Here is a 143555-nt window from a genome sequence, read left to right as displayed (position 1 = left end):
TCGGGGGTCCTGGTTCCACTCATCAGTGTCCTGCTCAAGCCTTCGTGTGTTCAACCTACCCTCAGGAAGCCTTAAGTCAAGGGTCCAGAGGGTATTATAAGGCCAGACCATGGTGGGCGGGGCAGGGGCTGGGGGTTGGGATGGTAGGTAACAGGGATGGGAGGCCAAGAAAGTGAAGAGAAACAGATCCAGGGTGAGAGGTGAATTGCAAGGCGTCCTGGAGACAGAGGGTCAGGAGAGAGGATTGGGAGAGGTGGGTGTCCAAGCTGGTAGAGCCACTGTCCCCCAGGATCAGAGGATAGGGAGTGCTGAAAGATGGAAAAAAAGAAGACCCTGTGCCCATGTTCAGACGCCTGTGGGGAAGTCAGCTGGAACATGCGGAGGGGTGTGAAGGTAGAGGACCAGGGTCTCCCAGAGCCAAGGCCAGGGCACAGATAGAAGCCATCCAAAGACACCCACCACCAGACATACAAGGAGAAGGCCAGTCCCGCCCACCGGAAGCAACCCACACGGAAGGGCATTTCTGAACCACATGCACAGAGGGCACAGCTGCTCAGGGTGAGTAGACTAGGAACTCCCACAGCCTCTTTGGTGTCCTTCCAGCTGACCTGCCTGCGGAGTCCAGGGTCGTGCCTCTGCAGCCTGAGCCTCTACCCCTGGGAGCAAGAGACCCCAGGATCACACCTTCCTCCCAGCAGTAGGAACACACAATGGTTTGCATACTTATTGGGGGGGGCTGCTCCCACAGGGGGAGGCAGGAGAGAGCAGCCCCTCCTTTTCAGCCCTGGCCACCTGTACAGGGGCCCTGGCAGCTAGGGGATGGGATGGGGGTAGGGGGGTGGGGGACCTTCCTCCCCCCATTCCCCACGCGGAAAGAAACTGCAGGAGGGTGGCGGGGAGAAAAGGGGCAACACTGCGAAGGTACGGAGCACTTGTTCCGTGCCAAGTTAGTACCCTGCAGTTGGTGTGCATGATCTCATTCAGTCTTCACACCACCCTGTGAATAGACACTACTGATTATGCTCGTTTCCCAGTAGAGAAAATGGAAATGCAGAGAAGCCAAGCAACATGCCTAAGGTCACAGAGGTGGGAAGAGGTGCGTTTCTACCCTAGTCTGTCTGGCTCCAGACATGGTGAGGAACGAAAGAGGAAGCAGAAGGAATGTCCTCCACACCCAAGCAGCTCCTACAGCAACATGTGCTTTGCACACGCACCCACAGCCGGAGCCCTACTCTGCACACGAATGGGGGAGCCGCCTTACGTTCGTGAGCAAAAACTGAAACGTAGTTAAGCTTCATTTTGTGTCTCCAGGCTCTCTATGCAAATAGTTTTATATTTAATCTTGTGGCTATAGTGGCACCCGAAAGACCATCCAAAGCAAATGAGGATAAATTGCTCAAGTCAGGGTCCCTTACTAGCAACGCCGGGTGTAGAACTCACGTCTCCAGACTCTCTCTCCAGTTGCCTCTGATGGAGAGAACTTGCCATGAACTACAGTGTAATGTTTTCCCTTTCCCCTTGGGTCCTTCCCCAGGGATGTGCTGGTGAAAGTTTAGTAAACAGCTCTTCAGGAACCAACCTACAAACCAACAGAAAACCTAACCCAATAGCATTTGCCATTTTCCATAGTGTAAACACTCCTACCCTGGTCAGTTCCAAGCTCCCAACGTGAGGTCGCTGAATGGAGTTGAGGAGGACCCTGGCACACTACTGCCAGCCCCCCCGACAAGGGGAGAGCATAAATTAAGGAAAATACAGTGTTGTGGTTTAGAGAATGACCTTCGGAGCCACATGGTGTTGGGTCCAACCCTCACTAGCCACATGACCTTGGCCATGTAACTTAACCTACCTGTAAAGTGGGGATGGCACCAGCGCTGTGGGAGTTGTGGGGGTTATGAGGACTCAGAGGAGAAACATGACCTCAAAGCTCTCAGCGCTATGCCTGGCACTCAATGGACACTCAGTAAGGATTTGTTGTTGAGTATGTTGAGTGTGGCATCTGACAGGCCGTGTTATATTTCTTCAGCTCTTGCTTCAATTGCATCCTCTGTTTAAAAATCAGTAATCCTGGCTAATATTGATGCTTAGTTTTTCTAAAAAGCCATTATACTGGGGCACCTAGGTGGCTCAGTGGGTTAAGGCCTCTGCCTTTGGCTCAGGTCATGGTCTCAGGGTCCTGGGATCGAGGCCCACATTGGGCTCTCTGCTCAGCAGGGAGACTGCTTCCCCCTCTCTCTCTGCCTGCCTCTCTGCCTGCTTGTGATCTCTGTCCGTCAAATAAATAAATAAATAAAATATATACTTTTTAAAAAGCCATTATATATTTTTAAGTCTATTGATGTGGAAATAATAGCCTACCTTCCCCTTAGTTAGCCACACCCACGGGAATCTGCTGGTAAATTATAATTCAGAGAGGACAACTGCTTGGTGGCAGGATGACCAAGTGAAGTCAAAGGGCTCAGAGGAAAACCTTTCCCGCATTAGCCTCACACACTCCATGCCTTGACGCGACAGAGTTCATCCTAGCCCCGGGTCCTGACTCAGGACCATCTCTATCCACCCAGCAGGCCCAAGAAGGACAGGGGAATGCTCTGAACCTGAGGTTGGTGGGGGGTGCTGGGGGGCTTCCGTCTTCTGTTTCTACCCTGCTCTTCCTGTGCTTTCTTCCCCTCTGCCCCTCAGCCGCCTTCCCCACCCCCCAGAGCAGACCCCAGCCCATGCCTCCACCGGCCTCTCTTCACCACTCTGCTCTCCCAGACTGGTTTGTTAGGGCATGAGAAATGGCTCCGTGGAATAAAGACGTTTCCCCTGTGATGAGCACATTTGCAGAAGGTATGTCAGAGATCCTGAGGCTGGGCTTGGGCGGTGTCTCAAGAAAGTTGTCCGCCCCCCCCCACGCACCCTGTCTAACCCCCACCCCACCCCTCTTCTTTCCCCTCTCCCTCCAGTGCCCCCGCCCCACTTTGCTTACTTATTGGAAGAGTAATAAATATCGGGCCGACAGGCCCTTCTCACAGTTACAAAGCCTACCTGTAAGCGAGCTCAATAATTAGCAGGCTTGAAGATGATCTATGACTTTCATTACCCTTTGGGACTGGAGACTAAATGAGGACAGAGCTAATTGCCGTGCAAAGCAGTTTGGCATGAATGAGAAAAATGCAGGCCCTGTCTCCTGCCAAAAAAAGGGCCCTATTGCCGCTCTGATCTCAAGGCTGGTTTCTGCCGCAGGAGTTCACTCGGTGTCCATAAATCATGGGCTGCTTACAGCTGGGGCTGCCCTGAGTCGTCAGCAGGCCGTGCGCTGAGTGACAGATCCCAGCCGGCCGCATTAGGGCTTCAGCTCGCTCCTTTCTTCTCCTCCTCCTCGTCCTCTTCCTCCTCCTTTTGGCACTGACCAGAAAATTAAACCCAGACTCCTCAGAGCGGGGAGGCCGGGTGGGGGGTGGCAGCTGTTGACGTGGGTTGGGTCCGGGATGCCCGGTGCCCGGCTGCTCACACCCTGCACCCAGCCTCCCCCTCCTCCAAACAGGGCCCGGCCTGAGGCCACGGGAGGAGGGCAGGCCCCTCCTGGAATGCTCCAGACTGAGCTTTTGTCCTTGGATTGTCATCGAGACAAATGTGGCCTCTCTTCTGGCCACATGGCTCCCTCTTCCCCCGCCACCCTCTCAGGAAATGGTTCCCTTCCCTTAAAGGGGAAGGACTGACACCAGCCACATGTGTGTCTGCAGCTGACAGATGTGCGCAAGCCACGGAGGGCGGGGCTGACTGTGACAGACGGGCTGTGATGCGGGGGGGAGCGGGGCACCTCCTAGAAACTGTTTTCATCTCTGCCCCAAAGCCCTACCCCTTGGCCACACTCCTCAAGGAGCCCCGTTTCCCAGGGTCCACGGTGGGAAACGTCCTGACCATGCCAAGCACCATCGCTGTCCAGCCTCCATTCACTCTTTGGGGTTGGGAGGGGGGCTTCCCTCCCTTGTGGGCAGACACCAATTTCACACTCAGAGCTGAGCTTCCTGGCTTTTCTAAGGGCAGTCATATAATTAATTCTTAGTGTGGCCAAATTATATTTGACACTTAATTTAAAACTCAAGGTTCCATAATGCAAAATCCTCTCCTGGTAATAAGGGTGACGCGTACAATGAGCCCGTGTGTGACTTGACAGCCAGGATTGGAGGGGTGGTTCTGGAACTCCCAAAGAGGGGAGGGAGCTGACTTTTATTGAACAGCTACTGTACAACCAGGCATTTCCCGGAGGTCCTGCTTTCCTTCTCATTATCCCATTTATTTTCTCCCTTCTTTTCCAATAACCCTGTGAGGCAAAGTGCTAGTCATCGCCTCCCCTGCCCAGATGAGACCAAGACCCAGTGAGGTTAATTCACCCAAGGCCATCCTGTTAGGGCAGAAGCCAAGCTGGTGTTCATGATCTCAGGAGTCTCCTACTTCTTTGTGTCATTCAATTCCTCCTCTAGGGATGGGGCAGGGGTTCCCCAAACTGGAGGCCCCAGCCACTTTACAAGCATGACAGTGAGGGCTACACTTGGGCTGTGGAGAGCAGGATGCCTGGCTGCGGCAGCGTAAACAAGGAGAGGTTATTGTCTCACATAAGAGGTAGGTCACCCAGGACAGGTGCCACCAACAAGGACTTCAAGAACCCAACCTCTTACCTTTCCATACCACCATTCCCGCATGCTAGCTTCTTGCATTCTGGTGACCAAGTGGCTGGTGCACTCCCAAGTATCATGTCTCAGTCCAGGGATGGAAAAGGAGTGAAAAGGCATTCTCCAGCCAAGGCTTTGTCCTTCTTTTTGGAAAGAAGAGCCTTCCCCAGCAGACTTGCATCTCATGTACCAGAACTGGATCCCATATCTCCCACCTTTCCAACCCCCGCACCCTGCCCCATCTAGACCAATCATAAGCCAGGGGAATGAGTTTCCACAGTTCATTGATTGAATCGCCAGTCATGATTCATCTCCTGGGGCTGGGAGAGGCCCCAGGGTCCCAGCTTCCCAAAGATCAAGGCATTCCAGTCACTAGCAGCAAAAATCACACTGTTAACAGGGAAGGAGTGAGGATGGCTGTTGGGTATGCAATGGACAGTGTCTGCCACACCTTGTCCTTACCCTTGGCCTTCTCTTGTTCTCAAGGAAGAGACCCAGGTTCCAGCTGGAGAAAGACTGATTTGCTGGATATGTGCATAGACAGCTTTGGGGGAAGTTTTGGAAATTTGGTTCCCTCCAAAGCTACAATATTTCCTGGATTTTGTCTACCCCGAGCTCTGTGGTGGTAGGAGTTTGTGTTCTGTCCTTTGGACCTGGGTCTGTGGATCAATATGTGTGCATGGGGAGGGATGACACCATGACTACTCTCCTGCATGGGAGCCCCAGAGCCAGCTGTGGGCCGACAATGTCATGAGTGAGTGGAGTGAGGGGTAACTCCCCCAGGAAGATAAAGATCAGCCTGCTAGAGACCTTGTCATCTTACTGAGAAATTTCACACTCTGGTTTTGTAAACTCATTGGCAGTCAAGTTGATGCAGGCTGTTCTTAAGAGGGTTTTTCTCTTCCCACCTCCACCTGCAGTTGGGGTAGGACTGAGCATTCCCTCCCCACTGAGTCTACAGCACCCATGGGAAAGCTCTCATCACTGTCCCCAACTGGGGGCAGATTCACCTGCTGGGAGAGGCATCTGTCCCAGAGCAGGGTGGAGACAGGTGGCACACTCCGCCAGGGCCACAGGTTGGGGGCTTAGGGGTGCTACACAGCAATGGTCACCAGCTCACCGCCCAACCTGCAGGACTCCACAGGCCTTTTCTGGGCTCCTGCCTCCTCTCTCACTCCCAGATTTTGGATATGGCCCACAACTTTCCCCAGAGGCTTCTCCATGCAGACAGGAAGGATGACAGGAGGTTTCTGAGTGCTATGGCCCCATTTCAGGCTCTAGATGCAAACCAGGTCATAGCTCTCTTTCCTCAGGATCTCAATGGCTTCTCATATCCTTGAGAATGAAACTCAGACTCTTTACCTTGACCTACAGGTAGGGTGACCTGTTATCCAGACATTATTATTAGTAGCACCCCTTCAGTCTCAAATGTGTACTAGTCTGGATGATAAATTATGTGGCCACCTTATCAAGCAGTAGACTCTACATGTTCCCAGCCCTGCCTCTGCCCCCAGGCTCCTCCTCGCTGCTCTCTCCAGCTTACACACCTCACCCTAGCCAGGGAGAGCCATTCCTTTTTTTTTTTTTTTTTTTTTTTTTTAAGTAGGCTCCACACCTATCAAGGAGCCGAGCATGGAGCCCGACTTGGGGTTTGAACTCATACCCCTGAGATCTGAGCTGAGATCCCAAGTTGGACACCTAACCAACTGAGCAACCAGGTACCCCAAGCAGAGTCATTCTTTGAAGGGACCCAGCTCTTGCCTGCCTCAGGACCCTCATGCCCGCATTACCCTTCCTGGAACACACCTCGTTCCACTCAGCTCTCAGGTCTCATTTCCAATGTTCCTTTTCCAGAGCGGTCTTCCCTTAGGCCCCTATGAACTGTAATTCTATCATACCAATGACGGTATTTTCCTTTATTGCCAGAATCATCAATTGATGACATATTTTTCGTTTAATACCTATCTCCCCCACTGGATTGTAAGCAGTCACTTCTGTAACTCCAAAACCTAGTAGAGGCTTTTGCCCCATAACTGATTTATGAATGAATGAATGAGTACATGATATTTCTCCCAAAGGCATATGCCCACTCCCAAGATAATGAAGTCACTATAGTCATCTGCAAGGAGATGTGCATGGCTGACATGTCTGAAGCCCAGTGTGAACTTCCCAACAACATAGCACATCACTCCGAGCAGCCCGTCACAGTAAGACATCAAACCAGAGCTGTTACGGAATAAGAGACACTGCACCGTAAGGCCTTCCCTGCACCTGGTTCTCATCTTACTCCAGGAGGGACATCAGCCAATCTGCCTCCGAGTCCACATCCCCATATACAATGTCAGAGTGAACGTATGCACGTCCCCTTATGGACTTGTGAGAACATTCTCCTTGGAATCTAGATTTCCCAGGTAGCTGAATCAGTAGATTATCAGAGATATACTCACTTAATATACTTAATTGGATTTAAGCCTCCCTCCTGCTTTTTTTTTCTTTTTTTCTTTTTTTTTTTTTTTTGGTCTGCATAAGTTCTAGAATTCTTGGGCCAATTATCCATCTTGACAAGTGGGGCCTTGAACCAAATTTAATTTGGTTAAAAAAAATACACAATTCTTCTATTCCAAGTATCATGGGAAATTTGCTACCTGTTTTTGATACAACTTTATGTGCTATTGTCCACCTTTGGACTAAAGGCATCAGAATGAGCTGGATGCTACGGAGGTGACCTGGGTAACATGAACCCTTGTCCAGCCCCTGGCATAGGTGGGGAGCAAGAGAAGAAAAAGACAAAGTTCTGCTAAAGGCATGCTCTCCTGGAAGTATGATGGCATTCGTTCTCCTAGAAACTCATGGAAAAATCCATCATACAGAACACTAGGTATGTTGCTCTGAGACTTGAACTGGGCTGATAGCAGCAACCAGAGCCCTTCTATGCCTGGAGAAACCAGCATGCAAGCTAGGAACCATAAAAGAGTTAGCCTGTGGGCCTTTGGGAAGGGAAAGGAGCAGGAGAACCCTCAGATCAGCCCCAGTGACTCAAAACAGAAAAGCCATTCTGCTCCCACCCTGCCTTCCTAATCAGAACTACATAAGGCAAATGCCTGCTGGGCTCATCTGCAGCCTGCCCCCCCCCACAAGCCTCAGTCTGATGAACTCTGGCATGGGACATCCAGAAATTTGGCAGGATGACCATATGAGCAGCCTGGAATTTCACCTGAACAGACAGAAGGAAGAACCCTGTCCCAGGGAGACAGCCACAGACAGCTTCCCAAACTCTGGTAGAATGCATTCAGGCTTGCAGACAGACATACAGATAGATGTGCAATCAGGGATGACAGATTTACAGCTGTGGGTGCAGAGATGCACATCCTGTCATATAAACTCACTCTCCTTCCAGCCAATCCCATAACACACCTCAGTGTCCTCCAGAACTGCAAGCTTCCCAGTTTCAAGACACTATTCTGAAAGCAAAAGAGCACTGAGCACTTTGCACATCCAGCCAAGATGGAGTAACAGAGACTGGATTTATTCTCCCACCTGAAACGATTAAAACATAGGACAAAATATATGAGACAATTTTTGAGACACTGAAAATGAAGCAACAAAGATGGGAGATCAACAAGGTGAGCCATACACTCTTCCCAACTTACTGCTTTGAGAGTTTCCAGGATGCAGCAAAGGGAGGAAGAATTCCAGACAGAGCTTAGTTAAGGAGATGAATTAAGGAGATGGAGCTAAGATGACCTCTGAGGAAACCAAGGTATCTGGCATTAGCAGGACAGATTCTTGGAGAGAAGAGAGCTGCACAGACGGACAACCTCAGAGAGGTACAGTTCTCCCTTAAAACTCAGCAAGGTGGGGTGCCTGGGTGGCTCAGGGGGTCAAAGCCTCTGCCTTTGTCTCAGGTCATGATCCCAGGGTCCTGGGATCGAGCCCCACATCGGGCTCTCTGCTCAGCAGGGAGCCTGCTTCCTCCTCTCTCTCCACCTGCTTCTCTGCCTACTTGTGATCTCCATTTGTCAAATAAATAAATAAAATCTTAAAAAAAAAAACTCAGCAAGGACTGGCCAGTACATGGTATGTGAGGATGCTCCCTCTGAACTATCAGAGAAAATTAGAGGGCCAAGAATATTTCCTGTTTCCATCAGCCAAACTGGAAACCCTCATTTTTCATCGGGCAATGAGTAAAGTACTTAGAAGGGCCTTACAAAATTAGCCCTAGACAAACACTACTCTGGTTCCACTAACAAAAGCAGACCCAAAAGGATCAAACTGTTTCAAGTAACTTAATGGCATCCAGAACAAAGCTCAGAAAGATTTAAACAAATACAAAGTACTCAACAAAGTAAAATTCAATATATCTGGCATTCATCAAAAATTCATCAAAAACTAGGTAAAGAAGTAAGAAAATGTAACTCATAAAGAGGAGAAAAATCTATCAACAAAAATCCAGAATTGACACAGACATTAGAATTGGGGAACAAGAACATTAAAACAGTTGTTGTAACTGTATCTGTATTTCCAATAGCTGGAGGAGAGAACAAACATGTTAAGTAGAGAAATGGAAGACACAAATAAGACCCATATCCACTTCTAGAGAAATAAAATTGGCCACATCATCAGCAAACTGTAGAACAACTCAAGCAGTCTTATATATAAGTATACAATTTTACAATATTATGTAATATATATTAGATAAAATACAAACACACGTAACAACATGAATTGCCAAAGGAAAAGAGAGAGAAGAAATAGTAGCCACATTTTTAAAAAGATTTTTACTTATTTATTTGACAGAGATCACAAGTAGGCAGAGAGGCAGGCAGAGAGAGAGAGAGAGGGAAGCAGGCTCCCTGCTGAGCAGAGAGCCCGATGTGGGGCTCGATTCCAGGACCCTGAGATCATGACCTAAGCTGAAGGCAGAGGCTTAACCCACTGAGGTACCTAGGCACCCCAGTGGCCATAATTTTTCAGCAAGCTACTACGAAAGCTGATACAAGGAGAAATAGATATCCTGAACATTCTTGTATCTCTTACAGAAATCAAATTTATAGTCATAAACCTTCCCCGTCTCAGATGACTTTACTGGTAAATTCTATCAAACATTTAAGTTAGAGATAACATCGATTCTACATATTCTTCCAGAAAGTTGAAGAGGACAGAATACTCCTGACTCTCTTCTTTGAGACTTACATTACTTTACCAAACTAGACGAAGACACTACTGAAAAAGAAAACTGTTGACAATATCCCTTGACATCAAAATTCTTAAAAACTTTTAGCAAATTGAATCCATCGATATATAAAAAGAGTAATACATTATGACCAGGTAGGGTTTATCCCAGGGATGCAAGACTGATTTAACATACAAAAATCAATTCATATGATACACCATATTAATAGAATAAAGGTGATAAAAACCAGTTGATTATATCAATTGATACAGAAAAACAACTTGACAAAACCCAGCACCCATCCATGAGGAAAATTCTCAGAAACTAGAAAAAGAAGGAACATCCTGGACATAATAAAGGGCACTACAGAGAGTTCACAGCTAAATCACATGTAATGATGAGAGACCTAATGCTTTTCCCTTAAGGTCGGGAACAAGATAGTGATAGCACTCTTGTCACTCCTGGTCAACATTGTACTAGAGAATCTAGACAATCCAATAAGGCAAGAAAATATTTTTTATTTAAGAGAGAGAGAGTATATTTGTGTGGGGGGGCATGCCGTAGGGGTGGAGGAGGAAAGAGAATCTTAAGCAGGTTCCAAGCCAAGCATGGAGCCTGACAAGGGGGCTCCATCTCAAGACCCTGATTGAGATCATGACTTGAACTGAAATCAAGAGTTGGATGCTTTAACCTACTGAGCTGCCCAGGTGTCCCAAGGCAAGAAAAAATTTTTAAGAAGGCATCCAGATTGGAAAAGAAGGAACAAATTGTCTTTTTGCATATGAAATGACCATCTATGTAGAAAATCCATTGGTATCTACAAAAACCTACTAAAACTGAGTTTAAAGATTGCAGGATACAAGATCAATGTCCAAAAATCAATTAAAGTTCCATATCTAGCAATTAACAGCTGGAAACTTAATCAGAAATTCAAACTCCATTGTAGAAGAAATTAGAATGATTATCATCAATTAAAAAGGTAAGCGATAACAAGTATTGGCAAAAATGTATAGAAAAGGGAACCCTTTTGCACTGTTGGTAGGAATCTAATTTAGTGCAGCCACTACAGAAAACAGAATGGAAGATCCTCAAAACACTACAAAGTAGAACTACCATATATGATCCACATTCAGTACCTACTTACTTTTGGGTATATAACCAAAGGAAATGAAAACAGGAGAATGAAGAGATATTTGTACTCCCATGTTCACTGTAGCATTATTCCAAATAGCAAAGATACAGAAACAACCTAAGTGTCCACCAACGGATGAATGGATAAAGAAGATGTGGGATATATTTTTAAATGGAATATTACTCAGCCAAGAGAAAGGAGACCGTGCCATTTGCAACAACACAGACTGAATTTCAAGGGATTATGCTAAGTGAAATAAACCAGGCAGAAAAAAAAATAATGCATGGTATCACTTACCTACGGAATCTACAAAAAGGTCAAACTCATTGAAACTGTAGAAAAGTAGCTGTCAGAGATGGGGGTTGGGAATATAAGCAGAGGTCGGTAAAAGGGTACACAGTTTCAGCTATAAGATGAATGAGATGTGAGGATCTAATATAAAACATGGTGACTATGGTTGGTAACACTGTATTGCATAATTGGAATTTGCTAAGAGCATAGAGATTAAATATTCTCACCCCCCCTAAAAAGATAAATGCATGAAGTGATGTTTGTTAATTAACTAGATGGTGGGGGGAAGGGGCTCTTTTCACAGGGTATATGTGCATCAACATGCTGTAACGTCCATTTTATTTTTTTTAAGATTTTAATTATTTATTTGACAGAGAGAGATCACAAGTAGGCAGGCAAGCAGGGCGTGGGGTGGGGGAACAGGCTCCCTGCTGAGCAGAGAGCCCGATGCAGGGCTCGATCCCAGGGCCCTGAGATCATGACCCGAGCTGAAGGCAGAGACTTAACCCACTGGGCCACCCAGGCGCCCCTGTAATGTCCACTTTAAATACCTTAAAAAATGACTGCCTGGGTGGTGCAGTCGGTTAAAGCTTTCAACTCTTGGTTTCAGCTCAGGTTATGATCTCAGGGTTGTGGGTTTGAGCCCAGCATTGGATCCACACTCAGCATGGAGTCTGCTTGTCCCTCTCCCTCTGTTCCTCCCCCCCAATCACTCTCTCTCTCTCTCTCTCTCACATACACACACTCTCCCTCTCCCAAATAAATAAATAACATCTTTGGGCGCCTGGGTGGCTCAGTGGTTTAAAGCCTCTACCTTCAGCTCAGGTCATGATCTCAGGGTCCTGGAATTGAGTCCCGCATCGGGCTCTCTGCTCAGTAGGGAGCCTGCTTCCCTCCCTCTCTCTCTATCTGCCTCTCTGTCTACTTGTGATTTCTGTCTGTCAAATAAATAAATAAAATCTTTAAAATAAATAAATAAATAACATCTTTAAAAAAATATCTTACAACTTTGTCGATTATACCTCAATAAAGTTTCAAATGTTTTAAAAAATCAAATAATGCCATCAAAAATACAAACTATTTAGAGAGAAATCTGATAAAAGATGTGTAAGACTTACATAGAGAAAACTACCAACCATTACTGAGAGAACACAAAGAAGACCTAAATAAATGGAGAGATACACCAGGTTCATAGGTCAGGAGACAATTAGAAGGTCACTTCTCCCCCAGATTCATGGACAGCATCAAATCAATCCTAATCAAAATCCTAGTAGGCTTTTGGCAGATACCGAAAAATTCTAAACTGATTCTAAAATTCATATGGAAATACAAAAATACAAAAAAACTTACAATAGCCAAAACAACTTTGAAAAGCAACAAAGGTGGGGGTCAGCACTACTGGATCTCAGGAAAGCTGCAGTTAGCAAGATAGGACGGAACTGGCATCAAGAGAGACAAACAGATCAATGGAGCAGAAAGAGACCCACACATATGTGGACAATAAATTTTCAACAAAGATGCAAAGTCAATTCAGTGAAGAAAGGCTAGCCTTTTTAACAAATGGTGCTGAAATAACTGGACATGTATGTGTTTAAGAAAATGCAGTCAGCCTCTACCTTATGCCATATGCAAAGCATTAGATCAAAATGGATCTTAGACTTACCATGTAAAACCTAAAACTGGAAATTTCTAGAAATCTTTGTATCTTGAGTTAAGCAAATATTTCTTAGATATGACATCAAAAGCAGGACACATAAAGGGAAAAAAATGATGAATGGGACTTGATCAAAATTAAAAAGTTTTCTACTCTTCAAAAAAGCACTGTTCAGAGAGTGAAAAGACAAGTCATACATTTGGAGGAATACAGGCAAATCACACATCTGAGAGTTGACTTGCAGCTCAAAAACAGGAAGGACTTTCAAAATTCAAAAATAAGAAAACAAACGACTCCATATAAAAATAAGCAGCCCAATATTTGAATAGGCACTTTCCCAAGGAAGATATACATACGGCAAACAAGAGTCAGTAGGGAAACGCAAATGAAAGCCACACAAGGATGCCACAGCACACCTATTAGAATACAGAGCTAAAACCTAAAAGCCCGACCGTACCAAGCGTAAGTAAAAATGTGGAAGAACAGGAACATTCATACGCTGTGGCTAGGAATGTAACATGGTTCCATGGCTTTGGAAAACAGTTCTGACGGTCTCTCCAGGAAGTTAAATATAGACGTAGCGGACGATCCAGCTTGTTCCCAGATACGTGCCCAGAGGAAATGAAAGCACAGACCCACATGAAGACCTACAGACAAATGTTTCAGCAGCTTTATTTGTAATCGCCCCAAACTGGAATCAACCCAGACATCCATCCACCGATGAATGGACAAACAAGCGCTAGCTGGAAAGAACAACGTGCTAAGGAGCTACTTGTACACCCGTATCCACCGCGGCATCATTCACAACAGCCAAAAGATGGACGCGATCCAAGTGTCCGCAGACGGATGGATGGATAAACAAAATGGGGTCTCTACATGCAATGGAATTGTATTCAGCCTTTAAAACAAAGGAAATTCTGCCCTTCGCTACAACAGGGGTGAACCCTGAGGACATTATGCTCAGTGACATAAGCCAGACATAAAAAGACAAATACTGTACAATTCCTCTTACTATGACATATCTAAATTTATCAAATCCGTAGAGACAGATAGTAAAAGGGTGGCTGTGGGGAGGATGAGTGAAGGGGGAATAAGGAGTTATCAGTTAATGGGTACAAAATTTCAGTTTTGCAAGATGACAAGAGTGTATGGTTGGATGGTGGTCACAGCTGTGTAAACTTACAGATGGTTAAGAGGGGCGCCTGGGTGGCTCAGTCAGTTAGGCGTCTGCCTTCGGCTCAGGTCATGATCCCTGGGTCCTGGAATCCAGCCCCAAGTTGGGCTCTCTGCTCAGCAGGGAGTCTGCCTCTCCCCCGATCATGCCCTCTCCTTCTCTCCCTCTGTCTCAAATAAATGAATAAAATATATTTTTTTTAAAGTCGTTAAGATGGTCGATTTTATGTGTATTTTATCACAAGTTCAAAAATTTGCCTTTTTTTTAATGCCAGGGAAAGAGATTCCTTGAAAGTCTCCTAGACAACTTCCTGGAGGAGGTGTCATTTAAGTGAGGTTCAAGGAGAGTAGGATTTAGCTGGAGAACAGGATTTGGCCATCCCAGGCAGGGGACAGCTTGAGCAAAGGCAGGGAGGCTGGGACGAGCGGCAGGACATGGGGTCGGAGAGCTGGCAGGCAGCGGGACACTTGGGGCTGGTGGGGGGTGGTACAAGGCTGAAAAGTAGACTGGACACAGGCCACGAGGGCCTCTCAGCCTCCGTTAAAGAAGAGACATTTGTAAACACCAGCTTGGAGGGAGCCAGACCCACAGCGCCGTTGCTCCATCCAGACAGCCATTCGGGAAGGGAAAGACTTGGGATCAGCTCTGGACGGTCGTGGAAAAATAAACATGCCCCTGGACATTCAGGAAACGCTCAGCAAGGCTGTGTCCAGGCGGGGCTGTTTGCTTATTTGTGACTTTCCTGCTTTCCATCACCCTGTCAGCAGCCACCCTGCCCCTATCCTGACCCTGACACCTGGCGCTGCCTGGCCTCAGTCATTGGCTCCGGAAGATAACGGGTCCCTGGGAGGGGAAGGCAGGCAGGAGGGGCAGCACACATAGCGTCGGCACGTGAGTGTGTGTGTCAGAGTGTGTTTGCACACAAGCAGGTCTGGCAGCATCGTGACTGGCAAAAGATGCGTGTGTGGGTGTGTTTGTACACATGTGCCCGAGTGGGTCTGTGTGTACCAGGGAAGGCTGATGCATGTTAGTGTGTGTACAAGTGCACGTGCACACGCACACGCACACACACACATGCACACATGTCTCACCAGACAAGGTAAGTGGGAACCTGGATGGACTCTAGCATGGACTCTAGCCCCAGATGGACTGGGTTCGGATCCAAACTCAGGCAGTTTACTTAGCCCCTCCATGTCTCAGTTTTCATATCTGTTAAATGGGGAAAATAAGATTACCTGTCTCAGCGGGTTGTGGAAAGGACTGACATGAATTCATGAATAAAAAGCACTAGATGATATGGTGCTGGTGGTACACAGTAAGTGCCTAATAAGCACTAGCAGTTATTCCTAAGTGTACCCATGTGCCTGTGTGTGCACACCAGTGCGTGTCTGCGTGGGTTCTGAGTGTGGAGATGTGAGCAGCTTTGTAGTGAATGAGCACGAATGTTCTCGAGGGCTCCTGTGCCGGGATTCTGGAAAGAGCAGCCATGCCCAGCCTAGCGCCAGCCCCTGGGGTGCCTTCCCAGCCTGGCACCCAGCCCTTAGGAGCCTGGGTCCAGCCTCCCCGTGGAGGCCAGCAAGTCCTTTGCACAGCTGTCTTCTCCGTAGCCCCGGGCCCTGGGGAGCAGGCCCTGCACAAGGCTGGCTCCTTCCTATCTTGGGCTATTGAAGCCTCCTGTTGTCTTTCCATTTCCTCAGGCTGAAGGATCACGGGTACTTTCTTCTATCAAAGGTCACTGACCCCAAAAAGAAATCAAGCAAGAGTCACATACAAAAATCAACTTAATCTGGGAACTGTTTTTCCTTGAAAAATACCAAAGGAACTCAACTCCTCTGCTTTTTAAATCAAGAACAGTAAGTGGCGCCAAGTCTAAAAAAAAGTCTTCGATTTCATATTATGTGAAATTGCTTTAAAAAGGATAAAGCACTTTACAGATGTGAGGAAGTCTTCTCTTTGAGAGGCACAGCACACCCCACTAGGGCTGGGGAGGACCGGGAAAGGGGGAAAAGAAAGACCAAAAAGAAACCTGTGGTTTGGAGCGGAACCGTTCGTGCAGGATGTGAACCTCAGGTCCAGCCTTCTGCGCTCATACAGGCCAACTCCGCCCTCTGGTCTCGCACTGCCCTGACTCTCAAACCTTCACGGGTTAAATTCCCGCTGGAAATAGTGGGCTTTGGAATCAGCCTGGCCTGGATTCAAGTTCCAGCTCTGCCCTCACCAGCAGGGCCACTGTGTTCAACACCGCGTCCCTGGAACTGAGTCCCCTCAGTTGTGTCCCAGAGCACTCACTGCTGGGGACACATGGTGAGTAAGTCACGAGATCAGCATCGCAGGGAGGATTTTCAGTTTTACGTCTACTTCGGAGGCCTCAAAGCCTGATTCTCTGCCTTGGTCACCTCCTGACTCCCAGCAACAGTCTAGAGCTGCCCTTGTCTCTAATGGTCTCCCAATATCTACTCTCCCCCTTCTTCCTTTTAGTAGCAGCGACTGCTGAGTAGCCTCTGAACACCTGGCTCTCCAACCAGAGACCGTTTCCCAGCCTCTCTTGCAGCTAGGCATGGCCCTCTAAGTTCCCACCAATGGCACGTGAGAGGAAGTGACATGTGTCTTGAGAAGGAAGCAGCTTGCCTTCCCATTTCTCCTCCCCTTCCTGAAATCTACCAGGAGGCCTGGCGGCGTTCCTTTCAGCCAGGCAGGTAAGGACAACAGTCTAGATAGGGTGTTCAACACAGACGTCATTAGCCACATTTGTCTATTTAAATTAATTGAAATTAAATAAAATTTAAACCCAGTCCCTCAGTTGCTCTTTCACGTGCTCAACAGACAGATATGGCCAGTGGCTACTGTGCTTGGACACACAGAGAAGACTGTCATCATCACCAAAATTTTACTGGACAGCACTGTCCTGGAGGATGTGGAGCAACAAGACAGAAGGAACCTGGGTCCTTGGACAAGTCTGAGGAGCAGAGTCACCCTACAGCCTCCCCTTCCCCAAGTGCCCATCACCTTACATTTTTACAAGAGAGAAACAAACCCATCTTTATATGCTTGTCAATGCAGCCAAACCAATATCCTAATAAACACTTAAAAAAAAATCATTTAGGAGCACCTGGGTGGCTCAGTCAGTGAAGCATCCAACTTTTGATCTCAGCTCAAGTCATGATCTCAGGGTCATGGGATTGAGGCCTGAGCTGGGCTCCACACTCAGCAGGAGACTCCTTGAGATTCTGTCTGTCCCCTCCCCCTCTTCCTTCTGCTTGTGCACACACACTCTCTCTCTCTCTCTCTCAAATAAATAAATCTTAAAAAAAAATCATTTAGGTTACTTGAGACAGTTTCTATTGCTTGCAACGAATAATGTTGACTGTTAGAAAAACAAGTAAAACAAGAAAGGAGAAAGAAAGCCTGCTGATGTGTGGTCTGAGGGAGCAGGGAGGGTTTTCTTAGGGAAATGCTGTTTATGCCAAGACCATTGCCACCTGTTCTGTCCAAGAAATGAACCTGGGTGTAGCTCTTTGGGTCATACAGTGCCCAGCCCAAAGTGGGGCCCACAGCGTGAGAGAGGATGACCCTCCTCCCAGATGGGCCTAGACGTATTCACCCACAGAAAATGGTAGATCCCAGTTCTGAGGCAGAAAATGTGTAAGATGAGCCATGTTATACCAGTTAGCAAGGACTCTCCAAAGACCCCGAGGTTGCTGTCAAAAGGACTCAGAAGAAAAGAAAAAAAAAAAAAAAAAAGGACTCAGGAGCCTACTAAAGTGCTCCCATTGGACAAAGATGGGACAAGCTGGGCAATAATAATAAAACTAACTGTAACGGGTTTGAAATGTGTCAATCTGTTTAAATCTACACATGCATAATGACACTAAAAGCAAACAAACTCAGGAAGATGATAGGAAACTAACTTGTTCTTTTGAAGACTAATAAAGAAAAGGACAAATCAGCCTTAGTCTCCCTTTCCTGTATCAACTGTACTCAGTAACCAAATGATAGACAAAGAGAAGTTCCTCTGTGCTAGCAAATGAAGAAGGAACGATAGTTTTTGCAGCCCCTTTTGAATTTCTAGATCTAGGTATTGAATATCAGTGGTCCCTGATATCACAAAAAAAAAAAAAAAAAAAAGACAACCAGACATGATGTGTCTCCCAAAGGAAGAATATACTGCCACAGAGTAGTCTTGCCAAAACCATAAATAAATAAATAAATAATTTTTTAGAGACCCTAAATCTTACCAAACTTCTAGATCCAACTTCCAATTTACAAAAAGTTCAGAGTCCAGTGGAGGTTTCCTAAACATACAATTAGAAAATTCAGGCTACGAGAAACTCTTCTGAATAACATTCTAGTTTCTTCGACAAATCAACTTCAGGAAAAAAAAGAACAGAGGAGGCACTTACGGATTGAAAAAGACTTAGTGATACATCGTCAATTAATCACAATGTGCCGACCTTGTTTAGATCCTGACTCTGACAAACAATTTTTTAAAAAGTATGACATTAATGAAACATTTGGAAATTCAGATAATGACAGATATTTGATTATCTTAAGGAATTACTATTCTAGGTATGATAATGGTATTATCAGATAAAATGATGTGATGTGTGTGGGATTCCCTTCAATACAATCTAGAAAGGACAGAAGTATACCGGGATGTGGATGAAATTAAACAGCCACGTGTTGAGAATTGTTGAAGTTGGGTGACGGGTACACAGGAGTTCATTCTACTCTTCTCTTTCTGCTTGGATATGAAATTTTCTGTTTGACATCTTCTTAAAAACCCCTTTGGTACCTTTATCTGTTTGAATTTTTCTAAAAATGTATATATTCTTCAATAATCCACTACACACAAAATCCGAAGGTGCAAACTCAGATGACTGGACCAAGACAGAATTTGGTTTCTGCTGTCTGTCCCACCCAGAGCCTCCTCCCTCTCTGCCAGCCAGTCCACTGGTGCCAAGCCTGTCCCTTGGTGATGTTATCTCAGGGACCTCAATAACCTTCCCTGCCACTGGGTTTCTTTGTTGTTGTTTTAGTAACCGCCTTACTGAAATAGAGTTCACACGTCATACAATTCACCCATTTAAAATGTACAGTTCGGTGGTGTTTGGTCTAGTCACAGAAACGTGCAACTATCACCACAGTTCAATTTCTGAACATTGCCACCCGGTCTTTACCATAAACACATTCCAAAAGTTCTTCATACCTTCAAGTCTTACACAGAAAGAATTGGAGTCTTCGTCTCTTCCAGGACGCTTCTGCATTCATGCCATTTTCCTGCAATGATACAAGTCCCATGCGTCCTTTATGTTACACACACACACACACACACACACACACACACAGTGCCGTCTCACTGGCCACCCCATTACAAAATGATGGTCTTCCAAGTCCAGTCTCGGGAGGAGCAGAGGCCAGGAGGCATGAAGCCGTTAGCACAAGGGATCCACAGGAATGATTAGGTCATTCAGAGGCAAAAGAAGCAAAAGATGGAGAAATGCTGGCTGGGCAGAGGAGACTAGAGTGGGCCATTAGCCAATGGGGGCCACAGGGGCCCCTGCCCACAGAAGTGGGGGCTGCCCCCTCGGCCTTCCTCCCAGGCAGGAAAGTCCTGTGCCCTCACTACCCCTTTCCCATCCTCCCACCCCACTCCTGAGGCCAGCAAAGCACGCACGCTTCTAACCCGGGCAGTCACACCTTTCAAAGCAGTAGTTCCGGGCGCCTGGGTGGCTCAGTGGGTTGAGCCGCTGCCTTCGGCTCGGGTCATGATCTCAGGTCCTGGGATCGAGTCCCACATCCGGCTCTCTGCTCAGCAGGGAGCCTGCTTCCTCCTCTCTCTCTCTGCCTGCCTCTCTGCCTACTTGTAATCTCTCTCTGTCAAATAAATAAATAAAATCTTTAAAAAAAAAAAAAAAAGCAGTAGTTCCCCTTATTGGAGGACAAGAGACATTTCCACCATGGGCAGGCCGGCCAGGAGCCCCTTCTCCTTCCCATCCTTCCTTCCCAAGGAATCAATCTTCTTAAACTTTATCCTCCCAGAGACCATCTGGATGAAAACCATTCAGGAAACTCGGCTGGGTACTAAGCCTGGAGCTCTCATCCATCTTGCCCTGTCAGAGCCCAGCATTCTGGCCTTAAAGAATCCTCATAGCTGAGGCCACCATCGGCCTCCCGCACTCCAGCAGCCTCACCTTCCAGACCACTCAGGACTGCAAAATGCCTTGCGGTCTTCTCCAGCCCTTGCTCTACTGCTATATAATATACATTTTTATTATTTATTATACATTATTATACAGTTATAATATTCAGACAAGTAGTGTGGTAGAGTGGGAAGAATTCATATACACCCAGGGCTGGAACATTTCTGTGCTGTGTGACCTTGGCCAAGTGACCTGACCTCTCTGAGCCTCAGTGTCCTCACCTGTAATGGTAAGGTAAAAGCAGATAACATACTTTAAAATTATTCTCCTCATTTATTCTGCTCAAGCCTGCTTGGTATTCCTTGAATTTGCCAACCATCCCCCTACCTCAGGGCCTTTGCGCTTGCTGCTCCCTATACTTGACAGCTCTTTCTCTGGATAGCCATATGCATAGCCCACTGACTAAAGGTCTCGGCTCAAAGCTCTTGCCAGAGAGGCCTTCCTTGACCAGACTATCTAAAACAGACACTACTCCCAGTCTACCACCTCTATCCCTCTCAATTCTTTACCCTGTTTTAATTTTCTTCAAAGCCCTTACTACTACCTAAGGCATTAGAGAGTAAAATGTTTACTGACTGCCTATCCTCCTCACTAGAATGTAAGTTCAGTGAAGACAAAGACCATGTATGTTTTGTTCCCTGCTGTATCCCCAGTGCTGGGACAGTGCCAGGCACACAGAAATACTAAACCACTAGAAGCATGAATGATGGATTGCATGAACACATTGTACAGTAGTGGGACCATCACAGGTACTCAGTTAATAGGAGTTATCATTGTTACTCATTTGGAGCACTGAGAGTGGCCCAACAGGGACTGGATCTTTCAGAATGGGTAGGGCTAAAGAGAGGAACTCAGAAAACTCCCCAGCCAGAGGCAGACCTCGAGCTCTACCCACAGCTTTCCCCAGTGTCCTCTTGGATAGGTAGGGGGTTGGAATGTCTTGAGGCTGGACACCTCCCACCCGCATCTGGTGGGTGCCCAGCTAGCCCCAGCAATGGGGCTAATATGAGGCTTGTCCCCATAGGCAGCCCAAGCATCAGAAGGGATTGGTCACCGGGATGACTTTGTGACTGACCCCCCACCGCCCCGCCCCAGGCCAGGTCCAGTCAGAGGAACCAGAAAACCAAGCCATGAATCTATCACCTCACCATGTACCTCCAGGAATCTGGGGTTTCCCACTTCAGAAGAGGCTGAGCCCCAGCATTAGAAAGGAAAGAGCAAATCTGTGCAGAAAGTCCAGCTCCAGCACTTTAACTGTGTGACCGCGGGCAAATCACTTAAACCCTCTGAGCCTCAGCTTCCCCATCTGTCAGGTAGAAATAATAATATCCATCTCAAGATGCTGACCAGATGATCATTAAGAATACTATTAGCTAACATTTGCTGTGCTATGTGTCAGTGGCATGACATGATCTCCTTTGATTCTTTTTTTTTTTTTTTGATTCTTTTTTTTTAAGATTTTATTTATTTATTTGACAGACAGAGATCACAAGCAGGCAGAGAGGCAGGCAGAGAGAGAGGAAGGGAAGCAGGTTCCCTGCTGAGCAGAGAGCCCGATGTGGGGCTTGATCCCAGGACCCTGGGATCATGACCTGAGCCGAAGGCAGAGGCTTTAACCCACTGAGCCACCCAGGTGCCCCGATCTCCTTTGATTCTTAAAACATCCTTAATGTTAGACATTGCTACTCCTACTTTACAGAGGAAGAAACTGAGGTTCAGAGAGGGTAGTGACCAGCCTAAAACCACACAGCCAGAAAGAATCAGGGCAAAACTGGACCCAAGTCCACTGGTTGTAAAGCCCTGTGTTAACCACCACCCACAGAATGCCCTGAGGCACCTGGCCAGGCACAAAGTCCCAGTCAAGGTGAATTTTCTTCTGCCCTGAGCTTCAGGTCTGGGGGCGGATGAGCTCCGCTACCGGGGCTGAAGGGACAGACAGCCAGATGGCCCTCATGTGCCAGTATGAGGCTGCAGCACCTACCACCCACCCCCCCACACACACCCCAACCAAGCACTAGAAGGCTGGGCTGGATTCACACTTCCAGCCCTTGCAACAGGCTCCTTCCCCAACACCTCCTCCCTCCCTGCAGGGATCAGGCTGGGCTCACCCTCACAGAGGAAGTTCAGCTAGGTCAGGCCTGCCCCTTTCCCACAGCCCCCGAGTGACCCTCCACAGCTTTTCCACTCACCTCTGGGCCGAGACTCTCCCAAGGTCCCCCTCCCCCAGGGCCTGCGGGGTTATGCTGCCATTGGTCTTGTGCCTTCTATAGGGGACAGCCTAATTCATGCATGACCCACACCAATAAATCAGGGAGGGGTGGGGGGGTGGGGACATTCATAAATCCATATCAAACAGTCCCCAAATTATGACAGATGACACGGCAGTCATAAAATTGCACAAGCAAAACTCACCAAGTCATTAATTTCATGGCCGTAGAAAATAAACAGACACATTTTTTCGCGGCCCTAATAAATTTTTAAAAACTCAAAGAATGGTCCATCTGCTTCGAATAATTTTTAATTTCCTATTCTGTCTCATTCCCATTAGCTATTCCACTGAGATATTTGCTAAATTCTTTCATTTACCTCCTCCCATCTGTATTCAATTACCTTATTCCCAAATAGAGTGAGTTTTTGTTTCTCCTAAGCACGGGACAAAATACCCCCGCCTGTACCTTAAAGCAAATGTTATGTGTGTTTTATTATCTGTTAGACCGTATGAGTCATTCTAACTCGATTGCCTGTGTGGAAAGGTTTGGAGAGCAATCTGATTTTGATGTTTTTTGGCTTGGGTGGAAAACACCTGCCCGATTCTCAAAGCTAATCTATTAACGTGGTAAATGCTGTAGCAGATGTTCCTGAGTGAGCGAGGGGCCGCGCTGGGCTGTGACCAGGCCCAGAGTGTCGGGCACACAGTGGAAATGCTCGGAGAACGGAGGCCAGAAACATCACTGGGGGCCTGAGCTCTTGCAAAGTCACATTTTCTGGCTGCCCCCAGGCTCCGGTGACTCCTCACTGCCTCCCCGGGCTCTCAGCAGCCACTCCAGATAGAAGGACATTTCAAGGTCACCTGGTCCACTCCACTGGCCCTCATGTTTTTTACATAAGAGACACCGAGGCCCAGAGAGGTGTGCCTTGCTCAAAACCACACAGCATCCTGAAAAAGAACATCCTTTGGGCTAACTCTAATGTTCAGGAGACCCTGTAAGTGAGCTGAGATTCATTTTGTGGAGCTGGGATATGGACCATTGGAGGGGCGGTAGTTGTGAGCACACCTTTCCCCCAAGTGCCTTCTACCTGGGAAAACAAGGTCACTGAAGGCCTTTTCAGTCTAAAACTTTTCTATTCCAGTGCTTGGGTGGCTCAGTCAGTTGAGCATCTGCTTTCGATTCAGGTCATGATCTCAGGGTCCTGGGATCCAGCCCCACATCGGGTCCACCCTCTCCCTCTGCCTGTCATTCCCCCTGCTTCTGCTCTCTTCTTTCTCTCTCAAATAAATGGATAAAATCTTAAAAAACAAAAATAAAAACATGAAACTTTTCTATTCCATCTTTCCTCATCCTGCGAGAGTTGGGCTAGACCCACAGGAAGCGGGGTGAGGGGCCAAAGCCTTGCTCCAGGATGTGTTCGTTTCAGCACTAAGTATACACTGGGAACTGCAGAGCCCAAAAACATGGACTTCCAGGCCAGGCTACAGATCTGGGAGGGATTCAGGGTCCCCAAAGACACACATTGTAGGATCTATGCAGCCGCACAGTGGGTGCCCACGTCCTCTCAGCTCTCATTAAATCCATGCATGCTAGTGACTTACTGTGGGCACCTGCAACACTGCCTGAGAGTTTTCTCTGGCCTGGGATCTGCTCAGTAGACCTTAAGGACAGGCCAGACATGCCAGGGACTTGATGTCCCCACGGGCAATCCTAAAACAATGATAAATGGGAGTTGGTGTGCAAATATCCCAGCTCCCTCCCCTCTTGAATGGGGCAATTCTGAGACATGTTCTGTACCCATGGTTCTCAACCAGGTATGATCCTGCCCCCAGGGGACACTGGCAATATCTAGAGGAGATATCTTGGTGGAATGCATCTAGTTGGTAGAGGCCAAGCCACTAAACATCCTACAGTGCACAGATCAGCACCCCCAACAAATAATTATCCAGCCCAAAATAACAGCAGTATGGACGCTGAAAAACCCTAATCTATATCCTCTCTAGAGGTTCCCAATGGGACTGAGCCTCAGATACCCACATCAGTAACCTGCTCACTTAGGCACACTCTCCCAACTTCTTTCCCTTCCCTGCACCCACTTCCCCACTCACCTTTCAGCACTTCCCAGGACCACCTCTCATGTAACTACTTTTACTCAAATCCTCATCTCAAGGTGACCTTCTTGGGGACCCAAACTAATATCATCCATTACTACAACAAACCTGGAAGGTTCTCAAAGACTTAGGTTCCTGTTTCAGTCATCTACACTACTACCATATACATTCAGTTCCAGTGACACCCACACTGATGTGGCCACTTAAGGACACACATATGGGGGCACACCCGACCAGCCTGCCCATGAGGCCCTTTCATCCTATTCTGGTAGACCATCTAATTGGAGCTATGTTTACCCTGAAAAGTGACATAAGACTTGAGTACCAATTCAATATAACCCCTAAAAGAACCTCAGCTGACTTCTTTATAGAAACGGATGAGGGATGCCTGGGTGGCCCAGTCATCAGTCTAAACAGTCTAAACATCAGTCTAAACATCAGACTTTTCATTTCAGCTCAGATCATGATCTTAGGGTCAGAGATTGAGCCCTCCATCAGACTCTACACTCAGCAGGGAGTCTGCTTGGGATTCTCTTTCTCCCTCACCCTCTGCATCCCCTCTCTAAAATAAATAAATAAATCTTTTTTTTTTTTTAATGGATGAACTGATTCTAAAATTCTTATGGAATTCCAACTGACCAGGAATAACCAAAACAATATTGAAAGAGAACAGACTAGGAAGACTCATGCCTCCCATTTCAAAATTTGCCACAAAGCAGCAGTAATCAAGATAGTATGGTACTGACACAAAGATATATAGGTCAATAAACCAGCATTGAGTGTACATAAATACTCATATATCTGTGGTCAGCTGACATTTTTTTTTCCTTTTTTTTTAAATGTAGGCTCAACGCCCAGCATGGAGACCAATGCAGGAGTTGAACTCCAACCCTGAGCTCAAGACCTGAGCTGAGATCAAGAATTGGATGCTTAGGGGCGCCTGGGTGGCTCAGTGAGTTAAAGCCTCTACTCAGGTCATGATCTCAGGGTCCTGGGATGGAGCCCTGCATTGGGCTCTCTGCTCAGAGGGGAGCCTGCTTCCCCCTCTCTCTTTGCTTGCCTCTTGGCCTATTGGTGATTTCTGTCTGTCAAATAAATAAATAAAATCTTTAAAAAAAAAAAAAAAGAATTGGATGCTTAACTGACTAAGTCACCCAGGTGCCCTTTAACTTTCAGTAAGAGTGTCAAGACCATTCAATAGTCTTTTCAATAAATGATACCAAGATAATTGGATACCCACACGCCAAAGAGAAAAATGTTGAATCCTTACCTCACACCATATAAAAAATTAACTCAAGATAGATCAAAGACTTAAATGTAAGAGATTAAATTATAAAACTCTTAGAAGAAAACATAGGAGTGAATTTTCATGACCTAGCATTTGGGAAATCATTTTCAGATATGACCCCCAAAGTATGAATAATAAAAGAAAAAAAAACCAGTTAAACTGGACTTCATCAAAATTGAAATATCTGTGCTTCTAAGAACACCATCAAAAAAAGACAACCCAGGGCATAGGAGAAAATATTTGCAAACCATGTATCTGACAAGGGACTTACATTATCAGATATCTATGAATTTAGAATTACTATTTTCTCCTGGTGAACCTAAATCTTACATATTGATCTCTTTTCTTTTTTTTTTGAAACATTTTATTTAGAGAGAGAGTGCAGGGGGAAGGCGCAGGAGAGCAAAAGAGAAAAATAAGCAGACTCTAGACTGAGCCCCGAGCCTGACACAGGGATCAAAGTCATGACCTGAGATCACAACCAGAGCTGACCCCTAACTGACGGCACCACACAGGAACCCCATATTGACCTTTTGTATCACTATACTTTCTATAGCCTTTTTGCCTTCAATGTATTCTGTCTGATAGTAATATAACTATGCCAATTTTCTTTTGTTTACCTATTTTTCTGATGTTCTTTCACTGTTTTACCTAATTTTTTTTTTTTAATCTGTCCTCATGTTCTAGATGTATCTCATCCAAGCAGCATTTGGCTATTCTTTTGAAAATCCAATCCGATAGTCTATGCATATTAACCAAAAAGTTCAGTCTATTTAAATCTATAAAGATTACAAATATATTTTGCTTTATTCCTATGATCTTGTTTTGTGTGTATGACTGTGTTGTTGTTCTGTCCTGCTTCCTAAGGATTTTTTTCATCTTCTTTGTTGGTTTGGAATTGAGGTTTTTGACCCACTCCATTTTCTCCCCATCTGCTAGTGTGGAAGATAGGCATTCTACTTCTTTCTTTTTTTTTTTTTTTAAAAGATTTTATTTATTTATTTGACAGAGAGAGATTACAAGTAGGCAGAGAGGCAGGCAGAGAGAGAAGGAGGAGGAAGCAGGCTCCCTGCTGAGCAGAGAGCCCGATGCGGGACTCGATCCCAGGACCCTGAGATCATGACCTGAGCCGAAGGCAGCGGCTTAACCCACTGAGCCACCCAGGCGCCCACTTCTTTCTTTTCTTTTCTTTTCTTTTTCTTTAAAGATTTAATTTTTAAGCAACCTGTTCAGTGTGGGATTTGAACTTACAACCCTAAGATAAAGAGTCACATTCTCCACTGACTGAGCCAGCCAACTACCCTACTCCTTCTTTTTTTTTTTTAAGATTTTTAATTTATTTATTTGACATACAAAGACAGAACAAGCAGGGAGAGTGACAAGCAGAAGGAGAGGGAGAAGCAGTCTCTTGCTGAACAAGGAGCCCGAAGTAGGGTTCCATCCCAGGACCCTGAGATCATGACCTGAGCTGAAGGCAGCTGAAGGCTGACTAAGTCAGCCTCTTAACCAACTGAGCCACCCAGTCGCCCTCATTTAAGAAAATATTTCAGGGGCTGCATGGGTGGCTTAGTGGGTTAAGCCTCTGCCTTCAGCTCAGGTCAAGCTCTCAGGGTCCTGGGATCAAGCCCCGGATCAGGCTTTTTGCTCAGCAGGGAGCCTGCTTCCTCCTCTCTGCCTACTTGTGATCTCTCTCTCTGTCAAATAAATAAAATATTTTAAAAGAGAGAGAGAGAAGAAAATATTTCGGGGGCACCTGGATGGCTCAGTCAGTTAAGCATCTGCCTGTGGGTCATTTCATGACCTCAGGGTCTTGGGATTGAACACTACATCCAGCTCCTTGCTCAGCAGAGAGCCTGCTTCTCCCTCTCCCTCTGCCTGCTCATCCTCTCCCTCTCCCTCTCCCTCTCTCTCTCTAATGCTCTCTCTCAAATACATAAGTAAAATCTTTAAAACAAAAAAAGAAGAAGAAGGAGAAGAAGAAGAAGAAACTATTTCAGTCTTATTGGGAATTGAGGCACACAGTTTTTGGTTGGTATGACTTTTTCAAAGTCCTTTAAATCTACTCCTCTTCTTTCATTGCTACAACATTTATGAACAACAAAAACTTTTTCTTGCTGTCTTTTTTTTTTTTAAAGATTTTATTTATTTATTTGACAGAGAGAGATCACAAGTAGGCAGAGAGAGAAAGGAGGAAGCAGGCTCCCTGCTGAGCAGAGAGCCTGATGCAGGACTTGATCCCAGGACCCTGAGATCATGACCTGAGCCGGAGGCAGTGGCTTAACCCACTGAGCCAACCAGGCGCCCTTTCTTGCTGTCTTTTAAAGATCTTCTCCTTATCCTCGTCTTTCTTCAATTTGACTATGATGTATCTATGTATGGACTTATTTTTATGTATCCTGTTTGGGATTCACTGGAATTCTTGAATTTGAGGATTCACAGAGGGTTTTTTTTTTTTTTTACAAATATTTTTGCTTGTTTTAATGAAGGTGGTACAGACAATATCCATTTAAGACATATCCCAGGCCAAAAAGTACAAATAAAATTTAAAAAAGAGCAAGGTTCTGCTGAATATACCTCTGCATGAATAACTTTATTAACTGCTAATGAAAATTAGAACTTTTCTAGATCTTCTGACAAGACTTTTCTTTGATCTTAAAAATGCTTTCTCTTCAGTGAAGCCATCTTTGGAACCAGTCATTACTTTTACCATCTCTGTCATCTCGACTCCAGGCTGGTATTTCTCATCTTTTAGTCTAGACCCTTAAATTTTAAAAGTAGCTTCAAGTTAAGGAGAGGTCATTTTCCCACAGTTCAGTTCCCTGAAAAACTTCCATCTCCCTCTGGAAGTCATACTCCCAGAGGGAAGCAAACATGCACAAGAACTTCAGGGTCAATGGAAAAGTCATTGTGGACACTTGTGTTGGTCAGTCTTATTAGAAACTTGAAAATGCAATCCTGGAAAAGGTGGCCTCTCTGTGCACACATGTAATTTTTTAAAAAGGAGAGGGTGATATGAAGGGAGCTGAGGTTTGACCATCAAAAATCAGCACAATGAAAACAAGGGATAATGAACAATGGGCACAAAAATTCAAATTACTAGATGTTTTGGGACGCCTGTGTGGCTCAGTTGGTTAAGCAGCTGCCTTCGGCTCGGGTCATGATCCCGGGGTCCTGGGATCGAGTCCCACATCGGGCTCCTTGCTCGGCAGGGCGCCTGCTTCTCCCTCTGCCTCTGCCTGCCTCTTTGTCTGCCTGTGCTCGCTTGCTCTCTCTCCCTCTGTCTCTGGCAAATAAATAAATAAAATCTTTAAAAAAAAAAAATTTAGACAAATTACTAGATGTTTTAAGGAGACGGGGGGGCCAGTTTTCAATTCCATATTGAACACCACATTACAGAATAACTATTTTTAAAAATAAAAAAGGATTGAGGGTGAAGAAAAAGATAAAAAAAATATAAATCATTTATGAGCCCCCTTTCTATTCCTGATAAACTTCAATCACATCTTTTTCCTCCATTCCCAGTCCTTTGTGTGATTATCAGCAATTCTCTGACCTTCAAAGAGAAACCTGAGTAAATTCATTGAAACTCCCTGTCTTCGGTGGTACAATTCTTTTTTTTTTTTTCTTTAAGATTTTATTTATTTCTTTGTCAGAGAGAGAGAAAGCACAAGCAGGGGGAGCAGCAGGCAGAGGGAGAAGCAGGCTCCCTGCTGAGCAAGGAGCCTGACGAGGGACTCGATCCCAGGACTCTGGGATCATGACCTGAGCCAAAAGCAGATGCTTAACCAACTGAGTCATCCAGGCATCCTGACATTTCAATCCTTTGAGTTTCTTGAGATGTGTTATCATTTTCACTTGGAAGTGAATATCACTGCTATCCTGCCCAATGACTTTGAGTTTAATGTATTCTCCTTCCTTCTTATCCCCGAAGTCCTAAGTGGAAGGTTTTGCCTACTGGTGACGGTGGCTTCACCCAGAGTCTCCACATGGCAGCAGGCTTGGATAGACAGAACCTCGCTCCCGGGTTGACAAACCCACCTGCCTTGTATAACACCGTGGCCACAGGGATTTCTGGGCTGCCTCACTTCCCGAGGATTCATTTTTTTAATAATCATGACAAATTCTCAGCTACTATCTCTTTAAGCATCTCTCTCCCATTATCCTTGCTTTCCAAAAGCTGACTAGACAGATCTTCGAGGTTTGCATTGCATCTTCCATGTCTCTTCACCTCTCTTCCATTTTTCGTTCTGTGCTGAATGATGTGTAGGATTTTCAGATTTGTCTTCCAGTATGCTAATTCCCTCTCCAGCTGTGTATAGTATGTGCCGGGCAGGAGTGCCCACTTGCTGAGCATCTGCTACGTCAGTACTGCACCCTCTGTCCTTGCCAGCCTCCGTACAAGGGAGATGTTCCCGTCTATTCAGTCACAGGATGAAGAAGCTGAAGTTGGAGGAGGAGGGAACATTCTAGTCTGTGCCCGAGCTGAAGTTCATCATCACGTTTGTCTGAACATTTATCTCTGAAACCTACATCCTTCTCTTCTCCCTTCCTCCTATCCTGCTCTTACCCTCCTTCCACCTCTCTCACCCTCTTCTTCCCCACCTCTATTTTTTGTGTCTCTAGGCTCCTCCCTCTCTTTCGCTGTAACACTCCCACAAGGGTCTAGGACTGTTTAAAAGTTAGAATTATCGGGGCGCCTGGGTGGCTCAGTGGGTTAAGGCCTCTACCTTCGGCTCAGGTCATGATCCCGGAGTCCTGGGATCGAGCCCCACATCGGGCTCTCTGCTCGGCAGGGAGCCTGCTTCCTCCTCTCTCTCTGCCTGCCTCTCTGCCTACTTGTGATCTCTGTCTGTCAAATAAATAAATAAATAAAATCTTTAAGAAAAAAAAAAGTTAGAATTATCTCCAAAATGGGTTTGACCTTCTCTCCAGTCTTTGGCCCCCAAATTTGGCCACACTCGTTAGGGAAACTCCAGGAAGGAAGGAATGGTGGCTACCCACCATCTCCTTCTCCCCATCCTACTTTTCCCAGGTCTCTAAGCTAATACCCAGGGTGGGATGGATGGAGGAGGGAATGACTAAAAACCAGAATGGTTGGGATGCCTGGGTGGCTCAGTTGGTTAAGCAGCTGCCTTCGGCTCAGGTCATGATCCCAGCATCCTGGGATCGAGTCCCACATCGGGCTCCTTGCTCAGCAGGAGCCTGCTTCTCCCTCTGCCTCTGCCTGCCATTCTGTCTGCCTGTGCTCGCTCTCTCTCTGATAAATAAAATCTTTAAAAAAAAATTTAAAAAAATAAAAAATAAAAAATAAAAATAAAAACCAGAATGGCAAGGAAGGGGGCTTATTCCCTGGGGTCAGACTACAATCAGACACACAGGGCAGAGAACACAGGAATTAAAACTCTTATTAATAATTGAAGTTCCTCCAAACTTGAAAGGTCCAGGTCAAAAGAAAGCTGCCATTTGCCAGCTATGTGACCGTCATTATGTCACTTAACCTCTCTGAACTAATAGTAATTCCTAATTTACAGGATTGTTATTATAATGTAGTGTTTTGATTTGTTTGGAATGCTTTGGGCAGCAAATAACAGAAAAGTCAACCAAGACTTCCTTGAGCAATCAAGATAATTCTTCTACACACTGAGATTTTAGAGGTAGATATTTTCAGGTTTTATGCAATAATTGAGGACATCATTGAAAAACAGTTTCTATATTTCTGTTCACCATCCTTATTACCTTGCTGTTTATATTTCATGCTGTTTCTTCATGGTTCAAAGATAGCTGCTGCAGCTCCAGACATCACATACCACATTTAAAAAGCAGGGTGGGGCCATCCAAATGGCCAACAGACACATGAAAAAGTGCTCCACATCACTCAGTATCAGGGAAATATAACTCAAAACCACAGTGAGATACCACCTTACACCAGTCAGAATGGCTAAAATTAACAAGTCAGAAAATGACAGATGTTGGTGAGGATGAGGAGAAAGGGGAACCCTCCTACACTGTTGGTGGGAATGCAAGCTGGTGCAGCCACTCTGGAAAACAGTATGGAGGTTCCTCAAAAAGTTAAAAATAGGGCTACCCTACCACCCAGCAATTGCACTACTGGTATTTACCCTAAAGACACAAATGTAGTGATCCAAAGGGGCACGTGCACCCCAAGTTTATAGCAGCAATGTCCACAATAGCCAAACTATGGAAAGAGCCCAGATGTCCATCAACAGATGAATGGATAAAGGGGTGTGTGTGTGTGTGTGTGTGTATAATGGAATACTATGCAGCCATTAAAAACCCCGAAATCTTGCCATTTGCAATGACATGGGTGGAACTAGAGGGTATTATGCTGAGCGAATTAAGTCAATCAGAGAAAGACAATTATCATATGATCTCAATGATATGAGGAATATGAGAAACAAGACAGAGGATCACAGGGAAAGAGAGCAAAAAATGAAAACAAGATGAAACCAGAGAAGGAGACAAACCATAAGTGACTCTTAATCTCAGGAAACGAGCTGAGGGCTGCTGGAGGGGAGGGGGTGGGAGGGATAGGGTGGCTGGGGGATGGACACTGGGGAGGGCATGTGCTACGGTGAGTGCTGTGAATTGTGTAAGACTGATGAATCACAGACCTGTACCCCTGAAATAAATACATTGTATGGTAATAATAATAATTTTTTTAAAAAGGATGGGGGAGGGGATATTACTACTAATAAACACCCTTTCAGGCCCTGGATTCCATTGCAGATGATCTAAGGATCCCACCTTGAGAGATTCTGACCTGCAGCCTGACCTCCTAATGTGAAACTCATCCTCGTCTCAAGATGCTTTTGCATCTTAAAAGTTCCGAGAAAAGGCGATGCCCCAGTAGTAGGGCTCCATGCACGTGTGGGGACAGGTATGGGCAGGAGAGGGCTTCTTGGCATCTCAGATTAGATCACAGACCTTCAGAGCTGGGAGGGACCAGAGGGAGCTTCCCCTGACCCCAAACATGTAAATGAATGAACCGAGGCCAGGGGCACAGAAGTGATTTCTTCATCGTCACACAGCAGAGCCTAGCTTAGGGCCAAACATTCCTGGCTCTGAACCCCTCTTAGCATTCTGGGAGAAGCCTTCAGAAGGGAGGGTTTGGACCAGGAAATGCAGGGTGTCTTACATGGGTTCCCCAGAAGCACAGCCTGAATCCAGGATCCCTATTCAGAGGGTTTACTGGGAGAGGCTCTGAGGAAAGGAGGGGAAGCACCCTAGGGCAAGGGGAAAAGCTAACGATGAATGTGGTCTCAGCTGGGGTGTAGCCGCAGTCTGGTCCCACTGAGGATTCTGGAGCATGGACGACATCACAGAGCTAGTCCTACCTTGAGGCGTGGGGTGGCCTGCTGTACCGCATCAGCCCGCCGTGGGCCACAGTCCACCCAGCTTGTGTGAGCCGGTGTGCGGCCTTCTGGGTGTTGCTGCCCTCGACTGCCCTGGAATCGCCTCCCGGGAAGGGGCAGCTGTGAGCCATTAGCAGCAACGCTCCAGCAGCTGGGGGAAGCGCCCACCAGCGGTCTAGAAGGAAAACAAGCAGGTCTGGTCCCCAGAGCCCTAAGTCATCCCCGCATTCCCAGCCACAGGGCTCAGGGTGGAGAGAACGGGCTCACCCCTCCACCGCCTCAGTTTCCCTGGTCATAAAACGGGCGTGCAAGACCGAGGGCTACTGATCTCCTGGCCAGCTCTTCCTTCCCAGCTTCTTCGATTCCACTTCCGCCCCACCGCGAAGTTCCAGCCGGGCAGCCTTGGCCCCCAGACTGGCCCCCGGCAGTGGAAGCCAGCGAGACCCAAGCAGGGTCTCCACTGAATCGGGCTTGAACCCCACGAGGCGGGCAGAGGCAACCGTTTCTTGGCATCTGTACGTCTCCCGCCTGCTGAGCCGGACTGGGGAGTCAGTATTTCTTGAAATGTAAGTACCGAGACCACACTGGGTTGTCAGTAAATTCATTATCCCATTACGCAGGCCTGAATTATTCAGCGCTCTTGAGGCCGCCTCAGGAACGTGCCCGAGCACAGTCGATGCCGGCATTAGTGGGATGGATGGAGTCAGGCCCGGGGCATGGTTGGTGCCAGGAAGACGGATCTGGGCCCAGAGCGGCTGCCAGTGCTTGAAGGCACAAGGGAGTGTCTGGAGAGCAGGACATGGGCCCTGGGTATTTCTGGGGCCTAGGAAGGGGAGAATGCACATATCCACAGTCTTCCTTACCATCACCCACCCCAGGAAATTGGCAGTATGGGTCTTTGGAGCCCCATTGGTTCCACGGGGGCCAGAGACAGAAGGTCCAGGCTTCACCTTTTCCTGGCTGTGTGACCTGGTTGTTCGCCTCTCTGAGCCTCAGTTTCTTTATCTGTAAAATGCAGCTCAGTGTCCCCAGTACCCATTCTCCCTTTCAAGTTTAATAATAGAACTGATTTTTCTCTGAGAATATAATGCTCTAGAATAAAGACAATTTCTAAACTGAAGTGTGGCCATATGACTAAGTGCTGACCAAATAATACAAGGAGTATCCTGTGAAACCTTCAGGAAGTATCATTAAAGGAAAGCCATGAGTCCTATTTTGTCCCTTCTTTCTTCTGAAAATTAAGGTGAAGATGTGATGGCTGGAGCTCAAGCAGCCATTTTGTTCAATGAGGTGAAGCCACATGATGAGGATGGCAGCACAACGGAGTAGAAGCCTGTGTCCCTGTTGGTCCTGGAGCCTCCTTACTACCTCCAAGTTGCAACTCTATAAAATAGAAATCAAATTCTCTCTTGGTTAAGTTGCTATTCTTTTGCATTTTTCTGTCACTCACACCCAAACCCAACCCTATCTTTTTGCACAAGTCTCAGGGTGAAATAAGACATTACAGGAAAAGCAGCCACCTCAGTAGGAATTTCCTCTAGGACACCTCAGTGATTAAGAACTGTAAGCCCAGAAACCTTAGGATCAAAGATGAAATCCCATCCCCTCTACCACTTGTATGTTGTGCAACTTTGGGCAGGTTGCTTAACCTCTCTGTGCTTCAGCTTTCTCATCTGCAGATGGAGATAAAAAATTACACGTTGTCCCTCAGAGGATTAGTGTGGACTAAGTGAGTTAATATGAAGTTACAAGAAGTAGCTGGAGCACCGTATGCATTATGTAAGTATTAGTCAGTATCCCATTTTACACATTACAGGGATTCCCTGTGTAGCTCAGGGACCTGGGTCCCCATAGCATCTGCCAAAGCATCATCTCAGCTTGGCTTTTTGCCTCAAGGTGACTGTTCTAAGGGCAGTGAGGCTAGTGGTGTTCTGAGCTTCAGCATGATGTGAACAGCTTTGCCCCAAGGGAGAGGACCCCAAACTGAGGCCATAGCACCGAGCAGCACTAGACTGCTGGCCCCTAGAAGGAGGACTGCTCTCCAGGATGCAGATGAAGTTCTTACTCAGGAAAAGAGAGAAAAAGGCTCCCTTCCTGGCTACATACCGTGCACAGACACCCCTCCTCTCTGGGCCTCCAGAGAACCATTAAATCAGAGGTCACACAGCTCAGGAGCTAGCAGGACAGAGAGCAGTAAGAGATACAGGTGAAATGTGCTGGGTTTGAGGCAACAGGGAGTGGTGTAGACCAGGGCCAGGGCCCCAAACGACTGGGGACCAGCATGGCCCAGCGCCAGCTAACCTGTCCATATGGGCTACCGTTGTCAGGCCTTCCGCCTTTTCAAAAGAAATGGAAATCAAGAGTCATTTATGGTTTGTCTTGAACTCCTTGTGACAATTTCTGATTGTTTAGTGTTGGCTCCATTCCAACAAACAAAACACCGATAAAGGTAGTGTCCCTGGACCAGCTTCCGGCCGCCAAAACAGTGTCCTGTGCAACGAGTCTGAATCCTCAGGTCCCAGGCTGCCCCTCCTAGAGCCCTGGAGGAGGACGCGCTGCCACTGAGCACTGGGCTGCTGGGCGGGGAGACAGCTGCAGGACACTGTCCTTCCCAGGGAGGCAGGTGCTGGGCGGGCTGTCCAGGTCAGAGGGGCAGGGATGGTGGGCAGAGGTGGAGGGTCGCCTGCTGCCTCAAGAAACACTCTGACCCCCAGAGCTTCATGTGTTTCCTCTAAGAAGCAGACTGGGGAACCCAGCTCCAGCAGGAGGCAACACACAGCCCACCTGCCCACTGAGGCCCTACCTGAGGCAGAGCCCCTGCGCCTACATCTTTGGGAACACCCCAAGAGTCGTCCCCATGGGGGGGGTACCCACAGGGGGTCCCACAGGGCCCCTTGGGACTTGTGTGTAGATGGGACTGCTGATCCTGACTCTTCCTTCTGCCACCGTAACAGGATCGCACCCCACACCCTTTGCCACGTGACCCCACAGAGCCACTCCCCAGAGGGGGCAGATTGCACGCCCTCGCCCCAGACTCAGGCCTGGCCAAGTGGCTTGCTGTGGACCCTGGAACATCCACAAACCCGACCAAGGCAGAGGCTTGAAAACCACTGTGTGGTTGGTATCTTGCCCCTGTGCCCTCCACTGGGCACGATCCTCCCTAGGCAGCCACTGGCCTCCAAAAGCTCTGAACCCACAACCCGAAGCAGATGCCTTGCAGCTAAGCTGCTGACCCAGGAGAGGGAAGCACATGGTTATTCTGGAAGCCACAGACACTTGGGACTGCTACACGCACTTCGGCAGCAGAAACCTATTACACCAGGAAGACGTGGGCTTCCCCAACCCTATCCCCGGCTCACTGCACAAAATCTCCCACCTGGTCTGGCCATCATCCATTGTCACAGAAGCCTCTGTGCCCCTGCCCCTGAGGCAAATATAGAGACTCCCCGTGGAGAGGGGAGGTTCCCCAGGTTGTGCACCAGAAGACCTTGGAAGAGTCATTTCCCCTAAGAGTCACCTATAAGGCATGGGTAAGCACACCTACCTTACCAGGGATTGGGAGGTTTCAGTGGGATACCACAGGTCTGTGAGGGGACGGGGAGTAGGGGATGGCCAGTGCTGGTATTTGCACTCATCAGGAGGGGGGTGGGGCTGGGCCTGGACATGGGAGATGGGGCAGCTCCTCTGAGGAAGCTCACCCCTGTGGAAAGTGAGGCCTCACTTTTGGAGAGCATAATTTTGAAGCAAGTGGGGAATCTGGCACTCTAGACTGAAGAAAAAGCAAGCAAACAGGGTTATCTGAGTACCAACTCTACACCACTCCTGTGGATACAGGCCACAATGTTTGGAGGCCTGTATCCAGAATGCTTTTGAACTTTAAGTGAAAAAACATAAGCTAATCATGGCTTAAATACAAAGGGTTCCTTTTTCTCTTCTAACAAGGAATCTGGAGGGAAATGGTGGGTGGTGTTGGTTCAGTGGCTAAACAACGCCTTCAAGGACCAACATCTCATCTTTTCCTCTTGCCATCTTTACTGTTTGGGTTTTTTAATCCTGAACATTATTACCTCACAGTCGCAAGAGGGCTGCTACGGTTCCAAGCATTTCATCCTTACCTTTCAAGGTAAGAAGCAGCTAAACAAGAAAAAGGAGAAAAAAGTCCTAAGTAGCACCCCTTTTATCCCAGACCAGAAATTCGCTGAGGGTGAGAAAGCAAGTTATCTTCAAAAAAGGACTATGTTGGTCAAGACCATCTGAGCTGGCTACATTGCCCAAACAACAACAGGTTCCTGTTAGCAAGGCAGAAAGAAGCAGAACAGCTCCGAGGTCGATCAGATAGCCTGTTAGCAGGGCCCGCTGGAGGTGGGAGAGGCAGTCCTGTAGAAGAATGGGTACCAGGCCAGACTCTTAACTGCAAACCTTCTAAGCTGCTCTGTGACAAACAGCAGATTTCACTTTGTTGCAAACAACAGAATCCACTCTGTTGCAAACAGTGAATTCCACTCTGAGGCATCGCCCACCTTAGCTCTGCAGCATCTCAGCACATGGAGACCGGAGCAGGCCGTGGCTCTCCGTCCTCCCAGCTTGCCTGAGGAGCCCCAGAAGCCCCTAACTCATGGTCTATCTGCATCACCCGCTCAGCCTGAAGCACCCCCCCCACAGCCCCCAGAACCCTTGGAGTCAGGGCACTCCCCCGCCTCCACCTGGAATGCCTAGGTTAACAGGTACCATCCTCTCTGGGGAGCTTGGCAAACCTCCCCCACATGTGGTTAGACTTCAGGCTGCAAGTTTCTGTGTGGAGAGGACTACAGAAGGCAAGACCTGGAGAGAGGGTCAAAGGTGCCTCCGGAGAGCCCACTGAGGGTGGGAAAGGGATGGAGGGCCCAGAGGTAGGAAGAGGATTCCTGAGGTGGGAGCAGGGCGGAAGCGTCAGGCAGCCCCAATGGATTCCACTTCTATGTCTTCTCTGATCCATGCTCCCAGTCAGAGGAAATAGTGGTCCCTTGGGCCAGATCAGACACAGAGATCAAAGAGCTATTCAGTTTGGCTGATGAAGTGCTAAAAAAAAAAAAGTCTATTCCAAATGCTTAAAATTATAAGGTTTCACATTACCGGCCAAATTTCAACCTTTCTTGAAAAATCAGCAGCTCTGGCCATACTGCACCCATCGTCCCATACGGTGGCTTACGCTACAGCCTAGTGGCAGTCATGTCTTCAGATGGGGCTGGAGCGCTACAATCCTCACTGCCCCCTACTGCCTCCCCTCACCTACCCTTGCAGCCTGGGAACACTTCCCCATTCCAATCCTTTGACTTGAATCTATATCCCTACTCTTCTGCCCCTGCCCTGCGCAGTCCTGGGGACCTCTGGGGGAGAAGACCCAGCCTGTGTGATCTTAGCAGGGAGGAGAAGTAGAAGTTGGGGGGGAGGTCCCATGATAGAAACTCAGGGGCCTCTTCTAGACCCATTTCTGTGACCAGTTGCTTCCAGTGGCCTAGTATGGCTAAGAATTTGTCAGGGGTGGGGCGCCTGGGTGGCTCAGTGGGTTAAAGCCTCTGCCTTCAGCTCAGGTCATGATCCCAGGGTCCTGGGATCTAGCCCCGCATCGGGCTCTCTGCTCAGCAGGGAGCCTGCTGTCTCCTCTCTCTCTCTCTGCCTGCTTCTCTGCCTACTTGTAATCTCTGTCTGTCAAATAAATAAATAAATCTTTAAAAAAAAAAAAAAAAAAAAAAAAAAAAAAAGAATTTGTCAGGGGTCACAGCCCTCCCTTCCTGACATGGATGGAAAGGCATGACCGGACTCCCACTGTCTCCGCTCTCCTGAGCCTGAGGGTTCTTTCCTTGATGCCTAGTGGGGCATTTGACCTACATTTGACCAAAAAGACAACTGAGAGGGGTAGAAATGGTCTCCCCCTCCCCAGCCCCTCCTGCGGCAGCTGCCCACATCCACACGCTCTGTGGGGAGGCTGACCCCACCACCACCACCACAACCACCACAGGGGCACCTCTGGGAAAAAGAAGCAGAACAGACTGTTTTCAGCTGCCTGGAAAAGGCACTGTAGGATCCTGGGGCGACACTTTGCTCCCTCCATTGTGAGCTGAGACACAGCCACTACAGTACAAGAGACAAGAAATGAGTAGCAAACGGGGGAGGGAGGTGGAAAAATTAAATTTTGCGTGATCAGCAAGGTTTCAAACAATCGCTCGCCAACTGAAGTGGGTGCCACGTCTATAAGTCATTCTGTTTTATAGACCATTAGGATCTCCAGAGAGAACCTGCATGGAGACCACTGCTTTTTGTTGAAATTAAAATGTCAGAGAAAAAGAAATAGAACAAAACAGGGAATCTGCAATTAATTACCAGGCCATAAAAATTCAATAATCAGGAGGCAGAGCGGCCGCGGGCCCAGAGGTATCAGAGCCAGCGTAACAAGAATGGAATACATTAATCTTTTCAAATTAGTTTTTTAATCTGACGGGGATATATGGTGACATGCCTCCCCTCCCTGCCCGCTCCGCCCCCAACCCCCTCTCCGGAGCTCTCCAAGCGGGGCTCTCGGAGAGGGAGGTTCCGGTATGAGCTGGGGGCCTGCCCAAATCCGGACCCCCAGACAGGGGACAAAGTGCTGGTCTGCGGCCCAGGCTGAGCCCAGGGCCCCAGCCCGGTGGCGGGTGGTGGAAGCCCCGCGGAACTGCCAGGAAAGCGCTTCTTGGGAGTCTGGCTCCCGCGGGGGCCCAGTGCACCCAGTCAGCGCAGACAGGGCGCCTCTCTGAGCTTCGGTTTCCTTCTCTGCAAAATGGGAATCCTAACCCCGCCTCACAGGCAGGCTGGAGGCAGAATGCCGGGCGCTCTGCAGAAGGCCCCTCCGGTTACTGTGTTGACTGGACTGGCAGCTCAGGCAGCAAGGAGCCCGACGACGCAGCTCCACCACACTATCAGAGAGCAATTATTTAGCATTTGCTGTGTGCTCAGCGCTGGGAGAGACCCGCAGCCTCAGCTGTTACTCCGGGGAATGAGACCCCAAGTCAGAGAAGCATGCACTGGGCCGCCCGGTAAGGGGGAAGGCGCTTCCTCTCCCGGCAGGGCGCCAGCGGGGGCCACTGGGAGCTGGGCGGGCGGCCACACGGCAGCACCCCAGCCCAACCCTGCCCCTGCGTCTGCATCGTCTCCCGGACACTTGACCGGACCTGGGCACCCTCCTGAGCGGCCTTCCAGCGGGGGTGGGCGCCGTGCTTGCAGTTTCTGCCCAGATCTCTGCGAGCCTCCGCCCCCCGCCGCCGCCGCGCCCGCACCGACCCCCCCACCAAAACCTCACAAACCCGCCTCCAGATATCAGAGTCTGGGGGCCTCGCGCCTGCTGAGCCTCCCCTGGGCAGCCCCGGGTGGAGCTGTGGTCTGGACACTAAATGGGCTGGGGGAGCAGCCACGGGGTGGAGGGGATGACCTTGAGCAGCAGGTCATCGGTTGACCTGTCCTTTGCACTTTGTAAATGTAACCGGTAGAGCCCGCTCGGGCCAGCCCTGTGTAAGTCCTTCACCGGGATTTTCTCATTTCCTCCCCTGTGAGGGGATGAGGGGGACTATGAATAACCCCATTTTGCAGAAGAGGAAATTGTGAAAGTGGAGTTGCCCCCCATTTGTGTGTGTGCTCTGCTCCCCGAATGCAGCTTCCCTAAGAATACGGCCCGCGCGGCTTCTGTCCCCTTCCCCACGCCGGTCACAGTGAGCGCTCCACCTGTGCTCGCCGGATAGGGTCCCTGCGAGCCGACCTCACCTGCCATCACTTTCCTCCCCAGAGGTCTCCACTCCAACAGCGGCCATTTCTTGAGCACCTACTGTGTGCCAGCTCGTGGGATCTGGTGCCATTTGCATAAGACTGCGGTTCCTGTTACACACAAAGGAAACAGGCTGAGAATGATGGCCCCCATGATGGTCCACGTCTGTCTGGCGCTCAAGGGGAGGATTCTAAGAACCCTGCCTCAGAGCCCCATCAACGAGACCTGTCTCAGGACTCGCAAGCCCCACCTCTGGGTTTGTCCCCAAACCAGGTCCTTCACTCCTTCAACCGGATACCCTTAGTCCCCTGCCCCCAGAATCCTCCGCTAATTCTCTCACTCCCTCTCAAGCTCCTGTCATTTCTAGCACCTCGTACTCTGTTACACCCAGGGCCCACCCACCCACATAGGCCCCAGGGTCCCAGCAGAAACAGCAGCGAAAAGCAGCAGCCTACCCAGGAGGGCCATCCCATTCTTCCTCCCTGACCCAGGATGGTAGACCTGAGGGGCGGGCAGGGAAAACTCAGACGCCACACGCAGGGTTTGCGCCCTTCTTCGGGCGCAGTTCCCAGTGCAGCCACCAGATGGCACCCGGCTCGCTCCAGCGGGGCTTGCAGTAACGCTGTGCGGTCGCCAGATGGCGGTCGAGACCGCAGCTCCGCGGGCAGTGCCGGAACAGGGCGGAGACTGGAGGGCAGGCGGGTCTCAGTGCGGGCCCAGGAGCCCCAGACAAGTGACCCCGTACTTCGCTACCTCCTGGCTGCATCATGATCCATCCCGCACCCCGGCTCTCGGTGCCCGCCGCGCTGGCCCTGGCCTCCGCCGCACTGGGCGCCGCTTTCGCCACTGGCCTTTTCCTGGGTGAGTAGGGCGCGGCCTGCGGTACCCCCAGCAGAGCCCCCGCAGGCGGGGCAGGTGCGGGAGCCGAGCCCGTGACTCCGCGAGGCGGGTTGCGGGTGAAGCTCCGCCCTAGCGCCCCGGAGTCCCAGGCCCTGACCGGGACCCCTCCGCGGCAGGAAGACGGTGCCATCCCTGGCGATCCCGGCGAGAGAAGCGCCTGCTGCCCCCTGAAGACGACCCCCTGTGGCAGTATCTACTGAGCCGCTCCATGCGGGAGCACCCGGCGCTGCGGAGCCTGCGGCTGGTCAGCAGGGCCAAGGGCGGAAACAGGCGCCCACCTCAGACCAGCGGGTCCCACGTGCTTGTGTGACCTTGGGCTGGGCCATGGCGCTCTCAGGGCTTCCGGGACTCCTTGGGCTGGGCGCGGTGGGCGTTTTCTGAGAGCGGGTCCCCACCACCACCACGCCCACGGCCGCGCACCTGGAGGGGTTTGTGGGCCGGGGGAGGCGCTGGGTGACTGGCAGTGCTGGCGCGACCCTTTTCCCTCCCACCACCGCGACACAGCTGACCCTGGAGCAGCCGCAGGGAGATTCGATGATGACCTGTGAGCAGGCCCAGCTTCTGGCCAACCTGGCGCGACTCATCAAGGCCAAGAAGGCACTGGACCTGGGTAGGGCTCACGGCCGGAATCCGTAGGGGCTTAAGTCACGGGGATGTCCCCCAACTCTGGCCCGAGTCCATATCTCTTGCCCCCCAGGTACTTTCACAGGCTACTCAGCCCTAGCATTGGCCTTAGCGCTGCCCCCGGCCGGACGCGTGGTCACCTGTGAGGTAAATCCGGGGCCCCCGGAGTTGGGGCGGCCCCTATGGAGGCAGGTGAGTGTCCCACACATTTGAGTCCCTTGGAGCCTGGCCACTCCCAGCTCCAGGATAAAAGACTTGCTGGCGCTGACCTCACTCCTTTCGCAGGCTGAGGAGGAGCACAAGATCGACCTTCGGTTGAAGCCTGCCCTGGAGACACTGGGTGAGCAAACGGGAGTGGAAAGGGCCTTGGCACCATTTTCCAAGTGGGGCCACTGGGCATGCACTAGTGACCAGGTCCACAGGGGGGGCCTTGAGGCAGTGACAGCCCCCCTGCCTGACTGCCATGTGGCCACATGCTGGGTGGCAGAGTGCTCCTCCAGGCGAAAGTCCCTTGAATGGTCACAGCATCTAGTGAGGCTTGGGCAGGGGCTTCTGAGCACTGGGGCTGTGGACTCAGCCACATCTGCACCTCACCCCCCTGCAAGATGAGCTTCTGGCCTCAGGGGAGGCCGGCACCTTCGACATGGCGGTGGTGGATGCGGACAAGGAGAACTGCACTGCCTACTATGAGCGATGCCTACAGCTGCTGCGCCCCGGAGGCATCCTTGCCATCCTCAGTGTAAGGGATAGGCTCAGGGGAGGAGAAAAACCCCACACTGGGTCTCCGTCTTTTCACTTGGCTACTCCCTGTGCCTCGCCCCAAGCCACAAAGCCCCACCCAGTGCACGCTTGTAGGCTGACCCCTCCGGTCTCCTAGGCTTTCCCCACCTGTGGTCTGCAGTTGCCACCTCTTGCCCTGCTCGCTTAGGCACCTTCCCTCTCCCCTCTGCTGCTACCCCCTCGCCCCCATGTCCCGCCCCTCCGCAGGTCCTGTGGCGCGGAGAGGTGTTACAGCCTCAACCACGGGACAACGAGGCCCAGTGTGTGCGAAACCTGAATGAGCGCATCTTGCGGGACGCCAGGGTCCACATCAGCCTCCTGCCTCTGGGCGACGGCCTCACCTTAGCCTTCAAGATCTAGGGATGGCCCCCAGCGCGTGGTCTCAAGGGAAGGGATGTGGGAACCCCAGACATCAACCCTGACTTTTAAATTCGACAATAAAGTGGGGTCTGGGACACGATCTTCTGAGCCTCCATATTTGGCGCTAAAGTGGGTAGGAGGAGGCCCAGCACTGGCAGGTTCTAAACCAAAAGGGGGCCCTGAGGGCACAGACGTCATCCCTTCCTTGGCACAGTCCTGAGAGCCACCTGGCACCAGGTCTATTGCCAGCTAACTGGAGGCAGGATATGAAGTTCTGACTGACCTGGCCACATACACACAGGACCCCAGCTCCTCAGGTCTGCCTCCACGCCACAGGATCTGAGGGCTAGCTGCAGGGTACAGCCCCCACCCCTTGGTCTCCCTCCTACTTCACTTCCTAGGAGGGGCAAGTGAATGAAGATCTTGTTTGGTGCAGCTGGGACTGGCTAGGAAACCCTATCTGGAGTTTAACAGGGAACAGGCCTTGCAGCCAACCAGGTTTGCCACTGGGCGCTTTCATAGGTTATGCCAGTTCTATTTGCCCATGTCTTCACAGAACTCAGCTCGACCTCACCTCTGCAGTGGAGGCTCTGCTCAGTGGACATCACCTCAGAACCAGGCCACTTGACCTAAACCTGAGGACCTCAAGGTTGGAGTATATATCCTGTCCTCCCCCTGAAGTCCTTGAGGAAGGTGAGGGACTGGGTGGGATCACTGGCCAGAAAGGAGTGAAACAGACAGGCCTATAGGTAGGAGACTATCAAGTATGGCAGTTTTTAAAAGTTCCCCACAGGAAGATGAATATAAAGTTAGGCTTTCCCACACCAACATCTATGAGAGGAGGTGGACAGGGAGCCAGGCCCTTCACTCCTCTCATTTGGACTTCCCTAATCCCAGTCCCACAGAAGTCCTACAGGAAGATCTTAACTCCACGTCACAGGTGAAGGTCAAGGCAGATATTAAGTATTCTTCCACTAACTGCCTCAGCCTAGAATACAGTTAGGTTTTGCAACCAGGGTTAGGCCTGGGTCCTCTAAGGCTGGAGACTGTTAGAAACAAGGCCACAGGAGCGCCTGGGTGGCTCGGTGGGTTAAAGCCTCTGCCTTCGGCTCAGGTCATGATCTCAGAGTCCTGGGATAGAGCCCTGTGTCAGGCTCTCTGCTCATCGGGGAGCCTGAAGTTTCCTCCTCTTTCTCTGCCTGCCTCTCTGTCTACTTGTGATCTCTGTCAAATAAACAAAATCTTAAAAAAAAGAGAGAGAGAGAAAGAAAGAAAAAAGAAACAAGGCCACAGGGGCCACAAGGGCCCACAGCTGTCAACTTCCGTCATCCTCCATCTCCTTGGACGTACCTAGAATTTTATGCAACCCTCAGAGCCCTGGGTGTGATCCAGCCTTCACTCTCCCGCATGTTAAAATGCAGTTAGGATGCACCTGGGTAAATATGTTCAAATTACTCTTCAATGTATCTTTGACCAAATGGTAATTCACTTATGCCACACCCCAGTCCTGAGTCCGGGACCAGGTAATGTCCAGCCATAGCTGAGGGAAGGCCACCTGTTAGCTCTGAGGCAGTAGGCAACCAGGGGCCACAGCAGCTACCAGCCTATGACCTCCCCACAAAGCGGAGTTGCAGAAATGTCTGCTGCTCTACTTCACACCTCTCTTGAGTATCCCCAAAGCAGATGTGCTTTCACACCCAACTTGCAGACATCTTTTCCTGTTTGTTTGACCTAGCAAAAGATCGTGACTCCAGCAGGGATGCCTGGGTGGCTCAGTTGGTTAAGCAGCTGCCTTCGGCTCAGGTCATGATCCCAGGGTCCTGGGATCGAGTCCTACATCGGGCTCCTTGCTCGGCAGGAAGCCTGCTTCTCCCTCTGCCTCTGCCTGCCTCTTTGTCTGCCTGTGTTCGCTCGCTCTCTCTCCCTCTCTCTCTGGCAAATAAATAAATAAAATCTTTAAAAAAATAAAATTAAATTAAAAAAAATAAAAATTAAAAAAAAAAAAAAAAGATCGTGACTCCAGCAAATTGGCTCAAATTCCAGCTGTCTGCCATTAAATCATGTGTCTTATTCAACACAGGCCATTCCTGCCAGTCTCATAGCACTGTACACACTGGTGAGTGTGTACAGCCTTTCTTTGCCTGGGGTCAACAACAATCCAATGGATCTCTGGACAGACTTACAAACTGAAGATATAAAGGCATATATCCTCTCTTTTTATTGTAGTCCAAAAAGGTCATGGAGTTACTTTAGGGACACAGAGGACTTTGACACAGATTTAGGTAAAAAGCAAAACACTCCCCAGAAAAATAATGTGCTAGCTAGATACAAGGGAGATCTGACCCTGACAAGTGTTTAAACTCTGCAAATACTTGGAGTCATTAATTACGTATACTTCTTTTTATTCATAATCTGTAATGTTTGGGGATACCAAAAGTAATTCTAAGGATGGCTGAATTTAACAAAAAATCTTTAACCTCATCTTAAAACTTCCACTGATCCATCTCGTTCAATGGCAATTTTCAGTAATAGGAACATAAAAACAAACATGCACACAATTGCACAGTTTTCATAAAGGTCTATTTCATTATTGGTGGGTAGCGCATTTAACAGTTAAATACATTTAAATAATGTATAGGTGACTGCACCACTGCAGCATTGGTAACTAGATAACCAATTCAACTAGGAACCAGCTAACAAGTGACTGTCTAAATATTTAAAATACAGCTCTTGTTTAGATCATCCTTTGTTTTGATCACCTTCTTGGGGGGAGGGAAAGCCTGCTGGTCACACTGGAAATATATTAAGGCCAAATCTTCTGATATCCATTCCCAGAGGTTTCTTTCAATTGGATTAAGCCTCCAACTCCAGGGCAAGCCCAAGTTTGTGGCCTCCAGCATTAATGCTCTTCCCATCTACCAGAGCAGACAGTGTAAGCTTGACACCTGTAAACAGAAGCAGGCAACCATGATTTGCCTGAAACCCCTCAAGAGTCTGCAGTCTTTAATAATCAGCCCAGAGCCTGCCTGTCCCTCCCTCAGCCTATGAGATGACCAACTAGTGCCAGCCACCAGAGGGCACTTGGGAGTCCCAGAGATACTGGAGAGAATTCAGGTGGCCCCATCCTAGGTTAAGGATCAAACAGAGCACTAAAAATGTTAATTAAGTTCAAAGTGCTCTAGAAAATACAGTAACATTCAAAACACTATTCAGACTATAAGACATTAAAAGACAATTGTATTTGCACCAGGACAACTATAATAAAGAGATAAGTGGGGAAAATTGAATGTAGACTATGTATTATGTATTGTTCAACAACAGTAATTTCCTTAGCTGCGACAGTGGTATTGTAGTTATGAAGAAAAATGTCTTACTCTGGGAGATGCGTGTTAGGGAGATGTGTCTGCATGTCCGCAAAACATACATTTAAATAACTGAAAAGGGGATGTGGAAAAAAGGAAGTATGTATGCAGATATGCAAGAGAGAACAGATGTAGGAGATGTTAATTAGTGAATATGGGAAAGGGTATACAGGTTTTCTTCATAAAGAAGGCTTTTCACAAAGAACCTAAATTCTTTAGGTTTCAAAAAGGCCAAATATGGAAAGTTGGGGGGAATATCCCTATTTGAAGGGAGAAAAAGTTCCAAGTGCTTTAGAACTTGCTATTCAAGTGGTGGCAAGAACCAGTGATGCTGGGGCGCCTGGGTGGCTCAGTTGTTAAGCAGCTGCCTTCAGCTCAGATCATAATCCCAGGGTCCTGGGATCAAGACCCACATCAGGCTTCCCTGCTCAGTGAGAAGCCTGCTTCTCCCTCTCCTACTCCCCCATTTGTATTCCCTCTTTTGCTGTGTCTCTGTCAAATAAATAAAATCTTTAAAAAAAAAAAAAATACAAAAAAACTAGTGATGCTGGCATCACCTAAGAGCTTGTTAGAAAGACAAACCATTCACCCCAGATGTACTGGATCGGAATGTACATTTTATAGCAAGAGTCCCCAGGTGACTCAGGCACATTTAAGTCTGGTAAGTACTGTTCTAGAAAACACAGCAAGCCTCCAAACACCACATAAAAGAGACTACAGAGACCAAGCAATGCGTGAACCCTGATTAGAGAAATAAACATCACTAGAAGGCATTTCAGGTACAAGTGAGGAAAGTGACTACAGAATGGACAGTAAACAATAATATGGACTATTAACTTTCTTAGGTGTGATAATGGTATTATGGTTATGCAGGAGACCAGACCTTCTTATTTCGAAGTAGACACATGCTGAAGCATTTAGGGAGGTGTCAGGATAGCCACGACTTCCCAAGAGCCCAGCAAAGGAAAGGGAAAAAAAGGAGTAACAAAAAACTGTGGCAAAAGGTAAATGTGTTCACTGTATTTTGAAAGGTTTACGAAGTAAGAAGCTGAGAAATGAAAAATAATTTTTAAAACACCAATCCTACTTATCAGGAATACTTACCAGGCCTCAGAGTCTGAGTGTAGCCCACTCCAATTAAACTAGAGTTGTTGACTTTTGCCTAAAATAAAACACAAAAACAGCTGTAAAAAAATTTCTGAATGGAGAGAGACAGCCCCTGCAGGTTTCCCTATTATGCAAATTATGAAGTATTCCGCTTTTTTTATTCACATGTGAGATAATAAAATTTACACAAACCAAGAGAAACTCTGGACTCTGGAAACAAACAGGGTTACAGAACGGGAGGTGGCTGGGAGATGGGGGAACTCGGTGACAGCATTGAGGAGGACACACGATGTGATGGGCACTGGGTACTATACGCAACTAATGAATGAATGAACATTACATCAAAAACTAATGATGTACTGTTACACTAGCTAACTGAATTAATTTTTTTTAAAGACTCGTATAAAATAAAGATCTCATAACATTTGGGAAAAAGTAAGTACAATTTAATACTATTAAAATTTAACACTATTACTAAGCCCAACAAAACCCAGGTGCCACTTAATTCTTATCCATTAAACTCCAAGTCAAACTGTCAGTACGACACAATATTCTTGGTAGTAAAAAGGTTGACAACTTCTGACATCAGAACAGATTTGGAAATTATTTGATGTCTTCACTCTTTTATAATGTGTAACATCGAAATAGTCCAGAGAGAGAAATCATATAACAAACAGACAGAAATCACAGGAATGGCACTTGGGTTCACACGGCAGTAGAGCCAAGTCTTCTGAAGCTACCAAGGACCAAGTAAGCTGTAAATCTAAGGAAGAAATGACCCCCCAGTGACCACTCTGTGCCCAACAAATTAAGAGCCTCAGACTATTGGACACAAGTTTCTCCTATTTTAGAACAGAAGTAAACGATGAAACTGTGATAGGACATTAAGCAATACTTCAGGGTGATGCTTAATTGGGGGCACAAAGCACTACTTAGGTGGGAAATGCTGGGTACATCTCCAAACAAATCCCCAGAAGTCACTCAATGGCACACGGACCCAAAGCTGCCTTCCCATTTTAGACTACGAGACCACTACACTGGCTGGCACGAAAGCCATGCTGCTGCTGTAGACGAACACTTGAAAAGAACAGCAATGCAGCTACCAGGGAGTAGTAGCATGCTGTGTGAATCCGAAGGTTTTCAGTGCCACAGTGCAATCAGAAACAGAGAAGGGAAAAATAATAAATGAATCACTGCTTTACCAACCAATGGGAAAGCATTCCAGATGCTTCTTACACTCTCTGATTACAGCTGCTAACATAAGAATGGGGCTAAAGCTAAACTGCCCAAATTATCAAAAACATGTTCCCACTTTATGTAACAGAAATAACTCCTGTGGGAAGTTTAACTTTCTTTAATTCCCAGTACGTACAGTACAGGCCGTGCCTGACACGCAGGAACAGCTGCTAACCTGCCTGAAATCAGAGCCGGCATCTCTACACTGTCAGACACTGCACTCCCTTCCTGCCCCAAAACTCACTAGGGCTGAAAGAGGAAGTAGCAAAAAAGCCCAAGGACATGAGCAGGGGGGCCATCCACCCCCTACAAACCCATGATAGGCGGGAGGGAGTCCTTAGGGTGCAAGACTTTTAATGTTAAGGCCAGAACAGTCCCAGGCAAAGCAGGATGAGCTAGCTGGTCACCCTAGACAGGAGGGAAATCAAGACACGCAAGCCCAATCCTGGCTCTACCCCCTTTCTTCTCACTCTTCTTCCCTGGCAGTGATCTAAGTCCTTTCTCTTCCAAGCTTTATCTCCACCTGCAAAATGGCATTTGTACCACTGACCCCTAAGATCAAATCTAAAAGAGATCTTGTAAACCCTAATGACAAAGTAACAAAGTATTATTATTCCACAAAGAAAGACAAAGTAACAATTAAAACACTATTACTCCTGGCCTGGGGCCCGAAACACTGGCTTCCCTGGGCTTAGACAGGCTTGGAGCTCAGGGTTGTTATCTACACTAACTGAGCAGCTTTTGAGGTTAAACAAACTCCTGTGACCTGGATATCAAAGTTCTAACACTGCCTCCACAGAAAATGCATGCAGCATTACAAATTCTAATCCCAATCTGTGAGTAAACTAGGGATTGTGGGAACCACAGCTCAAATTTTCAGCACAATTCAAAATACCCAAAGATGAATTCCCACAACCAAAGACCCCATTCTAAGCCCACAGTAATAGCCAGTACTTACAGAAATGGAAGCAGTGGGATCCAACTGATATTTGGCTGCAATGCCAAAGCGAGTGCTGTTGGTACCTGATGTCCAAGCAAGGTTTACTGAAGTGTCAAGATCTTCACATACTTTTTGATAAATTGATCCTCCAAATTCTGTCCCATCATTGCTGTAAAATATTTTAAATTTGTAAATCTAGAACAGACAATGTAATGACGGCGGCACTAGGTCGATACTGCAGCAGTATAGTTAAATAAAAAGCACTGCTCACATGGAAGTGTAGTATTCCACTGAAAACATGAAGTTTTAAAAGGGTCTTTCTCCCAACCTATGCCCCCAAATAAAGGGTCATATAAATCATGATACATCCATCCAGTAGAATTCCCAAACAGCCACTAATAATCATGTTGCAGAATACATAGCTATAGTAAGATAATTAAAAATGTACTAAGGAAGGAAGGAAAGAATTATAAACCAGCCTTTCTGATATGTATTTTATACACATACACATATATAAAAAAGATGAAACTCCCAAACATGAACTAACAAAGATTAATTATCTAGGTGGTAGGATCGTAAGAAATTTTGGTTTTCTTCTTTGTCCTTCTGTTATTTACCAATGCTTTATTTTATGGGAAAAAAATTCTTAAGTACTTTTCACATGTAAAAACACCAGACATTTTAGGCAATCCCACCAACTCAGTACCTCACATTATCAAAATTAAGAATGATAATCTTTTTGTGTTAAGAGAAATTGACTGTACTTAGATTAGTAAGAGATGACAGGGGACATCAATATCATTCCCAAGTCCTACATCACAATAATCCCAAAAAAGAAATACTCACACATTAGTGTGTAGTTGAAAGTCCCCAGTCCTGTAGCCCACTGCAAAGTTATTTCTTGTCAGCTTCGATTTGGCACTGTCAAAAGTCATCTGGTACCCAGCAAGCCAGCCTTCGTAACCAAAGACAGCTGAACCATGGATTGCAGGTCCAGCGAAATCAAAGTCAACATCACAACCAAGGTTTATACATTCCCTCTTGTAAGAAGACTTGATTTTACCACTTTTCTTTCTGGAAAAAGAACAAACTGACTTAAAAGTAATGCCAGTGAGAAAGACTTACATACATAACTTCTGGACGAAGGACACAAAACAGATTTATGAACTGCAGTAAAACAGGAGTAAAAGCAGTAGCAGGATAATCCTAAGAGGTAAAGAAAATATAGCTCAATGAGCTAAAAAACAAGGGTACTTGGGGTTAATGGACTTCCACCACCATGAGAAGACTGCTTTTGCAGGACTGACCATCAGTCACAAAAGCCCATTAGAAATATGTTAATTACCCAAGTTAGTCCCACAATGAAAAGAGGCAAATATTTGAAGGGAAGCCAACAAGAGCAACCATAGTACTCCTCTCCAAGGCAGAAATAGAAATTCACTGCAAGGTAGTTAGGTAAGCTATCAAACAGTAAATGTGCATCTTTCCTGAAGAAACAGAGAGAAAGGCTTTTAAATTTAAAGATAAAGGGGCCCCTGGCAGGCTCAAGTTTGTACAGCATGCAACTCTTGATCATGAGTTGATCTTGGTCATGGGTTCGAACCCCATACTGGGTGCAGAGATTACTTAAAGATAAAAATGAAATTTAAAGCAAACAAAAAAGTCCACGCTTACCCCGTGTTTGGTGAAAAGGTGGTATCAAATGTCAGTTTCAAACCTTGACAAATCTATTTTGAAAGAAAAAGAATTTTTCAGCTGTATTCCCTTTTTAAAATACAAAAATAAACTAATACTAAAACGCATGTTCAAAATGTTACCTGGTCTTCAATTGCGATTTCTGTTCCCAGAGTGTTATCAGTGTTCCATTTTTCTGTGAAAGTCAGACCATACTCACACCATTTATATTTGGTCTCCAAGGTTCCAGTAACTTTACCAGTGTCTGTATTAGATGAACCAGACGTTGAGAATTCCTAAGACAATAAATGACTTCATGAGCTTTCTTGTAAGCCTAGAAGAATCACTGCCTAACTTACCCACCGAAACACAGTAATTTCACTAACCCTTTTTATCCCATTTCCCCAATACTTCTACACTCTGCTACTGAATATACAAACAACGAACTGCCTGTCAGTTACTAACTGCCACCTTACTTACACTTACATTTTCAACCAAACAATGACAAGTTAACTTGTATGTAATTCTCAACGACAAATTGTACACCTCTTAAGGAAACTTCCGCTAAGGTGATTTTTTTTTTTTGGAATTCAAGAATCAGGGGAATAGGAAGGAATGAAAGGCGAGGAATGAATGTTTTAGCACTGTATCCAATCTGCCTAATATTAAATAAAACACTATAAAGGTCAGTATGGTTAATCACAGAGCCCCATTATTAAAATGGGCATTCAACAGAAACTGAAACACTATTCGGAAATGTTCCCTGAAAATTCCTTTTTTTTTTTTTTTAAAGATTTTATTCATTTATTTGAGAGTAACAGAGACAGACAGCAAGAGAACACAAGTGAGGGGCAAGGAGAGGGAAAAACAGGCTCCATTCTAGGGCCCAAGGATCATGACCTGAGCCAAAGGCAGATGCTCAATGGACTAAGCCACCCAGGTACCCCTGCTTCCTGAAAATTCTTAAAAGGGAAAGCACCCCACTGTAGGAATTCATGCCATGAGAAAAGATTTAAAAATCTTTGGTAACCCCAATACTGTTTTTCTGAGATAAAGACTCTTCACCAGATTTCATACCTTCCCAACCATCTTTCACATTCTCGTTTAAAAAGAAAAGAAGTAGGGAAAAGGAATTATAGGAGATTTACTCTACAGCTGGTTTATATAGTGCATAATGTAAACTATATTAAGTACAACAGATAATATCAGTAGAAAAAACAATCTAATACAAGTATCAACTTGAAGTGCATTATATAATCTTATGTTTATACCAAATACAAGTAATTTGCCAATCCCTAATTGCATACCAAGTGAAAAGGCGTAAAATGAAGGCCTTATTGAAATTTAAAATCTGCTACAAAACAGCTAAAACTCTACTAACCTTTCAAAGCTTGGCAGATAGCCAAACGACCAAGACAAAAGAGTTTAAATACCCTCTGAGCATTCTGATTCACAATTTTGTCTGCTAATGATGGTTACATACTTTGGCCACTGAAAGCCAAATCTAAAGATAGCTGATCTGAACTAATAAAGAGAACTTGACCTGAAATTGTGATGCCTACAAGAGTGAGAAAGTATCAAAAACTGTAACAACAGGAGAAAAAGCCCATCATCCTTCACTTAGAAAATAGAACATTTCTACAACTATTGCTCTACAATGAGACAGACTCAGTATCTTGAAATAAGACACTATAACAGGAATTTCAGGTCAAAGCCTGGCATTCAATGACAATATTAAAAAGCACAGAATTATGTCAGGAAAAAAACACCGGATATAAAATTAAGAGTCCTGGCATCCAGTCCTGGCTATCATTTGCTAAATGAGTAACACTGAGAAAGACGTTGGAAATCTCCTGGGTCTCAGTTCCCTCAAGTGTAATTAAAAAAATCTACCTCTGGAGGATTAAGTTGGACAGCCATGAAAGCTTTGCACATTCTCCAACGCTTTATACAAAAGAAAAGCATTATTAAACCAATATATACGGAGCATATTCTTCTAGCAGGTACCTGGAATGGGGAATGTGTAGAAGTAGGTATTTTTTAATCCTGAGTGACAATGATTAATGACTCCGGAGGCCCCACCCCCTGCCACCCAACAGCCTATAAATAATGAGCTAGCCTATATACATCTAAGACACTAAATCAAGACACAAGAACCCTCAAGACACAAAATCAAGATCACACAGTGGAACCAGAACTGGACCAGATGACAAGACTGGCCAAGCTTACACCCTTCACTCCATCACCAACTACTCTGTCTTCTACATTGTGGAATGAACTGGACACCTCTGCAGTTTAGATGAGAAAACGGAACTGGCTGTTAACAGGACTTATTTGGGGCCAGGTACATATAAGATCAGTACCACGTTGAGATATACATTAAATGGAAACCAAAAAAACTATATGGAATCCAGATCATATACTTCCTTCATAATCTCAAACCTAATTCCATAAAACCTTAACACTGTCCACAGAAAGCCTTTCCTCTTCAACAAAGATTTTGATTAAACAATCTAGTACTAGATATACTTCTCTAAGTGTTCTCCAGTTTAAAATTTATTTTTTATCTCCAACCAGCAGGTAATAAGCTTTTTAAACACAAGGGCTGAGTCTTCCCTTTTTTAGGGAAGGCCTTTTGTGTCTCAACTGGTGCACAGCAAGAGGTTAAGAGTGGGAACACAAAAAAACACACACAAATCACTGCTCTGTACCTGGAGCAAGTAAGTTGCTCAACCACAGTGAATATACTCAGGCTTTCTTCCAGACCAAAGAAGCCAAATGGCAGATACAACTAATATAAAACCCCAGAAATCCCAGCCAGGGCATTTTAAAATTAAAATACCAGTTATATGCACTTAGGGAGTTAACAATTACAGCAAGAATTTATCAAAACAAACAAACAAACCAAAAAAAACAGCAAAATTCAATATTCACACACTATACCCATACTCAAAACAGTCTCAAAAGAAAAAATTTTTGAAGAAAAAAAAAAAATCCCACGAAATTAAGTTTTATTCTACTTTGAGTGAGTTAGGCAGAATCAAGGCATCCAAATACCAACTTCTTTAAAAATACTCAAATCAGGACTCTATAAATTCACAAAATTAACATGAAACTCTTTCAGAGCAGGCTGCTAGAATACGCCCTTTATATAAATGGTTAGTACACTCAAATTAAGAGTTACTGAGTATCGGGGCGCCTGTGTGGCTCAGTGGGTTAAAGCCTCTGCCTTCGGCTCAGGTTATGATCCCAGGGTCCTGGGATCGAGCCCCACACTGGGCTCTCTGCTCAGCAGGGAGCCTGCTTCCCCCACTCTCTCCTGCTTGCCTCTGCCTGCCTGTGATCTGTCAAGTAAATAAATAAAATCTTAAAAAAAAAAAAAAGTTACTGAGTATTTTTATGCTCAGCACTCACAGTGCTTTTAAATAGGCATAATAGGCATAAGAAGGATCATAAAAATGTTTAACAGGTTCCCTGATTTCAAGCTTGTAATCTTACTGAGTAAACAGTCCCCAATAACCAGTCTTTTCGGAGTTTCTTGTGCATACACAGTAATTTGGCAAAAGACCACCTGAAAATCAGAAATCATATCCAAAGCCCAAGCAAATCAAGTTTCATGCAAATTCCTTAAGACAAAATTAACTTTGCCTCTTCTTCAAGATAAAATGGGTAGACATTTTTCAGTGGAGACTATTTCATGGACTGAAAAGTTATATCAAGGCTCATCAGAATTCAGTAGATATCTAACACTCACCACACCACTGCATGACTTTGTTTTCACATCCAGTTTCACCAAACCAAAACCTTCAAGTAGAGAGCAAAAGATAACAAAATGAATTTCTTGTATAAGAAGAAGCATACCAATAGCTGACAACACATAAAAAAACCTGAAGGGCTTCATATGTTCAGAGGGGCATAAAAATGTGGCTTGATACACCATATTTAAATGAAAAAATTTTAATTATTTTATAGGAACTAATATACACAGGCACAGAACATCTCTATGCAGCTTTGCCTAGTGTTCAGGTGTATATGTGGCACAAAAAAGTTTGCTTTCAAACCATTTTAAAACCTAAAATCAGATCAGAAAATCAACTCAAATCTCAGAATAGCCAACAGTTTATTATAATAGTCATTTAAAACAATTATCCCAAAAAGGTATCTTCCTTTGGGATTAATAATCTGAGTAACTAGGAAAATAATCTAAAGTAGAGGGAGTCTATGTGGAATAAAACCCGCAAGAAAACGCAAATTCATTTTAAAAAACTCATTAACCCACTAGGAGTCACCACAAAAGCAAAAGAATAATACATCAGAATTCTAGTCAACCAATGCATAAGCTATGTATGAAAGAAATGAACACAGTTGTTTTTTTCTTACAGGTAAATCGTTGAAGTAGTTCGGAAAAAACTGGAAAAAGCTGGGCCAGAGGGAGATGTGGATTATTACAGTAATATTTTAACAGAAGTTTTATCTAAAATCTATCTAATAAATTACAGAGCAAGGTATTTGCAATTTGAAAAAGTTGTTAACCTCCCCCAAGCAATCCAAACACATTTTCACTTCTGATCTGAAAGGGAAAAAAAAAATTCTTACCAAATCCTTTGTTGAAAATATCTCTGGCAGCTTTGCCAAGGTCAGCATATGATGGAGGAATACACACTGCTGGTGGGAAGAAACATTCCAGTGTTAACCTTCCAGTTCTCCCACTTTCGTCTGTCGAGGAACTAGAATATGATCCACTACTACCTTTAAATTCAAGAGCTCCAACTTGTTGAAGAGGTTTCTGATACTAGGAGGAGCTACAGTAAAGCCAGACTTTAATGATCCCTATAATATCACCAATAAGGATGTATTTCTAAAATGGATAAGCACCATAGGTGACTACACAAACTTGGGAGAGTGTTTCCAAAACACAAAAACACACTTTCTATTCCTAAATTTACACAGTACTACAGCCTTTCACCTCTTAGGACCCAACCAGTACAAAGAATCAAACACATACACGTAAATATATCTATACTGTGCACCCAGAGAGATCACAGATATATCCAAAATTCACTGGAATGGGCTGATTTAACCAAATGACATAAAACCAAAACCCAAGACAAGGTCCTCTTCCCTAACAGATCTCTTCGTATCCTCAATGAGTTCTTAAACCAACATTCTGGAGTGGGAAGAGAAAGATAGTGAACACTTGGGTCATTTAAATGTTGGAACTTAGAAAAAACCACGATCATCTAGGTTTCACTAGTGTCTACATCATCTAAATATCAAAGAGCACTTTAAGTCTGTTAATACGACATTCAAGTCCTCGGCCAATGCTCTGCGGCATAAGGGCAAACAATCTGGGTGGTTACACCAGCTCATTCATTCTACAGAACACGTCCACGCCCTTACGAGCACATGTAATGACCTTGCGCTCTCACAAGGGGAGTTACTACTTCCTCTAAAAAAGTGATCCAATCCTCCAAAGGCCGAATCCAAAAGTTACAAACTTTTGGCTTCTGAGTTCGTCAAAGGCACGTCCGAGAATTAAAGGCGAATGCGGCCAAAGACCAACTCCCCTAGCCTAGACCCTCCATCCGAAATTCCGCGGCCCAGGCCCTCCTCCGCAGAGCGAGAGGGAGGGTGGGCAGACGGTAGAGTGCCTACCTAAAGGGGAGAACTTCCAAGTCTTTGGAGAGATCAGGGAAAAGAAGTTGCGGTTTTCTGGTCGACAGGCTTCGACTGTCCAGCCAACCCCGCCCCATCCCGCAGAGATCGCGGGTCTACTTACGCCGCGCGCAGCTCTGTCCGTAGGTCGCCATGGCGAGGCCACAGGAAGAGGTGATCTGCGGAGTGACAAGAAGTGCGGTCAGCGGGGGTCAGAGGCAGGTCAAAGGGCCAGAAAGGGGGTCTCAAACACACATAGGCGAGGAGCCGCGGGGCAGCGCGGCCATCTTAGGGAGCCAGGGCCGACCCCGAGTCTGGTTCAGGCGTCCTGCTTGGCCGCCGGGGCCTAGACAGCCAAGTGACGCGCCGCAGCGTACCTGGTGGTCTCCTGAGAGGGGCCGCTACCGCCGCTCCGCTCGCAGCTGAGGCCGCTAGGCTCGCTCAGGGCCAGGGTGCAACTACCCCAGCTGGAGGGCGAAGTGAAGGAGACACCGTTCCGCCCGCCGCAACCCTGTCCTCCCCCCGCCAGGACCCCGCCGATGCCCCCGCGGCTGTCCGCCGCGCCGGCCCCCGCAACGCCGCCTGCTTCCCACCCCAGCCTGCTCCAGAACGGCCACGAGGACAGAAGGCACCCTCTCCCCCGAGGTGGGCTGCGTCTCTCCGTCGGCGGGGGTCAGGAAGATAGAAGCTGCTGGACCTCGGGTCAGGCAGCGACGAGGGCAGCCCCAGAGGCGAGGGGGGCGGGGAACGGCGGAGCAGCGCGGTAGGGACTGCGCGTGCGGGGGGATGGGACGGAGGCCCCGCGCGCGCTCCTCAGGGGCGGGGTGGGGCGTCAGGCGCGTGCCCGCGCGGAGCCGGGAGCCTCTAGGCGCGGCTGCGCACTAGGGGGGTCACGTACTACTCTCCATTGGTGGCTCCCGTACTCTGCTTAACTAGTCTCGGTACGGTGTGTATGGAAGGAGTCAGCTGAGCGTTACCCGGTCTACCCTGAGCAAGTGCAACGTGCACTTCTGAAAGACTCTCTCGCCAGGCCCAGGGAGAGCGAATGCGGCCATGGGGCGCCGCCTCCAGCCCCACGTGCACTGGTTTCCTTCGTCCACCTCCCATCGTAATGGCAATGCTGGGCCGGGCTCGGCGGGAGAGGCTCTCCCGTAGAGGCTGCCCCTCCCTGAACAAACCTGAGCCTGCCTCAGGGTACCCCGCCCCTTCCCACTTCATGCCTTAGGGTTCCTCTTCGGCCGCTTTCTCCGGGTTTAGGGGATTGGACTGCTTTGCACACGCACCCAGCCCGAGCTGTCTTGATAAATCAAGCCTGCTAGAAAATTTAGGAATCTTGCTGACCAGGCATTAGAATGTTGCACTCGAGTTCCCCGAGTGTGCACCAAGAGTGAGGAAGCTAAGGGAAAAAAATGAGCCGTCCTAATGAGAAATAGGATCAGTTGAAGCTCTGGAATCAATCGCCAATCTCGGCATTTTATCCTTACTGTAATCGTAGTTTCCTCATCAATAAAATGACATATTTAAATGAGACGCGTGGTCTTTAATAGCCACTCAGCCACACACAAAGAGCAAAACTTCCCCCAACCCCCACCTCTTCCAGCTCTGAAAGCCTTCTCTGCTCAAACGCTGCTGAAGTTCCACCTTCCTCCTAAACCTGACGAAAACTAGATAAGATTTCCACAAGGCAAACCCAGATGAGAGGTGCATCGTGGTGGACTCCCTCCCCTGTGCAAACCCAGCCGGCAACCTTGTCTGGTCATGGTTGGAATTACCCCTCTAACAGATTAGCAAAGGAAGGGTCTTTGCTCAGGCACCAGAAACACTGATTAATTCTTCCTTCAAGCTCAGACAGGTCCAGCTGAAATCAGCCTGGCTACGCTGGAACTTTTTTCTCTGGCCTTTTGTGAAGCTAATGGCAGAGACTGATGTCTCATCTCAGATGCAGTATAACACAACCACCTTCCTGGAAAAACCTAGACTATGCTCAGTTACCTCCATTACCTGCAGTAGGGCTTATCCACTCTGAGAACTACCTGTAGCATTTTTAACCCCCAGAGAATTTCACTTTGCCACAAAACACAGACCTAAGGCTTTAGCCTCTGGGAACACAAGGAATGTACACAATACCCAAAAACCAGGAGAAGAATGATGGTGATTTATTTAAAAGTTGGATTCAGGGGGCGCCTGGGTGGCTCAGTGGGTTATAGCCTCTCCCTTTGGCTCAGGTCATGATCTCAGGGTCCTGGGATAGAGCCCCCCACCCCCGCATCGAGCCCCGCATCGGGCTCTCTGCTTGGCAGGGAGCCTGCTTCCCCCCCCTCTCTCTGCCTGCCTCTCTGCCTACTTGTGATCTCTTTCTGTCAAATAAATAAATAAAATCTTAAAAAAAAAAAAAAAGTTGGATTCAGTAAATATATTCTAGTGCTTTCATTCAAAGCCCTTTTGGGGTGCCTAGGTGGCTCAGTCAGTGAAGCAGCCTTTTGGGGGCACCTGGGTGGCTCACTCAGTTAAGCGTCAGACTCTTGATTTTGGCACAGGTCATGATCTCAGCGTGGTGAGATCAATCCCCACTTTGGACTCTGGACTCTTGAGTTGGGCAAGCAGCCTGCTTAGGATTCTCTCTCTCTCCCTCTGCCCCTGCCCTGCTCCTGTGTGTGCTTTCGCTCTCTCTCAAAAACAAAAACAACAAAACCCCCAAAACATCAAAGTCTTTTAGACCAAAGCAGCATTAGTAGCAGCCCCCACTTACAGAGCAACTACTTGTGTCACCCACAGGGGAAGCAGAATCCACTCAGCTGTACTTCCTGCTCTTAAGGCACTTCCGGTCCAGTGTGTGTGGAGGTGTCAAGAACTATGAAGGGTCCAAGATTTTGCCATTCTTGCAAGTTAATTTAACAAGTCTGCCTTAGTTTCACAAGTTCATAAATGTTGGCAGAAGATTCGAGACTGGAAGGCCAGAGACAAAGGACTTTATTATTTGTAGCACGGCAAGTAATATATGATTCACGGTTGACTTAGTACCCCTTGCCCTTCTCTGTCCCCAGGAGTGATTCAGAACACCCTACATATAAGCTGTGCACACTGTGTGTATGTGTATGAGACATACTTCTCAGGAAATAAAATCTGCCCTCTGCCTCAGAGAGACACACTACCTCTACCTTCCAAGTCTCTTTGCTATGCAGACATCTTGAAAAGATAGTTTGGCATAAAAGCAGTCGCAAGACATGTCGAAACTCCATGGAAAACTGTCCCATGGCAAAGGATGAGGAATTCAGGAATTGCAAATACAGGGCTAAATGCAGGCACAGAGATTTGTGGGCATTGTCAGACTGAGAAGACACTTGCCCTAAAGTCTGAAAGGAGAGGTTATAAATATTAAAAAGCTTATTTAATATTTAATATAAATTTAATTTAATATAAATTAATATTTAATATAAATATTAAACAGGTCAAGGAATGGAAAAGCAAAATTCTAGAAAGAGGCATGTGCAAACCCATACATGCTTCAAGTGGCAAGAATCCTTTGGAAACTACAAGTAATTAAGTAAAGATGGAAAAGCCTGCAGGAAAGGTTGAGAGATTAGTCTAAAGATGTTGGGTGGAGTCAGATTCTGAAGGTCCTAAAAGCAGCAAGTGAAGAGGAATCTAGGATGCCTGGGAGCAACATTTCTGACCTGAGCAACTGGAAGGACAAAGATTCCACTCAGTGTTGTAAGGGCTACAGGAAGAGGGACAGATGTGAGGATGGAAGATGAGGGAGTCAGAGGAAAGAGGTTGATTCCATTTCAGATAAGGATGAGGAGCCAGGGGCCACATCAACATGGAGTTGTCCGGTGGACAATTATGAAGCCTAGGAGAAAGGATAGGAGACACTGCCATGAAAATTTTAGTTTTAATTATGACTATCCATGGGTGTGATTAAAGTCAATAAGAGACTGGATAGCAATGAAGATAGCAGAAGCTTTTAGGAGTATTGCTATTCCAAGTGCACAGTGAATGGCCAGGAGACTAAAAGAAAATTCAGGAGGGAGTAATTTCCTGGAAGCCAAAGGTGAGTGGAAGCCAAAGAGCAGTGAGTGGAATGTTGTAATATCTTAAAACAACAAAACATTTTATGATCTGAAAGTTTCTGTGGGTTAAAAATTGGCCTCGCTGGATGGCTCTAGCTCAGGGTCTCCCATCGAAGTTGCAATCAAGATATTAGCTGGGGCTCCAGTCATCTGGAAGCGATCTGCTTCCAAGCGGCTCCCTCATGTGCCTCTGCCAAGAGGCCTCAGTTCTTCACCATGTGCATTTCTCCCTAGGGCTGCTTGAGTGTCCTCATGAGATGGCAGGGGACTTCTCCCAGAGCAGGTGATCCAATAGAGAAGATCAAAGCCTCAGTTTCTTCCTTTTTTTTTCTTTTAAAGATTTTATTTATTTATTTATTTGACAGACAGAGATCACAAGTAGGAAGAGAGGCAGGCAGGGGGGGGCAGCAGGCTCCCCACCAAGCAGAGAGCCCAATGCGGGGCTCCATCCCAGGACCCTGGGATCATGACATGAGCAGAAGGCAGAGGCTTAACCCACTGAGCCACCCAGGCACCCCAAAGCCTCAATTTCTCATGTGATCCATTGTCAGAAATCACACTGTCATTTCTGCCTTATTCTGTTTGTTAGGAGTTATTCAGACCCGTCCATGCTCAAGAGGAAAGAAATTAGGCTCCATGTTTTGAAAGGAGTGTCAAAGAATCTGTGGATATATTTTAAATAAATAAATATACACACACATATATGTATATATACATATACACACATACACATGTGCATATATGTATACATATACACACATATGTGTGTGTGTACATATATACATAAGTATGTGTGTATGTGTGCATGTATATGTGTGCATGTATATACATGTATATACAAACATATATACACATATGTGTATGTATATACATATATACATGTATATGTGTGTATATGTATATACACATATGTGTATATATATGTATACGTGTGTGTGTGTGTGTATATATATATGGATATATATCCACAGTCTGGTCACATTATTTACATTTCTCCTATATGGAAAATATATTAACTCCCTCCCAAGACCTCCCCCAAAACTTTACAGCACCGGCAAGAGGCTTCTCAGGTATATTTCCTTAAGTACAGCAACTTCAGCACACTTCCTCTTGACTTGAAGACCTATGAACTAAAGAGACAAGCTGTCTGCCCCCCATCACATACATACATCTAACACACATGGGGTAGGATAGGCACAGGATAACTGCTAAAGATACCCCTGGTCAAAAAGGGGGAAATCGGGCATACACAGGATTCCATAGCAGTTCTGAAATCCAGCCAGGCAAATTTCAAAGGTTTCCTTATTAGGAGTCGGTCCTGTTGCTGCCTGTACCAGATGAGGTCACATAGGGAGAGACAGCCTGAGATTCACAGTCTTTCTTTTCCTGCCCCAGCACACAATGTGAGGGGTACACCCCAACCCACACATCCATCCCCCCTCACATACACACAATCCTTGACCACTTTGTGGACTTACGGGTGTGTCACTGGCAGTTCAGTTCATGCTCAAGAAAAAGGACTCTGGGAAAGAAATCCATGCAGGCCCAGAGCAAGCTCAGGACTGCTCCAGTGGGGAAGACAGAGCTTCTGTATCCAGAGTCTGGTCCAGCTACGGAGAGGGTGATCATGTGGGCATGTTTCTTTGGCCCTGCAGACTCCTCACCCCATAAGAATAGGCAGAGTCTGAGAAGGTTTTGAGTGGCGCCCTCTAAAGTAGGAGGCCCATGGGGCGCCTGGGTGGCTCAGTGGGTTAAGCCTCTGCCTTCAGCTCAGGTCATGGTCTCAGGGTCCTAGGATTGAGCCCCTCATAGGGCTTTCTGCTCAGCAGGGAGCCTGATTCCCCCCCTTCTCTCTCTGCCTGCCTCTCTGCCTACTTGTGACTTCTTTCTCTGTCAAATAAACAAATAAAATCTTAAAAAATAAATAAAGTAGGAAGCCCAGGGTGGGAGGGCCCTCTTGCCCAGGTCTAAGGACAGTGTTGGGGCTAAGAACTGGGAATCTTCATGTGATTGAAACAAACACATACTGAGATGAGAGAGAGTGGGGGAGGATTGTAAGCTGTGGTTATGGTTAGAATGTGGGACATTGTGATGGAAGGTTTAGCAGTTGAGCATTTGGGGTGGTGAGTAGCCATGGAAGAGTGGAGTGCAAGGGAGATTCACTGGAGTTGAAGAGGTCAAAGATGACAGGTGAGTCTAGGTTGTTGGAGCTAACTGCCCCACACACAGTCAATACACAATGGTGGGATAGGCACAAGTTACCGGCAGGGATACAGAAGTCACCGGGATGTTGCTACGATAAGAGGTAGAGAGGAAAACTGGGAGTCAGGTGCTAAAGTCCTCAGGGAACACAGGGGAGTAACCAGGAAGCTGGTCATAAAGGATAACGAGTAGAGGATGGTAGAACTGATGATGGAAGTAATTTCATAGGAGGGTGATTTTATAGGAGGGCGGAGGAGTAAAACAAAGTGGCCACCCTGGGGCGCCTGGGTGGCTCAGTGGGTTAAGCCTCTGCCTTCAGCTCAGGTCATGATCTCAGGGTCCTGGTATGGAGCCCTGCATCACTGGGCTCTCTGCTCAGTGGGGAACCTGCTTCCTCCCCCAACCTGCCCATTTGTGATCTCTGTCTGTTTAAAAAAAAAAGTGGCCACCCCTCCCAACCCTACGTCCAGCCCTTGAGTGCAAGAGGGCATGGGAGAATGAGCAGGCTTCCCTGTGGGAAGATGGAACATCTGTGGGTAAATGTCCTTTTTTGCTAAGGTGAGAAGAGTGAAAGCATTCAGCAGTGAAGCTAAAGACTTAGGGTAGTTTATTTACATTAGAACAAGGTTCTAGAGGGCATCAGGAGAGAGGGTAGCAGGGAGGCCAGCCGTGAGAGGACAAAACAGAAAGAAGGAAGCACAGCTAGTACCAGGGTGAAAACTAAGGAGGGTGCAAGTGAATAGAGGAACTTAAAATATTTGGAGGAATTAGGACCCATGGCTGGAGGTGAGGGGCATGCTGGGAGTAACTGGGCTCAGGAAAGTCAAGCCAATACCTGTGAAAAATCCCTGAAATTGTGCATAAAGGACAGTGTGTCTGGTTTTGTGCACACAACTTTGGGCTATCATTCTCAGGTATATCAAAGCATGAAAATCACTGATCTAGACTGCCTGTTAAAGCCTAGCAGTGACTAGGGGAAGGAGAAGCATTCTACAGCTCTCCAGATCACATGCATATACTCTTAATCACCATTCCCATCGCCTCCCCATGGTCAAAGCCTTACCCATTGAGGAAGATTAATCATTTTTGCAGAAAATTCAAAGACTCCACTGCTTTGGACCATCCTTGTCATAGTGCATTAACAGAGATAGTTGGCTTCAAAAATTTCCCAGGTAAATTTATAGGAGGGGTATGAACTTCCACAGTGAAGGGAGAGGAGACCTGGCTTCTCCACAGACTTGTCACTGGGTCACTGCTGAGAAGGTCGCATGACTCAGATCTCACGGTTGCCTGCATCCACTGTGTGTTTGCCCTGTATCTCTTGGACTGGTGTGGGAGGCAGTGGAAGGAGGGTGAAGAGTTGTGAAGCCTGGGAAAGTCACAAGGACAGCTTGGCTGGCAGCCACCTGGACACTCAGTACAGAGGGAAGCTGATGAGGAAGCCAGAGGCACAATAGGCCATTATTTCTGGCCGTAGGAGGTTAGTCAGTTTGCTACTGGGTGACCCACCATTCCTCCCACCAGTTGAGTTCTCCTAGACTCTTGGTTGGAAATAAAGCAATCATATTTCGAGAAATTTACAGGGGACATCCTGAGGCTCATTATGGCTGTGAGTACTCAGGGATTAACTTTGAGGACCACCCTCTTGCTCCAATCATCACTACACACCACCACCAGATACCACAACTGAATGCATGACTCCCCTCTTCAGAACCCCTCCATAAAGCCACCAATGCACCGGGTTAAACAGGCTACAGCCCTCCCAAGTATGGCCTAACCTAACTTTCTAAACAAGCACAGAGTTTTCAGGGTTTTTTTTGGCCACTATTTATCCAGCGCAGTAACAGAATTACATACATAGAAAGAACTATAGAATTTACATATACGGGAAGAACTCTGTGATCAAACAGATTTGGGAGCTGTTGGATTAATGAACCCATTCTTCAGGTGGAACTTCTCAGAGCTTCAAATTAATGTGCATGATAAGAAAGGAGAATGTAATATGTTCCCAGTCTAGTTTTCTCAAAAAGTATCTTAAGAGACTAGTGGTTCTATAGAAAGCGTTCTGTCTCAACTGTCATTCTCAGCCTAGCTATTCCCAAAATTTAACCAATTCTTCTAAGCCTCTCATGACAGCCACGAAAACGCCCTATTCAGATCTGCTGTGCGCAGAGCACAGCAGACTCGCCCTTCTGGATCCAGTAAGGTCACACAGGTTCTGCCCAGCTGGTGAAGCAGGGATCCTCATACAGATCCATCCCTGTACAACGTGGGACTCCTGGCTTCAGGATGTCCCTTTGGCCTGGCTGAAACTTTCTGGGAACAGTGTTGTCATCTGTGATGCTTCCTACCCAATCTTCTTTCCTGTGTTGAAATCCAAAGCTTCTGTTTTTTCTCCTTTGTCTGTCAACAGGCATATCCCTCAATGGATCTCTTGCACATTTAATTCTACCCCAGAAGCTGCTGTTCAGGAGATGTAAACAAGACCACCTACCTCAAATGTGTTTCCAGAGCCTTCCCAGGTTCAGCTCCTCCTTGGAAGCTCACATCACTGTTACGGCATCTGCCTTTGTGATCTGCAGAAAGAGGTCTCCTGACACAGTAGTGTAGCTCACAGAAGACACTCTTGGAGATGGTGACCCAGATCTGAATCCCAGCTCTGTACTTACTAGCAGTATAACCTTAAGGAAATTCCTTGACAGGCTATAAATGGGGGGATGATACCACTATTTTACAAGGTTTGCAAGGATCAAATAGAACATTATATTTAAAGCACCAACATATAACAGGTGCTCAAAAATGGAATAATGATCATTTACAGTCATTTTGTGTTTTTTTTCTACTTTCCCCTATCAAATTATAAGGACTTGAGGGTCCTTATAATTACTTGCAGTGTGATTTGCATCTCTAACTCCCCCAAAGGACCTCAGATATAGGTGTTGTTCATAGTGGATCACCAAACAGCTGTTAAACGAAGTGGGAAGAAATGCAGAAGGAGAGGGGCATCTCAGAGAAGAGGGGCAGAAGAGCCAGTTGGGAGAGTCAGCCAATGATACAGGAAAGCAAATATTCAAAATATATAATACATGCAAAAGCAGACATGTTTTTATATGTGCTTATATACACATATATGGTGTTATATATGTTTTAATATATATTTATATTTAAATATATAGAAGAACCATGATTTCAGAATTCACTGCTTAGAAAAGGGCTAGGAAGACTAAAGTTATGCTCCCAGACCCGTTTGCAGAGGGTTGCACTCTAAGCCCTGTAAACGTAACCTGGAAGGGCAGGTTAGCCCTGAAATCTTCATACCTAAACTCAGTGCAATTCGGAAAAAATGGCAGGAATGCAAAGGAAGGACATTGCAAAGATGGATGAAAAACAGTGTGTCAATGAAGAGACACAATTAGAATATACAGAACCAGGGGTTTCCATCCAAGTTCAGAATACTGCCTTCTTGTTCAGTTCAGGGTATCAAGCCACCTTGATTTTAGCTTGGCTTGGAGGGGGAAACCACAGCCGTGGTGGCCCCCAGAATAATCTGCTAGGCTACTGGAGAAAGGAGAAAGGAGGAAGCTACTGGAATTCCTAGATCTTATGTCACTATACCCAGCTATGGCTCCACCTCTGAAGCTCAGGAAAGGACTAATCTATCTCAGGAGCCCAACATTGCTTTCTGATGGGAGAGGAGGGCTTCATACTCACCTCAGCTTTCCCCAAAGCCTCATTGATTCCTTAAAACCCCAGCTCCAGGACATTTTTAGTAAAGTACAAAAATCATAGCTGGAAGAAATGTCTAAGGCCCTGTTTCTGGAGCGCCACCCAGCATTAATCGCCTCTTTGCTTTCCCAAAAGACATGTGTTCATGTGTAGCAAGATTCTCTCCCCAGGTAACAACCTTCTATTCTAACAGGATGACCTTCCATGACTGGCCTTTTATTTTCTTCATTTAAAGCCCTTATGCCACAGGAAAGGTCTATGGGTATATGTGTATACAAGTTGGCTTTCTATTACCTTTTTCTTTCCTTCCTTCTTTCCTTTCTTTCTTTTTAGGACAAGGAGGAGGGGCAAGTGTCTGTTAAATGTCAGGGCTGTTGCTACAGCTCCCCTACAACTAGTACGTCACCAAACTCATTAAGCCTCAAATCTAGAGGCCAAAGTATATCAGGGACATCTCCTTTATCTCGTTCAAAACAGCATTAGGTTTCTCTGTGTTTCCAGTAATTTTATGAGACAAGCTACAAAGACACACCATTTGAATGAATCACTCTGCTCTCGATCTGTAATGCTAAGACTTCAAATATAGTTAATTCAAATTAACTAGGTCCCACTGACAAGAGTTGGCTTGACTGAATCATAAAGCATATTAAAAGAAATTCAGGCACCTGGATGGCTCAGTGGGTTAAGCATCTGCCTTCGGCTCAGGTCACGATCTGAGGGTCCCGGGATTGAACCCCGAGACAGGCTACCTGCTCAGCGGGGAGCTTCTCCCACTCCCTCAGCCCCTCCCACTGCTTGTGCTGTCACTCTTCCTCACTCTCTCTTAAATAAACAAAACCTTTGGGGTGCCTGGGTGGCTCAGTGGGTTAAAGCCTCTGCCTTCGGCTCAGGTCATGATCTCAGGGTCCTGGGATCGAGTCCCGCATCGGGCTCTCTGCTCGGCAGGGAGCCTGCTTCCCTTCCTCTCTCTCTGCCTGCCTCTCTGCCTACTTGTGATCTCGCTCTGTCAAATAAATAAATAAAATCTTTAAAAAAAAAAAAGAAATTCAGTTTTATTGCCTTCAGGAAATCTAGTGGAACTATGCTAATAAATTGCTCCTCAGTACAGATCTTCAGGGAAATCTGTTTTAATGAACAGATGAGAGTATTTTCTAATTTAGTCCATCAATCGTTTATATGGAAAGGGTTACTTGTCAAGTGTATAATGGTTACCTGAAATGCTTGGTCTTCTTTGTATCACAGTATTTAAGCTGAACAAACTCTGTTGATCAATGCTATAAAATAGAAGATCCAATTTATTATTCCTTCAAAATTAGCAAAGTCCCAGTTAATGCCGCCATGGCTCTGTTAGCCATGATATCAAGCTAGTCTTTTCATCACTCAGAAGGAACACTCAGCTTTTGCATGAGCTCATCCTCTAGCCCTGTGGACATCCCTATCCTTTCAGATTCTGTGATACACGTTCCTTCCTCCCATACTTCCTTCTGTGTTTATTAAGCAACTAGTGTGTGTCAGACACTGCAGTGGAGACTAATCTCAGTCTAGAAAGGGAGACAAACATGAACGAGTATTGTGAAGCGCTGTAGGCACAAGGACTGCTGTATCAACAAAGGACCATGGATTATGGAGTCAACTCACTCTGAGAGCATCAAGAAAGTTTCAGATTTAAACAGAGTCTTTAAAATGGAGGCCGTGTTTACGTTGGCTAGCTAGGAGGGAAAGGGCAGCACATAAGGAAAGATGCCGAGGCATGATAGATCATGGAATGTTCAACAAACTGCAAATAATATGGCAAGAAAGGTGCAACAGATGGATGTCAGAGGAGGAAATAGTAGGAAGAAGGGTTACTTAACGAGGGAAGGCTAGAGAGGTCAGCGGAGGCCAGATCAAGGGGAGTATGGGCTGGCTGTCCTCAGTACATCACTTCTGCAGTATCACATCTGGAGTATATTTAGCATGATGGTGGCAAACTAGGGGGCAATGATGAAGTGAGAGGGTAAATCTGGTCCCTATACTCTACCTTGGCCGCAGGCAAAAGTCTAAATTTGTGATTTCTTAATAAAAAAATATTCTGAAAGCCTATGTGTTGATCCATTTAATTCCAGGCAAAGCCAAGTAAGAATGCATCAGTGACTCACCAATGAGATTGCATTTAAGATATACAGCCTCAGAGCCAACATGAGCCCTGTGAAAATAGACTTCAGGACAATATGGAACTGAATATTGGCCGAGGCGGCTGGAAAAACACATTCTGACCTCATAAAAAAGGCAGGCCTTTCGAAATATAGAAGACCAGTGGGAAGGAGGATTAGAAAAAAAAAAAAAGTTAGGTATATGAGTTATTTATTGCAATCTAACAAATACATTAAAACTTCGTGGTTTAAAATGGTTTATGTCTATGATTCTGCACGACTGGACAGTTCTCCTGATCTCTGTTGGGCTTACTCAATGCAGCTGTCTCAGCTGATGGGTCAGCTAGAGGCTGGGCTCAGCTGGGTAGTTGGATCTGCTGGGCCTCTCTCTCCTTACAAGATATTTCATGCCAAGTTCCTTTATGGCACAGCCTTTCGGGCCAGCATCCCAAGAGGGTGAAAACGGTATCCTCATATCAGCACTTCCTCCGCATTTTATTAGTCACAAAGACAGCTCCTATAAAAGGGGTGGGGAAATAGACTTTGCCTCTTGGTGGAAGGAGCGGTAAAGTCATATTACAAAAGAGTAGGAGTCTACCCCAGAGGACTTGAGCCCTACTGCTAAAACATCTGTATGATGCCGGTGAGTGCTGAAGGGCTGAAAAGCAGAGAGCGCCTTCCCCCATTCCCTGACCATGCAGAGACAGAACGCTGGAAAAGCTGAGTGGCCATGCCCAAACTTCAACCAAAGCCTTCAGTGAGTACAGCTTAGAGGGCCATCTAGCAGAAAAAGCTAATCAAAGGAAACATAAAGGCTATCAAGAGAACCCTGTGTCAAAAGAGGGCATACTGTTTACCCTCACACCCTGACTCTCCCACAGAACTCAACTTTTAGGGAGGTTTGGTTCAGGTATGGTAATTCACCTAGTATGACCTTATACTCCAATAATACCTTTTCTCTTTCATATCTGGGCCTATTACCTCACTGTCTTCTTTCAAGGACCTTGTGAAGTCAGAACAGAACTCCTCTTCTTCTTTTAGAGATAAGGAAACTAGGACCTGGAGGGACTATCCTCCAGTCCTCCAGAAGGTTGGCACAAGAGTCGGGCTTCTCATGATTCCCTCTCAGTTCTCTATCCTATGCCAGGGCATGTCCTTGTCCCTGATGCCTATTGAGGTCTCTCTCCCCAAAACCCCTCCCCCTCTATAATGAGGACCTCAGTCCTTCATGCCAGTTTGTGGACAGAGCAGTCACCCAGACAAGGGCAGCTACAACTCAGATACCTGACCCACACAGGAACTCCTGGCTCAGAGTGGCAGGACTGTGCTAAAGGCTAGATTCTTTCCACTCCTGGCTACAGCCTAATCTCCCCACTGTAGGAAGGCAGGATTCTACTCTCTAGCTCTGGCCAATGAAAACTATTTCAAGGCTAGTTCTCTCACATCTTAGGGCCAACACACTTCTCATTATTTCAGATGTCTTTCCCCTAAGCATCCTCAGTGGTCACCTAGAACTCAGAATACTGTCAATTGCTTTGTGACTTGGTGTGTTAACTGCTCTTGAATATCATGACAGAATGGGGGTAGTAGATCTAGTTCTGGCTACCAGAGAAACAAGAATTCAAGTTTGAATGGAGGAAGGATAAAATGGTCACTACTCATGGATGGATGAGATTGTCTATGACTATGTGCAAAATCCTAAGAAATCTACAAAAGAACCTCTAGAACTAATACAGTACATGAGTTTGTCAGGGTCACAGGATAAAACGTCAACAGCCAAAAGTCAATTGATTTCTGTACAGTTGTAATGTACAACTGGAAACCAAAATTAAAAGATGGAATGAGAGAACAAAAAAAGCTAATTGTGACGCTTATGGTAACTATTTTGTATAGAGCTTCAGTGGACAGGCTAAGAGGAAGGAGGAAGGAACTAATGCAGGAACACTTGCATTCTCACTCCACCCCATTCTGAAATGCCCTTAGGAGAGGGCACCTCAGATTGCTGAAAGGCTCTTCAGGGGATTCCTATCACCTCCAGAAAGAAAAACTGACTCGGAACATCAGCATCTAAAATCTTCTGCATCTAACCCGAGAACCTGTTAGAAACAGAGGAAGGGGGGAAGGGAAAGCCCGGTGATTCCGATGCACACACTATGTTCAAAACAGCAACTTCCATACTTCATTCCGTGCCTGAGACCTAAGGCATCCAGGCTGTTGAGGTTTATAGCACCCTCTGCTGGTGCCCATTTGCAAAGGCCAACCTCTGAACCAAAAATAAGGCTCTCATAACTAATTTGCCAAACTGAATTTTTTATTCAAGTGAAGAGATGTTAAGAAAAATCCTGTTTCCTATTACATCCGCTGATGCCTCATTCTACCATAGGATTTCTGAGATTATGGTGCATTCTCCTTTGGTTCTTCTGTGGCTTTCATTTCCTTGTGCATCCTTCCTTCTTCCAGACTTCTAATAAAGGACCCAGAAGAGTTTGATGAAATTTTCAGAGACAACCGTCTCCAAGGCCAGGCCAGTCACCCACGTAGGTCTTCTCTGCCTTAGACTAAGGGCAGTGTCACTCTGGCTAAAATGGAGATGTCACTCTCATACACACAAACCCCAAATCTCTCAATGGCTTCCTATGACTTGAGGCAAAATCAATCTTCACCAGGACCTTTGAGGCTTGCATGCTTAGAGCCCCGGCTACTTCTAAGTTCACTTCCAATCATTCTTCCCCTTGCTCACTCTTTTTTTTTTTAAGATTTTATTTATTTATTTGACAGACAGAGGTCACAAGTAGACAGAGAGGCAGGCAGAGAGAGAGGGGGAAGCAGGCTCCCCACTGAACAGAGAGCCCGATGCGGGGCTCGATCCCAGAACCCCGGGATCATGACCTGAGCCGAAGGCAGAGGTTTAACCCACTGAGCCACCCAGGCGCCCCCCACCCCCACCACCTTGCTCACTCTTAAGCTAAACTGGCCTCTTAATTGTTTGGAGAACATGCCAAGCCTATTATAGAGGTCAGTGAGTGCACTTACTTTTCCCTCAACCCCTAGATATCCACATGGTTCCTTCCCCATTCAGGCCTCGACTCTAATGTCTGAGTAGAAGGCCTTAAAAGCGCTGTCAGATAGCAAGTGCTCCCTATCACTCTCTATCCTTTTATCTGTTTCCGTGTGTGTGTGTGTGTGTGTGTGTGAGAGAGAGAGAGAGAGAGAGAGAGAGTGAGTGTGTGTTGTATTTGTGTATCCACTTTTGGCTACCAAGAACCAATTCCCACCAAGCAAAGATCATGGGGTAGGAAGGGGCACACATTAGTCACAGTTTTTTTTTGTTTTTTTAAATTTACATAAGAGAGACAAAACACTATTGAAAAGAATAGGAAAATTCAGTAAGAGGGTGTCAGGAGCAGCTTGCACAGGATTTGGGCTTGAGTTAGGAGTTGCTGCAGAGGGTTCCAGGGAACAAGGAGGTGAGATGCTATTCTGGATTGAGTGTTTTTAGAAAACGGACAATTCATTATTTTAGTTACTCATATTAAAAGGGAGATGGGGTATCTGGTTATTTTTTGTGTTGAGTATGTCAACCCAGGTCTGTTTATGAGTGAAGATGGTCCATCACAATCGTGCAGAGCCCTCACCTGATGTGATATTCTATAACAGTGTCTATGTTCAGTAATGGAACACCACTGCCAGTTACTAGTTGACACCTGTCAGGAATGATTTTCTTTTTCATATAGTACTGTCTAGAAAGTAAGGTTCCTGAAGGCAAGGACTTTGTTTCATTTACCACTGAAGCACCAATGCTTAAATAGTGCCTGGTGGGGCACCTGGGTGGCTCAGTGGTTTAAGCCTCTGCCTTCGGGTCAGGTCATGATCTCAGGTTCCTGGGATCAAGCCTGAATCGGACTCTCTGCTCAGCAGGGAGCCTGCTTACCCCCCTCTCTCTGCCTGCCTCTCTGCCTACTTGTGATCTCTGTCTGATAAATAAATTTAAAAAGATAGTGCCTGCCATATGATAGGTGCTCAATAAATGCTTGATAAATATTCTTTCAAAATATCTTCCATGCTTCAGGTCCTACATATCTAAAATGGAGCCCTGTATCTGGGACAGGGTAAATTCAGATCCTTGGAATGTCTCATAGGCCATGGCAGAGCAAATTGTAGCTGCTGGTGGGCAGGCAGGTATTAACATCCACCCTTTACAAAACTTGAAATGGAAAGCAACTGAGTCCTCCAGACTCTCCCTTAGACTGAACAGGACTTAGCTTCCTTTGGGTGCTTGGGAAGACAATTATCCACATCCTCACCCCCGCCCCTGACTCAGCAGTGGCAGGAGATGGTAAAGACAACACTATAAATAAGTGGGAGAGACCCTTCTCAATCTGTTAAATCATCTTTCTTTTTTTTTTTTAAAAAAAGATTTTATTTATTTATTTGACAGATAGAGATCACAAGTAGGCAGAGAGGCAAGCAGAGAGAGAGGAGGAAGCAGGCTCCCCACTGAACAGAGAGCCCGATGCGGCGTTCGATCCCAGGACCCCAGGATCATGACCCGAGCCGAAGGCAGAGGCCTTAACTCACTGAGCCACCCAGGCGCCCCTAAATCATCTTTCTTTTCCCATTCAATATTTTATAATCATATGGGCTTTTAACAAAATATATGACACAGTCTGCAATGCTGTTAGTCCTCCAGAAAGATGTGGATCCCAGTAAAGCTGTCACGTTCCCTTACTATATTACTATTTAAAAATACTTCTGCAGCTTACTTATGTAGAAAGGGCATTAAGATACTTTTAAACCTATCAGACTGGCAAACAAGATAAAGTTCAGTAATACATTATTTTGGCAATGGTGTGGATTTACTGTCAAACGAATACACTGCTAGTGGAAGAATAAATTGGTACAACTTCTATTAGGGTCAATCTGGTAATATCTAACAAAATTCAAAATGTACAAATGCTGGGACCCAACAACTTCACTTTTAGCAATTTATTCCACAGATGAACTTGTACACATGCAAAGCAGTATTTATTACAGCACTGTTTGAACAGTAAGCAATCTGAAAGTCCATCTTTCAGGGAATGAGTAATAAATTATGAATGACATCTATGCAAGGGAATATCATGTTGTCATTAACAAGAATGAAGCAAATTGCATTCTTTATGTACTTATATGGAAAAAATATATCAGGTGGGAAAGAGAAAAGGGGGAGCTGGCCTGGCATATACAGTTAGGACTACTGTTTTCTTGTTGAACATAAAGATATTCATAGAACACCAACATATGGGGGCGCCTGGGTGTCTCAGTGGGTTGGGCCTCTGCCTTCGGCTTGGGTCATGATCCCAGGGTCCTAGGATCGAGCCCCACATCAGGCTCTCTGCTGGGCGGGGAGCCTGCTTCCTCCTCTCTGTCTGCCTGCCTCTCTGCCTACTTGTGATCTCTGTCTGTCAAATAAATAAAAATAAAATCTGGGGTTCCTGGGTGGCTCAGTGGGTTAAACCTCTGCCTTCAGCTCAGGTCATGATCTCAGGTCCTGAATCGGGCTCTCTGCTCAGCAGGGAGCCTGCTTCCCCTCTCTCTCTGCCTGCCTCTCTGCCTACTGTGATCTCTGTCTGTCAAATAAGTAAATAAAATCTTTAAATCTAAAGATTTAAAATTTAGATTTAAATCTAAATCTAAATCTTTAAAATCTAAAAACAAAAAAAATCTTAAAAAAAAAAGAACACCAACATATGACAAGGAGACCTGTGACCATGATAGACCAAGATAAAAACAAGGCTATCAATAATCATGTCTGAACACAGATTAAAAACATGAACATTACTAAACCACAAAACCCACTAAGCGTCCTTCTATCCCAAGTGATTTGTTTCTTTACTAATTATAACATTAAGCCTCGATCTATTCCTTCTGTCTTAACATTTATTAAGGCACCCAATTATAAAATTGGTCCAGCATCCTGAAAATATCCAATCCAGAGCAAATCCCCACTTCCTTAAAACTTTCCTCCCAACCACCTAATCCAAACGCAATCCTGTAAGACCTTTCCCAACACCCTCCAGCTGAGATGCTCTGTAATTTACCATGGTGTGCATTTTCCCTCACTGCAATGAACAATAAATCTAACTTATTTAACTAACGTGTGTTCTTGGAGAGGAAGGCATTGGTACATGTTAAGTGAAATAAATAAGGTGCAAAACCATATCTATATCTGCTACAATTTGTTTAAATAATATAAACATAAATAGAAAAAATATGTATTTTTTTGAATATGCATGGAATGCCTCTGGGAAAACATACTATTTAAAAATGATAGTCACTTGGAAAAAGAACTAAAGACTGGGCACAGGAGTGGGAAGAAAAGTTTTCAGTTTATATAGTTTGCTACCATGTTCATTAATTACTCACAATTAATAACTTTTTATTTATTTATTTATTTTTAAATTAATAACTTTTTAAAAAAGATACTAAGAATCATGGGTAGCTGGGTGGCTCAGATGGTTTCCACCATGTTGGAGTCCCTCAAATCACATCACCTACTACTGCCAACTGCTCTCCAGCTAGGCCTCCAAAACAGTCTTTGAGGAAAAACAGGATCAAATTTCAGATACACTGACAACTTATTAAAGGCTGATTAGTCTGTATTGAAAAACCATTAGGGGGCATCTGGGTGGCTCACTTGGTTGGGCATCTGCCTTTGGCTCAGGTCATGATCCTGGGGTCCTGGGATCGAGCCCCACATTAGGGTCCCTGCTTGGCAAGGAACCTGCTTCTCCCTCTCCCTCTGCCTGCTACTCCCTGAGCTTGTACACTCTCTCTCTCAAATAAATACATAAAATCTTAAAACAAAGAAAAGAAAAAGATAAACCATTACGTACATGTGTTTTCTTTAGAGTGAGATCCAAGACCCTTAAGGCTGGAATATGAATGGTTCATGGTGGTTTCATACTTGTAGCTCTCCTAGGGGGCCCTTTAAGCTGAGAACATACAGCATTTAAATATCCATGGAGGCCTTACAGCTATCAAGTGGTCTTCTTCCAAGTTACTGCTGATGGTGGGAACTGAGCTCCTCTGAGGCATTCTCTTGCCCCAGCACTCTTCTCAAGTCTCTGCCAGAGCTGTTCCCACTCCACATTATGCCTGGCAGCCCAGCACTTGGACAGGTAAGTGAGCTGTTTGACCATAAGACAGACAATTTTGGATAAAGGGTATATTATATTCTACAGTCACATTACATAATCCAATAGCACTTGACAGGTCATTTTGGGAGGTCTTGATCTTCCTCGGTTAGGTGTAGAGGCTTCCTACAAGCTGTGCCCAGGCGTGGGTTCCATGACCTACTAACTTGGCCTGTAGCCTTTCCTTCATCTCCCATTTGATCTTTTGTGTACTTTCCATCATCCTACCTCTCTCTTTTTGACTTATACTTGTGCCCTTTACTAACTCCTGTTTTATAAAACTACTTATACGTGTCCCAACAATTTAGACCCTGGCAACAGGTATTCCAATGGTTGTATTAAAAACATATACCCTGTCAGAGGTGCCTGGGTGGCTCAGTGGGTTAAAGCCTCTGCCTTCGCCTTGGGTCATGATCCCAGGGTCTTGGGATTGAGCCCCGCATCAGGTTCTCTGCTCAGTGGGGAGCCTGCTTCTTCCTCTCTCTCTGCCTGCCTCTCTGCTTACTTGTGATCTCTGTCTTTCAAATAAATAAATAAAATCTTAAAAACAACAACAACAACAAAGACATATACCCTGTGAGCATGCCTGGGTGGCCCAGTCAGCTAAGAATCTGAGTCTTGATTTCGGCTGAGGTCATGATCTCAGGGTTGTGAGATCAAGCACCCTGTTGGACTCCTCGCTCAGCAGGAGTCTGCTTAAGTCTCTTTCCTTCTGCTCTTGCCCCAACTCCTACTCTCCCCCACTCTCTCAAACAAATCTTAAAAAACAAACAAACAAAAAAACCCACATACCCTGACATCAGTTCTCTAACACATACACAAATCCAATTTTTTACATTAGTCTTCTAAAGCTTTCATCATGTTCTTATGAATTTTTTTCTTCAGGGAATGCTCAGTTCAAGTTTTACATGCTTAGTAAATTCTGCATGGACCCTCAGTCCCCACTGAGCCTTTCCTCTCCCAAGCTACCATTAAATGAAGACAGTAAAATTTCTATTGACTCATTTATTTCCAAACATTTCCTTCTCCTATCCTCAACTCTTTTTTCAAAGGGAAAGCCTACAAGGAAAATCAAATATGTAAAACAGTAACTTTGTATGAAAATGGTACAAATTCCCCCATTTCCCTTTCCCCATCCCTGAAGATATTCAACCAGGCAGTTTTTTAAAAACTGTGGGTTGATTCCCCTAATGAATGTTTCATGTCAACTTCCCTGCTAGATTATTAATTTCCTGGGGGCATCGGCCATTTTATTGACCTAAATTCAACTAGTATTTCAGCATTATGTACCAGCTACTAAGACAGCAAGGGTAGAGTACTTTCGTATCTGTCCTTTAATACAGGAGAAAGGCATTTTTTTGCACCCCTTTTTAAACATAAAGTTAGGTGGAACTGGAAGAAAAGACCTAATTTAATCAGTGGCAGAGATGCAACACCCAGGCCTTCAGAGTCTAAACCCAGTGCATTCTCTATTCCACCACGTAGCCTCTAGGTCCGTTCTAGACTATTCTTTCCCAGAGTTCCCGAGACAGAGACTAGCTGGGGCCACCAACAGATTAGGAGTGGTCATGAAAGTTAAGTTCAGTCACGGATTAAATTCATATGGTCCTATCACAATGCTTAGTGTTTCAATTACTCCATGGTTTTGGGCTACTGTGCTACCCACTAACAGCTGTTTTCCCTTCTTTCCCTGTTCATCATTTTTTCCAGAGCTGACCTGCCAGGATTATGGCATCTTCCCATATAATCCACAATTAAATAAAAACCAACCAACCAACCAAAAACTTTAATGTGTTTTTTGCATCTTTTCTCTCCCTTTCATCTTAATCCACAATTATTCTAATACCCCAGGAAGACTACTTTTCTTTCCTAGTTTACACAAAAGAAAGGAGAAAGGGCAAATGGCTTATCTAAGAGACAACTAAGCATTAGAAAGAGCCAGGAACTAGATACTATATTAAAATTTAAAGTTGCTGGGCCCAATCATTTACAAAAATAAAAATTTACTGTAAAAAAAAATAGACAAGCTGCATTAGTAATGCAAAGACATTCAAATAAGAGACTGCAATTCAACTTTCAAATGTTTTATTTTTAGTGTTTTTAAACATTTTAATACAACAAAGATATAAAATAATATATTAGTTAAATCTGGATTTAATTTAGAATCAAGATATTTACTTATATACAACACTGTGCTTCAAGGTATGGCTACCACAGGAACATTCACATCTTCAAGTAATACTAGTTTCTCTGTGGACAGAGTTACATTTAGGTAGAGTTCTTAAAACAAAACATGCCCACTTTAGTACAAGCTAATTTTGCTTCCCCCACTAAGTACCAGTTTCCACTTCCTTTGTTCCATATCAGAAATGCTTCAATTGTCCTAATAATCCATAGATTCTCTGAATAAAAAATTATTAAAATTAAGCATTTTTAAGATGACATTAATAACATGGCCTGGCTACCATTCAGACAACTCAGTAGTTCATATTGAAAGAGACCTGAAATAATAATGAGATTATCATAGTATTCCCTCTCCCTTCCTATCAGACACAAATCTTCCTTATGCTTAAATATGGAATACACTGAATAAAAAGTCTATTGGCTAATTTAGAGTAGAACATATTCTAAAACCAACCTTACTGGTCGCTGAATTATGGTTTACAGATTTCATAGATACTTTTATTGAACTTGATGTAAAGTAATAGGTCACATTTTAGTTACTTGAAATTGGTGGCATTCACTGGGTGTGAGCAGTAGGTGAGAGGGAGACCAAAACCTACTTTCATAGTAATTTCAGTCATTCAGAGCCACTCAAACACAAAGAAGGAAAAACCCTCAACTTCTTTCCTTTCTCACTGGTCACCTGAAGCAGCCTGACTTTTGACTTACTAACAAGTCTCTACAGAGGTGTAGGGGTAATTCAGGTTGCACTTTTTACAAATGCAAACCATCTTAACTGCCAAGTGAAGATGGCATTGAGATTGACATGCTTTGTTGGCTTTGAAACTATCTAAAAGAAACCAATACTGTTTAAGAAAACTATTGGACTACTCTAAAAGAGAACTTTCTTGTCACAAATGCCTGAATACCTTAAAGAACTGACACATGACTATTACTGCTAGTTACTCTTAGTAAGGGATAACTTAAGTCTACAAAAAGACTATCAAAGAATTAAGTTTATTAGATCACAGAGTTTAAAACAAGAATATGGTTAACATTCTCAAGCATTTTGGACCAAGAATGTTTAAAAAATGTTTACTATAAAACTCATGATGAAATTTACCTTTTGCAGAATACACTCCAAGCAAGTTAGTGTTATGAATATGACTTTGAATATATAAGTAACACTTTCCAAACAGATGTCTCTAAAACAGACTGTTTCATATGAACTATAAAAGGGTTTGGCTTCTCTGTTCTCTGTTTGTAAATTATAAGATTTTTGGAATTCTGAGTAACAATACTTCAGCAAGTACAGGGCAAGAAAGAACACCACTTGTGGTGTCAGAGTTATAAAACCAGCAGGTCTTCACTCAATGGATTCTTTCTTGTGAACGGCCCACATTTCTTTGGCTGACTGGTTCTAAGGCTATTCTCATTGCTTTCTGATTAAAAAAAAAAAAAAGCCAATAACAACTAAAAAACAGACCCAACATGTGGAAGTTGTATTTTTACTCTAGCAATTCTGGCCACTGAGAACGATGGAGAGGATAGCCATTTGAAAATTCTGCAGCATAGCCAAAAAGTTTCTCCCAAATTATTCAGTGATAATAGCTTACTTGCCATCTTCAAAACCTCCTTACTCCCTATGAACTTCAATACCCTTCAGTAACAATGCCCTGCACAGACATTTAAAAAAAAAAAAAAGAAAAGAAAAGAAAGGAAAGAAAAAGAAAAAGAAAAAAACAAAAAAAAGGCTACACTGCCACCAGAATTATAGAGAAAGGCATCATCAAGGACTTTCAATGTAACTTCCAGTTTGTATCCCCAAACCAAAAACCTTCTTGGTTCCTTCTATACTAAGGTCTCAGTACTTAAGAATATAAGCCTCTCCTAAGTCTTCAACTGTAGAAAGGATAAAAAAATACGTATGTAGCTTCTCCACCTAGGCCCATTCACCCCCAAAATGTGAATACAAATACCACTCTTCCAATGGTTTACATTTTAACAAGAAAAAAAAAAAAGACAAAATCTGGAAATTTCTGGACAAAACAACAACAAAAAAAAACAACTAAAATACAGGTTTCATATTAAAAAAAGAAATGGAAAAGAATTTTGTATCAATACTTTCCAAGAGACTTGGAGATGATGAATTTATGTAAACACTGCCTTGTATTAGTTATAACAATAAATTATAAATCTAGCTTACCTTTTCCTCAAATCAGATATGATAAATGCGAGGCTGAAAACTTATTTTACAATCCTCATTGCAGTCTGCTGTTAGGCACTCTCGATGTCAACAGCTCTGCAAAGTTACTTGCAATTTTTTTCTATTTTGTTCTAGAATAGAATCCATATGAAGGAAAGAAGACTGATGTTAGGAAGTTTACCATTAAGTAGCTATCTAACATTCCTGACTTAATGTTGCCACAGATTTTTTTCAAACATTTTTCCAAAAGCCAACACTCGATCCTCCCTAGCTAAATATGGTCTTGCTCTGTCACTTGTAAAGAATGGCAGTTACACGGCTTTGACCTCAAGGGTCAAAGTACATTAAGTAGTATAGGAAACATCCCTCACCCTTCATGATCAGTTTCCTTAGATGAAATCTTGACATTTTTTGTCCCAGGCATGTATTAGAATCAATAATTTAAGATATTATAAGATTCTGAAGCATGAGATTTACAAGCATAATAAAACTTGAATTGCCTTGTGCCATTTCTCAGGTGAGAAAAAAATAATATTCAGAGTAGACTCAAATTGAGGTCATTCAGCACTGGCTGGAATTTGTTTGCATAATATTCTTCTCCTGCCCAATCCATTCAGGCTCCTCTGTAGCTTATACAGGGGTGGGAATATGACTTAAAGTGCAAAAATAAAATATTTCACCCACATTAGGAGTGGGTCTCTGCTAAGTGGCCTAATTTTAGACCTCAATATGCCAGCACTTTTTCTAACTCCTTGCTTTAAAATGGAATGTAAAAACCATGCAATTAATATTCCAAGTAACTAAGCTCAATCAGTTGGGGCTCAAAAGCCAATTCCATAACCTTTCTACTGTCATAACTATTAACCAGAATCATTAAAAGTAAAGTGACAAATGTTACCACAAAGGTCAAGTTACTTAAGGTACTAAACTTCTAGTGTTGTAAACGGCAACTAACTCTATCACTTCCTGACTGCCAAATTAAGACTAAGTAGAAAGAATGTATGTACACAACTGTATTTAAAAAAGAAAAACAACAAAACCTTTTTTCCACATCCGAATATATCTGAGACTGTTTACTTTTGATGGCCAAGAATGACAAATTTCAAAAACCAAAAAGTTGTATTATGCCTGCAACCGTTATAAATTTCTTTTCAAAAACAGAAAAAATATTCTTTGCATGCATACCTCCCTACTTATAGACATAAGAACTTTATCTAACATTTGGTAACACACTCCACTATTTAGCTCATTAAGTAACATAATTTAAAGGCATAAAATTGGGCTGTCATATGTCTAAATAACAACTGTAGCACAAAGTTGTTCCAGGTACCTATCTCACTAAAATTAAGCCAATTTTATTTTTATGGATGCAGCCATTTTTCCCTCATAAACACTTAATGACAGTCATACTGAACCCTCAGAACAAAAGAGGAACTGCATCTTTTGTTGCATCTTTGGTGAAAAATGCCAATACTGTATTTGTACTTTTGTCACCTCATGTATGGCCCCTTCCATTCTCGTCTTGTTTCAGGCATCCTGGTAATGTTCAGTATACTTTTCTTAAAGATGGTTCAGAGACAGAAATTATTTGTTAGTGACACAGATCACTTTCTAGAGTTGCATTTTTTAAAAAGACAGAGATTAGTTCAAAGAACAAGTATTGCTCATTTGGTAGGGGTTTTTCCTTTGAAGATAATAAGGACCTAAAAAAAATTATTTCTTGACTAGAGTCCTAATGAAGTTAGAAAATTAAAAAAAAAAAAAAACACATTCAATCACCAAATTACTTAAATTCAATAAGCAAGTTCTCAACAGGTGAGGGTAACAGCCTGACTTCAATCACAACATTAAGTCTGCCGAAAGAGAAGGGTCAGAAACATCTACTTAAGCTTCCTACTCACACGGATATGTAAGGACTCTTCATTGCTCTTTCTGGATTTCTACAATCATAGCCTTGCTCAGAACATGGAACTTCACTTTGTCAACATATAAGCCAAAATGCAAGGCATCCGGGAACAGCTTAGGGGGAGAAAGCAAACATTATTCACTTTCAACAACTACTGCATATTTAACCATGAACCCATTACAAGGATAGACTTTAGCCAATCAATCTTTTCATTATTGCTGGTTTTGAAAATGGCCAACAATATTCATTAGGTACTGTACCATTCACATTGCATTCAAAAAAAGAAAACATGGGAAACCAAATTCTCGCTCTCCTACTCTGCTGATATGCTCTGGTATTGGCTAGAGTATGGTAGTACAAAAAGAGTCTTGTCGTGATATAAAAGGCAATAAACACATCAATGGAATAATGTTCATGAGCAGCCAAAATGAAGAAGATTCCAAAGAGGTTGAGAACCCAGGATAAAGTATGTAAGAAATTCCAGCTTCTTGGTGTATCTGGGAAAAGGACAGAAAGATCATTTTAAAACCACATTCTTTCCAATGCTTCTAAGTCACATGTTTCTTAAGTCAGTCTGCTACTTTCATTCTTCATAGAACTTGACACCCTTCCCTCAGCCTACCCTGTAGCCAGTCATCTAATACATGGAAGCACTAAAGAGATACTTACATTCAGTGACAAAGAAATTCAGCATAGTTAGGACGACTGTGTGGCCACTGAACATGTAATCTCCACAAGTGTGAACACCAGTTAGGGTCATACCAAAGCCACTCCAAATGGCAAAGGCCCGGTGTAGTTTCTCCCATACACTGCCATATATCTATAAAGAAAGCTACAAATTAGTGCTTCTAATGCCTAGAGAGGTAGGGGCTTCCAAACATCCCTCACATTGAAATTCAAATGCCGAATGACTTAGAAACAAGATTCGAACAAATGCAACCAGACTCCCAGTCTAATTAATTCATTCTAGACATCAAGAAAGTGTGGTCAGAAATATTCTGGTAATTACATGAAATCTATGTAAATTAAAATTTCTCTAAGAGTTCCTTTACAATGAAAAGGTCACTATTAGGGGCGCCTGGGTGGCTCAGTGGGTTAAAGCCTCTGCCTTCGGCTCAGGTCATGATCTCAGGGTCTTGAGATCGAGCCCCACATTGGGCTCTCTGCTCAGCAGGGAGCCTGCTTCCTCCTCTCTCTCTCTCTCTCTCGCTCTGCCTGCCTCTCTGCCTACTTGTGATATCTCTGTCTGTCAAATAAATAAATAAAATCTTTAAAAAAAAAAAAAAAAAAAAGAAAAGGTCACTATTACACAAAATATGTTCAAGTTTTTCATCCAATAATGCAATAGTATTTGCTGGTTGTTCTTGCCAGTAAGAAAGAGGCTATGACAGCATCTATTCTTCCCTTCTTCACTGGTAACAGAACGTCTACTTTATTTGACACAGCGATGAACTCAACCAAAACACTGCATTTCCTAGCCTCCCTTGCAGGTGTGGTTTTGTGACTAAGTTCTATAAAATAAGATGTAAATGAAAGTGTAAAAGAGTTGTGGGAAGGCTATTTATAAAGGAAAAAGACAACAACTAGGAGGAAGTCTTTTTCACCTTTCCTTCTTTGAGCCTACAACCCAGACATGATAGCTGAAGCTCTAGCAGCCATCTTGGACTACTAAGTGGCCTTGAGGATGCAAGCCAAGTGTGAGGACAGGAAAGTACAAAGAAGAATCATGGGTTTTTGAGAACTCCATACAGAAGTTTTAGGATAGGAGAGGATAAAGACAGAAGAATCGTGGGGTTTTTTTTTTTTTTTTAAAGATTTTATTCATTTATTTGACAGACAGAGATCACAAGTAGGCAGAGAGGCTGGCAGAGAGAGAGGAGGAAGCAGGCTCCCGGCTGAGCAGAGAGCCCGATGCGGGGCTCGAACCCAGGACCCTGGGATCATGACCTGAGCCGAAGGCAGAGGCTTTAACCCACTGAGCCACCCAGGTGCCCCAGAATCGTGGGTTTTTAATAAGTCCATATGGATACACATGACCTAATTTCAGATTTCTCTTATGAGGTAGAATAAACCACTATTTATTAAACTATGCCATCCTGAATTTCCTATTAACAGCCAAACCCAATGCCAACTCCCATATATAAGCTTAAAAAAGCCGTCCATTTGGAGGAAGAGTTTGAGTAATGGTCCTTCTTTCAAAAAAAAAAAAAAAAAAAAAGCAAGCATTTAACACATAGTAACAGTACAAAGAATTCCTAAAATTTTACATGCTTTTACTATGTGAAAGACATGCTGCTAAGTGCTTTATGTATTACTGTATTTAATTTCCACAACAATCCTATGAAGTGATTCAATTATGCAGCTGAGGAAATTGGTTTAGAGAGGTCATACAGCTGGTAAGTAACATAACCAAGATGTGAATCCAGGAAGTCCAATTCCAAGTCCTATGTCTTAGAGGGCCTCTCTACTTCCTGGGGGTGCTACCCAATTCATGAATCGTTCAATAAAGTCAATTAGAGCTTTAAAGAAAATAACCTTACAAAACAAAACAAACAACCAAACAAAAAAACAAAGGCCTATGTTTTATTTAATTAATTATTTTTTAAGATTTTATTTATTTATTTGACAGACACAGATCACAAGCAGGCAGAGAGAGAAAGGAGGAAGCAGGCTCCCTGCTGAGCAGAGAGCCTGGTGTGGGGCTCGATCCCAGGACCCAGGACCCAGGACCTGGGATCATGACCCGAGCCAAAGGTAGAGGTTTTAATCCACTGAGCCACCCAGGCGCCCCTAAAGGCCTACGTTTTGAAGCTTCTACTATGGCTAATTAACAACAGAAAGAACCTCATAACACAATTTCATTAGCAATCTCACTTGCTGATTATGTACTACCTAGCTTTCCCTTTCTGCCTTATTGAAGGGCAAGATAGGAAAAGGGATTTATTATTAGAGAAAAGAAAAGTTACTAAAACACACATAGTTTGGTTCTTCTAAGCCCTCTAATGAGAATAGAGCTGGAGGTGGTACTCTTGTGAAAATAAAAAATCAGGCAGTGAAAAACAGAGACTGCTAGGAAAATCTCTCTCAGACAAGGGCAGGAAACAAGTGATGCCCGTCAAAAGAAAACAATAATTGCTCAGATACCCAGTCTCCTTATCCCTTCCAATTTTAAATGTCCCAAATATTCTGTATTTTCTTTCCTTAAGGTGGGTCCATTGCTACATTTCAAAAATAGGTAGATTCTTGGTTTTGTCCCTAAACCTCCTACTTCTGGGAATGAGATTTCAAGCAATTACTTTATTTCAATGAAAATGCCCTACGGAGTTTACTGTAAGGGACTTGATTGCTAGTTACTATCACCTTAATTTTCTATTTTTAACAACTGCTACGAATGATACAGGTCAATAAGTAGGTTATATTATAATGTAAAAACAATTAACAGTATTTAGGGCAGATTTGAATAGAAATGTCCATATATAACTAACTGATAATGAAACACAGTCATCAGAGACAGAAAGAGGGCTATCCATACTGTAGAGGAATGGTATCTAATTTATTTTTGTAGCACACATTATAGCCCAATGCACATATAACATTCTCGTTAGTGGCTGACCCACAATTAAATCCCTCTGCTACAGAAAATTCTCTTTTCAGTATAATAAGCTTATATTTTTATTCTTTAAAATATCTTCTAATCCATTACCATACTAGCCGGGGAAAACTATTCTATCTCTACTTCACATCATGTGCAGAAATAAATTCAAATGTTAAGAAATTTACATATAAGAAATTTATATAAGAAATATAAAACATTAAGACTGTAGGGGCACCTGGTTGGCTCAGTGGCGTAAGCGTTGACCTTCGCCTAAGCTCATGATCTCGGGGTCCTGGGATCAAGCCCTGAGGCGGGCTCCCTGCCCAGCAGGCAGCCTGCTTCTCTCTTTCTCTCTTTCACTGTCTCTCTCCCTCTCCCTCAGCCCCTCCCCCTGCTCATGGTCTCTAAGAAATAAATAATAACCTTTAAAACATAAAACTGTAAAAGTCTCATATCACCATCTTTCATCAATCAGAATGGCAATGACTCTAATAATTGATAGTTGAGTAGTGCTGGCATCAGGAGTGGGAAAACTGACATGAATACAGTATTGGTAGTAGTGATAAATTTGCTTCTTCTGCTGGATATTTGTGCAGTATGTAACAGTATTGGTCGTAGTGATAAATTTGCTTTTTCTGCTGGCCATCTGTGCAGTATGTATTTAATGTATATATTCTTTGATTTCGTAATTCTACTTACAGGAATTTATCTTAAGTAGATGATTAAATAACAGAAAATGCATAAATGCACAAGAACATTTATGATAGCATGATTTATAAATAGTAAGATTTGGAAAAAACATAAATGTACATGATTTAGAAACTGGTAAATCATACAATGGACACTGCAGCTATTAAAAAGATGAAATATAGGGATGCCTGGGTGGCTCAGTGGGTTAAAGCCTCTGCCTTCGGCTCCGGTCAGGATCCCAGGGTCCTGGGATAGAGCCTTGCATCAGGCTCTCTTCTCAGCGGCGAGCCTGCTTCCCCCCCACCTCTCTCTCTCTGCCTGCCTCTCTGCCTACTTGTGATCTCTGTCTGTCAGATAAATTAAAAAAAAAAAAAATCCTCTGGAAACTTCCTTTATCTCTATCCCCTAAGATATGGCAGTAGCCATCCTCTAAGATAATGGACCCCTGATATATTTCTGAAGAGTTTCATGACTAAGGTTTTACTAGACAGTAATAAATGACCTTGTCCTAACAATAGCTAGCCCCCTCAAGGCCCTGAAAACCTTGTTTCCACAATTCCCTAGAGACTTAATGCTAGTCCCTAAGCCCTTCTCAATTTGAAAGTTATAATCAATCAGTCACCTGTGACAACCCCAGTGCAGATCTCTCCGCTCACGGGTCCTGTCCCTGTGCTTTAATAAAACCACCTTTTTGCAGCGAAGATGTCTCAAGAATTCTTTCTCTGCTCTGAACTGAACAATTCCACATCAATATGAGGAACTAAAGATGCTCATGATGGTGGGAAAGGGAAAATGATAATTGAAAGAAACTTGTTTTCCACAGCTCCACAGCAAAGAGCCAGTATCAATGGACATACGTAAAAAGGAGGTAGATTCTGGCTTAAGGTTTCTACCAAATTATTTCTAGAGGTTTATTACAGATATTAAAAATACTAAAAAGGACATTTCAAACATTTTATCTATCTATGTATTTATTTATTCTTTAGGAAGGAGAGACAGGCAGAGAGAGAGGGAGAGAGACAATCTTTTTTTTTTTTTTTTAAAGATTTTATTTATTTATTTATTTGACAGAGAGAGAGAGATCACAAGTAGGCAGAGAGGCAGGCAGAGAGAGAGAGAGGAGGAAGCAGGCTCCCCGCTGAGCAGAGAGCCCGATGCGGGACTCGATCCCAGGACCCTGAGATCATGACCTGAGCCGAAGGCAGCGGCTTAACCCACTGAGCCACCCAGGCGCCCGGGAGAGAGACAATCTTAAGCAGGCTCCATGGCCAGCATAAGCTGATGCTGGGGGCTCAAACTCACAGCCCTGAGATCATAACATGAGCTGAAATCAAGAGTTGGACACTTAGCCAAATGATCCACACATGCGCCCCTAAAAAGCATTTTAACACTAAAAGCAAAGTTTTAGCCCTGTTACAAATATGGTGCCATCAACCCACCAAGAATAAGAAAGAATGATAAAGAAGGTAGCAGGCTACCTTTCCAGTACACTGCAGGTGCTGTCCTGGCACGGAGAGGGAGGTCACAAACATGGTAAAGCAGCGAAGCAAGAATACCGTGCCCATGAGACTACAGAGCCTTCGGAGAAGTATTGACCTGTGAACAGAGTGACCAAAAAGAGAGAAAGATCAGAAGAAAGCAAACAAAAAATCTCCAGGAATCAAGTGTTTACTTAAAGGGAGAGCAGGCAGGAAAACTACCAGAACTAGATTCTTTGAAGAAGACAGAAATCTTAAAGAATCTTAGATCTGAAATATCACTGTCTAATAGAACTTTCTGTAATGCCAGAAATGTTCTATAACTGCACTGCCCAATAAGGTTATCTACATGTGGCTCTTGAGCACTTGAAATGTGACTAATACATCCAAGGAGGTAAATTTTGACTTCATTTCATTTTCATTAATTTAAGTAGCCACCTGTGGCTAGTATCTGCCATGTTAGACAGTGCTCACCTAAGAGCATCATTTCATTGATAAGAAGATATGGCTAAGAGAAAGTAAAGGAACTATCCAGGAAAAGAAGGACTAGTACCTACCCTGACTCTTGGCTTAAAGTTAATGCTGTTATTCATATACTGTTAATTATTTATTTACTTTATGAGAGGTAAAATTAAACAGGATTTTAGGGAATTTTTGCTGAATAATAAAATTGTAAATTGGTTACTGATAGTAGCTATCTTAAACATTCTCTAACTTTTTAAAACTTAAAGTATAAAAATACTAAGTTTTTTAAATACTAAGTTTTATATTAAGTATACCTAGAAAAAATTTTGAACTGCATTGTGATTTCACTTGTGCTGTCATATTATTTTTTAAAATGTCTAAACCAAAACAGACTATAATAATCTTAAGCACAGGGACTATGATTTACATGTTTTCAAAATGCTCTTCTCACCCTTAAGGAAGCAATGAACACAAGAGATCTCAAATTTTAGTGTGTACATGTGGGATGGAACCTAGGAAACCACATTTTAACAAAAGCGAGGTGATTCTTTTTTTTTTTTCCCAATTTATTTATTTTCAGAAAAACAGTATTCATTATTTTTTCACCACACCCAGTGCTCCAAGCGAGGTGATTCTAATGAAAGCAGTACAAAGGCCAAACATTGGAGAGGAACACTTTCTTCGACCAATTAAACATCAAAACTTGCAATTAACTGGGCACTGCTGTGCTTTGCTAAACCTACCAAAATTTCCTATATGGTAAATTCTTTCTTGTTTAGAAGAATGGAAAATTCAAATTCATAGGGTCTTGTGAGCCAAAGTTAAACCACAAAGCAGCAGTGAGACTACACGTTTTTAAGCCACCTCTGTTTTTAAGCAATCCAGAGTTAAAAAATATTGCTGGAAAATGGGAAACGAAGCAAATGATAGCCTACCAGTATGACAACAGCAATGATCAACCTTTCTTTTCACCATCAAAGCAATGAAATAACTGCTGCTTGGGACCTAAAGCCCATCACTGGTTTACCTCAAATCCTTCCTGGTGAGGAGGAGAGGATAAAAAATTCAATAAACTGTCCCTGTTCTTCATCAGTGTCCACAGACAATGGAAACCAGAACTATAAACTACATAGTTTGTAAAATTTTTTCATTATGCCTTATTTTTTTACTTAATCAAGTAATTTCCCTGCATTAAAGCAGAAAAGAAGCTTCCCCTTACACTTCATTTTAATAAAAAAAATTCTCTCCTTTATATTTCTTAGTGAAAGTGCCAAAGAAGCCCTTTCCCTATTTAGCAATTTCCTGTATCATCTTAAGCAAACCACACTGACTAGATGTACAGGGTATGCAAAATAATCTCTTTTCTAATAGGCCTCCTCCAAGCAGAGAATTTCTTTCATCCAAACATTGTTCATAACCAAAGACTGTCCTTGGAGGAGTTTCTATTCTTCCACAAAAACATTTCTGATTTTTTTTCCAAAAGGTTACAGCTAGACTATCAGCGGTTGGTTGGCTCATGGCTGAACATCACCATCTCTGATCTTTGCCTGCAGAATATATTCAGAATACAACTAAATATGTAGGTATTACCTCACAGTGACTTTCTTGTTGATCAAACCCGAAACATTTTTCATAACGACTAAAGGAAATTAACAAGGAAACTTCAAAGGGAGAAACAAGGTTTGATGAACTTTATCCAAGACAGTAGAAATATTTTGTCTTTTAATGGCATAACTGAGGTACCTGTGTTTGTGAAGAAGAAGAACCAGGAGCCAAATATAGCACAAAATCATGCCACATACTTCTGTCATGGCAAAGGCCCATGGGATTCTAGGAACACTGGAATAGAAAAAAATTACATTTTGGACTGACAAGAAGTGTATGTATGTAATTGACACCCTTTGCAATAAGATACTCTTCTCATTGCTTCCTAGTAACTTTTGTCTCTTTCAGGAGATGGTATTCAAAGAAACTGGGGGGGGGGGGTGTGTGGAAAACCTGTTTCATGAAGTATTCCATTTACCAAAACCTCTTTGCTGTCTGTGATTCCCAATTAATGGTTCTTTGTGAAGAGGTTAAAAACCCTTTTCTTCTTCTCTGTAGCATGTTGACCTGGATACAGAATTGTCCACAAACATCAATGGGAAAAGTTTCACTTCATGCATGATGTGCTAACTGAGAATCAGGGCTTGAACTGGACTCTTTTTCTTTTTTTTCTTATAACAAATTTGGTTTTGTTTTAGAGGCAATAGAGTTTTTGTTTTGTTTTACTCCTTTATTTCTCTGTGCCCTCGTTTTATATCCCTGTTTTCTTCTCTCTTTTCAATTGATTTCTCTTTCTTCACCAAATCCACAGCTCCCGTGATTATTCATTAGTGAAGTATATGTCACATTTCTAAATTTAAAAAGAAAGAGAGAGGGCACCTGGCAGGCTCAGGCAGTTGAACATGCAACACTTGATCTCAGGGTTTTAAGTCTGAGCCCCAGACTGGGTATAGAGATTACTTAAAAATAAAATCTTAATAAATAAAAACATACATAATAAGAGGAGGAAGAGAAAAAGGCGACACAGGAAGGACAGGGTAAATGTGAAAATGAGTTAGTGCAAACAGGTCATCTGGTAGGATTATTGTCTTATTTTTCTTTGTACATTTCCACTAAGAATTCTTGTACAATAATGTGTTCATTTTATAAGAAAATAAAGGTATTTATTAAAAAGAAAACATGAAATCTGAATGAAAGATATTAATAGTCTACTGCAAACCTTATTCAGAGTTAGTGAAGAGAGTCAATCATCTTTAGTCAGGGACTTACCTTTTATTTGTTACCTCAGAAAAAAGACTTCTCTTCTTTTTTTTTTTTTTTTTTAAGATTTTATTTATTTATTTATCAGAGAGAGAGCGAGTGAGAGTGAGCACAGGCAGACAGAATGGCAGGCAGAGTCAGAGGGAGAAGCAGGCTCCCTGCGGAGCAAGGAGCCCGATGCATGACCTGAGCTGAAGATAGCTGCTTAACCAACTGAGCCACCCAGGCATCCCCTCTTCTGTATTTTTAATCTATTACTGCCTTATTTATCTGGCATTACTTGGGAATGGGTTATTGTATCATATTGTATTGTATCATATATTGTACTGTATCATGTATTGTACTGTATTGTATTGTATTGTATCATATATCAGAAATTTTCAGATAAAAGAAAGATTCCTGAGGTGCCTTGGTGGCTCAGTCAGTGGAGCATCTGACTCGGTTTCAACTCAGGTCATGGTCATGGTATCGGGCTCTGTGCTTAATTAACATGGAGTTTGCTTGAGATTTTCTCTCTTTCTCCCTCTGCTCCTCCCCCCTCAAAAAATACATCTTTAAAAGAAAGATTTCTTTAAGTGACTTTTAACCATATAAACATTTAAAATGAACATTTTAAAAAACCGTATTTGTACCTATACATGCATGTCCAAAAATATGTGTATGTGTGTGTATATACATAATACATATGTACATATATACATGTATACATGTATGTATACATGTATATATGTACATCTGTATGTATACATGTATACATGTATGTATACATGTATATATGTACATCTGTATGTATATATACATACATATAGATATATATGTGTGTATATATATATATATATAAATGAATGTAAAAGTTTTACAATGTTTAGGATGAAATTGAGTTTTCTGTCCCACCCCTACCTAATTGTTGCTCCCCAGAGGTAATCACTTTCACCCTCATGTCTTATTTAGCATTGTATATTTTAGTTAGCCCCCGTCCTACCACCCACTCCCATTTTCTCTTCCCTATTCTCAATATTGTTCCACAATTTTTTTTAAAAATAAATTTTGCGGGGCGCCCAGGTAACTCAGTGGTTTAAAGCCTCTGCCTTCGGCTCAGGTCGTGATCCCAGGGTCCTGGAATGGAGCCCCACATCGGAGGGGGAGGGGGGGATCTCTGCTCAGCAGGGAGCCTGCTTCTCTTCCCCTCTCTGTGTCTGCCTCTGCCTACTTGTGATCTCTGTCTGTCAAATAAATAAATACAAATCTTTAAAAAAAAAATTTTTGGCTTTTACTTAAGTTTGTAAATATCATTTACAGCTGAGTCAGTAAAGAATAATCCCTTTCTTATAGCAGAAATTCTTAGAACTCTCTAGAGCTAAAATACAGCTTTTTTTGGTTTGCTCTGTTTCTTATATGCCTATCACCATTCATCTTCAAACTATTCTATCAATTTCAATTTTTTCTTTTGGGGAAATTTCTTCTAGAGCTCCTCCCCCCCACCCAATTTAATATGGTTGCATTTTCTAGTCCTCCTGTATGGCTCTTTTTTGAAATAAAACTTGACCTTCATCTTGGAAATTCACCTTTTCTGTATTAGATTCTTTGGCTCCTGAATCCATGTTCTCCTCTTTTTCAATTTACTCCTCAGTCTTGATGATGTATATCCTCCAGTCATTTTCTAAGAAACATAGGCGAAGGATAAACTTGGTTGTTGTTGTTGTTTTTAAGGGGTGGGCAGAGAGAGAATCTTAAGCAGGCTCTGGACCCAGTTTAGAGCCTCATGCAGTGTTCCCTCACAACCCTGAGATCATGACATAAGCAGAAGCCAACAGTCAGGATGCTCAAATGACTGAGCCACACAGGCACCCCCTGAACTTGTTTTTAATGTTAATTTTACTGAGGCTTAATTAACAGCCAGAAGAGAATCATCTGTGTTGGGTGTACAGTTCAATGAGTTTTGACAAACATATTCAGTATATAACTGCCACCACAATAAAGATATAATATTTTCATCACTCCAAAAAGCTCCCCTGTGCCCCTTTATAATCAATCCCCTCTCTCATTTCTAGCCATGGGGCAACCACTCAACTGATTTCTGTCCTATAAAGGTTTACCTTTCCTAGAATGGCATATAAATGGAATCGCACAGTATTTATCTACATACCTTTTGTATCTGGCTATTTTCACTTGTCATAATATATTTCAGATTTACCCATGTTATTTCATGTGTAAGTCTTTATCCACTCTTTATATGATTTCTTTATCCATTCAGTGGTGGATGTATATTTTGGATATATGATAGATATTTGGATATATCCCGTTTTGGGTGGTTTTGAATAAAGACCACCATACATCTTTGTATGAACATATGTTTTCATTTCTCTTGGGAAAACACTTAGCAGTGAAACTGTTTTGTCCTATGTTAAGGGTATGTTTAGCTTTTTAAGAAACTGTCAAACAGTTTTAAAAGCAGTTCTGTCATTCTGCATCCCTACCAGCAATATATGAAAGAGTAGGAGGTGCTCTAAATTCTCATCAGGTTATTACACATTTTTTTTTTCATTTTAGCAATTTTAGTTAGATGTGGGGTTGTAAAGTTTGCAATATTTAAATAATTAAAGCAATATTAAGCAATATTTAAAGACTTACAAACTTAAAAATTTCCTTGGTTCTAGCCTTATAATTAACTGGTAGTTTGCCTGGACAGAGAATTCTACATTAGACCTTATTTTCTCTTAGAAAGTTAAAGATAACAGCTCTCGTTTTCTAGCTTCCACTCTTGGCAAAGAAGTTTGATTCTATCTGGATTTCTAATCTTTGTATGTTACTTGATCTGTCTCTTAAGAAGCTTTTAGGATTTTCAGCCTAAATCCAGTGTTTTGAAATTCTCCATTTCTTGTACTGAGTGCTCAGTGGGCCCTTTCAATCTGGAAAGGCACATCCTTTGAATTTGGGTAATTTCCTTACATCCTAAATAATATCTTCCCTTTTTCTCTATGTTTTTTGTTTACTGTTTTTGTCTGCTATTGGGTCAACTGGATGATCTTACCTTTTCTCCTTTTTTTTTTTTTTTAAGGTACTCTCTATGCCCAATGGGGGGCCTCAAGCCCACAACTCCAAGTTCAAGAGTCGCATGCTCCACTGACTGAACTCTCCACTACTTTTCATTTGTTCTACATACTGGGCAATTTCTTCAAATCTGTGTTCCAACTAGTCTACTGGATTTTAAATTCCTACTTTCATTTTTTATTTTCCAAAAGCTTTTCTTTCCTCTGAATTTCTTTTTATAGCCTACTGTTACTGTCTCGTAAACTGCAACATCTCTTATCTGTGAGAACATGCTTATTTTTTTTTTGAAGTGTTCTTCTGCTCCCCATTTTGTATTTCCTACTTTGCTTTTTTCCTGTTTACATTGTTCTGTTTTCCTTAAATGTCTGGTCATTCTTTTTTTTTTTTTTTTCCAATTTATTTATTTTCAGAAAAACAGTATTCATTATTTTTTCACCACACCCAGTGCTCCATGCAAGCTGTGCCCTCTATAATACCCACCACCTGGTACCCCAACCTCCCACCCCCCCCCGCCACTTCAAACCCCTCAGATTGTTTTTCAGAGTCCATAGTCTCTCATGGTTCATCTCCCCTTCCAATTTAAATGTCTGGTCATTCTTGACTGACCATTCATACTTGACAGTGAAGTACTAAAAAAATAATAATTTGATGCTCTGTATGCACAGACTGGGCTTGTCATGTTGTGGGTTTCACTGCAGAGTGATAGAGCAGAGGTCTGGTTGAGGAGATAGAGATATCTCCCCTACCACAATATCTAGAGTCCTCTTCTTTTGTGCAGGTTTTCTAAGGAGAGAAATCTGTTTTCTGCTTAGAGAACTGGCTCCAGGTGGGAGTAGGGATGGGAAGTCTGGCTACTTAAGAAAGGGAGCTGGAAGTCTCAGTGATCCAGTATATAAATTTATAGTAACCACCTTGAAAACATACTGAAAACACCATCTGGGCATGGTATCCCAGAGTCCCTCACATTTAACTGGTCTGGAGAATATTCCACCTATCTTCTGTTGGAATAGAGGTCTAAAAGCTTTGAAAGTTGCTTTTCAACCAATTCTCCCATATTTATCTGTACATGGTTATGAAAGATGCCTGGTGCCACCTGTTTTGAGAGTTTTTCTGGAGCTCTGAAATACAAATAAACTCACCTCTTGGACACTGCTAGTCTCCATTCCCAATTTTACAACAGAGACTCAGCGTTCTACTTTCCAAACTTTCAGCATTATCACTGTTTTTGCCTTCATGGGATTGTAGGGCTCCCCCTTATCTCCTTTCACTCTCATTTTAGTGAAGTGTTGTAAGGAAATGTTTATTCAATATCTCATATTTATTTATTTTTTTTAGATTTTATTTATTTATTTGACAGACAGAGATCACAGGTAGGCAGAGAGGCAGCCAGAGAGAGAGGAAGGGAAGCAGGCTCCCTGCTGAGCAGGGAACCTGATGCGGGGCTCGATCCCAGGACCCTGGGATCATGACCTGCGCCAAAGGCAGAGGCTTTAACCCACTGAGCCACCCAGGCACCCCCTCATATTTATTTTGATGCAAAGTTTTCTGAAATGCATTACACATGGATATGCCTCTTTTTTCTGGATAAAAATTTAACTTTCTTTGACAATTTAGTCATGGTTGTGAACACTGATTATTGCACTGAACGTGGGAATGACTTCAGGGACTACGGAGGAATGAAGGTTAAGCTCCAGACTAGAGTAGTTTTTCCGGACACCTGGGTGGCTCAGTGGGTTAAGCCGCTGCCTTTGGCTCAGGTCATGATCTCAGGGTCCTGGGATCGAGTCCCGCATCGGGCTCTCTGCTCGGCAGGGAGCCTGCTTCCTCCTCTCTCTCTCTCTCTGCCTGCCTCTATGCCTGTTTGTTATCTCTCTCTGTCAAATTAAAAAATATATATATTTAGAGTAGTTTTTCCTTCAGTTATGTTTGCTTTTTAGAGTGCTTCTGGTTCTTCCCTTGTTATTATGGCTATCAGCTAACCCCTCTCACTGCTGTTAAGTGGCCTGCCTATAGAGGCATCCCTTTCTCCTTCTAAATTTCTATTTATGATGTGCTAAAGTTCTTGGGATTGTTGACATAAGCTTTAGATGCAGACTTTGAAACAAAGATCAGTGTGAAAGTGAACAGGAGTGTTCCCAAGAGAAACCTTAGTGTAGTGAGGAAATGAGATCAGGAAGGCAAGTAAGCAAGGCAAGGGTGAGACATTAAACAAAGCTTTGTGGAGTAACTATGGCAAGGGTGAAATATGGCTCAATCCTGTGTGGAATTTGAAAGACAGTATAGGTCTGACCTAAAAGTTGTTCCAATTAGAGTGAAGAGAAACAAAATATGTATACCCAATCTCATCAGTCATTGGCTAAGGGCTGTTGCTGGTGGGATATAAAGTCCTAAGCATGTTTACCTCTCTTTCCAAGCATATAAAACGTGTTCAAGAGCTCAGAAGCAGCTCTTCAACAGAGACACATTTGCTGGATGTTGGGAGTATCCGTGTGCAAGAAAATGAAAAAGAGATCTGAAAGTACATAAGGAAAAACACTGACACTACCTGCTACCATTCTCCTAAGAATAAAGCTTACATGCTTAAGGGCATAAAGATTTGTAGTAGAAGGCACTACAAAAAGGCAAAATTTGGCTTCAAATCCCCACTGCAAACTGAAAATCACATATAGGTCTAAACAAAATTTTGTACATACATGTTCATAAGCAACATTATTCATAGTAACCAAAAAATAACAACCACTCATCAACTGATGAACAGATAAACAAATGTAGTATATCTATACAATGGAGTATTATTCTGTAATAAAGAGGAATGAAGTACTGATACATATTACTGTATGGATGAATCTTAAAGACATTATGCTAAATCAAAGAAGCCAATCAGGGGCACCTGGATGGCTCAGCAGGTTAAGCCTTTGCCTTCAGCTCAGGTCATAATCTCAGAGTACTGGGATCAAGCCCCGCATCGGGCTCTCTGCTTGGCAGGGAGCCGGCTTCCTCTTCTCTCTTGGCCTGACCCTCTGCCTACTTGTGACCTCTCTCTGTCAAGTAAATAAATAAAATCTTTTTTAAAAATGTTTAAAAACAAAACAAAAAAACAAAGAAGCCAATAACAAGAAAAGGCCACCTTTTCTAATTCCAGTTACATGAAATGTCCAGAACAGACAAATCCACAGATACAGAAAATAGATTAGTAGTTGCCAGGGAATGGAGAGAGGAGGTAATGGAATGGGACTGATAATGGACAGGGATTTCTCTCTGAGGTGAGAAAATGTCCTGGAATTAGTGGTGATGGTTGCACAATTGTAAATATACTAAAAACCACTGAACTGGGTGCCTGGGTGGCTCAGTGGGTTAAGCCGCTGCCTTGGGCTCGGGTCATGATCTCAGGGTACTGGGATCGAGTCCCGCATCGGGCTCTCTGCTCAGCAGGGAGCCTGCTTCCTCCTCTCTCTCTGCCTGCCTCTCTGTCAAATAAATAAATAAAATCTTTAAAAAAAAAAAAAACCCCACTGAACTGTAAACTTTAAAAATAAGATCTTCATTTTTCTTCCAGGCCAGTCTTCCTCCTTGCTCCCACTATGCCTTGGTTATATAGTCTATATAGAACCTCAGCCTCAGAACTATTCCATGTTCTGGATTTGTCTGATAAATTCCTCATGATTAGATTCAGGTTATATTTTGGGAGCGGCACGATTATAGATGATGAACATCACATCCAATGCACATAATGTCACTCTGTCCCACAGCAAGGCTGTATTTGTTCATTTGATTAAAACGATGCATGTCAGATCATGCCATCATCAAGGTACCTTATTCTCCCTATAATTAATACGTGAGATATTTTCAGATTATGTGAACATCCTTGATGTTTCACCTAATGATTTTAGCATTAACTGATGACTTGCCTGAATCAAATAATAGGTTGGATACTGCAAAACAGGCCATCTACATTTATTCTTATTATTCTTGAAGAATATCCCCTCTCACCCCACCATTTTTTATCACTATGGATTCACAGACTCTCTTACTCAATATATTAGAATCATTACCATAATTGTGTTTTTGATGTTCCAATTGTCCCAGTTTGCTCAGTGCAAGCCCCTTCAAGCTGACTCGTACACTCTTTTGACACGCTTTCATTGGTTTTATGTACTCCCATGGTTTATGGAACAAGTGCTGTTTAACTCATTTTATACTTTCCTTGCCCCACACTTAAAACCAGTTCATATCAGTTCTTAGAAATCTTCCTCACTTTTCTTTGATTAAATAGAACTCTGCTATATAGACGTACCATAGTATAGTCAATCAGTTTTCCATGGATAAGCATTTAAATTTCCAATATTTACAATTACTACAAATAATGTCACATGAATAAATCTGTACATATGTTGTTTCATATTTGTGGATATATATCTTTAGCTAAGTTCCAGAAAGTCTCCTATTCTCTTCTGAATCCTAACAATTAGCTTTTGTTCCTACTGACTCTTGTAAAGGTCACAGATGACCAACACTTTGCTAAATCCAGTCATCAATTATCCACTTTACTTGATCCCTCAGCAGAACTTGACACAGTTAACTATTAATTATTCCTGCCCTCTTACTTTTTTTTTTTTTTTTTTTTTAAAGTTTGCTTCCAGAATACTACTTTTTTTCTGCCCTAACATTTTCAGTTGTCTTTGCGGGTTTTGCCTTACTTCTAAGACTTCCATTACACTGTTCTTGGGCTCCATCTTTAATCTTCTTTCCTCTTCCAAATTCATTCCCTAGAATACTTTATCTCATATCATGGCTTTACCTATTCTGGCAACTTCCAAATTTTAGCCTGTATCTCTCTGAACTCCAGCTCATCTTTCTGTCTCTTATGTCACATCTGATCTTGTGTAAAAGATCTCAAATTTGACATGTCCGAAACCAAATCCTTATTTTTTCTCTCCAAGCAGCTTCTTCCATAGTCTTCCCATCTCTGTAAAGGGCAACTCCAACCCAGATGCTCAGGTCAAAAATCTCAAGAGTAATCCTTGACTTTTTTCTTTTTCTTACACCTTACATACAAATCCACCAGCAAATCTTGTGCTTTCTAAATATATGAATAGAACTTGACTCTTTCACACCATCTCTCCCACTATTATTCTCATCCAATTCACCTCATTTCTGTCTAGATGAATTCAATTAATTTAATCCCTGCTTTCCCACACCCACACCTAGGCTATTCTCAAAACAACCACCATAGTTACCTTTTATTTCATTTTTTTTTTTTTAAGATTTTATTTATTTATTTAACAGAGAGATACATAGCGGAGAAGGAACACAAGCAGGGGGAGTGGGAAAGGGAAAAGCAAGCTTCCTGCAGAGCAGGGAGCCTGATTCGGGGCTTGATCCCAGCACCCTGGGATCATGACCCGAGCTGAAGGCAGATGCCTACGACTGAGCCACCCAGGCGCCTCATAGGTACCTTTTAAAATGGAAGTTAGATCACTGTACTCTTCTCCTAAATACTTTCTAATGGCTTCCCTTTTCATTCAGAATGAAAGCTAAAGTCCATAAAATAGTCTACAAGTCACTATACAATCTAGATTCCTGTCTCCTCTCAGACTTCATCTCCAACAGTTCTCTCCATCTCTCACTTGCTGTTTCTTGAACATGCTAAGGATACTAACAATTCAAGATTTTTTGCACCTTGTTTTCTCTGCCCAGAACACTCTTTCCCCAGATATCCACATGCTTTCTTCCTTACTTCCTTAGGTTCTTTTGTTTATAGTTGGGAAAACTGTAGGGAAAGAGGAGGAGATAGAGGGATCTAACAGCTTCTTAAATAGTTTCCCTAGATTCCTCGTATTTAGCACCACCCTTTTACCTGCAATATCCAGAACTTTGAGAAATCTGCAACACAGACTGGGTTGGTTCTGTTTTCCTAACTGCTGTTTGAGAATTAAGTTATTTTAGGTCTGTTAGTTGCCACTCAAACATCTATTTTCAAACTTCCAAAAATGTATGACTGTTTTTTCCTCTCTTATCTGCCCTATCTTTGTGGGCTTTCCACTTAAACAAACAAAAACCTCTTTACTATATTTTTAGTCAGGGTTTGAAAGAAACAAAATGTGGTATGTATGTCATTCTGACATTGTAGTATGGATACACTGATTCATTTCATTTTAATAAACACATACTACAAGGTACTTTCAGAAAGGTAAAACAGTTTATAAAAACGAACAAGAAAGCTCTACAAACTATAAAAAGCTTTAAAAATCACAAACATAAAAAGCTAAGAGTTTTGAAATTTGTTCTATTCTTATTTTTCATATGCATATACTATATTCTTTATTATTCACTCAGCAGTTCATAAAAACCAGATACTATCAATGAATCAGTATTTTTCAGTACTACTTGTGATAATTCCAATTTATGTGGTAATACAGGAGTCCTCCCCCTACTTCTGGAAAAGCTGAACCCTGTTCATCATAAAAAAAAAAGGTAACCAAATTTCATTTATTACAGACAACATTCCATGAAACCCTTTTACAATCTCAAGTGCCCAACAAGCTATGATGTATCTACAAAAAAAAAAAAAAAAAAAGCAGTGCCCTGTCCCACTCACACAGGCTTAATGTCTAATTTACTCCAGGACAAAAAGGCAATTTCAAAGTATATCTGCATATATTACCAGATAAAGCAAAGTGTGCATCAACCAAAATAATAATAAAAAACACAATAATCATACATTATTATCACTGTGTTATAGCAACTTTCTACAAACTTGGCAACTAGAAATAAAACTTACCTGTCTAAGAAGATATCTGGGAGTGGTGGGTAGGTCTGCATATCAGGCACTCGCTCGTGGACTATAACCATAATGAAAGATGTAAACCCAAATACTATAAAAACATATATACAACTCAATATGGTCTTCCAGTACTCTGGGTCCAATCTTCGAATAGAATGTTTGTTTTTACCATTCATGTATTGGTACTGATCAGAATTCAAATCAGTGATGGGTCCATCACAGTCATGTGAAGGCTCTCCATTACAGAGCCACTCTGCGCTTTGAAGAGCACTAATGAAAGGTGTCATGGAACCCATGGGACTGTCACTGTTGTATCCCATTTCTTCTAAAACATCAATATGTATTTTCTGCAATTTTCGGACTGAAAGCATTAACCTTTTAATGTCCCCTAAGATTTTGATCTCCAGAGGAGGAGACCGGAGATCATATTCAGTCAATGTTAATAATGTGATTCCATCAAGTCGATGCTTATTACATAAAATGTCCACATATTCAAAAAAGCCTTCATCCTTCAGCCAAACAGCTACATGCTTGGTTGTCCAGCGACGAATGCAAAGGTGATTAGGAACAGCCATTTCCTCCTCCACTGCCTGTCCAGGGAAAATAGGAAAACAAAACAAAATCTTCAGTGTGTCCTAACTCCATTAAGACCAAAAACATGCAGGGGCGCCTGGGTGGCTCAGTGGGTTAAAGCCTCTGCCTTCAGCTCAGGTCATGATCCCAGGGTCCTGGGATCGAGCCCCATATCGGGCTCTCTGCTTGGCAGGGAGCCTGCTTCCTCCCCCCTCTCTCTCTGCCTACCTCTCTGCCTACTTGTGATCTCTGTCTGTCGAATAAATAAATAAAAATCTTTAAAAAAAAAAAAAAAAAGACCAAAAACATGCAAACATACCAGAAATGACAATTTATTTACATTGATCTATTAACTTCTAGAAGAGAATAAAAGGAATGAAAATTACTCAGTGATTGGTTTTCAGTAGATTAACATTCTAATAATTTTATGCATATAAACCCACAGCAAAAGGAAGACTAATGACTAAACATTTTTACAAAGTTACTTTACAAATGGCCTTTCCACACCATAGCAACCATAACTTAATTAGAAAAAGCCTACTGTTGAGAATAATTGAGAAAAATCCTGTATTAATGCTTTTCATAAAATGAGATACAGAAAGGTATGTAATACATAAAAATAAACCAAATTTCAGAAATCTTCATGTTTGATTAAGTATCTCCCACTTCTCCAAAATGAGAAAACAAAAAAATAAAACACAAAGGCAGATAGATAACTAGTTTTAGGAAACTCCTTAAACATATTTCTATCTACTATAAAAATAACGATTTCTACAATAGATATAAAGCCTATAAATGAGATATAAATATCTGAAGTATCTTAATAGCTCAGTTCCTTCTTTCTACACCTTGAATATACCATTTTAGAACTGATTAAGCAATTTCCTTCTTAAACTACCACCGAGATTTCAGTGACAAAATTTTTAAAAGAAAACTGTCGTTTTGATGTACTCACAAATTTGAAGACCCAAACTTTATGTTGGCTTATAGAAGGCCAATAATGTACTGTTTCAAAAAGTACTAATAATTTTTACTACTTTGATCCATACAGTTCTTTTTATATTCTTTTTCCATTTTAAACTTTCAGTAACTTGGATCTGTATAAGGTTTATAAGATACACAGGAGACAAAGACCTACATTAAAAAAAAAAACCTATTTCCCTAAAGTACTTTTCTCAATTACTAAAGCATGTGGGTTTTTCTGGCATTTCCCAGATTTCTAAAGATCCTCTTTCCTTCTGAAATGATTCTTTAAAAAACACAGTAGGCAAACTTCAAAGCATAACAACAACAACAACGGCAAAGAAAGATGCAAGAAATACCCATGTGCCTATTACCCTGCTTGAAAAAATATAAAATAATTCCAATAATTCCAATTAAACAGATGCTCTGTTTCTTTCTTTCTTTCCTTTTTTTTTTTTTAAGATTTATTTATTTGAGAGGGAGTGCGAGAAAGCATGAGAGGGGAGAAGGTCAGAGGGAGAAGCAGATTTCCCACAGAGCTGGGAGCCTGACTCAATCCCAGGACTCCAGGATTGTGACCTGAGCCGAACGCAGTGGTTTAACCAACTGAGCCACCGAGGCGTCCCTAGATGCTCTGTTTCTTAATCTGGGTATCAGTATATAGGTATGTTCACTCTGTAAAAATTCAAGAAGCTGTATACTTATGGTCTACACTTTTCTCTATGTATGTTAAACTATATTTTAAATGTTTGTTTTAAAAAGCCAAAAACAAAACATCAATACAAGTGAATGTCCCTCTCTGGTATCATCCCCTTCCTTTCCTTCCCAGATGAAATAATTCTTGATTTTGGTGTTTATCGTTTCCTGATAACATGCATATTTGGCTATGAAAAACCTTCTATGCTTACTTATGCTGAGAAAAGTAAAAACTGCTACTGTCCTATTCTTCCCCTATCCACACAAACTCTTGCCATGAAGACTCATAATGTTACTTAACAACATGAGCACCACTTACACCATCAGAAATATTCAGCCAGCAAGAAATACTCACTAAATATTCCTTAATTCCTAAAAAACAATATCCTAGTTTTTGGAAGCCTTAAATCATATTTTGTTTCCAAACAGAGTTTTTCGTATTATCAATCCACAACGGCTTTTCAGTTTTAGGAAATTAACAGCACATCCACCTCTAAGTACCTGTACGTTTTAAAAGGCTAATTCTTATATACTATAGAGCTATAAGAACTCTCTCTTACTCAGCTCTTTTTAGCTACAACACCATCCCTAAGGCCAAGGAATTACACATTTTATGCAGTTTAACACTGAATTTTATACACATTAATGTATATCATTTAGAATAAGTTATTACATGTATATAAAATTCCATTAAAATATCATTTTGCTATTTTAGTTCATATATATACCCAGATGGTTTCATCCCACCCACTACATGCATCTTTTTTCCAAGATATGCTCTGAATAAATTACTTCATCTTTGAATATCCAACAAGCACATGCTACAAACTCTGTAGCAGTTACAATGTAGCACATTTGGGAAGCTCATCCCACACACAAAAAGGCCAGATTTCTTCTGTCATTTTATTTTCTATTCTGCTGGCTTCCTCCTTTCTTAAACAGCTTACCACCAATGGGTTCCAAGTCACTCCCATCCTTGTAGCATGATCCTTCAGTATGGTTTTGTCTCATACATTGCTCAAAATGATCTTCTCTCTCATAGCTTTTTTTCCCGTCTTATATCACCAGTTCTCTATACCCTCAATCAGGCTAATAGGCTTTGAAACTGGTGTTTTAGCTATTAGAAAATATGAGTTACACAAGGAAGCCTTCTGGAAGTCTTTGAGCCTGCTCTGGCAATGCCCTAAAAACATGACACACTCCACTAATGTGCTTCATCAAGTCAGGACATGTCCTTTAATTGTATGCTACTACATATAGTTGGAGACCCATATTTAGCTAACACTGTGAAACCTGCTCTAAAGAGGTATATTAAAAAGATGACAAAAGGCTTTAGGGCCAATTTAATATTTATGTTGTGCCATAGAAACTACATGAAACAGGAGACTTTGAACAAACATATGGCAGCTGTAAGTTTCATACAAATCCAAAAAATGAAGAAATTAGATTAATAAGTTTTTAAGACCATTTTCATCTTTTTTTTTTTTTGAGGGGGAGGGGCAGAGGGAGCGGGAAAGAGAGAATCCCAAGCAAGTGCCAGGCCAGTGTAGAGCCTGATGCAGGACTCTATCTCAAGACCCTGAGATTGTGACCTGAGCCAAAATCAAGAGCCAGACGCTTAACCAACTGAGCCACCCAGGCACCCCAGAACACTCTCAACTTTAATCATAATTAATATGAATAAATTATCAGTTAAAGAGACTCTGTTTCTGACCAAGATATAATTAAGAGGGACCAATTTACTCTCCTACCTCAAACAACCAAATAATAGACAAAATATATGGGGGTGAAAATCTAGCTTCAAGACACTGGGCATTAGATCAAAAGTTCCCTGAGAGATGAAAAACAAAGTGAGCCCTACTGCCCCAGCTTACTGCCTTGAGAGTTTCCAAGTGATATGTGGCACAGGACCCAAATGCGTGAGGCCTGGCAGACTTGCTGAGCTGAGGAGATGGAGCTGACAGTCTGGGTAGATCTAGGTGGCTAGTGTTCATGAAACAGAATACTGGAGAGGAGAAAGGTGCACAGAGAGAACTTGTTATGGACTGAATATTTGTGTCTCCCCAAAATTCATATATTAAAATCCTAGCCCACAATTAGATGATTAGGTCATGAGGCAGAACCCCCATAAATGGGATGAGTTCCCTTATAAGAGATATCTCAGAGAGTTCATCACCCCTTCCATCATCTAAAGACAAAGGTAGAAGATGACTGATTATGAAGCAGGAGGCAGGCCCTCATCAGACACCAAATCTTCTACGCTTTGATCTTGGACTTCTCAACCTCCAGAACTGTGTTTTGTTTAAGACACTCAGTCTACAGTCATTTTGTTATAGTAACCCAAAAAGACTAAAACAGACCTCGGAGATCTGCAGACTTGCCCTTAAATATGTAGTTGAATACTGATCATCACATATACATGAGGAAACAAAACAGTAGAGAAAAAAGAACCACCCAGAATGATTAGGAGGAACAACATACAGTATATACACAAGACCAATAAAAGTGCCTACCCCAAACAGCTAGACCAAAAACAAAAAACACAAAAAACTCAGAATCCATGGGGCATTGGGTAAAGCAAACAGGAAGATCTTGCCATAATATTGAGACAAAATTAATCCTAAAGCAGTAGTTATTCAACTGGGAGCTATTAGCCACTCCTCCCCACATTTGGCAATTTCTGGAAACATTTTTGGTTGTCATGACTGGGGGGTGGGGGAGGGCACCTAAAAGGTAAAGGCTAGGGATGTTAAACATTTTACAAAGCACAATATAGCCCTTCACTACAAAAAATAAACTGATCCAAAATATTATAGTGTTGATATTGAGAAACCCTGCATTAGAATGAATGTGCCTCTGGTCCAGCCAAACAAATCTTAAAGGCAAGATCCAAAAGGATCAAATTGTTTTCCAGTAATTTAACTATCTCCCACAATAAAACTCAAGAATATTATTAGGAGTACAAAAGTATTCAGTACCCAACAGATAAAATCCATAATGTCTGGCATCCAATCAAAGACTAGCAGACATGTAAGTAAGAAAATTCACCTACAATGAATAGCAAACAATCAGCCAAAATTGACCCCAAACTGATACAGATAATAGAATTAGCAAAGAAATTAACTAAGTTATAAGAATTCTATTACATATGTTCAAAAAGTTAGAGACATGGACACAAAGAACACTCAATTCAACCTTCTAAAAATGAAATTACAATATATGTAATGAAAAATATGCTGGGTGCATGGGTGGCTCAGTCACTGAACGTCTGCCTTCAGCTCAGGTCATGATCCCAGCCAGAGTCCTGGAATCGAGACCCAGGTCAGGCTCCACTGGAAGCCTGCTTCTCCCTTTCCCACTCTCCCTGCTAGCGTTCTCTCTCTCTCTCTGTCAAATAAATAAATTAAAATTAAAAAAGAAAAATATGCTGGATGGAATTAACAGCTAGCTGATTCCTATCTGTAAGAAGAATAATAACTTGAAGACACACAACAGGAATTATTCAAAATGAAACACAAGAAAAAATCATTTTTTCCTTTCCTCCAAAAAAGAAGAGAACCAATCTTTCTTTCTTTCTTCCTTTCTTTCTTTGAGGAAGGGGAAGTGGGCAGAGGTTGAGGGAAAGAGAATCCTAACATGGGGATTAATCTTACCACCCTGAGATCATGACATAAGCCAAAATCAAGAGTCAGATTTTTAACTGACTGAGTCACCCAAGTGCCCCAAGGAGAGAATATTTCTGAATTCATTCCATGAGGCCAGTATCACCCTGATACCAAAATCAGGCAACAGCCCAAGAAAATAAAACTATAGCCTGATAATTCTTTAAAAACACAGATGCAAAAATTTAAAACAAATGTTCTGCAATCAAATCCAACAATATTTAAAGAAGAACTAATACATCATAACCAAGTGGTATTTATCCCAGGAATGCAAAGTTAATTTAACACTTGAAAATTGAAATAATTCACATATAAGTAAGCTAAAACAGGGAAACCACAAGGTTATCTCAAAAGACACTTAAAAAGTTGGGGTGCCCAGCTGGCTCAGTCGAAAGAACATGTGACTCTGGATCTCATGGTCATGGTTAGAGCTCCACACTGGGGGCAGAGAGGACTTAAAAATAAAGTCTTTAAAAAAAAAAAAAAAGACACTAAAAAAGCATTTGACAAAATCCAATATTCATTCCTGATAAAAACGCTCATCAAGGAGCACCTGGGTGGCTCAGTGGGTTAAGCCTCTGCTTAAGTTAGGTCATGATCTCAGGGTCCTGGGATCAAGCCCCGCATTGGGCTCTCTGCTCACCAGGGAGCCTATGTCCCCCTCTCTTTCTGTTTGTCTCTCTGCCTTCTTGTGATCTCTTTCTCTGTGTCAAATAAATAAATAAAATCTTAAAAAAAAATAAAAACCTCTCACCAAACTAAAAATAGAGAGAAGCTTCATCAACTTGATAAAGGGCACCTTTGAAAAACCTATAGCTAACATTGTACTTGATGATGAAAGACTGCTTTCCTCTACTGTCACTCACCAGGCAAGACTATCCACCCTTACCATTACTATAAAGCAATGGACATTCTGCTCAGTAGAACAAGGCAAGAAAAAGAAACAAAAGCCATACAGATTAGAAAGTAAGAAATAAAATTCACAATTTGCAGAATTTACAAACAATATGATTATTTATGTAGGAAATTCAATGGAATTCACACATACACAAAAAAACTGACTCAAACTAGTAAGTTAGTTTAGCAAGATTGCCGCACATAAAATCAACATACAAAAATCAACTGTATTTCTATATACTGGTAATAAAAAATCAAAAACTGGGGATGCCTGGGTGGCTCAGTTGGTTAAGCAGCTGCCTTCGGCTCAGGTCATGATCTCAGCGTCCTGGGATCGAGTCCCACGTCGGGCTCCTTGCTCGGCAGGGAGCCTGCTTCTCCCTCTGCCTCTGCCTGCCATTCTGTCTGCCTATGCTCGCTCTCTCCCCCCCCCCCTGATAAATAAATAAAATCTTTAAAACAAATCAAAAACTGAAATTTATAAAATACCATTTATAATAGCATCAAAAACTGTCAAATATTCAAGATAAATGTGGCCAAACATGGGAAAGATGTGTACACTAAAACCTATAAAACATTACTAAGAGAAATTAAAGATCTAAATAAACAGTGAGAAGAGAGAGAGAGAGAAGGAGGGAAGCAGGCTCCCCGCCAAGCAGAGAGCCCGACAAGATGTCAATTCTTCTTTAATTTGATCTATAGAGTCAATGCAATTCCAATAAAAATCCCGGCATTTTTGTAGATATTCATAAACTGATTTCACAAAAGCTCATTTGGAAATGCAGAAGATCCAGAATAACGCAAAACAGCTTTGAAAAAAGAAAAAAATTGGGGGCATCTGGGTGGATCAGTCTTATTAACTGCCTGACTCTTGATTTCAAGTCATGATCGCAAGGTCATGAGATTGAGCCCCAAGTCAGCTTTGTGCTCAGTGGGCAATCTGCTTGAGATTCTCTCTCCCCCCCCCCGCCCCTCTTTCTGTGCAGATGCATGCACAGGTTCTCTATCTCTCTCAAATAAATGAATCTAAAACCAAAACCAAAAACCAAAAACAAAAACAAAAATCCCACCAAAATCAGCTAATTTCATTATCGTACAATAATTATTTTCTACTGCTATGTAGTAAATTACCATAAACTTAGTGGCACCTGTATTTCTTGCAATGTGGCCTCTTCTCGTTTTAAAAACCAGCAGCTTCTCCTGTACTGAATTCCCCTTGTGCCTGGAATCTCTCCAGAAAAAGCACATTCCTTCTGTAGGGCTTGCCTGATTAAGTCGGGTCCACCAAGAATAATCTGTTTCTCAGTCAACTACACCATATAACATAATCTAATTACAGCACTGATAGCCCATCATATTTACAGGTCCCTTCCATTATTATACAACAGTCATTAAAGGTCATTTTAGAATTCCGTCTATCATACTACATTAAATCAAGACAAAGTGGTAGTGGCATAAAGATAAACAAAAGGAACAGAATGGGAAATCTGGAAACAGACTTACACAGATAACTGATTTTCTACAAATGTGCAAAGGCAATTTAATGAAGAACAGCCTTCATCAAATAGTATTGGAAAAAAATGGATATCCATATGCAAAAACAATCAATCCATATCTCTCACCACATGCAAAAATTAACTCCAAATGGATCACAGATCTATAAACTCTAAAACTAGAAAACATCTAGAAGAAAACATATGAGAAAGTCCTTCTGATCTTAGGTTAGGTCAAGGTTTCTTAGCTATGGTACTAAAAGCAAAATCCATAAAAGAAGAAGCTGATAAACTGGACCTTATTTGTCTAGGCAGGAGACTGAAGGACTTTTATGGTTTTTAGTCTGCAAATTTCTGCACTGTTTAAATCTTTTATAGCAATATATTTCTATAATAAAAAGAGAAAATACATAAAACCAATATAGTCACTGAAGAACATTTAAAATAAAATTTTAAAATTACCTTTGAGAACTATTGTTTGTAATTTGTTATATACCTCTTTCACACAGAATTTTCTGTAAAGAGAAATCATACCACAGATAATCTGTCTCATTTTACTTAACATTATTACAAGAATCCAACCTAATATTATTAAATTATCTTTTGAAAAGGACATTCTATTCTATGGCTATACAATAGACATTTTTGGCGATTGTTCACAATTTTATTACTGTTACAAATAGTACTGCAGAGTCTGACATAAGATTTCTAGCAGTGCAGGGGCGCCTGGTTGGCTCAGACATTAAGCATATGCCTTTGGCTCAGGTCATGATCCCAGGGTCCTGGGATCAAGCCCCACATTGGGCTCCCTGCTCAGTGGGAAGCCCCCTTCCCCTTCTTCCACTCTCCCTGCCTGTGTTCCCTCTCTTGTTGCATCTCTCTCTGTCAAATAAATAAAATAAAATCTTAAAAAAATAATAATAAAAAGAAAGATTTCTAGGAGTGGAGTAACTGTATCAAAAAATCTGGTGTTAAAAAAAAAATCTGGTGTCTACATACTAATATCGTTAAAGCTTGATTCACATTTAAAAGCACTGCACGCAAAGCTCATACTTATCCAAAATGTTAAGTAGTATGTATAAAGGAAACATTCCAGTTTGAGATAAAATTTTAAAGTTTATTCTGAAATCATGAGCTATTAAGAAATTAATTATCGAAGTACTTTCCTATCAAGGCACTGAGAATAAATAGTCCACTCCTGCAGAATCTCACTATCAATAAGCATTAGTCAAACAGTTTCAAGTCCTAGATAATAGATAAACAAAAAGAGCTGATTGTTCTTCATAAAGTAGAAAAAAAGATATCTTATCTTATGGGTGGACTCTGGTTAGAAATTTTTTTGAAAACTATAAAAAAATGCACTTTTCAGCACCCCACCTCTTTTATTTATGTTTCTTTATGTTTATGTTATGTTTATTTATGTTTTTTTTCTCTCCAAATTTAGTTCATACTGGAGATTTCACCAGCCTGAGAGTAAAAGAGCTCAGTACATTTCCTATGATGACCTTATCTCCATACTTAAGAAAATGAGAAAAGCTAATCATAAGAACTTTAAATCTGCTATTTCTTAATAGTAGCATAACTATTCTTTAATTAATGAGCCTTTAAGGCATCCCATTAGAGTGGCCCAAATCTCTCCACAATAATAAACTCAGTTGTGTTCTCCTATATTCAAATGGCAAATACTGCATGTTAGTTCTGACAAACTGTGTATAACCAGTCCAGAACAGCAAAAGGAGATAATGAATATCAATAAACTCTTTCCCTACTCCTCCTTGTTGATACCATTTGTTGTGCTCCACCCTACCTTTGTACCAGCAGCTGCAGGACAATCTGGCCACCACTGAAAACGACTTAACCAATGCTCCTTTTAGAGCATTATATTCTGTGAATCACCAGTGACTCAATATCCACGACAAATATGTACTTGGCACTATCTTTTCTAATCTCCCTCTAGTTGTTTTCTGCTACTACAGAGTTTGAAAAGCTAAGAATTACTCCCCAGGATCTCTTGCAACTGGGATTCTAAATGTGAATTAAGTTCAGCCAAGCAGAAGCTCTGATGTGCTTCTGATACAGAAAACAGAAAGTGAAGTAGGAGCCATTTCCCTGAAGTTTTGGCTATTCACAAGACAGACTACGTAAATGTGTTGTGTGTGTGCGTGCATGCGCACACACACACACATAATTCTCCAGCTTTTAGTCACTAACTGTTGAGTGCAAGGAAGCAGTTGCAGTTGTGATTGGCTTTCTAACACCTGGATCATAGATACGATGGTATGCTGTTTTGTTTGTGTGTTTGTTAAATTATACATAAAACTTATGATTTTAACCATTTTTAAGTAGACAGTTCAGTGGTATTGAGTTCATTCACATCAAGTGCAACCACCATCACCATCCACTTCCAGAACTTTTCATCATACTAAAAGAAACCTTTGTGTTCATTAAACAATAACTCCCACCATCCCCTCTTCCCTCACCCTGCAACAACCACCAGTCAGTCTACTTTCTGTTTCTACAGATTAGGTTATACTAGGTAGCTCAGGTAAGTGGAATCATACAACATTTGTCTTTTTGTATCTGGCTTATTTTCCTTAGCATAATGTCTCTGAGGTTTACCCATGTTGTAACGTGACAGAATTTCCTTCCTTTTTGAAGGCTGAATAGTATTTCATTGTTATGCATATATCACATTTTGTTGATCCACTCATCCATCAACAGACATGGGTTGCTTTCAACTTTCGGCTATACTGAGTAACGCTCCTATAAAAGTGGGTGTACAAATATCTGTTAAAGTCCTATTTTCACTTCTTTTGGGTATATACCCAGAGGCAGAATTGCTGGGCCATTTAGTAATTCTGCTTACTTTTTTCAGGAAATCACCGCAACATTCTGCAAAACAGCTGTACCATTTTACATTTCCACCAGCAATGTACGGGTGTTCTAGTTCTTCTATAGTCTTGCCAACACTTGCTATTTTGTTTCTTTTTTAACAATAATCATCCTAATGGATGTAAAGTGATAGCTCATTGTGGTTTGTTTGTTTCTTTGAAAGATCTTATTTATTTGTGAGATAGATAGAGAGAGAGAGAGAGAGAGCACAGGCAGAGTGGCAGGTAGAGGGAGAAGCAGGCTCCCTGCCAAGCAAGACCCCTGATGTGGGACTCGATCCCACCACGCTGGGATTATGACCTGAGCGGAAGGCAGTCGATGAACCAACTGTGCCACCCAGGCATCCCTCACTGTGGTTTTTTATCCGATTTCCATAATGATTGGTGATGTTGAGCATTTTTTTATGTGCTTAATCTGTATATCTTCTTTAGAGAAATGTCTATACATGTCCTTTGCCCATTAAAAAAAATATATTTTATTTATTTATTTAACAGACAGAGATCACAGGTAAGCAGAGAAGCAGGCAGAGAGAGAGAGAGAGGAAGGGAAGCAGGCTCCCTGTTGAGCAGAGAACCGGATGCAGGGCTCCATCCCAGGACCCTGAGATCATGACCTGAGCCAAAGGCAGAGGCTTTAACCCCCTGAACCACCCAGGCACCCCCTTTGCCCATTTTTGAATCAAGTTGTTTTTGTTGTTGAAATGGTATGTTCCTAAAACTAACAGTTCCACTCTGGCCTCCCAATTCTAATACCTTTGCTGACTGTGACAAAGGTAGTGCTTTTGGCACACCAGTTCAAATCTTGTTACAGAAGTCATTCCTAGCAGCCCAGCCCGGAGTCTGGAGTATTTTCTATCTCTTGCAACTGAAGGCTGACTGAATGCACCACTATGGGCCCTTCAGTCTTCCAAGTTATCATCCCTCAAAGCAAGTGAAGTACCCAAGGTTAAAGGCTTCAAGCTCTCTTGTAAGTTCCACATTTTTGCTCAATTCTAGGTAAGGCAAATAAATTTATGCTATTTCCTTTAATTTCCTGGGAAATTAATTAAGCAGGATATGGTTTCATATGCTCTTTTCAGCAAATGCATATACTCTTCCATTATCTTTGGAATTAATGACATGTTTTATTTCAATAAGCTGTATGACTTATTTTCTTCCTCAAACAAGCACACTGTGCCAGTGGAAAAAGACTAAGCAGTACAATGTTCCTTTAATAATATAAATACAGCAAAGGCCCTGATCTGGCCATTTCATCTATTAAGTGGGCTCAATTCAATCAAGAATAAGAAAGTAGACAGGTGCCCCTTGGCTTCCAGCCAGCTGTAGGTCTCACAGAAGCACAGAGAAAATGAGGGGGCTGTGGACCCAGGTGTACCAGGCTGCCATTGGGGGTGGGGGTGGAATAAAGTAGACAAATAGCACACTACAAACTTAGAAAGGGGGAGAAAAAGGAAGAAAGTATCTAGCACTTAGGGCAGCAGGGCAGCATAATTCATTTTTATTTGCAAAGCTATTTTAATTTTATTTTTAGAGAAGATAGTAGGGATTATTAACACCATTACAAAGGCCTGTATGATTAGCACATAATAGGTTCCTAAACATTATTAAATAAATGTGAAAAAACAGTGGTGCTTGGGTGGCTCAGTCAGTTAAGAATCTGCCTTCAGCTAGGGTAATGATCCTGGGGTCCTTGGATCAGCAGGGAGCCTGCTTCTTCCTCTCCTTCTGCCCCTCCCCCTGCTCATGCTCTCTCTCTCTCTCTCTCCCCCAAATAAATAAAATCATTAAAAACAAATAAATGTGATGGGGCACCTGGGTGGCTCAGTGGGTTAAACTGCTGCCTTCGGCTCAGGTCATGATCTCAGGGTCCTGGGATCGAGCCCCGCATCGGGCTCTCTGCTCAGCAGGGAGTCTGCTTCCTCCTCTCTCTCTGCCTGCCTCTCTGCCTGCTTGTCATCTCTCTCTGTCAAGTAAATAAATAAAATCTTTAAAAAAAAAAAAACAAAAAACAAATAAATGTGAGAAAATAAAGTAGCAATCAAAATAACTCAATGCCCTAATGCCCCTCCAAAGAGAATTATTAAAAACAAAACAAAAACCCCTGCCTTTACACTATTATTTCATTCTTAAGAGTGTACTCTTGGGGCACCTGCCTGGCTCAGTCAGCAGGAGCTCGTGACTCTTGATCTCAGAATTGTGTTGGAGCCCCATGATGGGTGTAGACATTGCTTAAAAATAAGATCTTTAAAAAAAGTATATTCTTAAATAGATTTACATTTTCCCTTTATTGAAGCATGTTTTAAATTATACAATAATGTCTAACTACCAAGAGATAAACCCTATATACAATGGCTCTTTCAACCTGACTACACATTAGAGTAATCTGAACTTTAAAAACATGCCTGTTTCACTGCCCATGTCCCACCCTAGAACAACCGGATCAAAATCTCTGAGGGGACAGATCCTTGACATCTGCATTTTTTAAAAGCTCCCCAATGATTCCCCAAGTGATTCTGAAGTACTATATTGGACCATCCAATCTAATTCTACTTGTTCTTCTATTTCTGTCTTGGCTAACATTTAATCTTCCACGTCCCTTCAGAGACATCTTATTTCATCCATTATATATGCTGATTTTGTGTTGAGTAGCTGTCTGATATTAAAATCTACATGATACAACTGAATAAAACAGTTAAACACATACACAGAACTGCCAGTAAAGAAGTTAATCATACCCTAGGGTTGACTGCTGATATGTATTAGAAAAACTGCATTTGTTTTACATTAAAAATAATTCTTTAGAGTCTGTTTATAATACCAAAACCTAATATCCAGAAAACATAATTTTTATTATTTTTTAAAAGATTTATTTATTTGAGGAAGAGAGCCCAAAAAAGCCAATGAAGGAGCAGCAGAGGGAAAGAATCTTTAAGCAGACTCCTCGCTGAGCAGGGAGCTCCCAGAGCTTGATCTCATAACCCATAAGATTATTACCTGAGCCAAAACCAAGAGTCAGATGCTTAACCACTGAGCCATCCAGATGACCTGAAAATTTTTAATATTTTTAAATAAATGATCAAATTTATCCACAATTTATATATATATATATATATATATTTAAGATTTTATTTATTTATTTGACAGACGGAGACAGAGATCACAAACAGGCAGAGAGGCAGGCAGAGAGAGAGGGGGAAGCAGGCTTCCTGTTGAGCAGAGAGCCCGAAGCAAGGCTCAGTCCCAGGCCCCTGAGATCATGACCTGAGCCAAAGGCAGAGGCTTAACCCACTGAGCCACTCAGGCATCCAATTTATATATTTCTGATAATTATAAGAATAAGGTAATAAATAAGTCTTCAAAACATAGTAAGAATGTTAAAAAAAATATGTAATAAATATTTTAAAATCTTTAAGTCCCTGGTAGGATTTAATAGCTTTATTTCCAACCTATCCTTTAGCTTTAAGGAAAAGCAGCATGATATGGTGAAGAACAGTGAATTGGCTGTCAAAATTCTTGGAGCTTAATTTCAGTTATATTAACACTTTAGGAGACTTAAAACAGTCTAAACTATGTGGCATCTAAATATCTTATCTGTAAAATGAGGAGGGAAAGAGCAAGCTAATAGAAGGAAACTAACATTTATGAACATCTATTACAGGTCAGACACTTTGCAGGGTTATTTCACATGTGATTTCATTTAATAATAATAACAACAATGATAATAATAGCAATAATAATTCCTGCTTGATCTTTGCTTAGTTGCTTTGGGAACTCTGCCTGACTGGACCTGTTTTATCTTTTATTTATTTTTTTTAAGACTTTATTTTTAAGCAATCTCTGTATCTTTATCCTAAATCACACATTTTAAATTCTGACCTGTGCTCAATGCATTTTTCGGGAAAACAAGAGGCAATAATTAGATTAGCTAAAATCTTAAAACATTTACAAAGTGCCAGGAAATGTTCTAAGTGTTTTTACTTGTATGATCAAATAATTCTCACAACCATATAAAGCAGGTATTATTATCTTTCTCATTTTACAGATGACATAACTGAAGGAGATGGATTAAATAACTTGCCAAGATAAATGTGCACTAGCGACTACCGCAAGTTTTCAATCCAGGCAATCTCATTTCAAAGTCCATGTTCTTACTCACTATACCACACCATCTCACATAAGCTGAAGGCTCTTGTACTTCTGTAGGGATTGAATCTCATAAATATTAAATATTTTCTAGTTATCAGCAGAGGAATTTGTCAAAGGTTTTCAGTTACATTACATAAAGATTACATAAATGAGATGCCTCATGATGAAAGCTTTTTTTCTTTTTTTGATGGAAGCTTTCTGAATCACAAATTTTGCATTGTTCAGTCTGAAACATTTACTGTCTGCTATATGCAGATGGCAGGTACTAAGGCATTGGGGATAGAGACAGTATTAAAATGCCCTCATGTTATGTTTGTTCGCCTATTAAATATTTATTGTGCACACTCCATTTGAAGGGTATTACCCTAGGTAAATGGCACTTACTTAGATGAATCTGAAACAGAACCTGCCCTCAATGATTTTAATCTAGAAAGGGATATTAAAGAAAGTTATTTTTTAAAAAAAGGTAAAATGAATTACAGCTGTTGTTCTTTATCTACATTAGCTCACTTAAGCCATAAAACACTAACAAAGCAGTAACTTATGAAACATGTTTAAAAAATTGGAAAGTTAATTAAGGGAGTTGGGAAAGGGAAGTTATTTCCAGTTGGTGAGATCAAAAGAGTTCTTGGAAGTGACATCTGAGCTGAGCCTTTGAGACATGAAACTGTGGATAGAGATGGAGAAATAAAAGTACACTAGTTGAGGCAAACTGCATGAGCAAGGCTATGAAAATAGAAAACGAGGGAGAACCATTAATAGTTCACAAGACATAAGGGAATACTGGGATAGCAGGTTTAAAATACAAACTGGGGGCTTTTGGGTGGCTCAGCTGGTTAAGAAACTGCCTTCAGCTCAGGTCATGATCCTGGAGTCCTGGGATCGAGTCCCACACCAGACTTCCCCTCCTCTGCAGGCAGCCTGGAGGAAGCCTGCTTCTCCTTCTCCTTCTGCCCGCCACTGCCCCTACTTGCACACTCTCTCTGTCAAACAAATAAATAAAATCTTTAAAAAAAAAAAAAAAAGAAAAGAAAATATAAATTGGGGCTAGATCATGGAAACCTTTAACTGTCAAGTTCAGGATATTCTATAGACATCAGGGAGCCACTAGAGATTTTTGAACAAGAGGATGACATAATGAGTGTGCTTTAAAGAGACTAATTGTCAGAAAAGTGTAAGACTGTGAGGACTGCAGCTAGCTTAAGGTATTTAACAGACTGACTGAAGGAAACAGCTTCTAAGAAACAGAGGCAAGAGGTGAAGGAAATATTATAGGAGATGAAAAAATGGCAGTGATTGCACTCTTTCTGACAAATACATTTTTAAAAACAGCATATGTGGACTTCTGCTTGTGGGAAGACAAAGTAGATATACTTTTCCCTATTACTCCCTGGATAAACCACATACCTGAGAAGGGACCCATATCTAGAACATATAAAAAACTCCCAAAATTCAACAGTAAAAAACACAAAAATCCAAAGAAAAAAATGGGCAAAAGACATAAATAGGCTTGTCATCAAAGTGGGTACATGAGGGACGCCTGGGAGGCTCAGTTAGTTAAGAGTCTGCCTTTGGCTCAGGTCATGATCTCAGGGTCCTGGGATCAAGTTCCCCATTAAGCTCCCTGCTCAGTGCGGAGCCTACTTCTCCCTCTCCCTGCCTTCCCTTGCTTGTGTGCGCTCGCATGTGCATGCTCTCTCTCGAGCTGACAGATAAATAAATATTTTTTAAAAAATGAAAGAGGATATATGAATGGCAGGGGGAAGTACCTGAGAAGATGTTCAGCATCAGAAGCTGCTAGGGAAATGCAAATTAAGACCATGGTGAGGTTTCACTACATACCTGTTGAACAGCTGAAAAAACTGTGCCAATACGGAATGCTACCAAGGATGCAGAGAAACTGGACCTCTCACATACTGCTGGGGGAAAGCAAAATTGTACAGCCATGCTGGATGATAGTTTGGCAATTTCTTTAAAAACAGGATAGACTGGGAGCACTTGGGTGGCTTAGTCGTTAAGCGTCTGACTGCGGCTCAGTCATGACCCCATGGTCCTGGAATCTGCTTCTCCCTCTCCCACTGCTGTGTTCCATCTCTCACTGTGTCTCTCAAATAAATAAATAAAATCTTAAAAAAAAAGAAAAAAAAAATACCAGCATAGACTTCCCATATAGCCTAGCAACTATACTCCTACTCCTGGGCATTCATCTGAGAAATGAAAGCTAAGGTTCACACAAAAACCTGTATACAAATGTCCCTACCTTCACTACTGTCATAGCTGAAATGTGTATAAAATCAAAATATCTCACAATATGTGAAACTGTGGTACATCCACACCATAGAATATTACTCGGCAATAAAAATTAATAAACTATGGATACACATAATCAGTGGGTCTCAAGGACATTGTGCTAAATGAACAAAGTCAATCTCAAATTGTCACATAAGGTATGATTCCCTTTATAATATTCTCAAAGGATAAAATTATACAGGCAGAGAACAGATTAGAGGTTGCCAAAAGTTAGAAAGAGTATGTATCTAGAGTGTAGAGGTTAACCCAAGGGAGATCCTTAGAGTGATAGAATAACTCTACACGTTTTAAAAAAAATTTTTTAGGCTTTTTAAGTTTTTAAATTTATTTATTTAAGTAATCTCTACACCTGAGGTGGGACTCAAACTCAGAACCCGGAGATCAAGAGTCACATGCTCTTCCAACTGAACCAGCCACGCACCCTTCTATATCATGACTGGTGCAATGGTTAAACAAATCTACTCATGATAAAATGACACAAACTATGGACACATTCTGAACCAATGTCAATTTCCTGATCTTGATACTATACTATAACTATGTAAGATATAACTAGTGAGGCAACTTGATAAGTGGGATCTCTGAGTACTATCTACACAATTTCCTATGAACCTAATTATTTTAAAATTAAACTTAATAAAACTAAAGGAGCAAAATGTCTTAAAAAATAGCACATGTAGCCTAGGTATATATCTTTAAATAAGTAAAATGTCAAACTATTAATAGTTACTCCTCCAGTGAACTCTTTCACTCTCTACCTTAAGTATTTCTAAAATTCCTAAATTTTATACAATGAGCATGTAATACTTGATAACCAAAGGGAAAAGACTCTTTTTGGGGGGAGGGGGGTAAGGATGCAAAAGAATCTTGAGAAAATGACAAGGGGGTACTTGGGTGGCTTGGTCAGCTGGGCATCTGCCTTCTGCATGTGTCATGATCCTGGAGTCCTGGGATGGAGCCCTGCATTGGGCTCCCTGCTCAGCTAGGAGTCTGCTTCTTCCTGTCCCTCCCCCTTTGCTCGCCCCCCAACCCCCACTAATACACTCTCTCTCTTACTCTCTCAAATACATAAATAAAATCTTTAAAAAAAACCACAAAAACAGTATTACTTCTCATTGTTTAAAGCACACCACACAAATAGATATGAACAGAAAATTTAAAAACCAACTAAATTCAACTATTAACCCTTGTATGCATATACACACTAAATAAAGGCAAAAAAAAAAAAAAAACAGTGAGCCAACTAACAAGACCAAGAAGTCCAAAAGAACATCTGATTATAGACCCAGTTTGATCGCCCATTAACAGTGTGACTTTAGAAAATGACTTAACCTTTATACTTTGAGACCAAGAGATTACAAACAGAAACTAATTAGAAATACTAAACGTATGTTTTATAAATCAGGATGACAGAATTAAAATGGTAGAACTGTGATCTGAAAGATCTAGTGTAATTCTTCAACTGACAGCTGAAGAAACAAAGACTTGAAAGTTTAATTTCAGACAGCTATTCTACAACAGAATTTGATATAAAACCCAGAAAGCATAGCATTTAAGAATGCTGGCTCTGGAATCAAACCGCCTAGGTTCAAATCGTGGATTTACCACTCACAGCTATGTGACCTTGCATTAGTTACTTAATCTTCTTGGGCCTCAGTATTTTTAATCTGCAAAATGAAGAGAATACTAGTTCTTACTCCATAGCCTTGTTAAGATTACATGGAATAATACATGTAATGCACTTGTAATAATGCTTATTAGCAAATACAAACTTCTCAGTAAATGTAAGGTGGTACTGCCATCCTCATCAACTCCCTTCTGCTAGCGTTGCCCCAGGCCTGAAATTAAATCATTAGGATAGTCATCTATAATTAATAATCAAACCACTCAACTCTCGAAAGCTTTGGGTTATTATGAAATAATTTTGAGTATTTGAAAACAACTGTAAAGTCTTATAAAAGTTTTGCTCAAGGTGGATTACCTTTTAGGGAAACAACTGTGTAGTTAAATAACATAACAATAGTGATTTCAGTTAATCAGAGTAGAATTCAACTCAACAGCAGTTCCTCATATAAAGACTTATTTAAGAACAAGTTTAACTTAATAAAAATATTTCAACAAGAACATACCAACCTTTAAAAAAATATGTTACAGGTTGATGCAATTATTGTTGGTATGTAAAAGTACTTCAAGGGGTGCCTGGCTGGTTCAGTCAGTAGAGCATGTGACTCTTGATCTTGGGGTTGCAGGTTCGAGCCCCACACTGGGTGTAAAGATTACTTAAAAATAAAATCTTAGAGATGCCTGGGTGGCTCAGTCAGTTAAGCGTCTGCCTTTGGCTTACATCATGATCCTAGGTTCCTGGGATTGAGTACTACATCAGGTTCTCTGCCTTTGGCATAGGTCATGATCCTGGGATCCTGGGATCAAGGCCCACATCAGGCTTCTTGCTCAGCAGGGGGGCGTGCTTCTCCTTCTGTCTGCAGCTCCCCCATTTATGCGCTCTCTGACAAATAAAATCTTTAAAAAAATAAATAAATAAAATCTTAAAAAAGTACTCTATACTTTAACAATCTGGGAAGAAACTGGGAAAATTTCCTAAAGTGACAGGTTCTAGTAACTGGAAAGACACCAACCATCCTGCTGGTTTTAATTATGCAAACACATAAAAGACCAAAAGGGTTTCTAGTTTATCATTATGCAATCTTTAGAATACAAATCATACATCAACAGGGGCACCCAGGTGGCTCAGCTGGTTAAGTGTCCAACTCTTTTTTTTTTTAAAGATTTTTATTTATTTATTTGACAGAGACAGATCACAAGTAGGCAGAGAGGCAGGCAGAGAGAGAGGAGGAAGCAGGCTCCCTGCTGAGCAGAGAGCCCGATGCGGGACTCGATCCCAGGACCCTGAGATCATGACCTGAGCCGAAGGCAGCGGCTTAACCCACTGAGCCACCCAGGCGCCCTAAGTGTCCAACTCTTAATTTCAGCTCAGATCTCAGGGCCATGGGATCAAGTCCCTCCTGCACTCAGTGCTCAGTGAAGAGTCTGCTTGAGATTTTCTCTCTCCCATTGCCTCTGCCCCTCTGTAAACACACAACTGCTCTAAATTAAATAAATCTAAAAAAAAAAACCACAAAGGATATATCAGCAAAATGAAAACTTTATTTTCTGTGTGTCTTACAAAACCAATGTCTAGGTTCATATACTGACAGTGATTTAAATATGCTGTATTTTCCTTGCAGTTTCACTTGATCATGTATATCCTAAAATACTAGAGTATAGTTTGAAGCAACTGTCTTCGTTAAAAACCATACTTGTCTTTAAAAGTCATACATTAAAATGCCCCTAAAGGAATTTAGAACAATGGATGAAACTTGATTCATAAATACAAAATGTGCTGTTTTTGAAAGTTATTACTGATTACATACACAATAAAATTTTTATGTATTTTTTAAATTTTTTTAAAGATTTTATTTTTTGTGGGGTAGAGAGCACAAGTCTGGGAAGGGGCAGAGGGACAAGCAGCCTCCTCAATGTGAGTGTGGAGCCCAATGTGGGGCCGATCCCAGGAACCAGAGATCATGAAGTCAGATGCTTAACCGAATGAGCCACCCAGGCACCCCTACAGTGTAATTTTTTAGTGATGTATAAAACCTAAAAAATAATATCTGTATCTCAAGAGAAATAAAGGGGAAGAAATTTTCCAAAATTATATGAAGTTAATGTTAATATATTCCCCTTTAGGCAACTATACATTATAGTTCAACTTACACTAAGATAAAGTCTAAATTTACCTAATAAAGCTTAATTATTGTGCACACAATAGAGACAAATCATACCAGTCTACAGATCCATAAACCAGAGCATAAAATTAATTTTTATGAAAGTAGAAAGCCTAAATTATAACATAGAAGGATGAAGTTTACTTTGGGCATTTAGCTCTGCAGTTTGTTAGTATTTAGGACTATGCAGCTTTTTTTTCTAATCTCATTTTTATTTTTTTTAATTCTAAATTAAAATCTTTCTGTTAAACACAAAACTATTATTTTCTTTATATTTATCAAAAAATAGTTTACTTTTCTTAATAAGCACAGAGCATTGTTTCCAAAACATCTATGAAATCTTCTATAATTACAAGATGATTACAAAGACCTAGAACCAATTTCTACCATCAATTTTTGAAACTCTAGCAGTGATTCTCTACTCTTTTATTATGTTCCACTGTAAAGCAGTAGAGTTTAGGGCAGCACATTTGAAGAAATCCTGTACTTCAGTTCTCACGTATTTTTTGCTGCCTCGGCCATGCACTCTTAGATACTATTAAAAAAAAAAAAAAAGTTGTCATATATACCAAAGAACACAAACTTTTTCTGGTTCCAACTTGCCTTTAGACTAAGACTTCCACTAGCAGGTTGCACCAAATTCTATAACACATCCAGAACGTCACAGCTCAGCGAGTAAGAATCTAACAGGTAACACTGTCCAGTTTAAATCCTCAGTTACAATAAAAGTTTTTACGCAACGATGAAAATTTAGTAGTAAACGTGATGATGGGTTCTTGATCTGGCTGCATGTCAGTATAAAGAAATACACCAGCAAAGAAGCATATAAAATTCTAACTCTTATTCTAATCACTAAAATTATATTTAGAGGGGCACCTGGGTGGCTCAGTGGGTTAAGCCTCCACCTTCAGCTCAGGTCAGGATCCCAGGGTCCAGGGATCGGGCCCCACATCGGGCTCTCTGCTCACCAGGTAGCCTCCTCCTCCCTTTCTCTGCCTACCTCTCTGCCTACTTGTGATCTCTCTCTCTCTCTCTGTAAAATAAATAAATAAATAAATAAATAAATAAATAAACTAGTGATGTCTGTATGGTGACTAACATAACATAATAAAATAAAATAAAAATTTAAAAAGTAAATAAATAAATAAATAAAATCTTTAAAAAATTTTAAAAATGGTATTTAGAAAGGCTAGTGGTCTGAGATATTTATTAGTAAAATCTTTATTTTTAAATATGCTACACCTCCAAATCAAATCAGCATAATGGAAAATTAGAAACTAGCTCAAGGTTTCAAAATCTATTATAATATTGCAAAAATATATTGGACTTGAACCCAAATTTAATGTATGGTTTTGGCAACTTTAGTTTTATGACAATTGTACTGATGAAACTGACATCAATTTAGTCTCAAAGTTCCAAACTAAAACCAATTTGCAGGCATTTTCAATAACTCAGTGATACAGTTTCACTTATAAGAAGACCTGAAATTAGTAGAATTCATGGTTCTCATTTCTTATCTCCTACTAGAATGTCCTACCTGTCAAGAATTTTAAGAGAGCAAAGGGTCAAGATAATAGATATATTACTGCCTCTCTTGACACTGCCACAATTCAAATGCTTAATTAAACCCACAATATAAATTTGAGACAAATATAAATATAGGTCACTGACTTCAAAACACGCCTTTGAGGTACATATGATAAAAACCATTCTATGGTGAAACACTGCGATTAAACTATTGTAACCAAGCTTTCCCAGTTTCAACTATCCTAAGCAAGAGCCAAGAGAGATTCATGTAACATTCCATACTGAAGTGATTTTATCACTGGGAGGACCCAGTGTGCAGTAAAGTAACAGACTATTTCAACAGAGAGACATGAAGTCTAGAGTCAGCTATTAGGGGTCAGGCTTAAGATTCAGTGATGATGGTGCTGTGTATATGGGGGGAGGAACATGGACACAACAAGCCTGTCACAAATCCATACCCCATACTCAAACGACAAATTATGAACCAGTGACAGAGGCATCATGTAAACACTGAATTGATCTCCAAGCGAGTCTGGTTCACGCTCTCCGATTTTTGTTAACTTCTGGATTTCTCAAAGCTAAGAGGACAGTAAGACCTAAAGTAAGAATTACTATTAACATCATATATTACATTAGGGCTGTAGGTAAGAACTTTCAAAGAATATCTAATTAACATGGTCATTTTTATAAGACAAAAAAAGAATATTCATTAGAACATCAGTGATAGAAGAACTTCTCAAAAACAATGTTCAAATTTCAATTCTCAAAAAAAGCCATAAAAATGTCTCTAAATCAGCGATGGCAAAGTTTTGAAAAAGCAATGAAAATTTGATGGTTAACAAAAAAGAATGTTTACAAGTAGCTGTGCACTGTGAATTAAAGTCTTTACAGAATGGAAAGTACTACTGAAATAAAAACTGATTTATCTAAGTATATCTGCACGTTCTGCCATTGTGGTCATGACGGCTTCTCCTTGTCTAGGGAAACTGCTCAAGCATGAAACTGAATTTTTTTTTACAACTAAGTGTGAGAACTGTCAAAGGGAAACAAAAATAACTATTAGGCATGCTAATCTATTAATTGCACAACTCCATTTAATGGTTTGTTTAATTTCATAGTAATATTAAGATGTAACCTTAATAGAGAGTTCTATTTCAGTTCAACTCCATAAATTTTTAATTGCTTTTATTTAATTTATTTGTTTATTTGAGAGAGAATGAGAGAAACAGAGAGAGCATTAGAGGGGGGAGGGTCGGAGGCAGAAGCAGAAGCAGACTCCCCACTAAGCAGGGAGCCCTATGCGATGCAGGATTCGATCCCGGGACTCCAGGATCATGACCTGAGGCGAAGGTAGTTGCTTAACCAACTGAGCCACTCACGTTCTGGCTGACTTTTATTTAGAGCTAAGTATGAAGACATAGTCTTTAGAGAATCTCAGTCTGGTGTCCTTAAGCAGAAACATAAACAATAGTAATATTATGTAACTTCCAGCTAAAGATCATTTGTATTAAGTTGAAGAAAAGGGAGTTAATCTTTCGACAACAGTTAATGAAAAGAGAATTTATTTATCTAAGAAATAATTACCAGTCCCCTGAGCATCTGAATATATGACACAGTCTATACACATTAACTAATATTTGAAAGTTTTTGCAATCAGTACATTTTCCCTGCATGAAGATTAAACAGTAAATACCCATTTAGAGAAGAAACACTTGATTAAAAGTTTGTTTTGAAATGGCCAACAAATTTGCAAAATGTATAACCAAATAAAAAGTTGTAAAAGTAATCTTATAAAACACAGCTAAAGTTAAAGACTTCCTGAAGCCATGTTATAATTTAACAATTACAAAAGGAAATTAACTTTTTTTCTACTACAGTGAATATAAGTATTGCAATCATCATTTTTCTGGCACAATTACTGTTTTGGTACTACGTCTTCCACAAAAACTATCTATGTAGGGGCGCCTGGGTGGCTCAGTGGGTTAAGTCTATGCTTTTGGCTCAGGTCATGATCTCAGGGTCCTGGGATGGTGCCCCACATCTGGCTCTCTGCTCAGCAGGAAGCCTGCTTCCCACCCACCCCCCACATCCTCCCCACCCCACTTGTGATCTCTCTGTCAAATAAATAAATAAAATCTTAAAAAAAAATAAAAAGTATCTATGTACCCACCTATCCCAGTTCTGTTTACTGCCTACTACAGCATCCTCTATTCTTATTTTTCTAGATCTCTATTTAAAATATTATTCACACAATATATGCAAAGTTGCATTAATATTGGTCCTGCAAATTTGTCAGAAGTACCCCTCCAATTTTCAAGAGACCCCAATCCTGGAGTTATGAATGAAAGAGCTGGTACACCTGGACTGTGGTGATTTCACATAGACAGCTGACTCTTGAACACCAGGGTTTGAATTGTATGGGTCCACTTGTATGCATTTTTTTTTTCAATAAATGCAGTACAGTCCTGTAAACTTATTTTCTCTTCCATATGATTTTCTTAACATCATCTTTGCTCTAGGTTACTTGATTATAAGAATATAAAACATAATACACATAACATATAAACTGTGTTAACTATTTATGTTATCAGTAAGGCTCCTGGTCAACAGGCTATTAAGCTAAGTTTCTGAAGAGTTAAAAGTTAAAAGGGATTACGACTGCATGCTTCTAAACCCCTGTTGTTCAAGGGTTAACTGTAGTTTTATAAACTCTTTTAACCCAGACACCTGCACTGACCATATTTTTACCCTGTAGTAAATGTGTCAACTCTAGTTGGCAAAGTGTAACCAGTCAATACGGAGTATCTGTAAACCCTAAGTGTCCAAATTCTTTTGATTTTTTTTAATTTAAAAGTAGCGTATTAAATCTTTTCTTAAACTTTAAGAAAACAAAAGAAAAGAAAAGAAAAACCCACACCACTACTGTTAGAAGAAACCCAAACGGTATCTTTATTGTCAGAATCACTCCTTTCACTATCTTTTCCGAACATCACTTCCTTTTTACTACTTCCCCCCCAGCCGTTCCGGCAAATCAGTGTTCAACACCGCCCCAGATTCTTAAAAGGATCCACTGTCCACAAACGAGAAAGCCCCACAATCCAAGCGTATTACCCTAGTGATCTTCGGCGCTTTCAAAGACACCTGTGAAAATGCCAAAGCCTTGAATTAGATCCCCAAGGGCTCCTTTTCTTTCCTGACCCCATTTCTCTTTTTCTGGCCCTTCAGGTCAGACAACTTCCTATCCGACAGCCCCTCCCTCTTCCAATCAAACCTAAATCCTTCTGATTAGCAAGCCAACCCACCCACCCTGAGGTCAGCTACCTCGTCTGTCACAACCCCGTCCCGTCTACCTCGCCAGGCTGTAATAACCCACCTGGTGGCTCCCGATCCCTCGCCCCCAACGCCAAATCCCAGAGCATCCCTTCCTCCGGCCCCGCATTCCCGCGGGACCCCTTGAATCGGCTTCCCCCACTACTCGGCTTCCAAAACCCTCCAAGCCTTTGCCTCTTCAAAGCCACCCCTCCCTCAGGTCTTCCACTACCCTCGCTCCTCAGTCTCCAGCCATTGTCAACCCCCTCAAGGCCCTCGGCTCAACAGCCTCCATTTCCCACAGATTCGATTTTAGAGCAGACCCTCCCGGGTCCCTCAACCGACTCCTGTGGCCCCTCCGGACCCCAGTTCTCGGCAGCCCGGCTCCGCCCCTGACTCCCAACTCATCCTCCGCGGCGGGCGCCCCCCAAACTCCCCTCTCCTCAGGCATTGCTTCCGCTCACCTCCGCGGTGCGAGTCGGGATCCCCTGACCCACCTCCGAGTCGGCGTCCGAATCGCCGTCGGAGTCCCGGGCCCTCCGGGCCTCGCCGGAGTGAAGCGCCTCGAGCGGCGGAGGCGGAGCCCGGGGCGGTGAGCTGGAGTGGAGGCGGGGGCGGTGGCGGCTGCGCGCAGGCATCGCTTCGGCTAGTCTTCTGCCTCTCCCGCAGCCGCTGGAGTCCGAACCGGAACTGCTTCGGGAGGAGGAGCCCTACGGGCGTGAGGCGGGGCCCTACGGGCGGGGGCGGGGCCCAAACCGGAAGGGTCGCGGGATTCAAGATGGGCGAGGGAAGCAAAACCGCAGCAAAGAAGCCCGAGAGCGCATGCGTCAGCCCCAAAGCCAAAATGGGAGAAAATAAGGGGTTGGTGAAGAAGCGGGGGCGCTTATGAGATTAGTAGATGAAGTTTAGGAGCAAGAAGAGCTTGCCTAATCCATTTGGAGGGAGCCAGCATCTCCCCAAGAGTCAGCATCCAATGATCACTGTTACTATTTATTGCCCCTTTACTGACAGTCTTGATTCCACATGCCAAATAAATCTCACTTAAAATCTTTGTGCCAACTCTGCAGGGTGTTAAAACACAGAGGGGCTGGGGCACCTGGGTGGCTCCGTGGATTAAAGCCTCTGCCTTCAGCTCAGGTCATGATCTCAGGGTCCTGGAATCGAGTCCCGCATCGGGCTCTCTGCTCAGCAGGGAGCCTGCTTCCCCCTCTTTCTGCCTGCTTGTGATCTCTGTCAAATAAACGAATAAAATATTTAAACACACACACACACACAGGGGCTGAGTAACCTATTTGAGGTACTGCAATTAATATGTTCTAAAGCCAGTATTCCTACTTAAATCTGTCTACCTTCGGAACCTGTGCTCCTCTTCATTATCAGAAAGTCTCTAACCCAGGCCTAGAATTGACATAAGCCAAATCGCAAACCACCTGTGACCTGGGCTCCAACCCCTCCTTGACCTTCTTTCTTATCAAGTGCAGAGCAGACTTTGGTGGCTCTGATGGGGTGGAGACAGGTTCTAGGGTGATCATGACTGCATACTTCTCACACGGGATCCCCTGGTGTAGCCTTTACCCTCAAGCTGGGCTCAAGACCAGGGGAGGCTGGAAGCCTTCCCACTGCAGCTCATATGCCTTCCATCCCGTCAGGGCCTTCACCAAGTCAGCTGAGAGCAGGCACGTTTTCTTACCTCTTCTGCCGGTAACTGGCTCTGACAAAAGGCCAGATATATAGACCTTTCGCAGTTTCTTTTGTGGGGACAAAAGCCCTTGTAAGCAGGAGAATCTCCCTCCCACCCGAAAAATGTTTCTGATGACAGTCCCTTTGGCTCCTCAGGTTTAAGGCAACATTCACTTCCCTTCTTCCCACTTTGATATACACGGCCCATTTCAGCCTTCTCTTTTGAGAAATCTTTTCATTATAGAACCATTGTTCAAACCTTCCCCCACAAACCCCGTGAGCACCCTTTAGATGAAAGGTGGTCCTCTCCACATTTCTCTGACCCTACAATGTAGGAAACTTCCCCTCAGCCTCATAATCTTGAAGCTCACTCAGCAGCCATATGGTTTCCACCCAGTTTTTGGCCCACCCAGACCTGCAGAGCTTTTTAAAAAATCCATTCATTGTTGAAACCAACCATCCTCTCTCCACCCTGGATCTCCATTTTAACTCAGTTCTCAGAACTAAATAGCCTTATTCAGGGCCCTAAGGCTATTAGTTCAACAAATGTTTCTTAGGCATCTACTATGTGTTAAACAGAGAATATCCTTTGTTTCATTTAATCCTCATGAAACTGAGGATGAGAAACTGAGGAAGAAATTTAAGTCACTTGCCTAGATATGACTGATTCCATGTTGTCACAGGGTTTGAGGTTAAGGGGGTGACTTGGGAGGAAAAAATGTCCTGTTCTTTCTGGAGGCCTCTGTGACTTGCTGAGTCACTTGCTTCTGTCCCACCTGTCCCTGCCAATCTCCGGGAAGGAGAAATGACACTAGAGAGGCAGAGAGGAGTAACCGCAGAGACAGAGGGGTGGGTGGGCTGGCCTGGCCCATGGCTGAAGCCTCCGTCCCAGTGCTGAGGGGAGAGGAAGCCACGCCTTGCCCCAGCGTTCTGGAACTGGAGGAGCTCCTGAGGGGAGGGAAGGTTTCTTGCAGCCACGTGGATGAAGTTTGGCCCAACCTTTACATAGGAGATGCGTGAGTGGTAGCTGGTTGAAGGGATGTGGGGAAGGGGACAAGGAGAGACAGTTCTTGGGCTCTTTATCAGCAATGGGAGCTGGGTGGAAGAAGGAGAAATAGTTCTGCTCTGCAAATCCCAGGCCATGGACTTAGTCCAGGACCCCAGGGTGCTGGGAACAATGCAGTGATCAGATGTGACCACTAGGGGGAGCAGGGCTTTTTGCCTGCCAGGATGACTGGAGCTCCCAGAGGATCCTGAAGTCTTTTGATATATCCAGGACAATTGGTGTGTTAGGGGGCAGAGGCCTGGGAAATGGTGCTTTCGGGCATGACATGGGATAAACAGAGAGTTCCCCTTCCTGGTCCCAGCCTCCCTCCTCTGGACACAGAGTGGGTGAGAAAGGTGAATCAGGGAAGATGTCACCACTGAATTTGCAAATTAAAAGCAGGTATGAGGTAGTGGCCAGGAGAGGCCAGATGTGGGTGGGGAGACATGGGACAGGAAAGGAGGGGCAGCTGGATTCCAGGGCTGAAGCAATTCTTTCCTTCCTGTCTTGGCAAAGGCAGGAGCAGATGGCCTCAGGAAGCACAGAGGGTCTAAAGATAACCCTGTATGCCACCAACTCTTCCACCAGAAAGCTCTGAGGATGGGGCTCAAGCCTACTGGGTTCCTTGTGGCTCCCTTTGGACCTTTATGACTCTGTCCCTCTGAAGCAGGGGGCCAGAAAAAACCTCCTTCCTGGACTCCGTGGCTTACCCAGGATCCAGCCCTATTCCTCCCCTTCCTAGGGCCACGGCAAATAACCGCTTTGAGCTATGGAAGCTGGGCATTACCCATGTGCTGAACGCAGCCCACGGGGGCCTCTACTGTCAGGGTAGCCCTGACTTCTACGGCAGCAGTGTGAGCTACCTGGGGGTACCGGCCCACGACCTCCCCAGTTTCGACATCAGTGCCTACTTCTCTTCAGCCGCTGACTTCATCCACCGTGCTCTCAGCACACCTGGGGGTAGGACTTGGGTCTGAACCCATATCCCATCCTGATTTCTCATGGGGGGTGATGTCCAGTTTCCTCTCAAATATCAGTGCCTATAATCCCTGCCCCCCGGTTAGCCAGTATCCCTCTCTGAATGACAGTTTCTCATCTGCCTGACGGGAAAGACAAAACTATGTCTCACTGCACTTTTTTTTGATACCCAGAGCGCTCTGACATTCATTTGTTCGACATCCTATTCATATCCCCTCTGTTTATTATCTATTCTGTGCCAGGCGCTGAGCTAGATACTGAATCCACACTTAGACAAGGCAGAGTTCCTGCTCTTATGGAACTTGTCATTATGCTTTGTGGAAAGACAGTCAAAATTATGAGTACTATTCATATGAACGGGTAAATGTGAAGAGATCTAGGAGAACAGGAACAGGGCAAGGGCGTTCAATCCAGGGGACCAGGGAGGTGAGGGGCCCATCCTCTACAACAGGATTCACTGGGCCACGTGCAAAAAGGTTGAGCTGCTTTGTGATTCAAGTGATGCCGTGAATGGTCAGGAAAGACTACACAGGGAAACATGTCTTAGCCGAAACTGGTCAGATGAGTAATCGACATTAGTCAGACCAGGAACAGGAGAAGTTTTAGAGGTAGTTGGCATAACGTGTGCTAAGGCTGGAGGCCAGAGACCAGCACAGCTTTGAGGAACTGAAGGTGACTCAGTGTTCCTCAGGGTAAAGGTCGCAGTGAGGCAGCCGGAGGTGAAGCTGTAGGGTCAGCAGGGGCCACTCCAGCTCATGGAGGGTCTTGTAAGCCACGTTAAGGAATTTGGACCCTATCCCCAGGGTATGCTAATTAGGTATTGGTATACCCATTGGACAGATCAGGAAACTGAGAACTATAAAGGCTGAACAGTTTGCCCAGGGTTACAGATGTACCCAAGGCGAGCAGGGGAAGGCATGTGAGTCACTACCCCTGCTCCTGGGTGGGCAAGCAGGCGGGAAAAACGTCTTTCACCAGGATGTCTTCCTCAGCCAAGGTCCTGGTGCACTGTGTGGTTGGGGTGAGCCGCTCGGCCACGCTGGTCCTGGCCTACCTCATGCTGCGCCAGCAGCTGTCCCTGCGCCAGGCAGTGATCACCGTGAGGCAACACCGATGGGTCTTCCCCAACCGAGGCTTCCTCCACCAGCTCTGCCAGCTGGACCAGCAGCTGCGGGGCACAGGCCGGAACTGAGGGGCCAGGTGAGGGCTGAGCAGGACATAAGGTGGGGGGCAGGATGGGTGCAATTAGAAGTGAGAGGTCAGGTAAGGGCTGCACAAGGCACGTGGCAGGGAAGGCCAGAGGGGGCTGGCAGGGGTCCGGACCCAACTACAGCTCTGGGGGGCCAGTGCAGCCGCAGCTGTCACTCTATGCTTGTTATTTTCAGGCCAGCCTTGCATCTCCTTCTCACAGTGGGGAGGGAGAACTGGGGCTCCTGCCACCAGCCGTGGCCTTCTCCCATGAGCCCTGCTTGATACACAGTTCTGCTGTCATCTCGCCCTTCCCTTCCCCTCCTTTCCCTCTCTTGGACCCAGTACCCCACTCCCTACCTGCCCTCCCCCAATCAGTCTGATCTCAGAGATCCACAGAAGGAGCCCCCCCTACCTTTGCTCCCTCTCTGGTTCTTGGGATCCCTGTGGACATAAAGGTCTTCCAGAAAGTCTGTCCAGCTCCTTTCTGCTTCCGTTGACTCCCTGCCCGGCAGCTCTGTGTGCAAAAGCATTTGGAGAATTAGCAGTCAGTCCTCAAGTTGCGTACGAGGAACAGATCCTCAACACCTCCTCCTCCCAGGTTTCCCCATTCCTGTTGGGAGGCCCCAGTGTCCCCAGCTGCCTAGGAGAAGGAGTTGGGCTCCCCCTACAGCCACGCTGCTTCTCCGGCTTCCAGACCACAAATGCACACTGAGTGCTGCTTCAATCTCCTTGCCACCAGCCCTGTGAAAAGTTCTCTCCAGCTCAGCTGGGAGGAGACAGGGGTGTTTCTTCCTGCAGTAATTCATGGTGCAGGGAGCAGCATTGTGAGGAAGCCACAGTGTCCACAGCCCTTCCTCTCCCACCGTGCCCAGGCTGGGTCTGTTCTTGTCTGTCTCCAACAGCCCACCTTCCTCTCATTCACATCCCCGCTGAGGGCCATGGGCTAGGGAGTTAAGCCCCAAGGCTGCTTTCCACTGGCCCTAGCCCACCTCTAGCTCCTACCCATGCTGTTCCTTCCCTCATCTGTCCTCAGCCCTGACTTGGGCTGGTGCCCCACCACCCCTCTGGCTCAGAGGGTCTGCCAGCTGGGGGTGGGTGACTGGCCTAGGCTCTCTTGGGAGTTGGGAAAGTGGCAGGTTTCTCCTGCCAGGTGTGGATTGAATTTCCCCCTGCCGGGCCCCCCACCAAAAGCTGTTTTTGTCTCTGAATGCATAACCAGCGCCACTAAGGGGGAGCACTTTAGCACTCCGCCCCCTTCCTGACACTGGCAGGAGGGTGAGCATCTCGGGGGTGGGGATTAGGGCAGGATGGAGAGCTAGGTTTAGAGTTTGGAGATGAGCGTAATGGGAGAAATCAGGGTTATAGCTGGGTTTGGGATTAGACCCAGGGCTGAGCTGGGTGGGAAACTGTTGTGGGGAGCTCTGCAGGTATGAGGAGCCAAGAGAAAGACAGGAATGGCATCCTGCTCTCTCCTCTGAACCGGTTTCAGGAAACTGGTAGAACAGCACATCTCTGATTATGCCCAGTTGCCCCACTTCCTTGGCCTGGAGCCCGTAAATACCCTGACCTCAAGCCTCAGCTTCTTTCCCATCAGGCAGCTGGCTTGGGGAAATCAGTCAGGCTGCAGCATTGCACGGTTCCTGGAGGTGCCATCCACTAAACAGCCGACGCAACTGGAGCCCCAGGAGTTATGCAGTGTGCAGCCTATGCAACCGTACACTGCAGACCTAGGGACTCTGAAAGATGATGGGGAGAGGTCATCTCTCTCCATGATCCCTGGGCCCCAAACCTGGTTTTTCTCTCTTGGCACCCATAACCACCTGACTTTACACAGAGAGCTCAAGGCAGAGACAGGTTAGGTGGCAGGTCTTGTCCCTTCCCTTACAAGTCCCAGCCGATCTAAGCCTTGGGTTGCCAACCTATAACATGGAGCTCATCTCTCCCCCAGAGCTGGTCCTTTCTCCCTGCCACAGGGCTGGGCCACTTTGTTTCCCTGGCACTGGCCCTGTTGGTGCTGCTGGAGGCTCTGGCCCAGGCGGAGACCAGGAAGATGGTAAGAACCCAGTGTGCGGTCTGCCCTAGAGCATGCTACCCCATCTGCTTCCTCCTGCTGCCTGCGCTCCATGTTGGCCACTGTCTTCAGTCCCCTCAGGTGGGAATTCTCTGCCTTCTCAGCCAACCCCTGAGGCTCCTCTGTTTGGGACTCCAAGTTCCCTGGGCTTTGAGGCTGGGAGGAGAATGGGAGGGGATTCTAGGTGTTTGTGATAGCCCTTGGCCACAGCTGCCTCCACCAGCTCTCCCCAGGATCCGGGAACCCCAGCAGGGCCTGAGCCCTAGCTCCCTGGAGTTCAGACTTCAGAGACCCCTTGTAGGTGTGGCTGCAGGTAAGCAGACATCTGTGTGTGTCTCAGGCATCTGGGAGTGTGAGTGAAGACGAGTACTGAAGTATATGAGTGTATGGGGAGGGTCTCTGGAGAGCAGGAAGGGATCTTAACAGGCCCAAATCCAAGGTCCCTAACTGACCCCAGTGGCCTTGGAAAGGACCTAACAGACCATCTGGCTGGCCTCAAGAGACAGTGAGGTCTCGGTTAGGAAGGCCTTCTGGGACAGGGAGGAGCCTGGCAGAGGGCACAGTGGCTTCTAGACATACAGTGTCTGACTTCAGGCCGGGGCAGGTCTAAAGGCCTGCTCTGAACCTCACCTTCACCTTTGTAAGGGTACACCCCATTTTCCTCAGCCTGAGTCTTCTAGATCTGAATCCTGGGCTAGTCCTATCGTTCTCAGCTCCCAGCTAAGCACCCCCAGACCTGGGTTCTAATGTTAGCATGGCTGCTTGTTTGTGTGTGGTTTTGGCTAGTCTTTTTTCTGTCCTCCTCCATGGAAGATCATTCCCGCTCTAATCTTCTGCCCATGCTTCCCACCACCCTTGAAGGCTAAGGGAGCTTTGAAAATGGCTTGGTGGGTCTTCCTTCTCCCTGTCCCACAATCAACATATGCATACAGCCAGATCACAAGCAGACCCCCGCGGGCTGCCTCCGCCCCTGGCAAGGCCAGGTGCCTGGCTGGGCTTGGCACTGACCATGCCAGGGACCAGTGGGTGAGTTGGGAGTGTCGGGGGAGGCCAGAAGAGGGGAGCAGCACATCATGCTTTATAATTAAACTCAAATCAAAAAATAGCAACAGCATCAAGTGTGCGGAGACAGGGAGCTGGAAGCAGACAGCACAAATTGCCCGTCAGAGAAGACCACAGCCTGGGCCAGATACCCCCACAGGTGGGTGAGTGCCCCTATCTCGGGGCCATGGAGCATGCTGGGTCATGAGGGCCAGGGCACCTGGGCTTGTGGGTGTTGTGGAGGGACTGGGTTAGACTGGAGGACAGACTGGGTTAGAGACAGAGGCACAGACAAAGCAAGGTAGAATCAGAAAGATGTGGTCTTGGATCCCGGATCCCATGCTAATTGGCTGTATGACCTTAAACATATTGCTTAATCGCTCTGAGCCTCAGTTTCCTCATCTGTAAAATGGGGATGATAATATTAGCTGCTTCATAAGGGTACTGTGAGGATACAGTGAGAAAATGTAAGCATTTAGCTCTGTCTGGTACCTTAGTAGCTTAGTAGATCCTTAGTAAGTGGTGAATATAATTACAATTATTGCTGGACAGAGAAACAAACCTCAAGAGACACAAAGAGACAGAGACTAAACCTCACTGTCCTGTGGGGAGATATGGCTAAGGCTCGAAGAAATAATAATAATAATTATGATTATTATTATACTATAAAGGGTAGTAATAATAGTAATGATAATAATAGTAAGCTGTACCCTTTGGGGGGGCATCTATCCTAAGATAGGCCTGTGGAAGGGGCCTTCATTTTAGTATCTCATGAAATTCATACAGTAGCCTGTGAAGCAACTGGCTCAGCAAGAATCACAAATACCAGGCCTGAGAACTCTGCTCAGATCTGCCCTCCCGGGCCTGCAACCTGTACGCAGAGCCCCACTGGCTGGTCACCATCGGCTGCCCAACCTGCCACTTGCCCCGAGGCGTCCTTCGCCAGACTCCTCATGTCCTGCCCTGAGATGCCTGGCCTCCACTGTCCTTGGCCACGGTCCCATCTGCTTGGGGAGGAGACGGGAGAAGCAGAGAGACTGGCTAGGAGGGAAGGCCAGTGGGAACATCTGGAGGTTCAGCTGAGGAGGTGGCTGGCCATGGATGCCCCCTTGCCCTGAGGAGGTCTGGGCCTTGGCCTGAGGCCACGGCATGCAGAGTGGTGTGGTGAGCACTGTGGCAGAGCAGGAGCTCCTGTGAGAGGCTGGGGAGAGCCACATGGAGAGGAGGGACACACACAAAGACAGAAAACAAGTGCCTAACCTCGTAAACAGCGGCAGCCCAGGAGCCAAGAAGCCACTGCCTAGGGAGGCAGCTGTTAGGCTCAGGGAGAAAGCGCAGGAAGGAGGCAGAATGAGGGCCAGAGAGGAGGAGGAGAAGAGCCGGGCATGGCCTGTCCCTATGAAATGCTGGGCCCCATGCTTCGCTCTGCGGTGGCTGGTGGCGAGGATGTGGGGGGAGGAGTCAGGCCAGTTCTGGGGGCAGCAGACACCAGGGGAGCTGCTGCAGCCACAGACCTCCCTTCCTTGGCTATGTCTTGAGCTTGGAGGATAAATCCTGGGGCAGGGGGCTGGGCCCCAGCGGGACAAAGCAGACAGGTGTGGGGGTACATCTGTGAGCTTCAAGTGTGCAACTCTAGGTGGAACTAAACAAAGAATACCCCTAAGTCCAAGGAAAAGGCCCCATTCTCCAGACTTGGACCTAAGGCCCCTCAGAAGTTGAAACATGGGCTGTGGCCCAGCAGCCCCCAATCTTTGGTGCCTATGCTGTGTCTTTCTCTTCCCAGGAGACCCCTGAGACCCGCTGTGTCTCAGCCAGACCCAGGCGGCCAGCGACCCGGGCACAGCTGGGCTGCTATGCGCCCACTGGCCACAGGGTGGCGGCCACACCCCACGCCAAGCTCAGAGGCTGGGTTACATCTCCCCGGCTTCCCAGAGCTCCATCCAAGCCCACCTCAGCTCACTTACCCCCAGCCTTTGGCTACACAGGAGTGTGGCTGTTGGATAAGCCTGGAGCCTGGGCTTTCCCCAGCCCCAACACACTCTGCTGCTCCCTACCCTGTGGTTACCACAAACCCAGCCGCTGCTCTCCCTCTCAGGTCAGACACCCCCCTCCCCACCCAGGGAATCCTAAAAGGGCAAGGCCAGGATCTCGCACAAGAAAAAGACAGGCCATGGCCCAGACACGAGCAAAGACTTGCTGGAGGCCACAGAGTGAGTTACGGCGACTCTCTCTTCCCTCCCTCTGAAGTTCTTTTTCCACCACTTCAGTTAGCCTCCCACGTCCAAGGGGAGTTTCAGGGCCAAGGCCTTCGTCCCAGAGATGCCAAGCAGAGAGAGGCCTGGAAGTTTGGAAGGATTGCACTTCAGTCCACAGCGGCCTAGGTCTGCACTCAGACCCCACCCCCACTGGCTCCAAGGGAAGGACCTGGAATTCTAGCCACTTCACAGCATTTGTGTTCTGGGCGGAACCCGCTGCAGCCGGGTTCCGCTTGGGTGCTGAGTCCTGTCCCTGTACCCACTCCCCCATTCCCGGCCCCAGGTCATGCCCTAGGTAGGTGGCAGGCCACTCAGCCTGCCCTGAGAGGTGACAGTGGGAGATGAGGGGGAAAGCCGGGTCTTCACTTCCACCCTGCCCACCACCTGCCCACTGGGTGAGCTTGGCCAAGCCGGTGGCCTCCTGGGTGCCCATTTCTCTTCCCGGTCCTGTCACTGCCTACCCAAGAGAAAAGATGTTCTTCCCAGTTTGTACCTTCCCTAGTTACTGGCTGAGGGGGCCCGAGACGATTAGCCAAGATAGGCACTCCTTCCCAGCTCCGCACCAGCCCCAGGTTCTGGTGCCACTGACATCCCAGCTCTGCAGGGGCCCGGACACCCTCAGACAACCGACTCCTGACACAAGCCATCCCACCTGGGTGAGGCCTGACCTGCAGCACTGGCCTGAGTCATGGGGGTAAGGAGGAACGTCCCAGGGCCTAGAGGTAGAGGTGCGACAGCAGCACCAGGCTCCTCTGGAGAGACAGATGGAGTAGTGACCCTCTCTGGAGTTCCCAGAGGTGGCAGCCGGAAGGCTTGGGGCACAACCGGACTGAAACCCCAGCCTTGCTCCCTATCAGCCACACAGCTTAGGGCATCACTTAAAACATTCGTCTCAGTGAGGCCTCAGGCTCTTACGAGGCATCAGCTTACTCCGTATGGAGATGCTAACAAATGCCATTTCATGAGATGGGCTCTGTCCTTCAAGCACCCGAAGCTGGGAGGGACTAGGGACTTGGGAGCGGACTTGGAAATAGCAGAGGAGGGGGCTGAGGTGAGCTGCCAGGTGTGAGGGCCTTCCTAAGTGCACCTCTGAGGTCCCCATCCCTACAAAGTCCCAAGTGTCAGTGACTTAAGGGGGAGTTGCTACCGACAAGGAACTCCAGTGGCTCCTTGGGCAAAGCTTCCAACATCCGGGACCTCTGGAAAGGGCAGGAGAGACCTTCCCAGCTCCACAGCAGTGACAATGGATTGATTCCCTTGTTCTCTGGAGAAAAGGAACTAGGTCTCAGCCCCAGCTGAGCTGGTTAATAACCTCATCCAAAATAGCTGAGGCTCTTCCTGCCACATCCCAGTGGCCCCTGGGTCCTGCACCGTGCCTGGGCCTCCCCTTCAGCCGGACCCACTGGTGGGGATCCTGCCCCCAACCACCACAGTGTCCACTCTGTTTCAGTATGGACTCGCTGCAGAAGCAAGATCTCCGGAGGCCCAAGATCCACGGGGCGGTCCGGGGGTCCCCCTACCAGCCGCCCACATTGGCCTACCTCCAGCGCTTGCTGTGGGTCCGTCGGGCCGCCATGCTGAGCCACGTCAACGAGGTCTGGCCCAACCTCTTCCTAGGAGATGCGTAAGTACAACCCACGGCAGGAGGTGGAGGGAACAGAAGGGAAGCCTCTCCCCGAGATTTGCAGGGGCAGAGGGGGCACTGTCTTTGCCTCCCTCCATCTCTTTCCACACGTCTCTATCCTTTTATGTTATTAATTTTAACTGTGGAAATAGAACACACATAAGAAAAGTACATATAGGACATACGAACTGTTTCACCATCCATGTTAAGAAACAGGACATTCCTAATGCCTCAAAAGTAACTGACCCTTCTCAGCATAACCCCCTTCCCTGTAGATGACTACTAAGTATTGAAATAATCCCCTTGCTTTTCTTTATAGTTTCAACATCCATATACCTAACAATGTGGTTTTGCTTGTCTTTTAAAGATATATGAATGGAATCATATTGTGTGCATTTTGGGTCTGATTTTATTTGCTCAATATTGTCAGATTCACCCATGTTCTATGCAGCTGTGGCTCTCTCATTTTTCATCGCTGTATACTATTCATCTGTATGGCTATACCATAGTTTACACATTTGGTTGTTTATGGACATTTGAGTTGTTTTGACTTTTTGGCTATTGTGAACAGTGATCCTAGGAACGGTCTAGTACATGGGTCCTGGGGGCACACACACAGGTTTCTCTAGGGTGTACAGTTATAAAGAAAGAATTGTGAGTCATTTTCCCAAGAGTTTTCCTAACATTTGAAACCTATGGATCAATATATAGCTTTTAGAAATTATCCTTAATATTTAGAAAATATGTTCAGTATCTTGTTAATAATATGACAAGTATGCTATCCCCCACCAGGTAACCAGTAATAAAATCCTTATTGACTTTTAAAAAAATGCATACACATCTATGTACATAAATGCCTTTTCACTTTTTTTTTTTTTTTACAAAAATGATACCTCTTTCTAGTCCCATTTTGTAATCTGCTAGGTAGAAAGCTTTTGAAATGGAACCACATAACATCTTTTGAAAATATTTTTAAACAGTGTTCTGTATGGTATCCTGCATTTTCCACAGGTTCCCAATATAGCACAGACACCTTTCCTCCTTTACCTGCAACTGTAACATTTTAAGGGTTGCAAAGCATTTCATTTAGCTATACCACACTCAGTCTCCTGTTACAGGATATTTAGTGATTTCTTCCAGTTTTTCACTATCTTGAATGTCAACAGATCCACTTTTTGGGACACATTTTGGATTTTTTTGCCTCTAAGTTCCTAGAAGGGGACTTGCTGAGGGAAAGGACGTATATATTTTGTGTATTTTTAAGGCTTTTGATGCATGGGGCCAAACTGCACTTGACCAGAGTGAAAAAGAGTCTTGAACTTCAACTAGAGGAGCCCCTTCACTCAGGCCTGTTCACTCTTTCCAGTCTCACACTTGGACGAGGATGGCAGAGGAGGGAAGGGGATAAGTTCTAGCCCAGCCAGAGGGGACCCAATGAGACCAGCCCCCCTCTCAACTTCCCCCCATGCCTTCCCTCTAGGTATGCAGCCAGGGACAAGAGCAAGCTGGTCCAGCTGGGCATCACCCATGTCGTGAATGTCGCTGCAGGCAAGTTTCAAGTGGACACAGGTGCCAAGTTTTACCGTGGAATGCCCTTGGAGTACTATGGCATTGAGGCTGATGACAACCCCTTCTTCGACCTCAGTGTCTACTTTCTACCTGTTGCTCGATACATCCGAACTGCCCTCAGTGTTCCCCAGGGTGAGCTGCTGGGAAAGGCATGGGGGTGGGGGATGGGGTGGTGATGGTTCTGGTGGTTGGCGGGGGTGGAATCTGGGGCTCTTTTTCCAGTAGCACTGCTGGGTTGGGTGTCCAGAGTTATAAACCACTTCAACAACCTTCCCACCCCACGGAGCAATAAGCTACTACCATTTAGTGAGTGTCTCCTTCAGGGGACCAACAATCACAGACGTAGCTAAGGTCCAGTGTGGTTGTCCCTGTAACCATATCCCTCAATAAGTGTGTTGGGCAGAAGGTACAGGGCCTAGGAAAGGCTGAGCAGGCCCTTCTAAGACGAAGCCTTGGCCAAAGGTTACAGGGACAGGGAAAGAACTGGGGGAAAGGGAGGTAGATGGACACCGCTGTCATCTGCTACAAATCCGGGGAACTCCAGAAATACAGTATCCCCTCCCACCCTGCCAGAGTTGCAGAGGATTCCAGAGGAAGCACGTTGGACCTGGAGAAGGGAACGCCCCCTGTTAAGTTGTTGTGTGACCTTGAGACAGTCCCTTTCCCTGTCTAGGCCTCAGCTGCCCCATCTGACTGTGGGAACACTGTCAGTATTCCCGGGTGCTGTGACAGGTGGGCTGAGGCTGGCAGAAAGATCTTCAGTGCCCAGTGGGGTGGTCACTGCAAGGGCAGGTAGCTGACACTAGGCTGTGTCTTCCTGCAGGCCGTGTGCTGGTACACTGTGCTATGGGGGTGAGCCGCTCTGCTACAGTTGTCCTGGCCTTCCTCATGATCTGCGAGAACATGACCCTGGTGGAGGCCATCCGGACGGTGCAGGCCCACCGTGATATCTGCCCCAACTCGGGCTTCCTCCGGCAGCTCCAGGTTCTGGACAACCGACTGGGGCGGGAGACAGGGCGACTCTGACTTGGTGAGCAGCCAGGAGCCCTGACCCTCTGGCCAGCATGGCCTAACCCAGCCAGCCTGGCCCTGGGGACAGCAGCCTCTGCTGTTTCCAAAGAACTTGAGGTATAAATAGCAAGTGGGGGCTTAGCTGAGGCAGAAGCAGGGAGAACTGAGTAGTGACCTTTAGCAGGTGGATTTCCCTGACCCAATCCAGAGATTCTTTATACAAAAGAGAGTTCAGTCTGTCTCTATAATAAAAGGTTCCTCATAATAAAGACGGGAGATCTTCTGGTGGTTTGTGGGGGTATGTCTTACTCCCAAGATGGTCATGAGAGTCCAGAAGACTTGCCTTCCCTGAGTCAGCATGAGGGCAACCTACAGAAAGGGTCTGAGTCCGTAGAGACAGAGGGCAGGTGAGGGTTAATCAGTGGTATCTGCCTCGGTGCAAAAGGGAGGAAGAGGGTGCAAGTGCTGAGAATTAGCTGGTCCTTTCTTCATTTTGTCCTCCACTGTAGCATCAGCCAAGAGCTAGGTTGTCGGAATCAAGACCGATGTTCAGTGCGTCAGCATCCTCTCCACGCCCACCCTAGCAAAAAGCAATCATCAGAACTTTTGCTGTGCAAGTAGCATCTCTTGAATATTTTCATCTATGTTTTACTTTAAAAAGGACTGACTCAAGCAAGAGGCATCTGGAAAACACAAGTGTTAACTGAGAGGATA

The 143555-nt window shown here is 43.9% G+C and overlaps 4 protein-coding genes across 9 annotated transcripts; 2 read left to right on the top strand and 2 right to left on the bottom strand.

The window, feature by feature from the left end:
* The first annotated feature begins 41640 nt into the window (after positions 1-41640).
* On the top strand, positions 41641-46162 carry COMTD1 (catechol-O-methyltransferase domain containing 1). Of its 4 annotated transcripts, XR_006383311.1 has the most exons (8): positions 41641-41899; positions 42055-42182; positions 42443-42548; positions 42636-42754; positions 42848-42902; positions 43168-43301; positions 44259-44395; positions 45783-46162. XR_006383311.1 is itself a non-coding variant. In XM_044239882.1 (7 exons), exons 1-7 carry the CDS (start codon positions 41806-41808, stop codon positions 44328-44330), a joined length of 708 nt encoding a protein of 235 aa, XP_044095817.1. In that variant the 5' UTR covers positions 41641-41805; the 3' UTR covers positions 44331-44810. The 4 variants fall into 4 exon arrangements, 3 of the variants coding, with proteins under 3 accessions (XP_044095817.1, XP_044095816.1, XP_044095815.1); XM_044239882.1 differs by lacking the exon at positions 45783-46162 and having other exon boundaries at positions 44259-44810; XM_044239881.1 differs by lacking the exons at positions 44259-44395; positions 45783-46162 and adding an exon at positions 43550-43802 and having other exon boundaries at positions 41644-41899; positions 42636-42709.
* Positions 46163-46263: 101 nt separating this feature from the next.
* Positions 46264-58187, bottom strand: VDAC2 (voltage dependent anion channel 2). Its single transcript, XM_044239879.1, has 10 exons — positions 58054-58187; positions 57801-57855; positions 56618-56686; positions 55776-55825; positions 52165-52317; positions 52022-52074; positions 51194-51421; positions 50366-50516; positions 48169-48226; positions 46264-46647 (listed from the first exon to the last, which is right to left on the bottom strand). The coding sequence occupies exons 2-10, from the start codon at positions 57829-57831 to the stop codon at positions 46556-46558; spliced, it is 885 nt and encodes a 294-aa protein (XP_044095814.1). The 5' UTR covers positions 57832-57855; positions 58054-58187; the 3' UTR covers positions 46264-46555.
* Positions 58188-79049: 20862 nt separating this feature from the next.
* Positions 79050-129084, bottom strand: SAMD8 (sterile alpha motif domain containing 8). 2 transcript variants are annotated; one of them, XM_044239878.1, is made up of 6 exons: positions 128874-129084; positions 102122-102714; positions 91228-91323; positions 89020-89137; positions 83926-84076; positions 79050-83753 (listed from the first exon to the last, which is right to left on the bottom strand). In XM_044239878.1, exons 1-6 carry the CDS (start codon positions 129012-129014, stop codon positions 83449-83451), a joined length of 1404 nt encoding a protein of 467 aa, XP_044095813.1. In that variant the 5' UTR covers positions 129015-129084; the 3' UTR covers positions 79050-83448. The 2 variants fall into 2 exon arrangements, with proteins under 2 accessions (XP_044095813.1, XP_044095812.1); XM_044239877.1 differs by having other exon boundaries at positions 128841-129083.
* Positions 129085-133192: 4108 nt separating this feature from the next.
* On the top strand, positions 133193-142856 carry DUSP13 (dual specificity phosphatase 13). 2 transcript variants are annotated; one of them, XM_044236578.1, is made up of 6 exons: positions 133193-133279; positions 135219-135422; positions 136448-136542; positions 140088-140261; positions 141742-141962; positions 142654-142856. In XM_044236578.1, the coding sequence occupies exons 1-6, from the start codon at positions 133193-133195 to the stop codon at positions 142854-142856; spliced, it is 984 nt and encodes a 327-aa protein (XP_044092513.1). The 2 variants fall into 2 exon arrangements, with proteins under 2 accessions (XP_044092513.1, XP_044092514.1); XM_044236579.1 differs by lacking the exons at positions 133193-133279; positions 135219-135422 and adding an exon at positions 136289-136367.
* Positions 142857-143555: the final 699 nt, after the last annotated feature.

The sequence above is a fragment of the Neovison vison genome, chromosome 2 (assembly GCF_020171115.1).
Source record: "Neovison vison isolate M4711 chromosome 2, ASM_NN_V1, whole genome shotgun sequence".
Taxonomy (NCBI): domain Eukaryota; kingdom Metazoa; phylum Chordata; class Mammalia; order Carnivora; family Mustelidae; genus Neogale; species Neogale vison.
Note: the sequence above shows the minus strand (reverse complement) of the source record. Positions and strands in the feature narration are given on the sequence as shown.

Bases quoted from the DNA above. Each gene is read 5' to 3' on its own strand.
- DUSP13 (XM_044236578.1), top strand. From the start codon at position 133,193: ATGGGTCTTCCCCAACCGAGGCTTCCTCCACCAGCTCTGCCAGCTGGA. The intron at 133,280-135,218 runs GTGAGGGCTGAG...TCTCTCCCCCAG, and splicing joins GGCCGGAACTGAGGGGCCAG to AGCTGGTCCTTTCTCCCTGC. The intron at 141,963-142,653 runs GTGAGCTGCTGG...GTCTTCCTGCAG, and splicing joins TGCCCTCAGTGTTCCCCAGG to GCCGTGTGCTGGTACACTGT.
- COMTD1 (XM_044239880.1), top strand. From the start codon at position 41,806: ATGATCCATCCCGCACCCCGGCTCTCGGTGCCCGCCGCGCTGGCCCTG. The intron at 42,183-42,442 runs GTCAGCAGGGCC...ACCGCGACACAG, and splicing joins CGCTGCGGAGCCTGCGGCTG to CTGACCCTGGAGCAGCCGCA. The intron at 42,755-42,847 runs GTGAGTGTCCCA...CTCCTTTCGCAG, and splicing joins GGCGGCCCCTATGGAGGCAG to GCTGAGGAGGAGCACAAGAT.
- VDAC2 (XM_044239879.1), bottom strand. From the start codon at position 57,831: ATGGCGACCTACGGACAGAGCTGCGCGCGGC. The intron at 55,826-56,617 runs GTAAGAATTTTT...CTCTACTTGAAG, and splicing joins TATTTTCAACAAAGGATTTG to GTTTTGGTTTGGTGAAACTG. The intron at 52,075-52,164 runs GTAACATTTTGA...CTTTCAAAATAG, and splicing joins AAATCGCAATTGAAGACCAG to ATTTGTCAAGGTTTGAAACT.
- SAMD8 (XM_044239877.1), bottom strand. From the start codon at position 129,014: ATGCCTGCGCGCAGCCGCCACCGCCCCCGCCTCCACTCCAGCTCACCG. The intron at 102,715-128,840 runs GTGAGCGGAAGC...TTCCCTGGACAG, and splicing joins TCCCGACTCGCACCGCGGAG to GCAGTGGAGGAGGAAATGGC. The intron at 91,324-102,121 runs GTAAGTTTTATT...TTTCTATTCCAG, and splicing joins CCAGATATCTTCTTAGACAG to TGTTCCTAGAATCCCATGGG.